Source organism: Falco cherrug, chromosome 7 (assembly GCF_023634085.1).
Source record: "Falco cherrug isolate bFalChe1 chromosome 7, bFalChe1.pri, whole genome shotgun sequence".
Lineage (NCBI taxonomy): Eukaryota > Metazoa > Chordata > Aves > Falconiformes > Falconidae > Falco > Falco cherrug.
This window is the reverse complement of record NC_073703.1, coordinates 40,747,377-40,876,144: the sequence shown is the minus strand read 5'-3', so window position 1 is coordinate 40,876,144 and position 128,768 is coordinate 40,747,377. Positions and strand designations below refer to the sequence as shown.

The following is a 128,768-nucleotide window of genomic DNA, read 5'->3' as shown; positions in this document are numbered from 1 at the left end:
ATGAAGGGCAGAGGGGGTTTCCTTGTAGAGATGAAATAAGCACCACTAGAAATTGAAAACACTAATACGCCCTTTGCACGCTCATTTAGCCTGCCCTTGCTAGCTCGTTTAGGCCGTTTGAGTTCTTTTGTGGTGAATTTTCACATTGAAAATCTTAATTTACACCGTTTTTCATCAAAATCGCACAGTAATTGTTGTCAGCATCACTAAAATCTGTGCCCTGCAAACTTTGTGAGCAGCATGAGCGTTTCCTTCACATACAAGTCATTTCCTTGCAATTTGTACTTCCGTGCCTGGTTTCTTTTCCAACCGTGAAGACTGTATAATGTAAACAGCAAATTCTGACACAATCCAGTTGGACTAGTATAGCATCATTAGGCTAGCAAAACACACAAGCTGAGATCTACAAAGTTAAATATAAACAAACCGGGGTGTAGAGATTGTGACTCTTTCAAGGTGGAAGTGTTATGTGATCCCAGGTAAATGCTCACTCCACGCAGCCAGTTGTTTCACCCAGCTCAGGAGTGCAGCACTCTCCCCACAGCCCGCTTGGCTGATCCGTCTGTTGTGACTCAAAAACAGATGGAGATGATGAGAAGGCAGAGTCCTTCATAAAGCATCCAATAGGTGAACTGTGGGCAACGGACTCCGCACAGTGAACTATCCGTCAACTGTATAGCAAACAGTCAACTATCCTGAAACCCTGTCTCCAAGACTCTGGGGTGGTCTTCAGCTGTTTATAAGCATCAAGGCTCAAAAGTTTTGCACAAATTTAAGGATAGATGAATGCCATGCTGAAGTTTATGAACCTGAATGCTAGGAGCAGAAGAAACAGCTTGTGAAAAGGAAAAAGCATCTGAACTCAGCCAGATTTGCACAAATTGCAATGCTGAGCTTTAACTTCATTTTGCACTGGGAGGACCTGTTTTTTCCAGGAGTTATCCGAGTGGGCCAAATACATCAGTACCGCATTTAGAGGTGGAGCTGGAAACTGAGCAGGTGTGGCTGTGGGAGAAGCAGGTGAATGATCATCAGTGAAATACTGTCTGCAGGGGACTGCAGAGGGCTGGAGGTCCCTAGTCCATGCCACCGCTCAAAGCAGGACTACTGCCAGCGCCAGAGGGGGAGAGCTGAGGCTTTGTCTCATCATGCGTGGGCACCCTCCAAGAGCTGGGGTTTCATGAGCTCTCTGGATGGCCTGTCCCAGTCTGTGCTGGCCTGCTCATAAGACCTCCCAGTGGATGCTTGCTATGGTCGGTATGCCCGCTGGAGAAAGGGAGATGATATGAGACACAGGGGAAGTGAACAAGTCTGCAAGCTTCAGCAGCAGAATCATAGAATCACAGCATCATTTAGGTTGGAAAAGACCTTTAAGATCATAGAGTCCAACTGTAAATCTAACAGTGCCAAGTCCACCACTAAGCCATGTCCCTAAGTGCCACTTCTACACCGCTTTTAAGTACCTCCAGGGATGGTGACTCAACCACTTCCCTGGACAGCCTGTTCCAATGCTTGACAACTCTTTTGGTGAAGAATTTTTTCCTAATAGCCAATCTAAACCTCTCCTGGTGCAACTTAGGGCTATTTCCTCTCATCCTATCGCTTCTTACTTGGGAGAAAAGACCAACACTCACCTCGATGCAACCTCCTTTCAGGGAGTTGTAGAGAGCGATACGGTCCCCCCTGAGCCTCTTCTTCTCCAGACTAGACAACCCCAGTCCCCTCAGCCACTCCTCACAGGACTCGTGCTCTAGACCCTTCACACCCCAGCATCTCAACGTCTTTGTTGTAGCGAGGGGCCCAAAACTGAACACAGCATTTGAGGTGCGGCCTAACCAGTGCTGAGCACAGGGGGACGACCACTGCCCTGGTCCTGCTGGCCACGCTGTTTCTGACACAGAAGGTGGACACTGAGGTGCAGCAGAAGGACCAAAGGTCAGAGGAAGCAATCCAGTAACTCCTTGCTGCCAGCCCCACCTGACGTGTGATGTTACAGCTGTGATTCATTGCTCTCTGCACACTTTTCTGGGGCTAAATACTGCCGTGGCCCTGCTCCCTGCCCTGCTTGAGAGCTGCCCAGCCCTGCTCTCGGGGTGGCTGAAGGTACAGCCCCGGCACCTCCAGCACCTCCAGGCCTGGCGGCTGTAGCTGCATTTGACCTGCACAGTCTGGATCTCAGCATCAGGTTGAGTTTGAGATGTTGTAAATGATTAACATTGTGGGCACGGGGAAGTTAAAACTTCTGCTTAGGGAGAAGAGAAAGGCATTAAACCTTTCTTACCTGGGAAAGCACCTGCTCTGTGCAGCCCCATCTTCTGAAGACAAAATGGCGGTGGGCAGTGGGGCCCAGGAGCCTGCGCAGGCTGGGACTGCCCGCTCCTCCTGTGCCGATGGGAGGTGAGAGCACCAGCCCTGCTGCCTGCCCTTCTCCTGCCGGTCAGTCAGGCAGGACCTCTGCCTTGGCCTGGGCCAGGCCCATCTGGCAGGTCTGGGCACTCCAGTTTCTAGCCCAGCGCATCAACATAAGCTGCGTCGACCTCGTCTTGCATTAATACGCTGGGTCCTGAGCTACTGTGAATGAAAACTCTGGTCCAGCTTCACTTCACAGGGGTGCAGTCCTGCCCACAGCCTGACAGGCATCGCCTGCATTTGTCCGTCTGAGACCTTCAGACAGTTCTTTGGCACCTCCCCAAACCAACTCCACCATTAGCAGAAGCCCTCATAGGTAAACCTCCTCCGAGATGGTTGTGAATAAAATCACAATATATGCAGAAATAAGTGCTCCAATATGAAAATCTAAGGCTCTAAAATTGTAAGGACACTAAAAGATTGTGAGATCAAAAGGGGCATCCTTTATAAACATGTTTCTTTAAGTTTTTACATTCTTCCCTGCAACCATGTGGTCTATGAATGATCTCAAGAAAAAAGTATGAAATCTGAGATTCTCACATAAATCCAGAACTTCAAACGTTATGTTACTTGTCATAAAATCCGCAAATACTTGTGGGAAATTATCTGTGAAAATACTATATGCCTTCTAAGAAGTAACTGATTGTATACAGCAAGGAGGAGTAAAGAACAAAAAAATATTTCAGATTTTATTATTGAAATTCAGTTGCCTTTTGACGTTTAAGGACAATTCTATAACTGAAAAAGCAGATTACATTTGATTAAGTCTCTTGGCTCACACTTGTTACTTAGGGCAACACTGTAAACACTTGGCCAAGAGTCTGAACTATAGTATCAGGTTTATTTAAAGTAAGGTTTTGGTCACATATGAGAAGTTGGGGTTCTAATAGGAAGTTCATGAGGAACTTGCCGCTCTTCTAGATCACCTTCATTTTGTTTCTTTTTAGTCTATGCAGAATAGAGATGTTAAATGATGTCTCAGTTTGAGAAGAAAAATTATACTTTAAGATTGTCTGATAGTATCAAATCCTACAGCTAGGCTTTGTGCCTGTCAAGATGGAGGGTGCCTTGTGGCTCCTGCTAAAACAGCATGGGAAGATGTCTGACACAAAGGAAGCTATTTATGGAATTAAGGAAGATATTTATGCCATTGTAGCTAAATTGCTTTGGCTTTATATAAACAGAGTTCCCCATATGAACAGTCATTCCAGGGATGGATTATTTTCTGGCTTTGCTTAAACCAGTTCCAGACCAATGCTAACAAGAAAAAGATGTTGTCTCTCTTGCAATAGGTATGTCCACGTGAGGACATTGTGCGTATTCAACTAAGACCTCAGGGAAGTGTAACTTCCTATCCAGGCATGCCTTAGGCATCCCTGGCTGCTCTGGTCAAAGAGCTACAAAAATAACTCCACATTGATCCCTGCTAGACCTCCCTCTCCTCACATTCCCAAAACATTCTTATTGAATGCCGCAGGCCTGCAAGGTGCTCCTCTGTCCACGTCAAATAGGGTTTTTGGAAAGGTGGTGGGCATTTGAATTCTTCCCCTACACTACTGGCATAGCCCTCAAGTCTTGGCTTGCTTTTCTGGCTCATTAAAGGGGCTACACAGAAGGTGAAGGTCTCACTCAATTTTTAATCTGTTTAGTTTTTCTGAAGGCTTCCTGGAAGAGGACTGAAAATGGAGGCTTTCTTACCCTATAGCTGAATGAGGAAAATAGAGGAAAGTTGAAGTCTGTAACACAGGAAAGTAATCCAAATTCTTATTTAACTCTCATATTTTACAGCTACAGTATAACCTGACCTGAATGATGACTCCATTTCAAAGCAATAATCGTGCCACCATGGGTCTCATCAACACTTCATTTTCCTTGTTTAGCCTGTATCTGAAACAACAAGGAGTGCCAACCATGAGAAAAGACTCATTAGTTGTGCCAGAGGAATAGCTAAAGGAAGATTTCATTTCTATTACCCTGTCCAACAGCAGCCACCCTTAGTCTGGCTCCTCTGCCCACACACATGTAAACAATGGGAGGAGTACCATGTAAAACAGACTTTCAAAGCAAAACACCAGAAAAGTCAGGAGAAAAAAGACATTCTAATTCAACCAGGTAAACAAGAGACACTCAGGAAAAGGTGTAAAAGAAATGAGAGATACTGTAATCAGAGGATTAAGCAACTGGAGGAAACGAGGTTGTGCACAAAAAACTAAATAAGCTATGAAATCTAAGTCCTTTATAACTTTCTTTAAAGGCAAGGGAAAGTACACTCTAACGTGTGTTAGAGTATCCAACCAAAGTTTGATAATAAGCAATAACTTCATTTATAAAATTTATTTAATTAATAAAATGAATACCAGCTTAGAAACAGGAGTGCTGTGCCCCACTAAACCAGTGCTCCTCTTGGTCCCTTTCAGATGCTAATAGCAGAAGAGGTGTGGTGACTGTTGGCCCTGCCTCAGTGTACCACTGAGCATATGTACAAACTCTGGATGGTGGCCAGCCTCCCTTCTTTCCCTCTGCTCTGTCTCCTTCTTCCTTGACTCCCAGAAGGCCACCATGTAGGCCACACTGATGAGCCACGCTGATTCACAACTGGTGCCATGTAATGGCAGTAAGCCGACTTTGGCACTTGCTTGAAGGTCTCTATACGCTGTAAACAAGTTTCCTCACACAATTTCCAAATAATGCCAGGAGTTACAGTGGCTTCTAACCTGGACAAGTTCAGCTAAATTTGTTTTATTTCATTGCTATCAAGGTGAATTTTGTGCCAACTTAGTAGCAAAATGGACTTTCCCGTGAGCAGTGGTATTTTCAAGACTGGGTCTTTTGGGGTAATGGTGTCACATCAGGGACAGCTTCCATGTGCAGAAGCTGTGCAGGTGAGGTCCTTCTGATTCTTCACTGGGGTGGCTGGTGTGGTGGGAGCAGGGTTGTGTAGGTCACTCCCAGTCCTTCCTCTGTTATTTTTTCATTAGCTTTGGTGAGCATGGGTTATTTTAAGGTGTGATTTATTGAGAACATGCATGCTTTAATTGACAGAGGCAATGGGAAATGTCCTTCCCTGGCCTGCAGGCTGGTTTTTTTACATTCAGTTTGGTTTTCTGCTGCTCTTTCGTGCAGTCTGAAGGTTGGAAGAAAAGGAGAGTAGTTATGTAAAACTCATTTGAATATTATGTACTTGTGGAGCTGATTTGTTTCTGTTGCCATGGGCCTTTTGTTCAAAATCTCCCCTTTACTAGGGCAAAACTCTTCCTTGATTCAGCAAGGAATTGACACAGCAAAAACTCCATCTAGTTTTTGGAAACTTGTTTGCTCTTTTTCCCTTTTTTCCCCTTCCTATTTTTCCTCTGTTTCTGATGGATGCAGGATGCAGTTGGTCTCATCCATGTGACAGTATTGTGTAATTCTGCCCCTTTGAGCCTGGCTTGCTCTCAGTCGTCTGTGACCAACTGAATTCAGGACCTTCAGATTCCCTTCTGTATACTCCAGCATGCTATGAAGATTTGTTGCCTCAGTAGATACTGAACAAAGGTTTCAATGTGTGGCAGTACGGGGATCTTTCTTTCCAGCTGTAGATGTTGTGTAGCACCCTAAAGGCCAGGAAAAAGACCCATGAAGTAAGTCTTTCATCTTGAGACCATCTGAGTGTCTCCTAGGAGTTCCCAGCTCTTCACAACCCACTCCCATAATATAAATTTCATTGTTTCATCCTATCTCATCTCCATGCAAAGGTAGAGATGCCAGCCTGGTGCAAGCAACAGCTTAAACATGACTCAGGAAACAGAGGAGCCTGTGTCATGTAGGGGCTTATTCAGGGAAGGAGAGAGGGACCACAGAGCAGTGAATTGCTATGGTGGATATTTCTGTAGATGATGCCCGATGGTAAAATCCTGTAGAGCTACATAAGCTGGTGAAGTTGTGCAGGAAGAAGCAATCCAGCCACAGCTGAACACCACTTACAGCAGGCCAACTCACCCTGCTGCACAATGTTCAGATTCAGGTGACCCTAGCTAGCCAGGTTACCTTCTTCTGCCTGAACTGTCTTGATTAGAGAAACTTGGGGTGCTTTCACTGTATACACAATAGATACGAGTCAAGACCTCTGCAATAATATTCACTAGCAAAGACTAATTCTGGACATAACTACAAATATTTAACACAGTGTAAATTACAAATCAGGTGTCTCCAACACCATCCAGAAGTGAATGCTTCAAGTAGAAAATGGAGATTGCATGGTCTGTTTTTTACCCCATGAATACTAGGATTGGAAGCTGGGCAGCAGGCAGCAGGCAGTTATTACAGTCTTTAAGCACTGAAGTTGCAGATGCTATAAAAATAATGATAACATTGCTGGCTTTTATACACAGCTTTCCATCTGCAGATCTCAAATCTCTTGTATATTGCAATTTGCTGTAATTTCCTGGTTTAACCTGCCTGAAATTAAATTTACAAGCCCTGAAATATTATTTTATATTATAGAAAGCAACCTGCATTTTTTTTCAGTAAAATGTTTGTGGAAGGATGAAATATGTGTCATTTATCATGCATACTTCACCATAATAACAAAATGAATTAGTTTCTTGGAAGCAAGCAAGCAAGCAGGCTTCTTTTGAACTGACTGACCTCTTCACAGCACTGGAGATGTCAAATATTCTCCAAATGCAACGTTCAGCTAAACTGCCTGTCAATGCAGCTCCCCTCTGAAGTAATTCAACCTTTCCCCTATCTGTTTGTTTCTATTTGAAGAAGTGGTTTCAATTTTACATCCAATCTCAAGCCAGCTTGGCTGTGAAAGAGATGTAAGAAGAGGTTCCTTCCCTGGCCTTCCCAGACAACATTAGCTTTGCAAGTAACAGAAATATATAAATGTTTCAAATGGAGGGGCAGTACCCCATAGCTGTTGAATAAGTGGATCATTTCTTGAGGTAAAAAGTAGGTGACTCTGATACGTAACCTGCCAGGTGGAGGCTTTTGCAGTATGAGATGCACTGATGGTTCCAAGTTTTTCCCGAGCAGGCATTTTCAAACCTTACTTGTATTTCACTGAATATTTAATGTCACAGTTCTGCCAGAAGCCTCTGAAAATAGGGAGAATTAAAACCCAGCAGTCATTCCTTAGCAGACGGAGGTTGATGATTTTAAAAGTTTCTCTTTACCATGTTTCAAAGCATGACCTTGAGGAGTGCTACCAATGCCAGGCATGTCCTTGTGGTTGCTGCAGATGGCAATTTAGAAGTCCTGGTTGGTGGTACTTCACCCGACCACAGTTAACTGCAAGCATCTATCAGGATTTATCAACCTCTAACCAATATGTCGTTAAAGACTAATCACTTCAAAAGTAATGTTAGCGAACACACAGTGGAGCCATTGCTTAAACAAATTTCGATGTCCCTGCTTTGCTGGGGTCAGCAGGGCCCTTGCTGTTGGGCTGCAGAGCAGCACCCCAGTAAAGATGTGTTCCTAGTGAGAGGTGGCTGCCTACTTCCTATCACTGTGCATTTGGTAAAAAGGGATGAATATAGCTGAGACTCAATCTCTAGGTTTCAAACACTTCCTTTAAACAGAAAAATCTGGAGACAGAGCAAACTGTGGTATCTGTGTGGGGTACCGAAAAGAGCTTCCTGCATTCCGTTTGTAGGTATTTGTGTGTGCATGAGCAGAGAATGCAGGCTGAAGTGATAACTTCCCAATGGTTCAGCATGGGGATTTCATTAAAGTTGCCTCTCCCCATGTCCAGCCTCTCCCTGCAGCACCCAGTTATGGCTGCATCACAGAGGTGAGTGTTGAGGGGCTAAGAAATTGGTGGATTTGTACATATTTATGCATTGATTTTTTCTGGTTTAATAACTTCTTTGCAAAAACAAAGAGCAATTAAGGACAAAGACAAGAGTATGAGGCATCATCACTTGGCAAGTAAGTGTTCTTAAGTCAGCTTTGACAGAAATATTTGTACTTTGCTTTGGAGAAAGGCTCGGGAATACATCCATTTATGTGTAATTCCCTTGACTTGAATGAGCAGATGATATCATAGTACAAGATTCAACTGGAGTAATTTGAAAGAAGTTTGGGGATGGAAAACAATCTGTAATTCTCCCCTTAGAAGAACTAGTAAAAAAAAAGACAAGACATTTGGTGCAGTCTCCCACCTGCCAAAACCAGCACAGTAGTGAGTGATGAGTTTGAATGGAAGTCCCAAGGGCAATAACTGTTTCCAAGATTGTAGAACTGCTGATGTACAAATCTGCCAAATTGCCTAGCTTTAGTAAGATCTGGTAAGGCTGCCCAGTTGCCCACAGCTTGAAAAATCAAGGATTTTCTTCATTATATCTCATGCAGTTTTATACAAGCCAATGGCTTATCCCATTTGATTCAAAGAAACTTTTATGGGAGCTTTTTAAGATTCCAGGATGAGGTGAAAGTGTGACCACATGTCATCATGCTGAAGCGTTCTGTCTGTTGTATTCAGTGATTTTTACTTGCTTTTACACATCTTACTGCATTTTGTTGCACAAATGATTAAAAAAAAATGCATCTGTCCAGGAGCTCTTTCTTATGATGATTGGTAAAATATCATTGAAGTATTTAATGAGGAGGCAAAGTGTTCAGGGCATTTCATGCATATGGTTAATTTTCTTCTTAAAAAGAAAACACCAGGCATTAGGGTTTTTTAAATGCACTGGGGACAAGAAAGACAAAAACCAATGGCTAAAAGCTGAAGCCAAGAGGAATCCAAATGAGGACATTTTAATAGTGAATCAGTCATCCAGAGAAATGATGATTTGCCAACTCTTACAATCTTCAGAGAGAGAGAACATGCCTTGCTAGAAGATGTGCCGTACTCAAACACAGTACAGTTTATTCAAAAGTGGGTTAATTGTGTGACTAGTAATACAAAAGCCATATCAGAGGATCTGTTTAATGGTCCTTTACCTTTAGTTTTGTAAGGTTTCTCTTAAAAGTTTTTCCTTTTATTTTTCCAGCTCTTATACAGACTAAGTCAAAGAGTTTTAATTCCATTCTTTACAGATTTCTGCCTTGGAAAATGAAGCCTTTGAGTAAATCAAAAGTAGTAACAGCGACTGCAAAGTGATAACAGTTTGCAGTTAGTGCTCAGCCAGTGGGAACTAATTCACTCATTCAGAAAGCTACAAAGCTGCCGTTAGATGGCTTTTTTTTTTTTCTTTGGTCACTATCAAACAGATTGTGATTAGATCCATTGACAAAGGTGAATGGTTTGCTAGTCATAATTTAATCCTCTGTTGTCAATTCAGTAAGAGTCACTAAAACACACAGTTCATTTCTAGCGAGGTTGTCCTGCGTTTTTAGGCAAAATCATTACCATAATGTTTGAAAACACATGCTGCTAGATACTTGTTAAAGCACAGTTCATACCTGTGTATGTGTGCAGCCTGTATGGCCCCTCTGCCAAGGATGTGTATAAAATTATCTATGTATGTACATATACATACACATATATATGAAATTACAGAATATGGGAGTAAACAGAAGAGTGTTGCTGGAACGCGAACATGTGAACAGGTCTGTGTTCATTCAGCACCATCTCTACCAGTCACATACATCTGTGCAGGAGCCACTGCCTCATGCTCCTCTCATACAACTTCACAAAGGCTCCTAACATTCACGTGACATTTGCAGAGAGACGCTCTGATAGTCAGAGGATCCTCTGCTACCACGTGACACTTTTTGAGAGCTCTTTTTCCCCGTTTAGGCATGTTCTGAGAGTTAAAATACGAATAGCTACACACCTATGGGAAGTTATCATCATCATTCACTGAATTCAGAGCACCTGAATTTGGAAAATCTGGACATTAATTTGGCTTTGACTCTGGCTTAGGATGTACACGGCCATATGTAAGTCTCTTAACTTCTCTGAATTCATATGATCTTATTTACAGGATTGTTTGCTGTTTGCTTACCAAGACCTACTTCTCCCAGCTCTTGTGAGCTGCTACACTCGCGTGTCTTCACATGGAGGAATTTTCAGGAAAGCTGTGTGGTTTCACTATTACTTGTGTAAACAGAAAGCAATGGCTGTATTTTGACTGGTTAAAGTGAAGCAAGAGTGATCAGAAGTTTTATTCATGCACATTTTAAGGTAGGGTATCAGATACAGCTGTGCTGAACTCTTTTTTTTAGATCCTCTTTTAGAGCAGCCCAGTTGGCACTGCATGTGCTTAACCCCTCCACCCTCACCAGGAATGGTTCAAAAGGTCTTAACCTAAGGCCGTCTGTGCAGGGAAATGGTGTCACCTGCCCAGATTATGGAATGCACCAGAAATCACCACTGTTTTCTTCTCAGTTCTGTTGCAAATGATATTTGCTTAAAAGTCCATTTTCTTGCAAGGAAGAGAACTTCTGCAGGGGATGAAGTATGTTTTTGGCTTCAGCAGTAGTGGGAGAAACCTGAGAAAACAGGCTTCAGTTGTATCCTAAAGGTAAAAGGGCCAAAACAGAGGGAGAACAAATAAAAATATAAAAGAAGAAAAAGAAAAAAGTAAGCAGTGCTTATTGTTTTGAGAAATCTCCCGATTTCTGAGCTGATTTCAATGATCTTTGACCAGCTGCAAGCACAGGTATGCTCTGCCTTTCCTGCATGGCTGAACAGACAATACATCAGTTTTAAATCAATTCTCAGCTGACAGGAAAGGATTGCAATCTGTTTAATAGTGCCTTTACTGCAGACAAGTAGACATCTTTTCTGAAGGAAAAATATTGGGGTCACGGCTAATTTCCTGAGACCAAAGGAGAGAGAGGCCTGCAGGCATCAGTTGTGTTGGGGAGCACCATGCCATGTGTGTGGATGACACCCCACAGAAGTAGCCTTAAGTGCACAACTGCAACCAGCGTCAGGTCTCACCTCATGTATTTTATGTACCATAAAAGCCACAGCTTTATTCCCACCCTGGTCCTCAGCTTCTGACAGCTTAGTCTTTCTCAGAGAGCTGGAGTAGCAGCACACAATGCACAATGTAACAGGTCTTTTGCTGTTCCTTCCCACAAACCAGCCATTGAGCTGGTCAGGAGCCATTAGCACCCAGTTCAAACACAATGTAAATTCTATGAGAACTCATTGTTTTTATAAAGATCACGTGCAATCTGTTGCCAAGCAGCCTACACAAATATTTAAAGCCTGCCTCTTTCTCCACACAAGTTTTAAAAAAACAAAACAAAAATAATAAGAGCTTTTATTTTGTGCCATAAAGGCTGAGAGGGAATTAACCTCTTACTGCACAGGTCCCAGACGCTGGGATGATGGAATTATTGCTATGTGCACGCATTTCATGGGGATCACGCTGGAGATGACTTGACTAGGAGGCTGGCTATATACCTATTGGCTTCGTTTTTGATTGTCATACTTTTTGCCAGTGCCAGTTAGGTCTTCCCAAGTCCCTCTCCTCTTGAGAGGTAACATTTTCTGGCTAAGGCTAACCCTGATGTAATTACCTGATTTCTAATGACCGCTTCCTCATCCGAAGACACTTCCAGGGTCTAGGCCCCCCTAGGAAGAAAGGCTACATTGGATCATGTTTTCCTCCCTCCCTCCATCCCTGACATTGTTCATATCTAAGGATATGCTTGGCTGCTTTGCTGAGTTGTCAGACAGGAACAATGTCCGGTCTGTTAAATGTGATGAGTGCCAGCTCTGGATTTTTGTGTAGAAACTTGGAAGCAGATGCATTTTTAAAAATACTTGTCATGATTTTTACTCTTACCAGACTTCAGTTTCACCAATATGAGTTATCAGGCTAGGTTTTTCTGTTTGTTGGAACAGTCTCCAGGCATGGAGCTGTCTAGTCACCCAAGAATTACCATCAGTATCACACAGGATAAACCTCTTATCAAAAAACAGACCAAGTATAAATATAAGCAATGGCTGGAATCACAGCTGCGTTTTTCCATAAGAACAGGTCTTCATACAGTGTGTACCTTTGCGTGTGCAACTGGAATACTCAGAAGGAGTCATTTCCCAGCCAAATGAAGGCTTGATGCCGCGGATCAGTGACTCTAGGGTCTGATTGCAAGGAGACATCTACGATCCGCAAGGAGTCAGGGTTATGAAGGTACTGAGGATGGCCCAAAGAACTGCATCAAAAACTTGTCATTCATTTCCCATACATACCTATATTATAAGAGAAAGACTGTTTTCAGGACATTTTGTGACCACTTCTCTCTCACATTTGATTTCTTAGGTTCAGGTATCATTCAGCATTTTGAAACCAATGTTTCATGCTTGGAGCAGAATCATATAAATACCGTCTGAGTTCCCTGAGGTTGTAATTTATATGATACAGCTCATGTAAGTTTTAAATCAGTTCCTCCAAACTGATTTCAGAATTGCCTGGAACCATACTGCAAACGCCATTTAGGGTGACCTGACCTATTTTTTGCCAGACAAGTTTTAAAACTGGTTGGAAAATATCCCCATTTTAGCAATGACCTTGTTAGTTATAATCAGGTCTTGATCCTATAATATCTATTAATTATAATAATTTTCCTCAAAAGGTCACTTACCCACGTGTTCATAAGGACATAATTTCCTGTAACTTGCATAACTGAGGTAGAACTGAAAGATATTTTCATGGCTTCTGGTTCTACAAAGATGCAAATACCTACAAAAAATGTGCCATGATGGCACTGTCATGGTAGTAACATTAGTTATATGTATAACGGTTTTCTGCATCAAGGCATTAGTGTGTAAAAGCATAAACAATTTTGGAGATTTAACATAATTTTAGCTATATTTACCAGCTGTGATTTTCTGTATTCCCTTCAGTGAAATGCTTCAGCAAGCAGCATACACTAATAGACAGGATTTTCCTTTGTTTCCAGTTTGCTTCATCTGTGGTTCTTATGCATTGACAATGAGGTCCACAATATGCCCAAATGAAAACGATCATTTAAACTCACAAGAAGCAACTGAAAGTAACCAATAAACACTACTTAGAATCATAGAATATTTTGGGATGGAAGGGACCTTTAAAGATCACCTAGTCCAACCTCCCTGCAATGAGAAGGGACATCTTCAACTAGATCAGGTTGCTCAGAGCTCCATCCAACCTGACCTTGAACATTTCCAGGGATGGGACAACTACCATATCACTGAGTAACCTGTTGAAGAGTTTCATCACCCTCTCTGTAAAAAATTTCTTCCTTATACATATTCTAAATCTAACCTCTTTTAGTTTAAAACCATCACCCCTCATCCTATTGCAACAGGCCCTGCTAAAATGTTTGTCCCCATCTTTCTTATAAGCCCCCTTTAAGTATTGAAAGGCTGCAGTAAGGTTTCTCCAGAGCCTTCTCCAGGCTGAACAATGCCAACTCTCCCAGCCTGTCTTCATAGGAGAGGTGCTTCAGCCCTCTGAACATCTTAGTGGCCCTCCTCTGAACTCGATCCAAAAAGTTCACGTCTTTCCTGTGCTGAGGACTCCAGAGCTGGATGCAGTACTGGTGGGGTCTCACCAGACAGCGTGGAGGGGCAGAATCACTTCCCTCGACCTGTTGGCCACACTTCTTTTGATGCAGCCCAGGATTTGGTTGGCCTTCTGGGCTGTGAGTGGACACTGCTGACTCATGTCCAGCTTTTCATCCGTTAGTACCCCCTAGTCCTTCTCTGGAGGGCTACTCTGAATCCCTTCATCCTCCAGCCTGTATTGATACGGGGTTGCTCTGATGCAGGTGCAGGACCCTGCACCTGGCCTTGTTGAACCTCACGAGGTTCACACAGGCTCACTTCTTGAATTTGTCTAGAGCCCTCTGGATGTCATCCCATCCCTCAGTAATGTCAGCCACACCACTCAGCTTAGTGTTGTCTTCAAACTTGCTGAGGGTGCACTCGATCCTGCTGACTGTGTCAGTGATGAAGATATTAAACAGGATGGGTCCCAGTATGGACCTCTGAGGGGTTCCGCTTGTCACTGATCTGCATATGGACATTGAGCTGTTGACAGCTACCCTCTGGATGCAGCCATCCAACCAATTCCTTGTCCACTGAACAGTCCACCCATCAAATCCATCTCTCTCCAACTTAGAGAAGGATGTTGTGAGGGACTGTGTCAAAAGCCTTACAGCAGTCCAGATAGATGACATCTATAGCTCTTCCTTTGTCCACTGATGTAGTCACCCCATCATAGAAGGCCATTAGGTCAGTCAGGCAAGACTTGTCCTTGGTGAAGGGGTTGTCTCAAGTCACCTTCCTGTCCTCCATGTGCCTTAGCATAGCTTCTGGGAGGATCTGTTCCATGATCTTCCCAGGCACAGAAGTGAGGTTGACAGGTCAGTAGTTCCCCTTTCTATCCTTTTTAAAAATGGGTGCAATGTTTCCCTCTTTCCAGTCACCAGGAACTTCACCTGACTGCCATGAGTTTCCAAGTACCATGGAGAGTGGCATGACAACATCAGCCAATTCCCTCAGGACTCTGGGATGCATCTTGTCATGTCCCATAGCCTTATGTACGTTCAGGTTCCTCAGGTGAGAATGAACCTGATCTTCTCTTATAGTCCCCGTCTTACGGTCCATCCACTCAAGAAGCGTGGGATGAGAAATTTCCAGCGAAGACTGAGGCAAAAAAGTTGTTGAGTACCACAGCCTTCTCGTCATCTGTTGTTACAAGTTTGCCAGTGCAAGAAAACAAACATGGCAGCTTTTCTTCACTATTGAAAATGGGAGCACAGGGTTGGTTAGATGGGGTCAGCCAGGACGGGCATCTTGTCCGATGTCCTCTCCTGGAACCGTGACTAGTACTGGGAGAATCAAAAGATGCAAGAACCTCTTGTGAAGCAGACGTGAATTAGTCTGTCCCATGTTGGACGCCTTCCTGGTTTCTTAAGCAGAGATTGGCATAAAAGCCGGCACATTACATTTAATGTTGGTTCTGAGTTTATTTGATCAATGCTAACTAATGCATTCTGGGTATTAGTGTTACCTCTGCACAGATCTGATAACAAGGTTAAACTGGATGGTGGAGAACTTTGGGATTTGCTGTAGGAGCAGCTTTTATGCTGCCTGGTTCTGTGGAGTGACTGATTTGGTTTCAGCACCTTGGCTTTTCAGGCAAGGCTCTCTTTTCTGACATTGCAGGATGGGGAAAACCAGTGCTTTGGCAACAGCCCTGACCCATAGATATCTGTTTTATGTCTGTCACATAACCCTGTGGCTGGCAGCCTGATAGCTTTTCTGGGAGGGTGGTCTCCATGCTAGCTGAGGGCCACTTTTCTCCTTCCCTCCTCTGCTGCTCCTTTCCCTGCTCTGTGCATGCATATGCATCCCCGGGGCAGGAAGGGTCAGGCCAAGTCAGTGGGAGCCCTGCAGGGACCGGAGAAGAGGCCATCAGAGAAGAACCCCTCTTTCCCACCACACACCCACTGTGTTTGCCATTACAAACACACAGGAGAGGAGGTCTCTGCAGGGACCCGTGCTGTTTGCTATTTGCAGGCATCACAACGCAAGGCCCATTTCAGAGACGAGATCAGACTGTCTCACTGTAAAGGTCCCTTAAAACCTGCAATTCCTTGATTTTTATATATTTTTTATATGTGTATATATATATATATAATATAAGTGAGAAATTGCTTGTACTACAGTTGGGTGACCGCAAGAAGAGTTTCTATACGTACGATGATTAACGCACCTTCTGACCGCCAAATGAAACAAAGAACCTCAGGCAAGAAGGAAATTCGTAGTCGCGGTGGTCGATGCAGAAAACGCCCCCACCCCCCCACCCCCCCCACCCCCCACCCCCCCACTGCGGGGCAGGCCGGGCTGCAGCTGCGGCGCCGGGGGACCCGCGGGCAGCCGCGCAGCGCTGGGCACCGCTGCCCTCTCCTGGCGCCTGCCCGCATCTCGGCCGGCCCCGGCTGCGCGCTGCGGACTTGGAGACCTCGGGGGGCGGGTAGGGTGGGGGGTGGGGGGGTGGGGGTGTTAGAAACCCCACCGCAGGGATACACGAGGCACGAGGCACAAGAAAGTGAGGTTTTCTGGTTGTAACCCAGCTGACTCACTTACAGATCACTAAAGGGCTGTGTATTTGTGTATGTGCATGTGTGTTAAAGGCAAAGGCAGTGGCAATTCGCAGAAAGAAGCTTTCCCGTGTTTCCCTGCATGAGGGGGACCGGGCCCACCCACGCTGCCCACCCCATCTCCCTACCTTCCCCACCAGCACAGCCGGGGCCAGGCACGCTGTGGAGCCCGGAGCCCCGTGGAGCCCAGAGCCTGCTGTCCTGCACTGAGAAAGGCAGTTAACGGGAGAGCTTTGTCATTAGTCAGAACCCCTAATTTGAGGCTTGTGTAAAGCATTTTCCCATGCCTATAGTTAACCTGAAACCTCGTAATGCATGCACGGCCAGTCTTGATGGAAAAGGAATCGTATATTGAGTGCTGCTATGCTCCACTGAGACCCCGGGGAGAGTCTGTCAGCCCAGGACCACAGGGATATACTGGGCCTTTTTTCTTATTTTGGCCTTGAGCACTCATTTTGTGACTGTCAAGTGAGCGTAAAGCTCTGCTGCTTGTGATTTCCAGGCACTTTGCACTGGTGCCTTTGCCTGTACGAGGTGCAGGCAACTCATGAGTGGATCACTGCAGATCAGTAGATTGGTCCCCTTTGCTCATCCTCCAAAGAGCAGAACTTCGATTTTAACCACATCTCTCCCTTTTCTCATCAGCCTCTATTTCTGAGGGACTCCTGAACATAAAAGAACACTGCACACCTGCAAAACATCTGTTGATGTCTTCTCTCCAGCCCATCTTCAAGGCTGCTGCCCTGCCTGGGGCATCTTCCCTTTGCATTACAGTGAATAAAACAGAGAGAGAGAGGACAGTCCTTCACTCCTGGCTCTGGCCAGGGATGGGACCACAGGAACAGGAGCAGCCAGAGCAGCTGAGAAAGATCAGAGGAGAGAGGGAGAAAAATCCCAAGCGTGGTACACGGCTCTTGAGAACATCTCACAGCCTTAACCTGTTGAGTGGTAAAAGAAGTGTTCTCCATTCCCTCTATTTTTATTTTCCTTCTCAAGGAACTTCACATAACCGAAGGAGGAAAAGAAAAATAACCTTCTTAGATACTGTTTCAGTACTTTAATTTCTATTTCAAAGAATCCAATTTATTAAGCAGCAGTACCTGAGATTACACTCACCAAGCAAATTCTCAAAGGAAGCCTCACCATCTAGGTGTATTTTTCATTATACAATAAACTCTGAACTCCACCAAAGGTGTTTTCTCATAATGTTAAACTCAGTGCCTGACAATTATTGTCCAGCTCCATTTGGTGCCAGAAGTGCATTCAGTGGAGAAGTAATAAATCCTTTCATGCTGTTTAATAAAACAAGAAAATGTGTTGCTCACACTTGGATGCTAGACTTTATTACACAAACACAGCTAAAAAAATAAATGGAGTATTTCCTGTTTAGAAGTGCCTACAAGTCACATGATGTTGATTTTCTCCAGGTGTTGCAATTCTAAATGAAATTTTCACTTAAGTTATTCTTAAAGAAGTGAGTTATTTCAAAACGCAATAATCAACATGTTGTTAAAGGTGCAAAAACCATTGTAAAAAACCTCCAAAACATTCAATGTGCTGTAATGAAATTAGATGTGGAACATGGTGGTTGCCAAATTATACAAGATATTTGTGAGACACTTTACCATCCACTCGAATGCTTTTCTGAGTTTCCACTGAGAGGAAAAGAAAAAAAAAAGAAAAGAAAAGAAAAGAAAAGTCCTATGAGGTCTGAGAAACCCTTTCAACTTGTCAGTTGATTTCATCTCTTTGTAGGGAGCTGAGGATATTCTCTGCTCTGGTGGCCTGGTCTTGGTTAGAGGTGCCACTGATATTGTAAAATAAATGCCTGATAAAAATAGATGTCTTCGGTGAGGTGCTCAGCACTAAGTGGAAACAGGTCCTTAAGCAGGATTGTCTGTTTCTTCATTTTCACTAGCTTAAATGAAGGAAAAAGTCAGCCACACTTTGTCTTTTGATGGATAAATGCTACTTTTTTTGATCTGTTCAACACTGCTCATACTCACATTGCCTGTTGTGGACCTCATTCAGTGATGCCTTGAAGGATGTGATGAATATCTGTCATACATGCTTCATTCCTTTTCTCTCACCTGCTTTCCATGTACAAGCTTGTGTGAGCTGGTCTCTCCCCTTTGGGGACTTGATGGGGAAAATTTAGAGGTGCCCAATAGCCTGTGTTTCTGTGGGAGATGAGAAGGTTAAAAAGTGCCCCTAACATTTGAGGCAAGAAGCACTGAGCATTAGCATGGGTCCTACATCTTGCTGGAGTTTCTTCCACAGCTTCTGGACAACCACCAGAGTGGACACTTCTGCCCATAGTAGCTCTAGCCACGCTGTAGAACCTCTGCACACCTGAGAAGGGTGGATTTCACCCCAAAACTTCAGAGACTTCTACATGAATTCTAAGCTGCAACCATCTGTTATCTCTATCCATGATAATTTTTAGATATGCCAACATATGAACTTAGCTTTGCCTCTTTTGTATTTAATAGCTGAAGTTGTATCTCTCTTCTGTTAATCTCTTGTTCAGGTCTTTCCCAGTTTGCAATGGCTGAGCACACTTAACGCCACTGAGGTGAATGACTTGTGTTGCTGTTTCTTTTAGGAAAATGTAGATCTCTACCGTTGAGTGGCTCACACTTTTTCTGGAGACTAACTATAGCCTGTATAGCCATAGGAGGCACTGATGCTGCACCTCTGTGACTCTCCAAGAACAATACCTCCTTATATATCCTCCAAAAACTTCCTCTACCTGAAAGAATGACTCTAAGAGCCACAATTTCACATGCAATGGGACAGATCCAAAGTGACTTCAAAGACTTCTAAAATGACACAAACTTTATAGCCATGAAATTTCCTTGTCAGCTTGACCGGCTGAAAACTCTGCAGCAGCCACCAGAAGAGGTGGGATCACCCCATCCCCTTACCCCTCTGTCTTACGGACCAGCACCTGCAGTCATGTGGCCACACAGTTAGATGAATCAGAGAAAAATGATTGGGTTTTTTGTAGGGTTGTTTTTTATCCAGATCAGTTTGCTGATGCAGTTGGCCAAACCACGTGGCTGGTTGCTGTACTGGAGAAGCATGGCAGGGGAAAGAGGCAGGACATGCCTTTTTAATAACAGTGCAATCATCAGATGGCTGAAAGTGCTTGTAAAATCATCTCACAGGGTTTTGTAAGCGTAGCGTGGTGTGCATCTCCCTGGGTCCTTTCGTCCCAGAGGCCCCAGTTCAACATCGCTTTTAAATGACTGAATTTCAAGTTCATGAGTAATTCCCAAGGCATTTCATATTTAATTTCAATTTAATTATATTCTTAACTTAAATTTAATGATAAGCATAGATTTACTCCCATGTGCAGAGTTAGGTATACGTTCATGTTCTTCGTTGAACTGAGAGTATTTCTCAGGAGGAATATCACAATTGCGTGTATAGAAAGGAATTGATTTTTCCTAATGGGTGATTCCAGTTATGAATTTATTTGTCTCATTAGTTGAGAGCTGATTTATACACTCTTTCTTTTTACTGACAGTAGCAGGTTTCCTTCCACCTGGGTGTAACTCCAGGACTCAGAACTTTCCAGTTAACTCCATCTGCAGATTTAGTCAAACGCTCCCTTATCAGAGTTGGTCTCACAAGAAGGTTTTTGTTACTTAAAAATTTCCAAACTCAGCGGGCTCAGATGTAGGCTTTTAAATCTCCATTTGAGCTCCTCAATATACTTTGGGGACTGTGAGCTTCCCGAGTCATTTCCAATGAAAGAGAAAAAAGAAAATCTCTGAGTCTCTCCCTGTGGCTGCCCAGTCCAGGAGGGCCATTTCTCAGCGTGCCTTTCGCCCCGCCGGGCAGCGGGGTCATGGCACAATGCAAAGAACACCTCCATACCCTCACGGGGTCAGATGAGCACAAGTGAGGCAGGGACTGGTGATAATAATAGAAAAAGAAAGGTGAAAATACTTGGAATTTAACAGGGATTTCAAAGACACTCCAGAAATACTAAATATCGGGTATTATGCAATTAAGTGAAACCTTCTGCTGGTATAAAATATATTAAAAAAAAAATCCGCGTGTCTGAGCTGAAGTGTGATGCCATGCTGCTTGCATTATATATGAATAGTAATTGGAAACAGGACATCTGCAGAAATTAACCATTAACTGTTGAGCACTAAAATCTTTAATTGAGTTTGTAAGCCCTTAATGGCACAGTTAACCTTAAACACAGCTCAGTGCATGCACTACCTGGTTAACACTGGTTAATAACTCTAACAGCTGATAATATTTCACACCCTTGAGAGCACCAGATTAGCAAGAGACTTGGTGAAATGAGCTCAGCTCACCACTCTTTTGGACCACAGACATAACAGCTTAACCTTTTTGTTGTAACTGGTCTTTTCGTGTTTTCTTCCTTCCAGACCTGCACGTGATGAGAGCACCCCTGCACGTATGGCTTTGTGAACTGCAGACACTGCCGTGTCCTTAGAGCACTTCATAGCATAGCAGCGGATGGAAACTACTCGGGTAGTGATGAATAAATACACATCAGGTGACATGACCACTGGAGGGAGTGACTATAACTTGAAGTGTCCTTGGCAGGGAGCGACACCATAAATAACCTAAGAAGGGCAAAATCTACCCCAAGGGTATCCATGGGAGCTGGAAAGATCTAGGCTATGAGGAATTGCCCATTACCTGCTTGGCTGAAGAGTCATTCAGAGATCTTATAAATACCATCCTCTACCATTAAACCATGTGCCCAGCAAACCCTAGGACTGTTTCAGCCCAGGAAGGACAGTTTCAGCAGTGTACACAGTTTAGACGGATCGGTGCAAGGAACAGAGCTGACAAACAGCTGGAAGGAAAGTTGTTGATAAAACACTTACTTCTTTGCCAGCGATGTAAAGTAAATCTTGACAAGTGGATTCATGGGTCTAACTCAGTACTGTCAGCGTTAGGTTTCCTAGTTCAGAGGCTTGTAAACAAACAAACAAAAATGTTACTGCCAACGTACAGCACATCTCCAAGCAAATTAACTCTGCAGTTGTTCCAGGAGAAGTATATGTATATATATATTAAAAAAAAAAACTTAAATGCAAAACCTCTGGGCATGTTGAATGAATTTTTTAAGAGATTCAGAAACTGCAAGTGCAGAGCTGTTATTCATAGCAGAGGTGTGTGCCACAGCTCCTCTAAGGCTGGCATTTATCTGGAGAAAATCAGGTGACGTCTGCACCTTGGGTTGTCCTGAGGGCATCTTTGCCCAAACCCAGGCAGAACTGTCATACGTCTCCCTTGCTCACTGATGGTAAAACCAGTGATGAGAAATGTCATGTCAGACCTACCTGCATTGAAACATCTGTCTTCAGCAAGGCATGCTGAATTGCCACCAGCCAAGAGGATGTGCTGCTGAGATGCCAGCCTAGCCCTGTCCTGTCCATACATGCTTTCTGTTAGCGGAGCAGGGGTCCAGGCAGCAGCGCAGCCGGAGAATGCAGGTCCTTGCCTTGCGACAGGGTACCACTCTTTTATGGCCATGACCTGCAGCGTGCAACTGAAACCGGGAAATGAAAATCACCTTCTTTCTCAATTTACTCATTTGCCTTAATAAAAAATCTTGCTTATTCCTACAAACCTTTATTTTATGTCGTTTTCATTAACAGTGCTTAACATGACAATTACTTTGATGATAACTGCCCATTTTTCTGGCTGCTTTTATGGTACCTGAAAATTCACAATAAGTGGGTACAGATTTAACCCTTTGAGCTAGCAGATGTCTCTGAAACCAACTTTTCCTGTGCACTTACAGGAAAAAGTCTGTAGCATCTCTTTATACCTACTGAAAAGTTTTGCTGACCAAGATAAATGAAACAAAACCCACGGGTCTGTGCAATGTGGGGGTTTGCATTTAATGTTAATCTCTCTCCAATGCAGAGATTTATCCCCTCCGAGGCTGCTGTTTTGTCACCTTTTACAGCTTTGTCTCCTAGGCACCGTCAGAGTTTACTGCAGCTGACATGGCTTCCTGTGGACTTTTGCCTATGCTGCCTTTAGGTACCTGCAGGAGTCAATCGCTTTGCAGCCATTATTCTTTTCCTATTTTCCCATGTGTTTTTATGGCAACTTGTGGTGATTTTCTAGACTAGCTGGGGTATCTGGGGCTTCTTTGTGCCTTTGTTAGATGTTTTGTTTTTCTTTCTTTTTCCCCAATGGCAGTTATTTTATTACATCCCAGTCTGTGTCTCCAGGCCTCATGCTCTGGGATTCTTGTTTGGTTTTCTCATGGAGCAGCCCTTTTCCCTTACCATTTCCCTGATGTCTTGTATTGCATTTTTATTACAGCAGAGGCTGTGTCTACAGGTCCTTCAGGCTATTTGTTCTGAGACTTTTATTGGATTCTCAATAAATATGTTTGCCATTGGGGGTCCTTAGCTGGTTTCCTTACCTATTTTATTGAAGCTGTGCTTCCAGACAAAACGTTAACCAGCTATTTCAACAGCAATCTGGTTTCTCTTCTGAGCCCTTGCACAGTTACTTACATGTTTGCATTGGCTGAGCTACATCTCCTGCTTTTTTTTTTTTTTTTTTTTTTTAATGTTTCCCTCACGTTTAGGGCCTTTTGTTGAGGCAGTCTGGGTGCTTTTCTGCAGCCGTCTCCGTTTTGCGTGGCAGCACAACTACACCTTTGTGGCAGGCGGCAGGTGGAAGGCAAACTGTTCTTCGCAAAGCCGAGAAATCCTAGGCTTTGGGTAGACAAAGAAAAGCAGGTCGCATGCCTGCAGAAAGCTACTCTTTGATAAACTGACCTGATGGTTCTTGCTTGAGTAAGCCATGCTCCACTGGGGTACATTAGAGTACATCATCTTCACTGAGAAACTTGGATTCAGTGTCTTACAGGCTGGTGCGTTTGTTGTCCTGGGGAAGGTCCTGTGGGGAAAGACTGGCGTATCCTCACAAGCACGTCAGCAAGGTACTGATGCTGGAGGCTCCCAGCCCTGCTGGGGCCCTGCCATGAGGATTTTGATCCAAATTTTGACAAAAATCCCCATAGGAGTCTTAGCTTAATCCTGTTTCCACAGTTATTTGTGATATTAAAATATGCAAGCTAGGGGGTGGTGACATTCCCTGGAGAGGCTTGTGTAGAATGCCTGATGTGGCAGCCTAGCTATGCAGGGTGGGACCAGCAGCTTTTCCTCCACAAAGGTGACATTTGTACCCATGTACTAGTCCTTCAGGTAACGAGGTTATGGTACAACTGCTGGTGTTCACACTGCAGAAACCAGTGCTGGGGCCACTGGGTTACCCTGCACCTCACAGGTATGCTGAGGGCAAGCAGAAAAATACTTATGGATAATACTGGAGATGAAAAAAAGTCTGTCCTCCAGCCTAAGCTTCATCTGTTAAAGTATTTTTGGGGTACTTCATTGGTTTTCTATTTTTAGCTTGGATAAAAAGGCTTATGTGATCACACTCCGTGTGTGTGTGTTTCTGCATATCTGTCTGCCCTTCCTTTAATAACTTTTGAACTCATGGTCCAGTTTCAACCAGATTTGACTAAGGAGGAGAAATCATGAAGGTAGGATGCTCCTGCAATTTCTATATTAAATAAGCAGCCAGGTAGAGTGGAGAGACATCAGAGAATCCACACAGGAAAGAGCCATTCTAAATACTTCAACTGCAGGAAAAGTTTAGATCACAGTTAATGCTTTATTAGACATAAAAATCCACCCATCATTCAAGTTGTCTTTCCTAGATGAAGAACATATCCTGTGTGTAATAAAAGGTAATTCTGATTGAGCTTTTTCCGGTGTTAAGGGCATTCATAAAGTCCTCTCTCCTCTCCCAAACACATGCTGCAGCTTTAGTCTAACCCGGTTTTTAAAAAAATAATATTAACTACAAGATGCAAATTCACTTGAAACCAGGATCCGCTGATTCTGATGCTGATAAAAACAGATATTTGCTTAGAGGTGGTTATAAAGCTGTTCTATGGCATTTATTTTATTAGCAGTCTCAAAAATATCACCAGATTTTTACCATTTAATATGTGCCATAAATATTCATAGTCTTATTTATGAAAGGGAAAATTTTTATTTTGAGACCAGGGGATTTGTCCCAGATCACATAAGAAATTGATTTCAGAGCAATGAAGACAGTCCATATCGAAGTCCACTGCCGTACCTGGAAGGCCATTTCTCCTCCAGCATGAAGCTGTTTTCCAGGGACAGAGAAATGTGGAACTCTCTAATGCTATACTATAATTTACCTCAGAAAGGGAAAACTAAAGCACAATGAAACTGTTACCCTTGACTTTCCTGGAGTCTACAGGTGATCTGACTGAACCATTCCCGGGTCAGCAGCGACACTGGAAGGATCTCAGGAGTCATATCCATCCAGATGAAGCTACTGGGAAACTACCTATAGGGAAAAAGCTCATAAAAAAATAATCATTTGACTATTTTGCAAACAAAGACAAATTTAAACTATTCAACAGAACTGAAAACAGAAGCTGTAAATCATTTTTATCTACTCTATTCAGGTCAACATGGAGAACTTTGTGATGAGCTGTTAGAGACTGCTTGGCCCAATAAATCAGTGGCTCTCAAACATTGTGCCAGAAGCCCCGTTCCTGCAGAAGTGATGGGGGTTGTCCCTTGAATTTTTCAAGCAAGCCAAAACCCAGGTTCATTTTGCCCATGGTTGGGTAGATGCAGACAGTGGAGTAGCGCAGGGGGCAGGAGGATTTGGCATCCTGGCACCATCCCAGGCCTCTCTCTCCCTAAGGCATGAACTGCACAGCTCCCCCGGGCAACATCAGCTCAAAAGGGATGCTGGGCTCAGGAAAAACTCTGCCACTCCCAAAATTAGATTTCTTGTGAAGGACCCATCACACCAGCCTTGTCATCCTGGGGCCCTTGTGCTGCTGGGCAACCTTGTGCAAGGCAGCCCATGGCCCTTCCATGCCCCTCCATAAGCGGGGACAGTGACACAAACCTTAAAGGGGATCTTCTCTCAAGTATTCATTATTATTTCCAGGAGCATAATGAGCTCGGTATGGGTCACTGCAGATCCTGCAAGAGAGCTTTCTGACCCCATCTGCAAAAAGAAGTTAAGCATAGCCTTAATCATGCCAAAGCCAAAGTATTTGCTGCTGAAGTGGACTACTCATCCACATCAGGCTTCATTGGTGTAGCTTGTTGAGCAACAGCTGGGGCTTATATTAAAGCTTGCTCAGATGTTGCCCTCTTTCCATGCATCAAAAGGATGTGGGGGAGGCAAGACTGAAGTTGGGAAGAGCCATGAACCTCAGTCTGGTGATGACACTGGACTTCTTAGACCAATAAAAGCTTGAAATATCTAATGTAAGTACATGCAGAAAAGAGCAAGTCCTTCTCGCTTTGTGTCAGAATTTGGGGAAACCACAAAATGACAGAGACAACATGCCTTCCTCTGGGTGCAAGGAGCGCATGGGACAGCCATTAATGACCCTGGTGTGAATGTGGGACACTCAGTATTTCAGCATGCTGGGGAGGTCATCATAACTGACAGGTCCTAACAAGACATTTCTTTTTAAAAAATCACAATATTTTTCTCCCTTTCTGGGACTCTTTCATTGCAACCCCTTCTTCTTTTTTTTTTCTTTTGTTGCAAACCTGCAGATAGGAGATAGATCACACACAGATGGTTGTTGTTTCATCCCCCATAAGACTGAAATGCCTGAATAATTTACAATAATGATAAAAATGTGAGTACCATTATGAGTGAATAAAATATGGGGCACCATAACAATAGCAATTTTAATTTTTCTTAAATGAAAACAAGTAGCTATATTCTTAAGGGCACAACTCCCATTTATGAGTTATTTTGAGCAAAGAAAGGGCTCGCTCTCTAAGCCAAAAATAGTGGAAATTTGTCTCACTTAACAAAACTATAACCTTTTATTATTGTGGCACTTAACGTATCATGAAGTAAAGCACTCAAATCCAGGTTTTGGCCCGAGAGGCCAAGTACCTGAAGTTGGGATTCTAAAATGCGACCATTCCCACAGTGTGACAATCTATTTGGCTAACCTGTTGGGATGGTCCGTGGACTGGCTGGAGCCAGTGCCAGTAGCACAGCCCTGAGCTGCTGCTGTGAACAGCTCAGGAGGAAGGGCTGGCCACGACTGTCCCCCGAAGGCATTGAGGTGCAGCTGCTCCATTTCAGATTGCTTCTAGTGTTTGAGGGTTAATTGTTTATTAAGAATTATTGTTCAGTCTAAAGTTATTCCCTATCAGAGATCCAGGTTTCATGGTATACAGGTTTTGCAGAAATACTGCCAGCCATGATAATTTGAACTATGATGCATTCTAAAATTAGTTTCTAACTTTTTTGTAGTGCTTGTCCCAAATGCTGATTTTCTTTTTGCTGCTGATTTCTTGCGAAAAGACACTTCAGATGGTGTGAATTAGCACAGCTCCAGAGAGACTTGGTCTCAAGAAGTATTGTTTTGTGCCTTCATGGCCTCCATGAAATCAATAGCAAACCTCAAACGTGTTTTAGTGAGAGAAGAAGCAAGCCCAACACCTCCCTCACTGGGGAACAGGAAAGCAGTTCTTAAAGAACGCTAAGTTTTGCTTACTGAAGTAAATTTGACATGAACTACTGAATAAGCACAGTCCCATGACTAAAGGCATCCTGAAATGTGATAAGGGAGTCAGAAGAGAACTTACTGCTTTTCAAAAGAGCACACTGGAACTACACAAGCAGAAAATGTATTACTTGATAATGGATACGCTTTTTGGCAGGAATATCTAGTGAGTCTACAAGGTCATTTATGTTCCGCAATAGTTGCTTTATAATGAAGGGGCGGGGGGAGGGAAGAGTAATTAGATCCCCATGCTTCAGGAAGGCAACAGATCCCGCTTTACTGGCAGATTTCAGATTCTTTTATCCTCCTGTGAGTGTCTAAAATCCTTACATTTCTTTTATATTAAGATTCTTCTCCTCATCCCTTCCTCTCTTTTTCTTACAGTAAAATGCACAGAGAACGTTTATCCGTTTTCCTCTGAGCTGAGCACTTTGATTTCATTTTTTATACTACTGACAGCTGTGCGTGACACTCAGTGGTTTCAGAGTGCATGGAAAATGAGGACTCCATCCCACAGATTATCTGTGACACTCTCAAAAATTAAAGTAAATACTGTTTTGCTTCGCTATTTCAAACAAAAGAAGAAATAGCAGCTGGTTTTGGCCAGTTGCAACAGAAGAGGTTTTGTACAATGTGATGGAATTTAACTGCAAATGTTTCAGGCTGTGGTATGAAAGGGACAGGGGAAATGGAGCCTGCCACCTTCCCTTGAGAAGCTCGCACAGCCTTGTGCGTGTGTGCACACATATGTGCCCCCAAAAGAGCTTCCCATAGCAACAGTGCGAATTGGAGATATAAACTAGGAACTTGACTGCATCCAAAGTCAGCACGTGGGCTCTCCAAGGAGGGTCCTATCAGCCAAGTCCTCCCCCCCCAAAAAAAACCATTAAAAAATCAGGTAGTCTGTCATTCTGCAGATCATAGTCTAGACCCAGCTGCTCTCATTTGGTACCTTTCCACTGAATGTATGGCCAGCACTATGGGAATACACCTCTTTTGAGGGCCCTGGGCTCTCAGGCAGGTGGCCCAGGCCAGCAGACCTTATGAACTTCTCTGCTTGTGAAACTGCCCAGCTCTTCTCACTGCTGCCTGAGTGCCCAGGCTCCTCACAGGTAAGATGCTAACACAGATAGGTTTAAAAATAGAAGTGATCCTTTTTCTGCCAGCTGCTGCAACTTCTACCTGCTCTCCTCTGAGCAGAGTGAGCAGCACGACATGCACGCCTGAGCGTGATTTTTGTTAGAAATTTGTTAGGTGCCAGTAGAAATGTTCTGGCTTTCGTTTCTCTCCAGCATCAGTAGATTTGCACAGATGCAAGCAAGAACTGCCTGTGCCCTAATACAACTAGTGTCAATTTCTACTGAACCCAAGTTTTGCCCCAAGTACAGGCAATGTCCAGAGCAATGTGACATCCAGCTCCAGATACTGATAGCATGAAACCGTGGTCACAGTAGCATCTGCTACCTTGGATTACCAGCTTGATCCAGCTTAGCTTTCCAGGATGTTGACTTCTGTTTTCAGAGGCTGGGAAGAAAGTGGCTCCAAAGAAAATGCTTACATATCTCCTCCTGCTTAACATGGGTCTCCTTCTCTTGACCCTGTTTTCTGTCATAAGAAATCAAACACCTGTTTGCTGTCCTGGAGGAACTGCCCAGCAATGCATGTATTGGCCATTCCCATCTGCATGACCCCTGCCAACTCACAGGGTAACGCACTCTGCCGAGTCAGGGGGGTAGGGGACAGGGCTGCCAAACACACCATGAAATACTGTGGCACTGAGCCAGTTCTTTCGGATTTCTGCATTTAGCTCTTCCCACAGTAAAACCGAGGTGGATGACTAGTGGTTAAAATACCATAAAAATAACTCGGACAAGGCAAGGTTTGTATCAAGAACAAATTTGAACCGTCCATCACTGTTAAAAAGGGCGCTGTGTACAAGAGCAGGAGCAGCTTTTCTCAGAATTTGGCCCCAGGAAGACAAGAGTGGCTGAGCTTGCTCATCCTGGGATGAAACCTCCTGTTTTGGGACTGCTCTGAAGCTAGATACTTTGACTCACCGGCTGCCCTTCCAGCACAGCAGGCAGGCACTAGCAGAGATTAACCACATTCATGCAGAAATTGAACCTCACTCTCCAACACACCTTTCCCTCTAGCTTTTCTCAAGCTTTGCCAGGTGCCCTCTGGAGAGGACTGCACGGCTGGCAGGCCGCCGTGCTGCCCCTTGCCAGCACCCCACAGCAAGGGCTCGAAGGAAGGGCCGGGACTGTCCAAGGCAGCTGGAGACAGCCCAGGAGGGGAAGACACGGTGTGTGGGTGCCGGGTGACATTGGGCACGGTCAGAAGCAGACTTCTGTTGGCCTCAGCCTTGCAGTAGAACGTTGTTGAGATGATTTTGGAGGGAAAATGGAGCCGTTAGAAAACTGCTGGCTGTAAGGATCCTGTGGGCATGGGTTAGTTCTGCCAAACATCTGGTGGAGACCAGCCTGGCAAGTTCCCTGCCAGCCTGCTTGCCAGCAGCAAGTGGGGCTGGGGCCAGCTGCTGTCAGCCTCCGGCTCCTCTGTGGGGGACGGGCATCCCCCTGCACCGGGAGCACTCTTCTCCCAGCTAGCTGCCAAAAGACAGCTAGAGAGCCAAACACGGTGAGACAGCGACAATATGGAAGTAGATCAGTTTGGAATCTCTTACCACGAGCAGTGTGACTCCTGATTGAACATGTAATTAAGAAGTATCTCTAGACATGATTTTTAGCAGAAGGCATTTTGTTTTTCTGCTCAGCTCTGAGGAAACAGGCTGAAGCGTGGGCAGCAGATCCCCAGTGTGGCTGTGCCCCTCCAGGCTGACGGCTGTGCCCAGGCTGGAGCCTGACTGCATGGGATGCTGCCCTGCTGCCTCCTCTCCCCTTGGGAAACCCAGTGGTGCTTCGGGGCATGTAGCTGAGGCCCAAATTTCATCAGACCCATAGGAAGTACTGCAGAGCCCTATTTATCTCATTTGTCCAGTTTGGCTCCTGGAGGTCTCACCCCACCTCAGCCGTCCAGGGTGGATGGAGGTGGCACCAGCATCCACTGGCAGCAGCTGGATGCAGCTCTCATGCCCACTGGGGCAGGTGGTTGTGCCCAAGACTGTACCTTTGCTCCAGTCCCAAGTCCTGCCTCTTGTGAGTCTACTGCAAGTCAGATACCCACAGCTGGTCATGGAAAGCATCAAGCCTCCCCCGTTCCTCTCCTCTGCTGTGAGCCAAAGTGTGAAATCACCATTGCACTGTAAAATCAATGAAATCCAAGGGGAGTTTTGGCAGTGATTTCCCAGGGACAGAAGGATTTGACCCCGGTTCCCCTAGTGACTGAAGGACACCGGCGACCCAGCCAGAGGCAGAAGAGGGATCTCAGCTCCATCCAGAGTCTCCACAAAAGGCCCGGTGTGGCATTAAGCTGTTACCTCTGTGTCACCCTCCCGCTGGGCCAGCCCTGCACTTGACACTGTGCGTAGCCCCCTCCTTCCTGCCCGCTGCCGCTCGCACTCCCACTCCCCGCTGGGTCCCTCCTCTTCCCCCAGCACAGCATTTCCATCTGCAGCTTGCCCCACTTCCCTCTTCTCTTTGTTACAAGAAAGCTGTCACTTCATTTGTCATTTACCCATTTTATTTTCCATACATAAATGTTATTTTTCTTTTTCTTTTCTTTTTTTTTTTTTTAACTTCACTGCTGCATCTTTTTTTTATTTCCATTTCCCCAGTCTTGCCTTGGACAGTTTGGGTTCTGAATTATTTTTGTTTTCCTTTGAATTTGATTTTACTTTTCTGGGGCCAAATTGCCACCCTCTCTAAATTAAGCAATAATGCCAAAGGGGTCACCTTTCTCATTGTCTTCCCTGTTTTTGAAGGGTAATGACAGAGCTGAGACAGAGAGAAGCCTAAACTGCTTTTACTTACTAACCTCTTGCCCAGTGTCTGCATTCACTAAGACAAGCCTAACACTACAAATGTTACTGATCATGAGTGTCATGGTGTATATATATATATATATATATAAAGGCATGTAAAAAAAAAACCTATTGCATACTTGCACCAGTAAAAGCATATTTCTGCCAATATATACTAGTTCTCCACGGGAAAAATAAATAAATAATATTGTTAAAAGATGCAGTTTTGCTGGTGTAAACCACGTCATGTCACTGAATGTTTTGCCAGTGTTGTGTAACTCCAGCCAAAAAGCTACACTCAGCATTATGGGCACTCTGTGAAGTATTTTTTCTGCTATAGATGTGAAGGCATGAGCAAAAAAGTAATACAATCTGCAGCTACTTCATCCTTAATAGGCTGTGATGGTCATGTTGGAAAGCAGTAATGTAGCAGTATTAGCGGTATTACACTACATTCAGCCCCGCAAGCACTCTTGGCTTGCATTGCACAACTGAAGAGCTGTGAATCCTTCTTTAGAGGCTGGAAGCTGGACTGTTAACACTCAGCTGAACCTGCTGCTCCCCAGCCCCTTCTCAGTTTATGCCCCACAGCACCCGTCTGAGTTATGTGAGATAAGTGCATGTGCAACCCTTTGAAGAGAAGGGAAAAGAAAGTGGTTGCGTGTGTCTTCCTCTCTTCTGCCCTGGCTTGGAAGGAAGGTATTTGAGGGCCTGATGCATTGGGAGGAAAAGCTGATGCTTTTGCTTACAAGTGCCAGGGGCTGTGGGCAAAAGGTTTGGTGCAGCATCTCTCATTGATTTCAGACTGGCGGCAAGGTAAATTGCTCCTTTGGGGTGTTGCTCCTCTTGACTTCTTTCCACCCCTCTCTGCTCTGACACAGCCCCCTAATTACTGTGTAGAAGTAAACATTTTCCTCCTTCGGCCATAACTTTTGGTCAGATGTCTACAGAAAACAATTTTTAGAAGTTTGCACCATTTCTCTCTTCTGCATGGTATCAATTTATGAAGAAACACAGGACCTAAGGCAGAATGTAAAACCCTTCAAATGGGTACCGACATGACACACAGTGTAAACACTAACCCTGCCAGCCACCGTGGCCTGAACTCATTCCTGCTGTGCCTTTGGGGACATCCTTGGAATTACTCAGGGAGGAAATCTGATGCTTACAGCCACATAACCAATTGGCTGTTCATGAGGATGTGTTACTGATTACAATTACTGAATGTTAACAGCACTACAGAAATATTGAGAGCACCATATAAGTAAAAATATTTTTGTAGCAGCTAAGGTCATAAATGAATGTACTAATTTCAATTTAAAAGCAGAAGCCAAGGGTCTGTAAGTTTGCCAAGGGGCCTCGTGTGGTCTAACACACATCAGGTCAGGGCTGCTGGCACTTGGAAAATAACAGATGAAGAAGAAAGGTAATTGCTGGTCCTGACCTGTCAGAGCTGCTCCTTTGTGCTCCAAGTCCAACTTCCCCTTACACTTCCAAGTTATCTACAGCAAAATTTCTTCCAAGCTAAACAAAATCAGAGGCTTTTAGGAACTTAGAAATGTCTGCTTAATTTCAGTGCCGATAAGCCTCTGCTCCAACTCATTCTTAATGTATCAAAATGGAATGTTTAAAATATATTTATCTAGTTGCTATGGCTTTGCCTGGTGCATCAGACACTTTATCCATCAAATATGACAATTGAATAATATTTTTATTTTTAGATATAGATCACAGATCCTTCTCATCATACTGTTCCCTTCCCCCCTTTCCTGAGTTTTGAACTCACTGGAAAATCTGTTCCATAATACGGTGGGTAAATGAATTACAGTCACAGATGGCCTCTGGAGATTTCATACATGCTGCAATTCATTTGTTCAGGAATGAGGAAAAAAAAAAAAAGAAAAGAGAGCTTTGTCTTGTGAGGGCATTATCAGAGACAGCAGATCAGACACTGTAATGCTGCCTTGCACTCTGGATTCGACCCATTTCCTAAGCTTTTATGACTCGGCATTTACTATTCCTGGATTAGAATTTTTTTAAGTGGAACGTCAAAATCCACAATGAAAGTGATTGAATGCAAGGAACTGCAGCAGTTACAAGTTAGAATTTATTTTTACAATCCTGAGTGAAACTATTGTGTGCTATTGTGTATGAGAGATGCTCAAGAATGGCAATCATCCACTCTGGCAACAGTATTTCATCTGTAATTAGCAAAAACAACTTCATTCACAGATGGCTGTTGTGAATTAGTTAAACCTTGCAGCAAGCTTTGAGGTCCTTGGGAAGAAAATGCTGGGGAAAAAAGAAATATAATATAGAAAGCAGTATATAATTTTACTGCTTGGGTGTCTTGTTCAGCATTAAGTCATAAAGCCTATTTGCAGGCAAGCCTTGGGGTCAGTCCCCAAGACTCACTTTTGCCTCTGGGTTGAGGCCAGCGATTACGGGAGGAAGGGATGGGATGGTTGATGCATCAGCTGTTGGGGAGAAATTAATCCTGCAATAACTGCAGAGAATTTGTCTCAAGAGTGAATCGGACAAACTTTTTTCTGTTTGTCCAATGATATAAAAAAAATATTGCTGCATGGTCAAACATAGGATGGTGCTTTAACTGTCCGCACTGACACACTGTCGCCTCACTGCAGGGTGAAGCTGCAACAGGCTGGAAGAGTGTCTGTTTACCTTTTCTCAATATTTAGCCTTTTCTGAGAGACGTTTCATACCGTTATCCCACCCTGCGATGAAACCTCACAGCTAACGCAGCCCAGTGGGTGCCCTAATGAAGATGCCTGTCCAAATGCCAGATTAACCAGCTGAAGCTTAAGCGGACGAGTACAGGCTGAGACCAGGCCCGCTGGAACGCCTTCACTCATCCTCCTCAGAAGGAGTTTAGGGAACCAGGAGGTTAAAATGCCGGCAGAATCCTCCCGGGGCTGGTGCTCCCCTCCCTGTGAAGCAGAGGTGATTGCACAGACTCGATGCTCTGCGGTGTAATGGATGGCTCTTGCTGCAGTGCTTGGGGACCCTCTGGCAGGGCGCTGTGAAAGGGCAAAGGGGTACTAATAGCTGCTGTGTTTTCCAGCAGCCCCAGCCAGAGATAGCTCTGCACATAGCTGACAAGCAGTCAGCGTCTGCTCCCTGTCTCTGTTTGCACTTCATCGAGTTATCTCCTCACAAGCAAAGAAATCCCAGCTGATTGAACAGCACATTCATCATCTGGATTTCCCCTGTATCTTTTCCTGTATCAATGGTGCCATAAAAAGCCCACCAGAAAAGTCGACAGTGATCTGGCCTATCTTCCATTAAAAGCTTTTGCAGAGCTGCAGTAAGATTTCTAAAGCAAAAAAAAAAAAAAAAAAAAAAAAAATCAAAACTAACACAACACTTTTTTTTTCCCCTCACCAAAACATCAATCAAGGAACATTAAACAAAAAGATTAGTTCTGCTTTTATTTGTTTGTGAAACAAAAAGCATGAAATATTTAGCAGCATTGTAATGCAAACCAGATGGGAATAATGCCGGCTTTCAAGGCCGCTGGTAACCACCTCCCTTCCATGCTGCTGCAGCAGCGGGACGAGGCAGGCAGCCCATTAGGACAATTTATGAACTGGACTTCCACAGAGGGAGTTCTAGCAAGAGGTCCACGGCTCGTACAGAGCAACCCTGATAACATCTGTTAGGGTTATTCATTGAAGAGGATTATATTACAATCCCTCTTAATACCACGAGTGCTACGGTAAAACCGGATGAGCCTTCAGTTTCATTTGCTCCAGCAATATGTGTTTATCAGAGGGGTTTTCTGCAGTTGGAAACCAAGGCTGCATTCATAGTATGTCACAGAATGAAATTTAGAAAGCTTGAAATATTAACCTAGAAGAAAACCTCAGTCCCTGCTTTTGATTTCTCATGGCTGTAGCGCTCAGCTTCTACATGCAGCATTAACACACCTTCAGCTTTTTTCCAGAGAAAGCCACTCCCCATTAACTCTCCAGGGCTGAGACTGATTTTTTTTTTGTAAAGTTCTCACTTGCTAACCTTACTCCATACTTTATTTAAACTTTGCTAATGACCTGGTTTTTTCCCCCTTAATTTACCTAAGCGTATAATGAACACTCACATCCAAAATGACCTCGTTATACTGGCAAGGACTTTTGTGTGGATACAATTTAGTGCACAGGCATAAGGCAGAGGAGAACTCCCTAAATGACGAAGTTGTAGGCATTCTGTAAAATCCCTGTTGACTACAAGCCAGATTCTTACTGCTGTACATTGTCTTAGTTCCAACAGCTTCAATGGAGCTACACTGATTTACTCCGCTTAAGGGTCTTACCCTATTATTTTTATTTATTGAACTTGCCACCTTTTGCAGCTACAACCTAAACAGAGACTTCCATCCTCGAGCTTAGTTGCTGTCTAAAACAGGTGTTTCTCCAGTAATATATGACTTAAGAGATTTATAACTACCCAGAGTATTTCATTGTCCTCTAAAAGTGTTTATAATCATTCTTGTTGACTGTCTCAACTCCCACTGATCAGCTGTAGGGTTTTTTGCAGCCTGAACATGGCCAACAAAATACTCAACCACCGTACAAGTGTGAGCTGTTTTATCTGTTCTAAGGCACTTTTCCTCCCTGCTGGACACCAGTCTTTCCTGGTCTATGTACAGTAAAATCACGTCCCAACTGTCTTTGCTGTTCCAGAAGAACATGATGTACGCAAAGAAGCCTACTCTCTGCCTCCACAAAAAATAAACTGCAAGATGAAAAAAATGCAATGCAAAGAAAAAACCAAAAGTAAGAACAGAATATTTTTTGTGTGCTGACTGTAGCCCTTATGGGAATATAACTGTCCCACTGTGATAGTCTGCTTTTCCTACAGCCCTGGACTTGTTTTACCCAGTTCTCTTCCGGGTGGGAGTCGAGCTGCTAGTCTGATCTTGACACAGCTACGATCAGCTGAAGTATTTGCATTTGTAGTTCTGGGGGCTTAATAGAAGACAGCTCATAGGAAGGCACAGGCCCACGTGGTCCAAATACCCGAGAGAAGTCAAAGGTAAAGCTCAGTGTGTTCATAAAAGCAACAGGCAACCTAGCCCACAGGTTCATCTAAAATTTGTAGTGGTTTTCCACTCTTCCAGCAGTAACTGCCCATGGAGCCCTTTGATGTCAGAGATCCTGGCAGACTCTCTCATAAAGATTCAGGAAAGAAACCAGCAATTACCTGGGTGCTACTGAGTGTTGTGCATCCACACATACATGCTGCAGTGATTAGTCTTCAGAGAAATCAGCAGTGGTTAAAATAATACACTGCTTGCTTGCTACATGTGATTGGCATTAACTTCAAATCTGAGGTTCTCAAAAAATTCCCCTTTGTCTTAGCAGGTTTTGGGATTTTGAGGGGAACCACACAGAGAGTGTCAGAGGCCAATGCCGTAAGAAATCATACTGAATCGTAATATGATTTAGCTAATTCACATTTCCTTTGCATCCAGTAGAATTCTATTCAAACAACTACACAGTCTTAAAGAAAAGCTGACACTTTCTATCAAATCTTACAGGGCTAGAGTGAAGTAGGTACTTCAGCACAACCTTCTTCCAGTGGTAAATAAGCACAGAGGCAGGTCAAATTTTATCATTGCTTCACTTCTTCTGGGTGTTTCTATGTCAGCCCAAATACTCTGATGGTAAGCAATAAGCACAGCAAAAATGTGAAACCACTCCCCAGAATAATTTAAAATTCCTTAAAAAGAAATATATGTGTTTATTTACTGTATTATAACTGCAACATCAAATGCAACTATGTTTTCATTATAAAAAATGACACATGCAATAAAATACTGTTGATATTATAATCCAATTTAACATAGTTCATTGGTAACAGTGGAGCATCACAGAACAGTCACAAGGCTAGGGCTTGACGTGATGAATCTCCAGTCTCTTTATCCTACCTGCAAACAGCACGTCCTATTTTATTTGTCATCAAGGGATAAACTTTGGGAATAATGTTACCTGACGGCAGAAGGTGCCAGCTGACCCTTAAATTCCTGATGAGTCTTGCAGATTTTTTTTTTACTCGTGAAAGTATTACACCTCTGACAAGACTGAGGAAAAGACAGCATTTTCCAGGCAGAAAGCAGAAATCCTTCCATGTTACACCACAGCCAAGGCACAAAGCAAGGGCCTCTGCTGCACAGGTGCACAGAAGCCAAGGCTGTGTTCCTTTAACTATTGTCCTCGAGAATGAAATCAGGCCATTTCAGGCAATATTTCACTGCAGCTTTTTATTATGTTTATCTGCGCTCAGGGCTTCAATTGATTTAATCTGGCACTTCAGCTATGGAATAAATCTGGAATACACAGGAGTCCACAGCACCGAAAGAACATGAAAAGTTGCTCTGAAATAGTCAAAATATAGCCTCTTCACTAGTGAAAAGTCCCCGTTCTTCATCAGAAAGGGTCTTATTCTATCACTGCTATTCACAAATCATAGGCTCTTATTTTTAGTATTTCCTGTGAAATGCACGGGAGTGCTTGTGAAATGAGGTCCTAAACAGTGTGAATAAACTCTGGAATCAGGCCCCAAATGGCACCATTTCTAGAGTAAATTCTCCTGACTTTCAGTTGAGACTTTTTAGGAAGTGTCACATAACACTTTCCAGTCCTTCGAAACAATGACCTGATTTCTTTCCGTATGTCTTGCATGGCAAAACACTAAAGATGACTTAGCTCTAACAATTTAAATAAAAAATAAAGTCAGTCTCTGTATGCAGCTGCATTTTGTACAATTTCATAGTCAGTATGCAGAAGCTTACAGCTTTCTGAGATAATTCTAACAAACAGGATATATATGAAAACAAAGAGTTTCAAAACTACATGGAAATCTGTAGAATAAAATACGTATCTATATATCATTTCCCAACAAAAGCAATTGGCAGTTTAGAAAAATATGATTGCTACAGTCTTTCTGAATCAATAATTGTAAAAAGAAAGGATTTAAAAAATAAGTTCAGCTTTTCAAAAAGCCGTATCTTTAATAAGAAAATAGACTGGTCCGCATTTACCTGAATAAGCCAGAAAGGTTAAAGAAAGTTCCAAGCAAGACAAGGAGTCTGACTTAGACTTGATATCAGCTGTGATAACACGCAAATGTACAAAGACAGCTGCTTGGCTGCAGTTGTGTTTACCTTAGAAACGAGCCTAATTTATCACAAATGTATATAAAAATCAGAAATAACATGACAAAAATGGAACTGGTCCCTGCAAGGCAAATAATTATATTCATACAAACAAAAAGTGACATCAATCCAGTTATTTTCCTGTGACAGTTAAAAGGTATTTTGTACCCAACTGTTACATTGAACAGCACATGTATAAACACAGATTATTATTACAGACTCTGCTATCAGCTACTATACATAAACAAGAAGAGATGTTCATGCTGTAATTGCCTCTAACTTTTTTGTTCTACTCGAATATTAACATTCACAAGAAGCTGATGTGGAGACCTGAATTTAAGCCAGGATTTCAACATGCACAATGCACAGGGTTCACGTGAAGGTTTCTGATCCCCTCCATTACTGACATTTGGAAGTGGGCAAGAGCTCTAAAAATTTTAAAACCATTCACAACGTGAGTTTCTCTTGTGAACAGCCTTAGGTTTCCTCTGCCCAGAGGTGGGTGATCTAACATGGGACATACTGGTGAAATTTAGATCTGTACCAGCAAACCTCCCATTTGGGAGGATTCATATTTTAGTTCCAGGTCACTTCTAAAAGAGGGTGGCAAAATACACCTCAACATTGCTGATTTTTATAATAAAAGCAGAGAATGGTTTGATTGCAGAAACTTCACTTCACGCTGTTCTTAGTAATTTTTTAAGACATCGGTTAGAACTTCTTATTAGTTCTGTTCAATGTGAGAGTAAATCCCTTGATTTTGTTGTAATTTTTGTGAAATATATGGGATATTTACTCACCCTCTATGCTCTTAGCACATTTCTTTAAACTTGCTTCTAGCTTGAAACTAAACAAAAACACAAAAACGGATGGAAGCAAGACTGATGAAGTGTTGCTGAAGGGATCCAAGATTGTTTACAATCCAGCCTTGTGAATTAAATTGGGCCTGAGACAGCCAGCTGCTTCGAGGAGTGAGGACAGGTCCCCTGCAGAAGAACTGTACAGCAGTTCTATTGCCAGTAAGCAACAACGCAGCTTCTGGGTCTCCTACCACTTTTCAATGTCAGTGGAGTGTTATGTCTTACAAAAGGCAATGACAGAAAAGTGCAACGCGCCCGTTATTGCTTGTGCAATTGCTTCACAGTGGTCCAGTACACCCAAGTAAACAAATGAGAAGAAGGTATGTTGCTGGAAGGGAAGCTCTGAGGCTGGGCAAGTGGAGTGTGCCCTCCAGGAATCACCTGATAAACTCCATTAGCACAAATTAAAAGACAAAAAAATATAATGGAAAGAGTGACACTGATCAAAAGGAATACATCTCTTGAGCCAAAAATGACCATCAGGGTCTTGGAGCACGACATAGCTGTGTCTTTCGCCTTCCAGACAAGTACATGTACAAAATGGAGGTTGGCGTTTGAGGACAGTTGAGGACACAGTTTGTACATGCAGCATTCAAATACCTTCAGGAATAGCCAGTGCTCAAGCAGTGACTCCCAGGTTAAACTCTTGCAGGGTCTGATCTGGGAAGGTGATGGGAAAATCATCTTGGGTGCTTTTTGCCTTAAAGACTGAAGCCTTAACTCAAAGCTTACTAAAGCTCATTAAAACACATACCTCTATACCCTTCCAGCTTTCCTTTAAGACACAATTTATCTTAAGAGCTGCGCTTGAAAGTTACATTGAAGTGGAATGTCACCTTGCTTTAAGTAGAACAATAATTACACTCCCCATTACATACATATATATATATATATATACACAGACATATACATATATATATATTTCACGGCAATGGAAAGTACTGTACAGAGGCATTCATTCATATCTGTAGTGAAACAAAGTCTGTGGTGTTCAGTGCTTATTGGACTTGACAAAAGAAATAATTTGATTTTGAAGCCAGGAGTCACTTCAGGAAAAAGAACAGCTCCTACCCCTGAATTCTAGCCGGCGGCCTCCTGGCCAAGAGCTAGCGAGGGCAGGTGGCACTGCAGCCTGCCTTCAGCTCCCAGCCTCTTGAAATGTACTCTCCCTTTTAACACACAGCTTTTGATGGAGCAAAAAGGAGCTAAAATAAATGGTTTGCTATAGGGCTTGATAAATGAGTTGTGAAATCAGTTGGTTAAAAGCAACCATTTTGTTTTTTTTTTTTTTCCCAAGCTCAAAAAAAAAAAAAAAAAAAAAAGGCCCTGGCTTATTAGGGTGTATAACAGTGACATTCAAACACTGGTGGCAGCTTAAGCACACACACCCTGGAGTGTCCAGCCCTGTGCCCAGCAGCACGTGGGATTGCTTATACAGGCAGTGACAACATGAGGGTAGTAAGAGCTGAAACTGAAACACCAGCCCTCTTTGCTGATTAAGGGGCAATTTTCTGCGTGCAGTAATTGGATTATACATCAAAACCTGCTTAGAGAGAAGAAGAGAAAAAGGTCTGGGCAGGCTATGAACAACGCTAATGGCAAAGCTTTCATTATTAATAATTGTTTGTTTAATGACACCCTCGCACTCCCATCTGCAGATGTGAATAACCAACACAGAAGGCAGATGAGGGCAGGACATGGCTAGGAGACTTGGAAGAGATGGCTGGCAAGGACCAATGCCTCCTCAGATAGTGACGAAGGCTGTTTTGACACAAGGGGCAGCAGAAAGAGGCAGGGCATCTGCAGGAGGCACTGCAATGGGGGAAAAAATTCTTGAATTTCAATTTATTGAAACAGGACCAGAGTTTTTGCTCTATGTATGGAGGAAGACCTGGCACTGGAAACAGGTAAGAGAAAGGTGACAGGAATGATCAAGGGTGTGGAAGAACTGTAACATGAAAAGAAGGAGAAAAGACTGGGATCATTTACTTTAGGAAAGAGACAAAGCCAAATGTCCTCTGCTCTGGTAAAGGAAGGAAAGACAAAGCATGATCTGTAGAGGGTAATTTTGGTCTTTCTGCTTCCTTGGATCCAACACAGAGGTGAAAAAGAAGGAAAACCAAGCAACCCCCACCCCTCAAATAAAAGGCTTCTGATTCAAAACCAATTTAGGGGAATACCTTTTTCACACAACTCATAGGAAGGCTGTAGAACTCACTGCCATTAACAGTTCTGAAGCCTGAAAGCCACTACGAGCATTCAGTAAGGCACTGAACAGGCTTGCCCCCAAAATCCAGAAGACCAAAGGCAACATCTGGCATTTACTTGCAAAGGAACAGAAAACCCTCCTACTTCAGTTCTAGAATGAATCGAATTCCTAAGGACTGAACAGAGACCTTCATGACTATCTTTCTATCTACAATAGCATTACCTGCACCTTTTCCTGCAGCATCAGCGCCTACCACCTACCACTGATCTGTCACTGAAGAGGTTTGATTTAGCAGTTTCTTCTGTATTCAACGACAAGAAAAAAACACTCCCAAGGCTCAGATCTCAGCTAGAGTGAATCACCCTGAGGGGAGCCTCCTTTCATAGTCAGGGATGTGAAAATGGACAGTGCTGACAGCCACTGTCAAAATTTTGCCTGGCAGAGCAGGACAACAAACCCTTGCTGCTGTGTCATTAGTCCTGGGTTGCTCTCATGCCAAACCTACATGTTCATCTCTTGCACTGAGATATTAGGCTGCCTTTTGAAGACCTAACGTCTTCTGCTGCTTCCACTGGGATGTTGTACCTTAACCTGTTCAGTTTGATGTCAGCCACACTTTATTAGGAGGAGGGTGGTTAGCTCACACGTACAATGAGCTAAAATCAGGCAATTGCTGGAGTAGTTTAGGTAGCAGAGGTGCCATTTAGACTACTGCTTGAATTGGTATATTCCTAACATATATTCTTTTTCTTTCCAGATCTACTGGTAACTCTCTGGTACACACACACGTATTTTATATCAACTATATGACAGATTATTCCATCCTGCTTTTTTTTTTTTTTTTTGAAAATGCTACATTCAAGAATCTTTGGTTTGCTTTGTTTTACCATTGAACAAGCGCGAAATGAAGCCACAATTCTTAAACATACCTGCGCAAGTCAAAAAGCCTTGTGACTAAAACATGCGATGCAGTCACCCAACACCTATGACTAATACATCTATAATACAGTATAATCAATAGATAATTATGTTTAAATATGGCAAAAATAATAAGATTGGTTTGTGAATGAATCATGATGTCTGTACCAACAATATCATCTTTGGTATTTTAGTAAAGTGGTTTCTGAGACCTGCCAATGGCTGACAAACAGATTAATGCAATAAAATTGTAATGGCTCAGAGCAGGTCAGTGATCTGAGAACTACTAATAATATCCTCGACAGCCCCCACCGATGCTGGAAAAAGCTGATATAGTTCACTGGACAAACGTGTTTTCAGCTGCAGACTAGTAACTGACATTGTCCAGCAGATAGTGAAGTCTCTGAAAGCAGTCCTCACGTACCCAGCTGGGCACATAACCTGTGGACATGATCTGAAAGACACCTATGATGCCTGGCAATGACATGTTTATTGGGGTATTGATACCAGCACTTCTTGAAAGGCAAAACTAGTGCTCCAGTTTATTTCAGTCTGTAATCTTCAGTTATTCCAAAAGGGTTTGTTTGCTCTGGGAATCTCTGCCACACAGTGGTTTTAGCTTTTCTGGAGAAAAGAAGACAATGTTCTTATCCACACAAGCTAAAAGAATCCCTGTATATGAACTCGTTCTCCAAATCTCAGTGCTAAGGAGATGTGCATGCACACACAACAAAGTAAAACATTTCCTATTTAATACTGAAGGGGACATCAGATGGAGAAAACTCCTGAGGTCCTAGAGCAACTAAAGAGAACACTGATTTTTTTTTTCTCTCGTGCAGACATTATGATCTGCGTATCTAGTGATGGCCATTTCGGGAGACATTTCTTCTCTCTGAGGTCTTCAACCATCCCAACAAAAAAGATTAAGAAGTGCAAAGCCATTTTATAAGCTCTCAAAATCATAAGTTAGTTAGGCTAGTAGCTTTCTTTTTGGTCCCAAATGTTTGAGTTTACTAAGTATCTCAGTCAGGGCAAATAAGCTAGTACTTGGTAGAAATCATGGTTGCTCTGGAGATTCTATGCTAACGGGAATACAACATTTTTCATGTGTGTGCACAGAACTGAACATGTTTTTCATACAGAGATTTCTGGAGAGGGCCTATATCAATAATATTTAATACAGTCTAAAGTGCTAGCTGGAATCAGAGAAAGGACTATTAATAGACATGTGGCACAATGGCAATTTGCTACCTTGCTGTATTGCAGTCATGGAAAATTCTGTTGAAATCATCTGGCTACAAAATCAATTGAAATTTATAAATTAGGCTTGTTTTCACTCCAAAGGCTGGGTTTGAAGCATGCCTTTGGGGCTGTGAAGAATTCTTACTTTAATGCATGGGCACTGGAGCGCAGGATTTTACCTTCAATGCTGAAGGGTCATTAATGTGGTCATCAAACTGGGTCCAACAGTGCAGGCAAAAGTGCTTAGAGAGATGTGCAAGAGCTCTGCTCTGTGAACAGGCTGGGTATCTGCATGCAATATAGGCACAGGGCCTGAGCCAAATGCACAAACAATTTACAAGTTCAAACACATTCAATCGATTTTAGAGGGTTTTAGCACCCTTTGATGGTGGTTAGGTCTGGACTGAAGTACTGCAAGCCCTCAGTTGTGGATGCTTACCTGTTTTGTGCATCCTAGGTGTTTGTCAAGGGATGTCTTAAGGCAGTGGCCCCAGTTTGAAGCTGAGCTATAGCACATCTCAGTTATACTTGGGTGTCAGAGATTATGAGCTGGGGATTTTATAGGCATAAAAGTGAGGGTGTAACCCCCAAATCATATGTGAGCAAAGATTCAGGCATGAAGAACAATGCTCAAAATTTTAAGGACTGATTTGGAAACTGTATGATTTAGTTTGTGTTTTGAGGAATCTGAGTTTTGTTCAGTTTCCTGGAAGTTGAACTGGGCAGTTTGTTTTCATTATTCCAATTACTGGCTTGATTACTAATATTTACACACACTTCCAGGATTCAGTATTACAAACTTTTCAGAAAAAAACTAAGAAAATTAAAAAGAAAGTAAATTATGGATTTACTTTTCAAGCTTATTTTTGGTTGAAGTATTGTTTTTTTTTAGTTCGTTCTTTCTTAGAAAAATCTCACATCTGTATTGGACAGGTGAGACAATTGTTTTAAGTGAGACAAACACCCAAGTCCTGTGCTTTGGACAGTTTCCACTGCAAAGAAGTAGAGATTCATCACTTATGTGAGATATTTAGATTACTGAAGGTAATGAGAATGGATTTGCTGAGATTTAAAGCCAGAAAGTCCAAGATTAAAGATAGGAGATTTACAGAATAAAATGATTGCAAACCCAGCAGCAAAAGTGTGTTTCTAATTTAGTTTCTTTTGTTTTTTTTTAATACCTGGCACAACACTGAAACATCAAGGTGACGATGCATTTGCTCTGTTATGGTCCTCTGTGTAGAAATTTTTTTCCCCCAGTTGCATACTCCTGTAGGGTCAAATGCATTTGTGAACCCATAAAAATCATCCAGATTAGAAAGGTTGGGTAGAAAGAAACCTGTCGTGAGATTTTGTGCTTTCATAGAAAATACTTGTCTATCTTCCTACTGATTTTCACTTGCACTTATATTATTCCTCATTATTTTTACTTTCTCACTGGCATTTTACTTTCATTACCTGGAACAGCTCAACAAAACCTAGAGAAGTGCAACATAGCTATGTCACAGAAAAGTATGTGCACAAGTACACATACCCACAATCACATACAGCAGGTTGTGTTATTGCCCCTCTTCCCCCACACTTCTTTTCTGCTGGAGCATTTAATTTGAAATGGAGATGTGTGTGATGATTAGCTCCTTGCTGTGCAGCCACAGGGGTTTCTTCCCTCAGTTTCTTCCCTCAGGGCTGGCAGCATTTTTAGAAGAACATTGTGGGAACACGCATGGCTGTTGCACAGCTAACCAGAGGAGAGAAGGAGGTATGTTCTCTGCTGCCAGAAAGAACCGTTGCAAAGAAGGAATTAATTTGCCTCATTCGCTGAGGAATTGTAACTCCTCTCTATCTGGCTCCTTCATAAAAGAAATCATAGGCCTTCTCTGGCTTCCCATTTAGATGTCTTATCGCTCAGCATACATTCTCTCTCCTCACCTTTCTGCTTTCAGCCCACCTCTGCCTGCTCTCTAGAGCTCTTCTACTACCTCCTGACAGTCAGGTTTTAATCTGCATCACTTCAGCTCCTCATCAAGCTCCCCTGGCACTATGCCTGAATACCTTCATCGTCCCTGCTCCCTCTCCTCTCATTTCCACTCTCCTACTCACTTTTAGTAGCGTTTTGGCATTTTTATCCAGCTCTAGCAAACCCAGTGTAGTCGGAAGCATTTTTAGGAACACAGTGACAGAGTCCTGGCAGTGGAACAGTCTCCTCAGAACGCCGGTAGAGTCCCTGTTATTTGCCCCACTTTAAACTTCACTGAAGAAAAGCTGTTTAATATGCAACAGTACCCACACTGTAGCAGGGAGAGGGAACCAAAAAGATTCAGAGATTTGTCCTCCATAGAACCTAAATTCTTGTCCTCTGTGTTCATCAAGACTCTGTTCATCGTTACTCTTTTGCTTAGGCTTTATAAATGGTTGGACACCTCTCTTCTGTATCTTTAGCTAGTCCTCTCTCAGATCTGCCTGTTCTCCCCTATTCTGTGCCTATAACGAGCTCCTTGCTGATATGCCTTCCTATTCTACCCAAGTTTGCTGCTTTAGCACAACTTCCATGCTTTTGTTAAAGAAGAATGACTTCCTCCTTCAGTCTCTCAGCTACTACTGAGATTTGCCTGCACAACAGATTTAATATTATTTTGGAACTTAATTGGAAAACACCACTGAATACACCATACTGATACCAAGATGACAAGTTCCTCCTGCACTACAGCCAGGATGGGCAAAGTAACTGTTTCTTCTTTTTTCATGATTACTACTGTGTCTGAAAACATGAGACAGTAAGGGATAGCTCTCAGAAACAGCACAAAATTTTAGAACTTAGCTTTTCTCTCAGAAGTAAATTAGGTAAATAACTACTAAGAATGGTTTCATCACATTAAAGTGAGAATTGCTTTTGCATTAAATGGTAATGTTAAAATTTACATTCAAAAATTTGATAAATCAGGCATAAGGTTAGGTAAATAAATGGCAAGTTGTCATCAACTTGAGTTCAGACTACACAGGAATCTATGTTTGACTGACTTTGATACCATCAGTTTAACAAACCATTAATATAAAAACATCCTAGGAAGGAATCTTTTTCCCAGGTAGAATTATTAAAGTACTTCTAGTTTTTGCTTTGCTGACACTGAGCCAGGCTGCATCCCACTGTTCAGGCTTTATGATCCGTTACCAAATGCCTCTCTATAAAGTAAAAAAACCCAACAAACCAAACCACAAAACCCCACAAACAAAAACCACCCGACTGCTTTTTATAGACAAGATCACTGATACAAGGTTTTGTTCAGTGTTCACAAATCTGTTCAGAAATTTATGACCCGTTCTCCTGCTATAGAGATGCTAAAATATTATTATTATTTTCCCAGCTTTCTTCCTACTGTATTCTACCTCTCCTGTTTCAGGTGGGCTGGAGAACAGAGTAATTGGAAAAGAAATCTGGTAAGCAATGAGAAAGCCCACCCCACTCCTACTGAAGTCAGTAGAAACATTTCCATCACCTTCTGCAATACCTGCATCCAGACACTGAAAAACCAGACCAAGATTTCAAATTGAACAGTTGCAATTTTCCTTGGGCTGAATGTCAACCATGTATTCAAACGTGATTCTACTCTGCCTGCTCTCCAGTTGGCACTCTGGTGCATGCTTACATCTTCTCATACTTGCTCTGACTTTAGTTGTAAACAAGAATCTGATGTTAAAAATCACCCCAAAAAAACCCCATAACAAAACCACCATTCAGTATTCCTTGCTGAAAGATGGCAGAAACAGAAACATTGAAGGATTATCCTTGAACAGTGGATGAGTGGATGGTGGATGTTAGTTTGACCACAGATATGCATATTATATCTATATATATATATATGTACATACATACATAATCTCTATATACACATTATAAATATAGTAATAAAATATTGTAAAAAATATTAATTTTGCCTAAATACCTGATTAAAGTGGATTAATCTTATGTTGCATTTATGTGACATATCCAGTTGATACGACGGCCTTGTTAGACACCTAAAATCAACACACCTTGCAATTGTTAAAGTCAAAGAATCTGTACTTCTGAATGCAACCTTGTGTCACACCAAGAATTTAGGTTGGAGGGGGGCCCTTGTGACTCAGCATTAGGTTGAAGGACCAAGCAAAATTGTTGGCCCGTGTGCAGCTGTGGGTGTCCTCTGCTGGGGGTAGGAGGAAGGCCAGGAGCAGGAGGAGCAAGAGGAGTAGTTGCAGTGGTAGTGCTGCCCAGCACACTCGACGCAGGAATGAGCATACACCTCCAGAGCGCTTCTGAAAGACACAAACCGAAGGGCAACTCAGAAAAATAAAGACCTTGGAGGTGCATCTCAAATACATTGAACTGCCAGGCAGAGGGGCAGAGCAACACATGTTGCCCTTGCCCTAGGATCCAGCCTGGGTGCTTGGCACACTGCAGCTGACTGAAACTGGTGCCTTATCAACGTCTTCTAGGAGAATATTTCACTCTCTTCAATAACTCGTTGCTGAAACTGTTGTCTTCTAGAAGGAAAACATTGCTGACTTTCTAGCATTCTCACTCACACAGTTGTGAGAATGACTGCCAGCCTTCCTAGCAGCACCTACCACTCTTGCTTTAAAGCTGCCAATTCTTTAGCACTCGTTTTGAAAGCTACTTCAGTCTGAAACTATTCTTCCATTGCCAGACCTGCTGCAACACTTGTCTTCCCAGTTATCTCCTTCTGCCTACGAACTGGTGGGAAATAGTGAGCTTTTCCAGTTGTGCCTCATCTCTGTTCCTGCCATAGCCCAGGCAGCAGGTGTCTTATGGTCGTTCAGGTTTGCCATTGGCTTCCTATGATGACGACACTGCCAGCCGCTCATGTTGTTCCTACCCCAATTCTTCTACCGATTCAGCATTTGATTCAGAGAAGGTCACTGACTCTGCCCTGATCTCTAAAGCAAAGACTATTAATGCAACTTTAAGAAATGGGATGAGATTGAAATGTTATTTATTAAGTGCCTTGGGTTTAGGACTACTGGAAGGAGCTATAAAATACTATTGCTTTTCAAAGCTCATCCACCAGAACAAAATAATGCAAAATGGCTTTATTAACAAGCTGTCATTTGCTCTCATTGGAGCCTTCTGCAGAGTTAAGATACTCAGGCTAACCACAGCAGATCCTAGCATTAGAAAAATCTGTGGATGGACCTTTGCTTGGGGGAAGAACTTCAGAAAAGGAGAAATATTTCGTCTTTATCTGCTGCTTCTCTCCCACGTGCTTGCTGGGTTTATAGGCATTTGTGTTTGATGAACTTTTGCCTTTGCTGCCTAGCTTCTCTGTTTTGTTTGATCACACAGCAAGGTCAGAATCTTGTATTTCTGACTCCATTTGTTGCCATGGCAATGACTCTGCTATCACAAACATGGTATTAAGATGTCTCTGCAGGACTGAAGATGAGGCACACAGGAGCTGTGAGGGCTTGGTGCTTTCAGCAAATTTGCAATGATAAGCCCTTAATATATGAGGACCCCAACCTGCACACACTGAAATCCATGGGAGATCTACCATTAACTTCAGTGTCTGTGGCAGGATTATGCACAGAGACAACTAAATAAAGTCAGGATTGGGAACTACTTATTCATGATGTTCAGCAGCTACCCTCACAAATGGATTCATTACTTAAACGCCCAGGTTCTTGTGCACATGAAACCTACATGAGTTCTGTTGCTTTGTGTTTGCTGGAACAATTGGTGATATGATTTTTGATTTTTTTTTTTGTTAGAGGTGTTATAACCTCTGACTAGAGGTGTTATAGTTAAAGGACAGAAAATTTTGAAGAAGATATTGTAACTTTTAATACCAGAGATGATACAGTTGGAAAAAGCCGGGAAGGTTTTGGGCACTAATTCCCCCTCCGAGTGTGAAAAAAGCAGCACTTCAATTTTACTAAGTCAAGGTGTGTTTTTAGGTCTGTGCTGTGAGAGAGAGATGCTTTCAGGCTGTGCTGACCTGAGACTATGGCACCAGGGAATTCAGGAAGCCAAGGTTCAAACCTCTGTTCTGCTGGGCTCAGAGTGATCAGGGCTATACGAGTCTACTTGGAGTCAGGACCTCACTCCCAACCCTTTAGCACATCATTCTGGGTTAGAAAAGGACAGTCTGACACAGTTCCATCTTTGCAAAAGACAGTTTGAACATTTCATTTCCATATGAGATCAAACGTGGGAACCACAACCTTTGCTATGCAGTGGAATTCCCCTTCCCCAGTCACGCCAGCTACTGGCCCCAGTACAGCTACTACCCAGTACCCACAGTGCCTGCAGTGTGTGTGTCTGATCTAGGCTCCACAAAACATTCTGAAATCAAATCTTCCTCTGAAGAGAACTGGCCAAGCTCCAGTGAAGTGAACAGAACTTAATTTCCACCGTCTTAGAATAACAGCTGGAATACCTGGGTATGGAGCCAAAGTGTCAGAGACATTTTTGAAACACACACGGAAAAGAAATAGTTTGACATTTAAAAAGAAAATATACTTTTAAAGTTCAACATCAATGATAAATGTCCTCCTCCTTTCTTCCTCAAAATACCAGGACAAACAAGGTCTGTCAAGGGATGGATGGCTGTGTTTTGTGTAATGCTAAATGCATGCTTGTTACAAAATGCTGTGAACATTCACCTTTGTACTTGATTCATGTTGGGGCGTTTGAATGACAAGCGTCGGTTTAGATCTAGGGAGTCCTCAGCACTTAAACCTGCTTGCAGTTAATAACTCCTTATCAAATGCACTGTGAAAAATCACTTGGATGGGAAACAGCAGAAAAGCACTTTAGAACTTGCTATATAGTATTCCTGTGTACGTTGCTGAAGTGTTTTATTAAAAACCAGTGCACTCCCTGGTTTGCTTTTGACCACATTCCAGGACATTATGAAAACACACAGTTCATCTAGCTATTTGAGGGAACAGAGGAATATAGTATCTTACACTGTCCTCATTAATGGGTTTTTGCTGCTGCTTGTATGTCGCCAGCATGCCTGACAAAAATCATACCTGCACCACAGAATCAGTGACCCAGCAGAGAAAAAAGATTTAGTCTGGATTTATTCCTCTTACAGCATTTCACCAAGACACTATCCTGGGAAGTGTGCTGCTGCCTGAAAACTCCTGCTCTCCCCACGGATAAAGGCATCAATGCCCTAGTGTCCTACAGACACTATACAGACAAATATACCAACAGCCGTGTCACTTCATGTCAGTGCTGTATCCAGCCCAAGTATTCTATATTCTACAGCAATCAGCACAGATGCATAAGTACTAAGGCAAGCATAAATAATTTCTCCTTAACATTCTCAGCTTCCAACTCCCTTCAGCTCAGGCAGTTCCCTGAGCCTGATGTAGCTCATCCATCTAGTTAACACTCAGTGAATCTGTCTGCCAGATACTTGTCCAGTTTCTCCTTGAACCTGTACAGAATAGAGGAACACCTCAATATCCTTTAGCAAGGAGTTCCACAGGTTAGCCAACTGGCATAAAGCACAAATCCTTTGTGTTAGCCTTGAACCTGGCTTCTAGTTCTTTCTTGCGGAAGAGATGGAGAGTCAGCCCCCACCTACATGCTTTGCACCATGCATGATTTCGTAAACCTGAATTAAATGCTTAGACAGGATGAATCCAGGCCTGCCTCCACCGTGAGAAAATCACAACATAATGAGCTTAAACTATAACCATAGGGACAGAGGAAGTACATTGTAATAGGAAGAAAACATAGGCCTTGGAAAGGGTCACCTCCACGGGTATGAATTTTACCACTTCATTATTCCTCTGAGAATAAACAGAGCTGCCGGGAAGGCTGCAACAGCAGCTTACCATATGTTCCTTTCACTCTGAATAGCAGCATGCCATCATCAAGCACCTTCACTTTTTTTCATAGAGTAGTTGCCTTATCAGTGATATTTTGTCTCTGAGAGGCCTTGGGTTTCTGTCACTAGAGATCCCACTGGGTACTGGTTCAGTTGCCACTCACAGAGGCAGGTTATTGCCAACAAGAAGAGATCAGTTCCAGGGGGAGCACAGGCTGCTCTCTCAAGTCAAAGCAGAGTGTGAGAGTTTGGAGCTGGACTCCTCATCAGTTCTCAACTCAGAGCCCTGAGCATCCCTCTCTAAGATAAGCAACATATTGCAAATCACAGCTGGTCTTTTCAAGAGGAGAATAATTTGGGGGAGTTGGATACTGCTGTCTCCACAGAACTGAGTGTCCAACATGCTCTTGGGCAAAGCTGTGGCTCCATTCCCAAGGACCACAGCAGGGACTAAGAGTTGGATACTGTTGATCAGAGTTTATGTGGCCTCTGCAAAAGGACAGTGAGTCACCGAATTCAGAACTGTACTTTCCTAAATGCAAACACCACCCAGGCTAGGCAACCGGCGGTGAGGTATGAGTAAGGATGGCTGGAACCCCTTTGAGCCCTCTGCTTATCATCCTCCATCCCATGAAGAGCTACCAGAATGGGAGGTTAACTGAGGTCACACAAGCAATTTTAGCTCTGACATTTTCTATCTTCAGATTGCTTGACTCTGCAACCTTAACATTCTTTTCAATTCTGAAGAGCCTAAGTGTATGTACATAAATAAGTAAGTATACAGGCAAATTATAGGCTTTGTTTTCTCCCTTAGGAGAGATTCCGGAGTACCTCAACACAGCTGGATGATAAGCTAGAATCTTTGATGCAGGGTTCATTTAAAAGAAACAGAAAACAAGGCAAAGACACTTTGTATCTGAGGTTTCAGTAGTCACATATGGCAGATATTTCAGAATTTGTGCTGCAAAGTCACTTACAACTAAGTACTGTGCCATATGCTACTGTGACACAAACGGATTTATAAAGGTTAGCTTCTGTGTGCATATACAACATGACATGCTTTCAGGAGAAGCACGCCACAGGACAAGGGCTACAGCCTGATCTGTTAAAGTAGCAGATTTCTATAATTCTCCAGGCCTAAGCAAGCAGAGAAAGTCCCTGGTTTCATCCCATGTTCAGCACATAAAGTAGTGGAAACGACTTTCTGTCTGGAAAGTGTTTGATATGTGATAAAAGTTAGGAAGCACTGTGGAAGATTAGTAAAGTGGCATGGGTTGCTAAAATTATCTTAGTTCCATGTTATAAGATTATGGAAGGTCAAACTTCCAGTGAGGTAATTTTGAAGCACATTTTCATATCCAACAGCAGGCTGCGAGTTACACTTAGTTTCTAAAGTATCACAAGTGAAGTATTTGCAAAAGGCTCAGAACAGGGTAAGAGGTTTTCAAACCAGTTGAGCTAGTTTTGGCTGGATAGAGTTAGCTTTCTTCAAGAGTAGCTTGTATGGGGCTACGTTTTGGATTTGTGATGACAACAGTGTTGATAACACCCTGATGTTTCAGTTCTGGCTGAGCAGTGCGTACACAGTGTCAAGGTCTTTTCTGCTTCTCACACCAGCAAGCAGGCTGGAGGTGCCCAAAAAGCTGGGAGGGGACACAGCCAGGACAGCTGACCCCAACTGACCAAAGGGATATTCCAGACCATATGACCTTGTGCTCAGCAATAAAAATTGGGGAGGAGTTTTACCAGAGCTACCATTGCTCGGGGACTGGCTGGGCTCGGTTTGCTGGTGGTGAGCCACTGGGGGTTTTTGCATCACTATGTTTTTCTTGGTTTTATTTTGTTCCCTTTTTTTACTTAAACTGTCTTTAACTCAACACATGAGTTCTCTCACTTTTACCTTTCTGATTCTCCCCCATCCCACTGCAGGGGCAGATGGAGTGAGTGAGCAGCTGTGAGGGGCTGAGCTCCTCATTAAATTGAAAACGCAGAAATACTCCACCAGTTTTAAATACACTCATAAGTAATACAATTTATCCCAATAAATATATTTTGTACTTAAGAGCAATGCTGTGCTATTTTTAGGAGAGTTATCAGCAGATAGTAGCTGGGTAACATTTCAGTCAATGTATCTGAAATTTAGTAGGAGACATTAGTGTTCAACATTTATTCAGGAAGGCAGAGAAGTAAAACAACTTCTCCCAATTTCCAACTTCCACTCAGCCTTGCAATTTGAAATAAACTAATTAAATTTGGCTTAGAAAGAATAAAAACTGAAATAAAGACATGTTCTGGAACCTGTAGAAGAAGCTACTGACATGAAAAGCTGGTTTATCACATCACCAGTGTATTTTTCTATCTGCTTTACCAGTGATTTCTCTCAAGTCGGGATTAAACTTTTCTTAGACTTCAGTAGTCACCATACATAATTTGAACATTATTTCCACATTATTTAAATAATTTTAAAATGTGATGGCTTACTTTTAAAAAAACTAATACATATACCATTTGAGTTATTGGTTACAATATTTTTTCCTACTGTGCTTTTTACAGTACTGTTACAAACATTTTTCAAGTACGTACTGGAAATTGGTTTCATTCTGCTATTGGTCAACAAATCTCTGTCTTGTTACCTTTCAGTTCGGAGGTAAAATTATATCTGCTGACAAAATAATTCTAAGGTATCTCCTTGGTGAAAATATGCAAATACTTCAGATGGTAGGCTACTAAAGGACACATCTTTTCAACACAGAAAGCAGGGACCACGAACCACATACCTAGCTAATACCATGTTAACATTAACAGAAAGTAAGAACCAGGTGTCGTGGGAAGCAAGATGTCTTCTCCATCTTGCACCAGCACCGCTGTAGAGGGAGAGCATCAGCAAAACACAGAAGTGGCAGAACCAGATAAAAGACAGAGTCCTTCTTTTCTAGCATTTGGGAAAGCTGTAATGTAGATTGGTAAACCACATGAACCCTACAGAAATAAGAGCAGCCAGGCAGGCAGTGTTACAGGTGCAGTAATGTGAAGGGAGCTGGTGGGCCTGCTGGAGAAGGAAGGGGATGATGCTGTCTGGCACAGCATACTTAAAGTGGGTCAGTTAGGAAAAGGCAGTCAGGATTATTCACCTATTTTTTTTTTTTTGCCTAAGCTTCCTTTCTGAGTAAACATCACTGCTGAGGGAAAATAAGTCTATCTGCTAATTTTTAATGGTAAGATGCCCTTCTTCCTGTGTTTGTGTCACAGTATAATTCCTAATGCAGATAGGTGCAGGCTTACAGGCAGTGATGAAAAAAATATGGAGTGATATTCTCCCTATCTATAAAAGAAATATTGAAAACAGAGGGAAAGATACCTTTTAATGAGTCTTTTCCATTTTACTAAGACTGTAATTGTACTAAAGATTTCAAGTGGTTAACAGCCAGCAAGACTCCAGGAAAACAAGTGGGCCTCATACTTTCAGTAGAGAGGTGCCACTAACACAGGCATGAGCACATGATGCTGCGCATTTCTGTAACGTGACTTTCTGCCATGAAGAATTCCTGTCACATCTGCATTTGGGCAGAGCAGAGTACATTACTGTTTTCTTTCTGGCAAGCTGTGGCAGCTCTTGCTTTACACAGTTTCTTGAATGACTGCATTAATTTGATTGACTCCAGATCAATGGTGTCTCTAAATAAGATTAAATTACACGTTCCTCTGTCTGTGTGTTACAGGAGATTACTCTTAGCAGAATCTCAAAGGAAGCAATTAGCTGACCACTGATGTAATGAATCCTAATTATTTTGTTTGTACAAACAATGAAGCCAGAATCATTTGTTTAGCAAGGAAGTACAATTACTCTGAGCACCGGAGAAAATAAACAGCGCTACCTAGACCTGTAAATAATGAGCCTTTGACTTCCTATTTATGTTAAGAATGTTCATGGAATATTTTCAGGTAGCTAGGAGCCAAATTTTGAAAGTAACATTTGTCATAGTTATTACTGAGTATTTGCTTGATTATATTCTTGGGTGTGGTAGATGCCCTACAGAAATATCCATCTACACTGACCTGTCACTGGCACCTGCTAAAAATTCACTGCAGCCAGTGCAATTTCCTGCAACTGTTTTTTGTTAGTCAACAAGAAGTCACTCGCATTGCAATCTTCAGCCTGTACTGCTCTTAAGGGCACCAGTGGCTAGGGGTACGTCCTCAGCAAAGGATGAATGATCAGAAAAAAAGCATATTACTATACATGCAGCAGGCTCTATTCTGCCCAATATTTGGCCACGCAGGCTATAAATGGAATAAAACCAGAAGACACTGGAATGAGACTGGCTACACCCGGGCCTTCCCATTCTCCAGGTTGATCTGCTGCTGCTGCTGCTGCAAAATACTCAAGTTCAAACAAGAGAGACATGCAGAGTCACTGGGGACCTCCTGTTGTAGAAAGCAGAGATCAGTCCAAAAATAGCTTGAAATTCTGCCACCTCTGCTGATTCTGAGTGACCCAAAAGCATGAGGGAGCTGAAAAATTAGTGATAACCTGATTCCAGTTCATGCACACTCACTGGATGTTGCAAGTACAGTGATGCAGCCTCCAACCATGTGTACTTTCTGCAGATACGAACTCCTGAGATCAGCCATTCTCTCAGGGTAGTTGGTTTCCTTCACCATGGAAAGGATATTCAAAACATACAAAAATATTTTGCCTAATCTTTCTTTAATTTCTAGCCACAATTTAGGTGTTAAATCTGAATTTAAAATAAAATGCAAAGCCATGAATTCTGCAGTTGATTTGCTTTTCCTCTTCTCTCAGCCTAAACAGCAATACACCCAAAAGTGATTAACATTATTTTCTGGTTGTCTTAAGTGATGCGCAACAATCTTAAGGCAACACAGGCTCACATCCTGTTAAAATCCTTAGCCCGAATCAAAAAAAGACACCTCTGCTTACAGCACTTGGATTCTCATTGTAGTAACACTGTTTAAATACAGAGCGAATGCTCTGAAGTCAGAAAAATTACACTGAAGTGTGCAAGGTGTAAGTTACTGCAACACGTTGTACTGGCTGAAGGGAAACTGCAAGTCAATTGTTGGCTCAATGGGAGCCATTTCCATCATGTTTATGAGATATTTCAGTTCCTCCTTCCTTACCACGCCAGGCTGCTTCTCTGTTTGTGTTCAGTAGCTATTAAAAACTCACAGAATGCTTTTTTTGTAATTTTGCTGTAAGCCAAATTGACAAACGTTTTCTACGTGCCTTTATGGTATTCCAGTATCCTTGAAAATTAACTGAAGACTTTAGTCTCCTTTGGAGAAGTTACGGAGGAATAAATACCAGCCACCCCGAGGCAGGTGGGACAGATGAATTAAAAAATGTTATCTAAATGTGCAGTGGAGATGTGCTTATGCCTAAAGCTTTTGTTTTGTTTTCCCCTACAAAAAGCTTGAGCCAATCAAATTATATAAAAGCAGAGAATTCCTTGGTTGGTCTTCTGGAATATCCCTTTAGGCCTCTTCTAGGGAAAAGCAGCACCAGTAAATATTTGGCTTCCTCTACACAAGGTGTTAAAATGTCATATTGGTTTTCCAGCCTGAAAAATTCTGGTGACCTTACTGGATGACCAGCAGTACTGAACAATTAATGCTGAGCCAGACAGGCAAGAACAGAAACTCTTCGGGGGTTTTCAGGAAGGCTGAACTGTGGCCAAAACTATTCAGGTGATGTGTGAAAGCTACCTTAAACTGGTCAGTATTTCACTGGGGAATAATATTGGAGATGCTTCTCTGCATTTAAGTACCAGAGGAATATCTCATCAGAATGAGGAAAGTCTTGATTTCTGGCCATACTAGAAGTGTGCAGTACTGCACTGGCCTCTTCTAAAGAGGTGTTGCAACAGGAGAAATCAAGAGGTTGATTTAGCTTAAGATGATTATGTGATTATGTTCCTGAAATATGATATTCCTTCAATCTACTTTGTGTTGGGCAAATAAAGCCTTATTCTATTCCTTCTGAAAACAAGCAGAAGTAAGATGACAGTACAAAGTAGAAGCTAACAGCGTCTATAAACAAAGCAAATTGTGACAGAGAGAAAAGATGCGGTTCGACGCGGCTCAGGCCAACAGAAAAACTTGCTGCCTTTATGAAAACGGGATCAGAAATACTGCTTGGGTTTAATAAGAACCTGGCAGCATTTTGTTTTCTTTAAGCTTCTCCTTATCGTTTCTTGTACTGCTTCTGTTTCTTATGTCATCACTTTCAAAAGAAAATCCTTCACAGGAGGAATTCTGCTGCTTAGAACAAGGATTTAGTCTAATAACATTAGATGAATCTCTTGACTTTCTCTGGTTTTCTGCATTAGAAAGCAGGCGGGCTGAATGATCTAAAGCAATTTTTCAGAAATGTCTAAAGAATTAGAAGTCCCATGTTCAAAATTCTTTTAGGCACATGACTGCTAAATCCTTTAGAGAGATATTTGGGCTCTTCCTTAGTCTCTTTTGAAAAATGGAGATAGATATTTAGCTTCTAGAGATACAGTAAGAATAGCTCAAGAGTAAAAACTCTGTAATATTTTTCCTTTTAAAATCTGGAGAAAATAAACTTCTTCTTTAAGAGAGGCTCTTAATAAATAAATTAATCTCAAGAATCTCTAGAAAAGTTTAAATTAAAATAATTGTCTACAAAATTTCTGATCAAACAATTTTTACCTTAATTGCAGGAAAATGTCATACCTTTCTGAATCTGTCTGGTTCTTCCAAATATCCAGGACTCTGCAAAAAAAAAAAAAAAAAAAAAGCAAGCATGAACTTAAGATCCCAGTGGAGCCTATAAATGAATATTCACCTCACAGGGGATCTTTTTCTCAAATTCATGGTCACCTGGATAGAGTGAACCAGCTGGAGATTTTTTTAAATGAGCGTTTTAACACACATGAGGCAGAAAGCTGAAATGCCTTCGGGTTCTTGACCGTTTGAATCAGATGAGCAGTTCTCCCAGCAATAGCTTTGACTTTACTGACACCTGTTGACTACATTTATGCTTACACAAGTTTTTGGTCAACTAAGCATAACTCATTACAATCAACGGCAAACAATTCTTATAAATATGCTCTTTATTAATAGATGTCAACTTACCTTCCATGCACTTTAAAGGATTTGTATTCTAAGTAAGCTTTGGATTTGAAGACAAGGGTTTCCCAAAGCAGAAAATTTCCAGATGCTGCATATTTTAGGTGTACAAGTTTAGATACCTTCCAAAGCACTTGCATACAGAAAGTGCCAAATGCACCCTTGTAAAGTCTAATCCTCTATTATTGTATCTTGAAGTTGAACACATAATGTAAGTACTTAAGCTATAAAACTAATTAATCAAAAATTATGTATGTTTATGTTAATAACATGGGAATATCTTTAGCATGCCCTGGCGTATTTTATATACAAGGATGAATTCTGCCATCTTTAGCATGTCTTGCATATAACAACTTAGTAACTTAATCATTTTGTTAATTCATTAAGTTACCTCCTCTTTATTTAATTCTAAATCCTTAGCCTGTAAAGACAGTTTTCAAAAGGACTAGGTCTTCCTGTGCAGTTACTTTCAGTCAGTTCCTATTCTGATCACTCTGTCTCACAGCAGGAGACACAAATAACAAACAATGAATATATTATTAACTGTAGGAACTGTTCAAAAAGTAACTCAGTGGAGAACATGGTGTGAAAAAAGGGCAAAAACCTAGAAATCCATGTGCCCAGAACTAGGTGTATATCCAAAATAGTCATATACCCCAACATCTCACAGTCCCCGACTGCATGCATCTTTGACAACAGCCAATTGTTGTCCTGTTTTGAACCTTCTATTTTGAGAAATATCCTGAGCATTGCTTACAAAGGCAAAAAGATAGCACACAACTCTTAGTTTAATACAAGAATATTTGTGCTTATATTTATAAACACATGGTTATGTCTGTTCTGTCTTTGGTGGCATTTACTAAGGAAGGCTTTAATAAAGCAAACACACCCACACATATACTGTTGAATTATGACTAGCAGTGTGAAGCAACCTAAAGGAGCAATGGCAGAAATCTGCAACTGTGAATTGAGTGCTGTCACCTACTGGTGAACTCATGGACTCTTTCAGTTTAGATCTGTAGAGCATCCATCGGTAATGCAGGTCCTCCAAATCTTCAGAATTTCCAATGACAGGTTGAAGATGAAAAAGATCCTCAAAAAGACGCTGGCCATCAGGCACATGAGACTGAAGATCCTGCAGGCAAAGACAAGATCAGCAGCAACTCAGAATTCAAGAAAGCCCAACTTTTTTAATCCAGCATTTGAAAGAACAGTGGCACTAAATCAAACTACTGGGTATTCTGAAATAGTGCATTTATTTTTGTTATTGCTTTTTTGGCCTGAAATGATGTAAAAGGGTCCACTCATCTGCAGGACTCCTGTAGCCTCAGATATTTCTGTTAGTTTAATTTCTTACAGCATCTGTTGTCATTGCATCTGGCTATATTCAACAGAAGGAGTGAGGCCACATACCAGACACTGATTTTAATCAGTTTCTTTTCATGAACACCTTTACCATACTACACTGAAAATGGCCAATCCAACAGCTACAGCCAGGATGCTCCCTTCCCTTCTACCACTCCAGCTCTGGCAGACCTTTCTTATAGAAGGGGTGAAATACTTGTCCTAAATTCCTTAGCTTCATCTACTCTAGGGTCTCCTAAAGCAGATGGTGTAGCGTTGGAGGGTTTTCTGGGGTTTTGAGAGGAAGGGCATTGTTGTGTTTGTTGGTTTTTTTGGGAGGGGGGAGAGGGGTTGTTAGGTGGTTGGGGGATGTGTGGGTTGTTGGGTTTTGTTTGGTTTTGGTTTGGTTTTGGTTTTTAATTCTGTAAGAATTTGCACTTATTGCAAACTTCTTTCCACCTTCATCTCCTGAAAACTAACCTCCAGTTCGCTCTGGCGTGCCTTAATTTCCTCTTCAGAAGATGAAGTCACAGCAAGAATTTTGGTCAGTTTGGTGTTTTCTCCTTGCAACCACTCTTCAAAGTCGTGTAGGAGCTTCAAGTTGCTGCTTGTATTTTGCCCTTCTCCTGTCTTCTCCTAGGTTACAGGACAATGGGAACAAAAGCCCTTACTGTTATGTCAGATGTTTCCTCTCAAGTCCTAATTGCAAGATCTTAACCTCCAACTTTGTAATTTATAGTATCAGATGAAGCCAATAAAATTGTACCTGTATAGCTGATATGAAGACAGATATAGAGTCTCCCTCTTACCTGCTTATGGTTGGGATCTGCATCTAAAAGAGGGAAGGCAGGTCCAGATATCAGTCTGTTGTCCACAAATGCTATTTTCTTCTTCTTACCAGCCACTGGTATATTTATCTTCCACTTTTTAAGAAGACTTGAAAACACAAAACCAGAGACATCAGTGCAGTAAAACATTTAATGATGAGACATCCACATTTTGAGTGGGGCTATGGGGGACACCTCTGGTGAAACAGCACTGTTATTACTATACTATTATTACTATTAATAGCATTATTACTATTAAAGTTGTTTCCAAAAGCTTTTTAACAAAGTAAGTAAGTCAAAGCAGTACCAGTCCTCTAGTTCTAACATTTCCAAGTGTTTTGTTTTCTTTATTCAGGGGAGTGAGGGACTAAAGAACCCACTACCTTGACAATATACCTTCCTGTCTGGTAACAGCAGGCAGTATAATCAAGCCTTCCTCAATTTAGTCATTCCATTTTTATGCCTGTTGTGACACTATGTATGAATATATTCACACATGTAGCACGGTATTAAATTTTAATACAGACCAGAAAATACGAGCAGCAGTTTGACACTGCGTAGTGAAGGCAAAATAAGTCCACATTTGCCAGCTGAGAGAGGATTTTAGCTCAGTTTATACCCTTGCGAGTTTGCAAAAGGCACAAATCTCCAGTGCAGATATAGCCTCCTTGGAGGCATCTCCAGCTCAGACAGCAAGGAGAACAGGAAGGTGAGGCAGAACAGAAGTCACTCAGTCCTATTTCCTCTGACATGGACTGGTAGCGCAAGGGTGAGCCAGATCCTACGGAGACACTGCCTACTCCAAGCATGAGGTAAAGGAAACTTCATAGACTGCTCTGGTCTCCAGGTTCTCTAAAATGTTTTCTTGAAAGTAATGATTTCCAGCTTACAAACAATTAATAAAATCTCTTCTTGCTCATAGCATTGTAACCTAGCTGTCCACTTCCACAGCACACAGCATAAAGCATTAAGTGTGTCTGGTCAGTCTAAACCACAGTAAAGAGCATCTCCTTGAAGGGACAAGAGGAAGATGTACATAAACACTTACGCAGCTGACATCTCCTTCAGTGATCTCCACGACTCCTCCAGCTGATCCAGCTCTGCCTGGACATGGGCAGTCTCCTCTGGAGAAGAATTCTCCATGACCAGCTGGCCATGAGCTTCCACCAGGTACAGCTGGATCTCCTTATCTGGAAATTCAGCTAGCCATCTCTGAAAGATACAGCCCTTACAGTTACTTCTAGGTATCCTGGGTAAAGCACAGGCTGTATCAGAATGAAGGCCATGTTCAGTCCAGGACTATGCTGGTTCTGTTAGCACTAGCCAGAAAAAAAAATGCTGTGGATTCTTGCAAAGAGCCAACATAGGTAAAAGAGCTGATGGCAAAACGTAAAGGGCACAAGCTGTCAACGCACCCCTTCTGTAGCCTTCCCATGAGATATCTTTGTCTCCTGTATGAAGGCCAAAACTTTCAGCTGAAGTAACCTGCCAGAGTGAACCTAGCGTGCAAAATACTGCTACACAGGGAAAAGCTAGTAGCTGTGGCACAGCTCAGTTCAACACAGCATAAGGTTAGCTAACAGGGTAATAACGTTCAATGTATCGATGACCGCATGCAGGCAAAGATAAGTATTGTCCAGAGGGATGGCCCTGGCAGGAAGAGCTCTTCTTAAAACTGCCTGTCCTTTGGTAATACTTTATCCATCTCAACAACTCTTAGCCATTTCTCACTGTTCTTGTCTTTTACCTAGCTCCACAGCCCACAACACAGGGCAAAGCAGGGATGGAGCAGCAACCAAACAGTTATCACAGGAGGAACAAACCATCAGTGTTCTTCCCAGTCGGGAAACCCTCACCAGAAAACCCCTGTCCTTAATGTCTGAATGCTGCAAAGTGACTAATTAACATCTTACAATAAGATGCTTTTCTCACCTCAAGGTCTGCCACCCTGCCCTCAGTGTTCTGCTCTCCATCAGCATCCTGGTAGGAGACAATCTTCTCCGTGGTTGCTGAAATCCACTGCTGAAGGTCTGAGAGTTTGTCATTATATGCCCAATGCTTCTGAATACGCTCTTCACTCTGCTGTATCATCATCTACAAATGACAAAAGTATATCAGCAACTGAACACATACAAAAAGCAGTTTTATTACTGGATCAAACACTGTGACTACTGGCACAGAATCAATGGGCAACAAGGAAAAAAGCAACTGTCAGTGAGACACAAAAGAACTTTGTCCTTTAGCATCAGTTGCATAGAAAACATCTACAAGCTCGTGCAGACCTGAATTCAGCCACATGAAGGGTGGGGGGCATTAAGTATTAGAATAGCTCCCTTCATTTTCAGCTGAAACAGAATAAAGAATATGTTTGGATTTTTTACACCCCAGTCAATATTAAATACATCTTACACTCCCTCAAGCAGAACTGACTGTACGCTTTTTTTTTTTTCCAAAAGGCCAGTTCAGCAATAAATAGGATTATTGAGACTGAAACTAGAATTCCACAGCCTATATTAGGGTAACAAAATATCATATGTATTTTTATGGTGACCTGCGTAACTAAGGTAATTTTATAAAGCTCTTCTTCTTAGACTGCTTTGGAAGGTCCTTTTATAGCTATGTTTACAAGCTACAAAATGCCTCAGGTCAAAACAAGTACTTAGGCAATTGCAACACTTTTCTCTCATTAACTTTTAGGTTACAAAACTATAAAAACCGAGATGGTTTGGTACAAAAACACTATGCAGGAATCTGGGAAGACCACCAAGCACTTCCATGATAATATAATTATGAGGTCTTTTGGTCAGAAATTTCAGGCCCACTCCAGAAATTTATATAATTATAAAATCTGTGTGGATGGTATCCTATTTCAAAAGGAAATCACACTACAGATAGTCAGACAATCCTGGAAGAAGTTGTCAAAGTCATAAAAATTCTATGCCTTCTTCCCCTGAAATGAAAATATGTGTCACTTAAAGCTTACAATCTCAAAGATGTTTTTAAACGTTTTTAAATAGTGGCAACTGACAATTCCTCAAGCAACTAAAAACTCTTCCTTATGTTACCTCCAATGATCTCTTCAGAGCCTGAGAGTCAGATGAAAGTTGGTTCATTTCATGTCTGTGTGTTGTATTTGACTGAACAAGCTTCTCTACGTCCTCCATTTGAATTGCAAGCTCTGCCAAGTCATCTTGGATCATCTGCAGAGGTAAAGACAGATTCCGTATGGGTGATGTGCTAGATATGGAATGGATTTCCACAAAACATACACTAAAGCTTCATTTAACAGTGTGAGGACAGAAAACAGGAACAATCACTGTCATTAAGAAAATTAATTGTTTTGATATCTAGGAGTAAATGTTTCCAAAAGAAATGGTTGGATGTCCTTACGTGCTACCAGTTGATAACAAAGAAGGTAAGTTGCTGAGAAGCTGCCAGAGGAGACATAGTATAATCAGCTAAGTACTATAAAGAAAACTATGGTGACAACACCCCTGTGGTCACCAAGGGTGAAGTGGCACCATACAGCTTATATAGGTATCACTGTAGGTCACCATGGCAAAAAGGAAGAGTCACAGCCCCTCTCTCTTCCCCTCCTGCTCTTCTCTCCCCTCTCCCAGCTATGTAGTCTCACTGCTTGCCTTGAGCAGGCTTTACTGCATGTTGAACCGTTTGCTGAATCAGTTCAAACACTAACCAAGTGGAAAATTATCATCTTTTTCTGTTACTTTTTTCTTATCTTGGCCAGCTCAATCAGCCTGTGAAGTAAATCCAGCACATGTCAAAGCAGTGACGGAAGGGCAGGATGGGACGCAGGTGGTGGGACAATGGGAAGTCCCTGCTTTTGAAGGGAGTTAGATTGGCTCATGTCATCTTGTGCAGTTTCACTCCTAGTGGGAAGTATCGGGATAAATTTTCTTTAGCAGTAAAACTAGCCCAAGAAGGTGTGGCACCAACAGCTTTCAGCTGCTTGCTCCTTCTCTCAAGCTCAGTTGCCATTTCTTCAGCTGCATTGCTTTGATTTCATTTACTCCATGATATGAAGTGGACCAAATGAAATTATCTAATATACAATCAATTGAGGGGACAAGGTACTGAATTCCTAATGTTGATAAAGTATGAACAAAACAGGACCACAGTTAACTAGGGATATCACGGTCAAACATTAGTGTAATGTACCTGGAGTCTCTGAAGTTGTGTCTTCTTACCCAAGAGGTCAGGCCGTGGTTCCTTCTCTAGATCTAATTTGGCTTTAATGGCAGATAATTTCTTCTGCAAAGGTGTGAAACCAGCGTCAAAATCCTTATGTTGCGATATCAAGTTCTAGACAGAGAAAGAAGAAAAAGATTCCAGCATTTAACATATATCCCTTGGCATTATCTTTTGTCAATGTCTAGTTCAGACTCAGAACAAACCCCAAGCTACACTATGCAACAGACCACAAATTTATTTGAATATTTGACCAACCTAGGACAAGGATTGGGCACAGCTAGTTAGTACTAAATTTACATCTATAAAACTGGCTTAGTTAAAGACTGATCACTGTTTTTGTCACAGGTAAAGACTGTATATGGGCTTTGAGGCTCACCTGGAGTTTGCTCTTGCTTTGCAGCAGACCTTTGTGTAGAATTTCTCTCTCCTTTGAAGCTTCAGCCACTTCTTGCAGGAAAGACTCTGCTTTTTCCTCACCAAGGACACTGTTTAGCAAATCTTTCTTCAGCTGTAATGTCATCAACTTCTCTTTGAACTGGGAGCTTTCAACTAGAGCAGCCTACAAGATAAAAATTCTTCCAGTGAAATCATAACAAAAATTTAAAAATCATATAACCATATTATTCTCACACAAATCACACAACCAAACCAGTATGACAAAGTCAGGTAAAAACAGCATGCTGGGCTGACAAGGGGTAACAGAAGGTACCTGGACAGTGCCCAGTTAAAGGAAAAGTCTTCCTGATAATGTTAGAAGCATCAGGGCTGCATCCATTTTGTGAACAGAAATAGAGGAAAGCTGTGCTATGGAAAGAGTTGTCTGTGCAGAGCAGAGGCCTAAACAACCAACAGAAAGGACAGCTTGAATGCTCATTCCGAGGATAAACTCCATCCCTGTTCACAGACACATTTATTCTGGAGATGACATGGATGACTAAGCAACAAACACACCTTGCTGCACATGCTGCACCCGCTGCACATGCAGAAATCATCCATTATAATTCCATGACTATGCTACTACACACTTCTTAACAGAATCCACAGGCTTCCTGTCCAGGGAGATCTGGGCTAATGCTAAACAATATTAGCATCACTGTTAAAGATATCTAGCACTTTAATTCAGCCTAGTCAGTTGACAACTTCTGTTAACCAAACGGAGGGCAGAAAGTAAGACATTCTGCTACACTTGGAGCTAAGCATTGACCTCCATATGCGAGGTTTCCTGCCGTACTGGAAAGGCAGTTCCAGCTGCTGATGTCCAGCAGCTGTATTCAGGCAGCTGCCGGCATAGCTTGGGCAAACACAAACCAAATATCAGTTTCTGAATTTAGTAACAGGTTTGCTACCTCAATGTGAGCCAGTGCTGGCTCAGGAGTCTTCAGGAGCATTTGGACTGATGGCTTCCACTGTTCAAAATCTTGCAGAGGATTTTGGAAGAGTCTTCTCAGCTGGGTTTCTGTATCAGTGCTCATTTTAGATGCCTTGCTTCTAACACTGCAAGGATAAAGCGACAGCAGAGAGAAGAGTTATGAAGAAATCCAAGTCCAAACACAAGGCATGAATTAACACAACACTTGTGTGTAAACTGTATCCTACACAAAAGCCTCAGCCTTTTTTTACTCTCTGAGCCTGGTGTTGCGTACTGACAGCTGCTCTGTCAGTCAGAGACATCCAACAAAACTTTATTTAGACACCACGGGACACATTCGTCTCTAGTGCAACTGTGGATCAGGAATTACTGTGCCTTTCTAGCAGCCAGCAGCCTCCCTGTCTAATGCAATCTTTTTTGGCTGCTATTACCAGCATGATTTAACAAATCCTGTTATTGGCACAGTCTCACTGACTGATGGGAGGAACAAGCCAAGAGCGTCTAGAATTTAACTGGAGTTGCCTCTGTTGTTTTACATATTGTCAAGTCTTTGTTTGTTTAAAAAATTGCGTTAAGAAATCTTTGATCACCCTATGTTACCTACCAAAATACATTTTTTCAGATATAAATTTTTAAAATTTTGCAAAACCACTTGTATTTATATTAATATATATAGGTGATTCTGATAAAAGCTTTGTATTTATATATATGTATACACATACACGCACAGCTATGTGTGTGCATAGGTACTGAAAATAAAATAAAATCAGCACACATCCATTAAATATCTAGGCTTCTATTATAAAGGCTCATCCAAAATACAGCTGAGTAACAAGGCCTAGCAGTGATACACCCCATGCAGCTGCCTCCTGTTTTTCTCAGCTTTCCTGACCTCCCAGTTTGCAGAATCCTATTTTATATGGCAGAAAGCAGCCCAAACTATATGTTCATATGAGAACAGTATCCTGCAAATTCACAAGACGGGCAGGCAAGAGCAATGCCAATCAAGATTAATACTGCCTTTCTATAAATACAGAAAGAATAACCTTACCTGTGTCGCTGGGACGTTACAGAGCTAAACAAAGGGAAGCTTGCAAAGGCCAAAATCTCCGCAAATAGAAAGTTCTGACATTACACGTCCTTCGCCATTTGCTCTGCTGCCCCTGCCAGGCTCAGCGTGAAGCTGCCAGACTTCGCAAAGAAGCTTTGGAGAGAAGCTGGCAAAAGAGCAGCTGCCATTTTCTCCTGAGAGACAAGTCCCCTGCATTCTCTGCTTCTCTTTCAATATTGTTTACTTGTTAGTTTTTAAACTGAAATCCTTTCCCATAATGAACTAAAACCCTTCCAGCAGGACAGCATACCATGCACTGGACGGAGGAAAAGAAGCTTGGATATAGTAAAAACACTGACCTTTCCTTTTCCTTAAAAAAAAAAAAAGAACCAAACAAATCCTTTCTTCTAGTTTGCAAAATTTGCTGCAGCTCCTTTACTTCCTGATTCCAGGCAGCCTGGAAACGGAAACACTGAAGTCTGGGGAGAGGCTGAACTTTCAGAGTTTCCAACCCAAGGCAAGTTGAAAACAGGAATCATGAGTATATGTTGCCAGAAGAAGGGGAATAAACTCTGCCAAATAATTGCTAAGGCTGGTGAGTCACCACAACAAATTCAACAAGGGAGGGCCATAATTCTTCTGAACCGTTTACTACTACAGCTCCTGTCCTGATTTTCTAGTTGCTGTCATGAAAGGCAAGCAAAATACATAAATTATTATTATAAAATGCAAAGAAGATCAAACTAGTTGCCAACAATCTAATTTTCTGCAAACCATACACAGCATTAACGATGTCAGATTGTTGCTTGAAAATGGCCAGCAGCCTACAGCTCCTAGCAAATGGCTAAAATTACGGGTTTACTGAAATGCGGAGGCGGATGCAATTAGCAAAAGCCTTTCTTTTCTGCCTGTCACCTACAATCAGATGGCATATCACTTTTTTCTTAGACCTCTGTCAATCCCTTCAATATCTGAGAAAATATTCCCCCCACCACCCCCGGCATAATCAGGCTTCCCACTACCTTTGATACAGCTGTATTGTGGAGACAACACTCTCAGTGTGTGGCTGCACATCTTGGGAAAACCGTAGCAGCTCCTTAAGCTGAGCCTTCAGCCTCTCAACCTTGGACTCTTCTGCAGCCAGAGCTTTTCTCGTTGCCTTGATCATAAAAATAATGAACAGGTTACACCTTATGTAGTGTCTGGCACATGAAATGAAGAGATAAGGCTGTGTCTCAGGGTGTTCACAAGTCCCCTTTCTGCTGCCTTTTTTCCTGGTTTTAAGGAATATAGACTTCACTAAAGCAGAAAACATTCTCGGGAACAGTTTTGTTCCTGCAGGCTTTCTCTCCTCTCCTCACACTGCCCAGCCTCTGCATCTGATCTGCAGGGTTCACTGTTTGAACAGAGTGAATCACAAACAGACCCAGTTTTAGTTCACTGACTGCAGTACATAACGAGATGCATTTTTGGAGCAGTCTTAACTGCATCTGTTTGCATGAACAGCTCTTTCTCAAAGACTCACATAGACAGAATGTTAATTCTAGGGTGACATAGGGAAACAAAACCAACAAAAAAACATGCAAATGTAGCTGGATTGAACCAGCCTCTATTTTGTGGATCTTTTTTGCATATACGTTCCCCAGCTAGTCCTGCTGAGCTCTAGATACACAAACAGCAATTAAAGGCATTTTGAGAAGAGATAATAAATGCAAAATCAGCCCTTAAGAGGAAATGAGTGGTAAAGATTCTTATCTGCTTTATTTGTGACAAACCTTCTGCACTCATTTTCGCAACAGATTGATTTTAGTGTAAATACTGGATTGCTACAAACTTGGGACTCCTTAGGAATGAAGATGTCTCTGCTGGTAAAGGAATACAGGTACCCACCTTACACAGATGAAGGATATAATATAGAAATGGTCTTACCAAATACCCCAGAAATACGTGTATTTGTGCGTGCATGTGTATGTATGCATGTATCTGTATATAAAGTGAGGCATTATTTTCCCGCTTCTTTTTAAGCAGAGAAACTTGTGTTGTTTACTCTGTACGGTGGTGCTCTTTTTGCATATGGTCCCTTTGAACTCAAGATTTTAGGTATACAAAGGGTAACAACTTACATTGCATTTTCTCCACAGAGTTACGAACTCATCTTCAGTCTTCTCCCCTTCCCCAGAGTCCAGATAATTTTCTAGTCTCTGTAGATCTTTTCTCAACTCCTGGACATCTGCTTCTAATTGTCTGACTTGGGAGTTATAGGCACTTTCTGACTGTTGGATCTTGAGCAATCTCTCCTCCTCCTCACTACTCAGCAGTTTCAACTTCTCCAAGGCTTTTCTTAGGTCTTCGAGTTCATCCTTCATTCTCTCAGCTCCGAGTGGGGAGGTATTATGAATCACCTCTGCACACTGATTTTCAAGGCGCTTCCACTCCTTTCCTCCACTTCTAATGGTTTTGGCAATTTCCTACACAAAGAAGTTAAATAAAGATTAGCTGCAGGAATGAGAAGCTGGGGAAAAAAGCTGAAAGCAGTAGGAAAAAAAGACCAGCTCCCCCGTTCGTAAATATTTTGTTCTTCACTTCTTATTTTAATATACATATTTTTTCAAGTGACCAGAAGCCAGGGTTGGTGATTTGATTGTCTTCTGAGTGATACTAACTGCCATGATTCTGAAAATACTGGCACTCATAAATACTTGTCACCTGAGGTCCCTGACAAAGAAAAGAGGAGCTGTAGGCACTATGAAATAATAAGTCATATCTCCGGGACATTTAAAGCTAAACAGTTTAAGCAGTGGCACCAAAATATCAGATACTGTTCTCAAAACTGGTATTTTTATCACCAGTTCTAAACTCTCAAAACCTGTGAGCCTTCAGGCTCTATTTGTATTATGTTTACCAAATACAATTTGTTTAAACAAGCTTAAAGAACAAGACTCTCAAAGAATCACATAAAGGTAGGAAATCAGGCTTTAAGGAAAATAACAGACCAGGCTGTGACTTACGCTACAGTTGGGAGAACCAAATGTACTAACAGTTTTAGGACCTAGCAATCACCACCTTATTTTGTTCGTGCAATTCTTTTCTGAAGTACACCCTTGTGCAGTTTGAGAAGCATATACAGGCATGAAGAACATACAATCCTAGCTCTTTGTTAGAATTGTTTACAGACCTTCAATGACTTTAACTTGTCCTCTGCTGAAGACTTGGTTGCTTCTGCAATGCAGTTTAATCTTTCTCTTACACCATCCAGCCACGATTGAAACTGGCTGACATTAGTGCTGTACTGCTCATGTTCCTTGGTTATCTTTTCAAGCAGTTTCACTCTTCTCTGTAACAAGAGACATCAGAAGCTGAGGACAGTGCTTATCTGGCTCTTTTTCCTTTACAATGTAACCCAGAAGTCATATAAACAAGAGTCCCTTTCCACGAGCCCCGATAGTGCTTGGCCTCCACAGGAATTCACAGTTCACCTCAAGAAACAGAACACGGAAGGACATAAAGGCTTGTCCCCACCTGGGTCATGCTGCAGGCTCTCAATGGCAAGCCTCTGAGGAGACAAACTGCAAGATCCTCTCCAGTGAAATTTCTAGACTCTCCTTTCCAAAACTTCCTAATCTTTCATTAGAAAAAGAGAAGGGACAGAAGTCTGCTTGTGGTTTTTACTTTGGCAGACAAGCAGTTATGTTCCCTGTGCTGCTTAAAAATAAAGATAAGCACACAACAGATCAGCTGATCAAAACCAGAATAAAAGAGGCTGCACTAGGGGCATTGTTTTAAAGTGTTCGTTATTTAAGCAGGCTGTACCAAAAGTGACTATAACCTTCAATCATGTAGCTCAGGAACTTTCCTACCTACTCAATTAGCAGATCACAAACTATCAGAGACCTCGGAAGCAAATTTGAGCCTACGGGAAGCAGGTTTCATTTTCTGAGTTACTGTGCATGCACCCTACAACCGACAGTCCCTGAACTTACAGCGACCGGCACATCCTAAGCTGCCCCCCACTGACCCAGCCTGGCACCCCTCACAATGGGGCAGGGGCACATTTGCTTAGACTATGCCTGTTTGCCAGCTGAAGTTTAGGCCTTGCTGATGGAAATTTTACACAAATCCCAAAGAATCCTGCCCAGTTGTTTCACCAGTATAATATCCAACCTAAGTATTATTTCCTACAACAACAGACTGACTTTTTTCCTGCTTTTCACCACTTGGCATGGAGATCTATTGATGTACCCTATGGTTACACTAGAAAAAACCATACTCGTTGCGCGATCCATTTAGGGCTTGCAGCACCCTTGAAAGGCTTTGCTGTCACAGCCAACAGGCTGAGCTTCATTTTGCGTAACATGGGACATATCCCATGCCTCTGAGCAGAGCTTCATCCCAGCTGTCCTCCACAGAGTAGGATGATAGCTGCAATGGTGGGCAGAGTTTCAAAGTCCTCTCTGTGTTCCCCTTGTCTGTGCGAGGCTCTGGGCATGTCCTCACACCCGTCAACCTGCCTGAGGTGGCAGTGGGCCATCACCGTCCGGTCAGCCTTTCTCCAGCGAGGCCAGCAGAAAGGTGGCATGAGCATCAGTCAGACGGAACCTCACGTGTGCTGTGGAGTGGTGATCCCTCTGGGACTTTGCCCTTCACCTTTGCGACCGGTTAGGTTCCTGGTGCAGTACAAAGCCACCATTCTCCAGGTGCCACAACACCAGTCTGGTTTCCACACTGCCACAGTAATCTCTGCTGACTTGTGCAAATCAAGAGCAACTCCCCTAAAGTTAGTTGTCTCGATTTGGGAAAAAAATGGGTCAGCTAAGGGACAACTGCTTCCCTTGGAGGACAAAATGCTGCCCACTTATTAGGGCAGGATCTTTAATAGCACCACCTATGCAAACATGGGTTTGGATGAGACCAAAAAGCAGAATGATGACTGCAGACTTCCACGGCCAAGATGTATCCAGCAGAACACCTCACTTGTTCACTAAATCCCCTTGCCTTGATTCTCAAATCTGCAGAGGTGTAGACAGCTTAAATGATTCTCACCTTGACCTCAAGTTAGAGATGAAGAATGCAATCTTATAGCAGCATAAATGGGCCAAATGTCAAAGTCAAACAAGTCAGCCCAAGCCTATTGATTCCAGGCAATCAGGCTAATTTGTTGCACCGACAGAAGCTCCAAACATGTCAGAATAACAAACTGGGGCTATTATTAAAATCAGAAGTCTTACACTACTATATAGAGGGTTAAGAAGGAAGTTTAAATGACCCACCCCTGGCCGGGCTATCCAGCCAAAACAAAGGAGAGCACATTTTTGATACTCCTGCTGGTCCGTGAGGTCAAGGAAGAGATTCCCTGGATGTGGACAGACTGTGCTAGCTGTCAAACAAAAGGCTTACAAAGACCTGCCTGCCCCACTCCTCCCCAGAGGTTCGGCAGGAAAACTAATGATGGAAAATATCGTATCACTTGCTTCTGTTAGGTTAGCTGTTCTGGGAGCAGGACAATGTTAAAGTCAATCTCCACATGCACTTGGTTAATGCGAGAAGACATTAGGCAAGGACGTGGCCCTGGAAAGAGTGACAGCAGCAACCGGAAAAGAATGGGTTTGCCATGGGCTGCAGAGGAAGAGGTGTGTCTGGGCAAAATACAGTGAGCCCTGGGTACCCAAGGAGGGTAGACAGAGGCATAAGAAACCCTCTCCCCTAAGCTCCCCTTACAGGCAGCAAAGGCAAACAAGCCTCCTCTGGAAGGCAATCTAGAGCAGATAAAGCAAGTTCCTGCTTTAAATCCCTCTGTGGAATCTCAGGTTGGGTACAGAAAACTCTTGTAGCCCTTCCTGGAGCTTTTAGTCTTAGCTCTTGGGTATGTGATGGTTGGCATTATAAATATCTAGGTTTCAGTTACCAAAGACAACATGAACTGAAATTCATTTGATGTACTCAGACATATTTGATATATTTGACTAAGTATCAACCTACCGTATATCAGAACTTTTTTTTCATCTTCAGTCATCATTTATGCTAAAACTCACAACCGTCTACCTCTGCATGTTGTTATTTTACCAAGGGAAACCATATAGGAAATGGCTGCCACATCTAAAAATATTCCTGCCAATGTAATTAAAAGAAAATTATGTGCTTTTAAAATTTGAGAATGATAAGGACACATGTTAGCACTAGGAAAAAAAACCCCACCATTTGCTCATACCAGACAAGCACAGTCACAGACAAACCATTTAAGAAACACTGTCCAAGAGTTTGCCTTCTGATAGAGCCAGACAACTGCACGGGATCTAAAAATGCTCTTCAAACACAAGTGCAATCTGCAAACACCAGAGAGCCTCCTCTGGGAGGCAGCTCAGGCATTCAGTTGGCATCTGCAAGTCACATTTAGCCTGGCCTCTCATCATGTGAGGGGCCGGAGCAATCCCCTTACAACTCCCACGTCCCTTTCATTCATTTCTCCCTCCTGTTGGAAGAGGTGGCAGGGCTTCTCTAACTAGTGTTAATACTTGCCAACATGATTCCCAAGGTGCCTGTAACCTTGGCATTAGCTAACGAACTCTACTTACTTCAGCTGCAAAATCCAAGGCTTCCCAACTCCCTTCCTTGTTCCACACCTCCTGAAAGAGGGATTTCTTAGCTGTATTCTCTCACTCCATCCTTCTATGAAATGTGGTATTTCTAACCAATGCCAAAGAAAAGCTTTTTCTAGCATCTCAGTTGGCTGCAGTCATAAAGACATATTTTGTCTAAGTACTACAAGGCACTTCCTGATCTCATTTACACCAGCATGTATCCATGTCATTTAGAGAAATTATACTATGTCAAACCAGTCTCAGAGAGGTCAGATTCTGGCTCTGATTATTCAAATGACTTGTCTGAAAGAACTGCCTATTAAAATAGCTAATGACTCTCCTGCTTCAAAACCAAAGACAAGTTTTCCTTAGAAGGGAGTGAATGAGAATTTAAAATGGAAATCTAGAAAGACAACATCTGAATTCCCAGGAACCTTCTTATTCATAAATCCATTTGCCTTGCAATGAACAGATCTACCTTTAAAAAGAAATAAATTTTAAAAAAAAATCAACACTGAGGCTCAAGTCTGTTGATGGCTTTACAGCCTCTCTGTGGCAGCTGCAGTTACAAAATTTCCAAATACACTCTGGTTTTTGGAAAGACTCATTAGCAGAAGTTTTATCTGAATTTCATGCTTATGAAAGGTGCCAGCTTGGGGTTGTTTTGGTTTTTTTGTACTTCTGAGGTTCAGGGTGCTGTTCTTTAAAACAATAGAAGTATTTGTAGAGCAAGCAGAGCAATGGCATGAGCATCCTAATGTTGTGATTCTTCCAGTGTAATCTGAAGTTAACTTTGTACAACAGCCCCCAGGGAGGGAAAGCATACATCACTGTCAGGCTCCGGTTCTGGATTGGGGTGTAAGTGTGGGAACAGATAGAAAGCAACATTATGACAGAGGCAGATAGCAGAACCAGTGTAATGAAAAGGATTTGTATTTGCACCAGGTAATTCCAGCCTATGGAACCCTTGGAAGCCACTGTGAGACAAAGGCTAGATTTTCATCTCTATATGTTTGGGATAGATGTGTCTCCATATGTATATATTTCAAATATCCCTTTGAGCATTTCTATTGATATACGCTAATAAGAAACTGAATTCTTCCGCCCAGCTGCAGATGTCTGCCCCTCAGCCATGACACATGGTCCAATCCTGTCTTTACCTGAGCTTTAGAAGTGACACATATTAGCCTTATCTGAAATCTTTACCCAGGAATGGGGTCATTGGCATTGAAAGATGAACTAGGATGTCTTACACCTGCCTATTTAATAACTTTTCAAGATGGAAAATTAGCATCAGGCAAAAATTAGTATCTGTATGCAGTGAAGATCTTTCAGATACTGGAACTGGCTAGTTGAGCAGAGCGTTGGGCCACAGCACACTCCCACCTCTATGTTTCCCAGTTCTGCAGGCAGGGAGTGCTGCTGTGGATCTGAACTAATGCTACTTCCTCCAGCAAGGGTGCATGCAATGCTCCCCGGCTCTGGGAATGAGTACTTTGCATGTCTTTATACAAGGATCAGTAATGTGCTGAAAGACAAGGAACAATTCCAACTTTATATAGAGATCACCTAAACCAAGGTTTAGGTTCACTAGGTCACAGCAAGCAGCTTGCAGTTACTTTACAACAACACACTATAAAGCACAGTGTAAGAGCATCCCAATCAGCAGCTTAGCTTGGGAGATGATGGCTGCTGCAAACAGTCCACTGATGGAAAGAACGGGTCCTCCGCTCTGTTTCTTTCTGCAGTCCTACCAGGGAAGCCCTATCACTCAAGAAGCAGATAGCAAACAACACTGTATATTGGTGAAATCTGAACACCTCCCACTCTTTATAGGTGTACCTGGGCTTCTTCCCTGATTCCTTCGTATTCCACACTCATTTTCTTCTGAACATCCTCATCAACGCTGGGGTCACCTATCCTGCTGAACAAGGAAGCACCTTCCTCTAGCAGTCTTTCCAGCAGGACTGACTGATTTAAGACATCATTCAGCAGAACCTGAGCATGGCTCAGCTGCCACTGCTTCTCCTTTAAGCCAAGCTGCAACTCAATGTCAGGCTCCAAGGTCACCCTCATGTTGTGAATCCACACGTAAAACGCATCTTGGGCTTTCAGGTACTCACTCCAGCACAGCCAGACCCACTCAATACGGCTGTTGGGGAGAGCAAGAAGAGAGGAGTTAGATGAAATTATGATGGGAACAGTGGGAATTGGCAAGCTCAAAAGGCCTTCAAAGCAAAGGGCAAGAGCAATTTTAAGCTGCTCTGACTTCAGAGGGCCCAAATTAACTTCCCAGGTCCTCCCTGCTCCAGGGAGTGAACATTCTGTACCAACGTCCCTGTCCTGGCCCAATTTACCATTCCAGACCATGAGGTGGGCTGGGCTGTGAAGGCAGAGAGCACTGAGGTCCCTCTGACCCTCTCTCCCCACACTGTCCCCAATGTGTTCATGGGAATGGGATTAGCAGTGATTGCTGTCAACAATCCAGGCAGCAGGGAGAGGCAGGAAGCACTTTATGGAAGCACTGGATGAGACAACTGCCTCAACACACGAAATAGCAGCCTTGTGCAAAGGGTACCTTTGTCTTACCTGTGACAGTGAGTAATGTATATGGCTGTCTCTTCCCACAAGGCTTTAACGGCTTTCAGTTTAGACAGCACCTCACGCTTCTTATCCTCACTGACGCTGCGAAGAGCAGCATCTGCCTTCACAAGAATCAAGTCTATTTTCAAATTGCCTTCTGGTTCCAGTGCGCGTATTTTCTACAAGAAAAACAAATGAGACTGAAAGCATGAAAAGAAATCAAGTGTAATTGATTAAACTCAAACTTTGCTTTTACCCAGGTATCATGAAGACCTGCTGCAAAACTTCTCCTGAAAGGAAAACATGACATTTTCTTCAGATTTGTTTATTCTTAAACATCCCAAAGAACTGAATTTATTTGAAAACCACGTAGTGGCTGAAAACCACTTAAGTTAGCTACAAAACCCAGATCATCTTCTATCAAATACCTGTGGCTGTGTTTCCACTGCTGTAATAAAGTTACAGCACTATTTTCCCACATGCCAGTCATTCTCCCCCACCTGTCAAAGAATGTAGAGGCAATCTCCACAGGGTATACTGCAACATCTCAATTTTAAGCTCTGCTATAAGAAATCATGAAGCATATTACAAAGGTTTCCTACTGCAAATCAAAGTTGGCTCAGAAAACAAGCCAAGAGAAATTAACTAGTGGAATTTTCTGCCTGCTACCAAATTTTGCTTTGACCCTAAACTGCTAAGTTATGAATAGGTGAAAATGTATATCTTTCACAAATTGGAATGCCAGGAACGGAAAGTTAAGCCATCTAAATTTAAGTAGACTCTCTTCCTCTACCCAGAGATGGAAAATCAGCACAAGTTCTGTACAATGTAACACATTAATTACGTCCCAATTTGCAAGTCAGTTTTCAGCAGCACGTTATCCAAACTTTTGATACCATCAGATTAACTTTCCTTGCTGTACTTCCACAAACTCCTGGCAAACTGCGGGCTTTCAAGTTTGGAGGAGAAGGCTTCTATAATGAATATACTGAGAGCCTCAAAATCAGCAACTCCTTTTGCAAAGATCAGGCCTATGGGATTTGTTCAAAAAAATCATGTCAGTTATTGCAAAGGTGAGACCAAATCACAGGCCTTTGGATCTCTAGTCTCGCATTCTGGGAAAAGACTGTTCCTTTGGCATGTTACATAGCACATCTGCATGTGACATACAAACAGGTGCTTGGATGAACTATCCACTGTGAAAAGTGTAAAAGAATCCAGGAAAGCAGGGCAAAGGGTAGGGCAGGGAAAGAAAATAAAATTCCCAGCAGGAAGAATTTAAGAGTAAAGCTGTATTCTAAGCCTGACATTTTTCTAGCAAGTGAAAGCAAACAACAGCTGGAGAGAAAGCAGTGGCTGTACAGGCAGTTTTCTTTTTCAAATCTGTTTTGTTAAATGATTGCTATCTTTGGCTGGCATTTTCATTAACACATTAACAGAAAATAAACCACAGGAAGGAAGCATAAAAAAAACCCATCAAGCCAGATGCAAAAAAGGAACTGAAAAATGATCACTGGATTTGAAAACAGCCAATAGGTGAAGCAGTGAGCACATCACAAAGACGCATGAGCTGGACAGGAAAGCCAGGCCCAGAAAGGAGGCAGGATGATGGAGCAGGAGGTGGATAATGTGCACACAGGAAGAGAGAACAGACACTTTTTATTCTTCAGAATGATGAATTTCCAAAGTCTGAATTGAAAAATTTTTCTGACATGATTTTTGCAAGTTATAGACCTCCTTCAAAGCCCACAGAAGTCAACAGGCTTCAGTTCAGGCCATATTAAATCACCACAAACCTCTAAAACTTACATCTTCTTATCTCTGCCCTGAATGCACCCCTTTTGCCAAACTACCACTCTTCCTACTTCAGTTCTTGTGTTTCTTGAATGTTTTTTGAGAGTGTACATATTATAGTTCCCCAGACAAAAGGAATGGGTGAAAATAATTCAAGGGCAGAAATAAATCCTTAGACCAAGACAAAATAGTTCAGTTTTTCATGACTGACAGGCAAGTCTAGCCATCATCCATCACTCCATGAACAGTCTTTATATTATGCCAGAAGCAAGATCCAGCCGCTAATGAGCCACAGTTAAGGAAAAAGGCTGAAGACATTTCTGTACAATCATGTAAACTACCTCATCCTCCCTGTAAGCCTGCAACATTTTTCTGGAGTTGTTAAACTTCAGAAGCAGCAGTCCAAACACAAGCAGACACACACACAAAAAGAGACTTTTGGGTAAATAATGATGGGAAAGATTTGGCCAATTAATTCAAAGAACAGACTAGTTGGAATTAAATGCAATATAAATACAAAAATAGTTTCAGTGTTAATCATAAAATACCACCACTCCCTCTAATCATGAATCGTAGAGATGGGGCAAACAGGAGTGTTTCACTCTTTGAGATTACAAGACCAAGATAACATCTAATAAGACTTTAAAGTAAGGAACGTGAAATCACAGTAAGACAGCAGGCACAATCTGCAATGGGATCTCCGTGAGAAGTGTTATATGCGAGACTAAGTAAGACCAGAAAAAAATGAAAACATTTACCTTTTTGTTAGACAGATTATAAAGGGCAACTGTAAACCCTGTTATCGTCAGGGTTTGTGGAAAAGGGCAAGGTGATTACTCTGCAACAGCCCATTACTAGGACAATGCAATCTTTCTCTATCAGTGCCAGAGTCCTGCAGAAGACAGAACACTAATGTGATCTTATTCTCTTGTACTATATGCTGGAGTTTTGCAAATCACTATCTGGTAATTGCAAGCAGCAACTCAATTGTTTCAGGTTTGAGCATGCTCATAGGAAAGCATGAACATTTTAACTTGTGAAACCTGCTGCTAGTTTTGCAAATCAATCTGAAAAGCTTGGAAGCCTGTGATATCAAATTTCCTTTTTCTATGACATCTGTAAACATTTTGCAGATGGAAAAATCAGAATACTGATGTAAACCCACCCAGACAGGACCAATACTTCAGCAAGCAGGGGGAGCTGACAGCTTCCGAGTGGAAAACTCCAGAGTTCACAGCAATAGCTGCTGTAACAATGCCAGCAGTGACAGCCACCTCTGAACCGCTCCATCACTCTTCCCTTACCTCGGTCTCTCTTAGTCTGGCTTCTAGGGCAGATCGAGGTCCCTTGGTGTTGTCATTGATCCTCAGTTTCTCTTGGATGGCCTTCATCCAAGCTTCTGCATTCTCCACGCTACTGTCAAATTCATCCTGTAGCTGCTGAGTCATTGCATTCGAAGAAGCTGAAAAGATATGACGAAAGGAAGTAAGTAGGCTTTGTTTACAACTTAAACAGGAATACATTCAAGGCAATCTAAAGGAGCAAGGGAGAAAATCTAATGATGTTGTGGCTTTCATTTTTAATAATAATACCAAAAAATGTACCAGTATCGCGATTCAGTTCAGCACAGAGAACACATTCACACTGCAGCTTTTCCAAATGAAAATATACCAGGAAATAAAAAGAAGGTGGGGAACTGTAGGAGGCTTCATTCAGTAAGCAGATTTAATTCAGAGTTTTCAAATGAGATTAATCTGGTGTTTGTGGTGTATTCCAGATTGGCTACACCAGTCACAAACACTTTCTGCTTCTTCCCAGAGCCCAGTCAGTACAAAACTCTCCCAGTGCCCTCCCAGGCACATGTATTGAGTACCTGCCACCAGACCAGCAAAACACTTCAGCGCACGCTGAACGCAGAGGTATACAAACCCTTTAAAACCGGTGAGATCAGGAGCAGATGCTTAGGCCCTCAGTTAACTTGCTCTGCTGAGACCATGGAGAGGTTCACTGCACATGCAGTGAATCCAGGATACACAGACAATGGGAACTGGCCAGCAACTGCCAAGACAAACCACTCGCAAGCCACCACATGGGAATATCAACACTGATGGATTTCTTCTTTTGCCACCTCTTTTATTCCAAGCTTTTAATTTCCCCCTTCCTCTCTCATTGCTGCTTCCCAGTCAGTGGGAGGGTATGATGGTTGTTGGTTGCTCTGTTGATGTACTCTTGTGTCTTCTGTGTTCAGAGCATGAATTCTCTGCTGCCCAGATGGCCTCCTTTGTGCCTGTACAATAGAGAAGAGCCATCCTACGCTCACCCTTAGGCGCTGCCATCCTAAACTTGACTAATAAGGATGAACCATAACAAATCCCACTGTAGGTCAGCTCCGCTGAAGTGAACAGAAAGATAGCCATTGACATTAAATGGTTTTGGATCACATCCTACAACTACTGCCAGCCAAGCAGTCAGTGTCTCTTGTGAATTAAAATGTTCTTCCCCTTTGTTATTCATCACTGAAATATTCTTGCAGCGCAAAGTTTGAGGCTTAATTACTGAACCCAAGTTTGCTGTGCAGAATTCATCCCACAGCAGCCCCTCAGTCTCCATGAAACAATTCACATGGAAGAAAGTGCACAGTGTGAGAGGCAGAGCACAGCTCTTGGCGAATCTGGACCAGTGGCATTTTGTAACCACTTTAACTCTCAGCAGCTTAGTCTTTACAAGGGAGAGCCATCCTTCTTCTGCCCACTGGCAGAAAGCTTCCCACCATCCTGCTGGTGTGTTCCTGTTCATGAGCTAAAAGGATACACGCAATTTTAGCTGTCCCCTCCTGTAGCTCCCAGCTTACCTTGTTCCACATTAGACCAGAGGAAACAAAATGTTAATGTGCACAACACTGATGTCAGGCCACAGAAAGTCTAAATGGTTGCTTCTCAGCCTTCAGCAGGCTTTTTGCTCAACAGGACCCAAAACAGTGTGAGAGAACCGCACCTACAGAGCAGCTACTGCATCACCCACCAGCATTACTGGAGCAGAGGCTGGGTCAGGCCTCCATGCGCAGACAAGCGGAGCTGCACTTGCATGGGAGAGTGAATTCCTCCCTAAGTGAGAGATGTCAGACAGGGCAGAACCCAAAGCTGTAACTCTCAGAGCCAGAGGGCAGTTTTAAAAAGTGTGACCTCACCTCAAAAAGATTAAAGAATAGAACAAGATGTACTGGATGTAGTGAGAGTGTTGTGATATGACACAGCTACTCTCTCTCTCAAATGTAAAAAATATGACAGGATATGTAATCAAAGCTAAAGGAATTGACTTACAATAGTTAGAGACATAAGGATGAAGCCAGCTATAGGAGTAATGTTATTCTCAGTGGACTGCTAGACAGTTGTATCCTTTGCCAACTATTACTGGCCCAGAGCTGATGTTTCTGAACTATAACAATCCAACCCTCAGAAAAGAGCACACATCTCTTTATAGCTGAATGATCAACTCATTTTCACGTTAACATTCTCATTATATCCAGTAGCTGTAGAGGGACTGTCCCCTAAACTTTCCTTGTTACATACATACATTTCTAGGCAAATAGTTTCTGAATGCATGAGCGTAAGCTGTGGCCATTCCAGTTATACTATTGTGAAACAAAAACTCACAGTACATTTGCTGGAAAGACTCTGATGAGGAGCGGCATTAATTTCCTGGGACAGGTTTCTATTCCTGGCAACATCCATATCGTATTTAAAATTGGCTTCAGGTCTCCAGTCATGGAGTAGCCTGTACAGAATGTTACATTACCCTAGTCCTATTTCTTACAAAAAGTAGAGGGCAACCAAACATGGTTAACCAGCGGTGGAAAACCTACTGTCGTTGAACAAACCCCCACTCACACTCTGACCTCATGCTGCTCTCCTGTGAGCACAAGGCTTTTCTGTCCAAAACCCACAGATACACAAACCCACGCCACACACACAGGCGTTCCATGTAAGCAGCCAACACACAAAACCATGAAAAAATGTTAATTCAATATTAAGATCACCAGCTTGCAAAGGAAGAGAAACATGTTGCTGCTCCTATGGCCTGCATAACATCACTGACCGATTTTGACCAAGTAACTCCTACACCTAGCACCATAAAGACGATTACATTTTGCACAGACTCTGACCCAGTGCCCAGGCAGATTACATGGTAGTTATGACCTGCAATACCTGAGGTGGATTTGGGCTGCCTCTCGAGATCGACTGTGTCCTGTCCTCCCTCCTTCCCCCACAGCAGGCAGACACACCCTGGCTGAAACAATCGGTTGTGGTGTTCTGGAGCCAGCTGTGGTGTGCCGGAGCCAGCTGTGGTGTGCCAGAGCCTTTTGGGAGCCTTCCCAGGCATGCAAGGAAAAAGTATGTCTTCTGACTTCTTGCCTGCTTGGGAGGAAGAGCTGTTGACTATCAGAAATTTGGCAAGATCTGTTATTTTTTTGCAAACACTCCTAAAGCCGGGATATATGAGTAACAACTGCCCCATGCAGCACTACAGGCTGGGCCAGAGCGGCTGGAGAGCTGCCTGGTGGAAAAGGGCCTGGGGTGCTGGTTGACAGCTGGCTGAACACAAGCCAGCAGTGTGCCCAGGTGGCCAAGGCAGCCAACAGCATCCTGGCTTGTATCTGAAACAGTGTGGCCAGCAGGACCAGGGCAGTGACCGTCCCCCTATACTCAGCACTGGTGAGGCCACACCTCGAATCCTGTGTCAAGGTTTAGGTCTCTCACTACAAGAGGGACGTAGAGGTGCTGGAGCGTGTTCAGGGAAGGGCGACGAAGATGGTGAAAGGTCTAGTGAACAAGTCCTGTGCGGAGCAGCTGAGGGAACTGGGGATGTTTGTCTGGAGGAGGCTCAGGAGGTATCTTATTGCTCTCTGCAGCTACCTGAAAGGAGGCTGCAGCAAGGCGGGTGTTGGTCTCTTCTTCCAAGCGATAGGACGAGAGGAAACAATCTCAAGTTGTACCAGGAGAGGTTTAGATTTGATATTAGGAAAAACTTCTTCACAGAAAGGGTGGTCAAACATTGGAACAAGCTTCCCAGGGATGTGGTGGAATCACCATCCCTGGAAGTGTTTAAAAAATGCATAGATGTGGACTTTCATAATCATACAGGTCTTTTCCAACCTAAATGATTCTATAAATGACTGCTGCATGAATGTTAATGAATTAACAGTATTTACCCCATTTCTGCAGCATCATTGGGACTAAATGATTGAGCAATACTTCTGGACATGAAATTCAAGGCTCTGATCAGTACAAGAAATACAAAGGAGACATAGCAGCTCCTGGAACAGACATGAGGGGTTCAGCTGTGCGAAGCCAGCATTCACACACCATCCTGCAACAGCAGCAGACCGTTAGGGCTACCTGTACCGTGGTGCGACAGCCCCTGTCCCAGGCCACGGGCTCAGTCGCTAGGATCCCACTGCGCCACAGAAAGCCTCCCCTTAATCACAGGTGCAGTCCTCTGAGCAATTAGTACAAAAATATTTCCATCATCATAATTTTCAAATGCAGGTAGCTGTTCAAAACAGCTCTTCATTTTAATACCACTTGAATCGGTGTATTAATTCATACAGTGGAAGGCGTATTTATACTGCAGAAAGCATTTAGCATCTCTATACATATGTTACTAAATGAGGGTAATAACTATGCATAAGAAATTCTGGCATAGATAATGTGAAGCTGAGCAAAAACAAGTCCAAATGCAATAACACTGTCACTTAGTAGAGGTAAGGAAGAAGCATATTTCAGGGTGCCAAACACCGCTGACCCGGGACAGCTCCTGCAGCATGTCCAGAGGCTATATAGAACAGAAACAGGAAAGTAAGACACAAATTAGCTCCAGAATCCTTTAGCTGAACCTCTCCCACAACACCAGCCTTCCTACCTTCTCTGAATCGCTCTCCATGGCCCCCAAAACACCAGTCGGCAGCACCTGGGTAGGCACACATGTTTCAGTGCCACAGAGGCCATGATGCCTCAACCCCTGCCCAGCGGCTCTGCCAGACCCACTGCACGCCTGCAGCACAAGCAGGGCTTGTACTGGGCTGTCCGTGGCTTGGGCACAGGATATCTGCACCTTGGGAAGAAAGACAAACTCCTGTAGCAACACACACCTGCCTCAGATCAGCATGACCCCTCTCTCCCGCTCGTATCCAGGACAGGAGGATGGGAACTCAGAGGATTGTGACCCATCACCTGTTCCCAAACTCCTTGAGGAGGAGGGGCAGCTGGCAGGGTGCTAGGGCACACACACTGTCCCTCTAGCTTGCCCATGGGCCGCAGGCAGAATACCCCATCACGAATTAATGGGATCCAAAGCAACAGCAAGACAGGTTTTGCTTATGAAACATGCTCAGCTCCTGAGCTCTGACCGGTTTATGCTGGGCTGGGATGGGATGAAGAGGTACAGAGGCAGCCTTGTATCAACTGTGGTCTTGGAGTAGTCTTGCTGAAAAAGCACATAAATTAATTAGCTGACTGCTCTGCATTATAGCTCTTGGAGCCACTGGAATGGTAGCAGCGCCACAGAGGGGCAGGGATGCGCCTGGGTCTCCATGGCAGACCCTGACACAGTGAAAGGCACAGGTCATCTTCTACATGATCCACCCAGCACTTGCAGGGCCAAATTTCTCTGAGCACTTCTTCCTTAAGTACAGTTACTTCAGCAATCTTTCCAGTGCCTCTAGTAACTCTCACTAGAGTATTGTGAGAGTTACTTACTTAATATTTGTAATGCACTACTGAGATCTTTTAAAGTTATTTTGCAAGTGCAGTGTCTTTTTGTTAGGATTATCCAATTATTTTGCCATGTTCCCCTAACATACTATTTTCTCTCTGCCAAGTCATGCTCCTTTTTTCCTGTTTTAAAAAACCTTCTTAAAATGTTTCTCACAACCACTCCCATGTTACACATTTTTTTAAACCCTACACTTACAGAACACAGGCTTTCAAATGCTTTCAATAGGTCTTGGACTCCCATATTCATGTATTACTTGACTAGTTTCCAGAACCCAGTTCTTACAAAAATAAAAGTACAAAAATGATCCAGGAAATTCACATCACTCACCATTAGGGAGACCACTTTCAAATTATTGAAATACTTCAAACTTTTCATAAACCTTTCCATTTGGTTCTGGGTTTGAACATGAGAAAAAAAAGAAAGGATTTAAAAAACTCACACTGGTCTGTGTCACATTTTATACAAATGCATGAGTGTGGAAGCAATTTTGGTTCTGGGAGTTGTATCTGAGATAATTTAATAACTTTTCATCTTCCCTGGATACTGTCAAGAGGGCTCTGAGAAGGAGCAGAGCTGGGAACTCTGACCCAGCTGCCTCAGGCTGGAACAGAGGGTCAGTTGTTGGCACAGGCCAGGGGCAAAGCACTGACCAGTGTCTTTCCAAAGCTGGATATTCTTGCTCTGCTCCAGGAGGAGCTATTTTGAAGCATGTCACTAGTAGCTGATGCTTTACCAGCTGAAGGACTGAAAGCCTCCAGGGTAGCCACACCCACACAGAACTGAGTAAAACTGCCTGAGTAGGTGCAGAAGCCCTCAAGGTTTCAAATAAAAGGTGGTGTTATTTCCAGCATAATCTTTTAGAAGCTCAAAACATTAATCCTGACAACTTGGCCATCTTCCAACACAGCCTCTTCCTGTGCTGTGTTCAGTGACTGTTTATGACAGTCAGCAATTGTTTGCCCTAATTAATGAGCTAGAGAATAAATAGTGGGTTTTTTTAATAAACACAGCCATATCCTAGTCACAAGCATCCCCTTCAACCAACAAATGCTAACATCATGAGCACATACAGCACTCATGCATATCATAACCATTTCCTTTCCCTTACAACACAATCCATAGGACACCTCTAGCTAACGCAAGACATTGTGCCACAACATGATCACACCCGACAATTCTCTATTTGATACAAAACACTGAAAAGCAGACATGTTCTGTACAGGTTAACTCTCAAAAAAGCCTAATTTTTTCCAACCATTTGTTTAAAGATTAATTTCAGGCTCTGGTTGAGAGCCAGTGCATATGGCTATCTTTTTGCTTTCTAAGACTGCTGTGGAAAATACGTAATTCCCAGGTCTAAAAAGCCATTTCCTAAAAAAGGGACCAAAACTTTAAAATAGTTCTGTATCTGAATAGAATCATCATGTGCAAGTAAGGCAGACTTTGGTCCTAGGGCTATCTCCCCTTTTAGTATCAAGAATGACAGTAGAACTAACTACAGCATATTTTTTTATATACATTTTGATCTTCAAGTAATTTGGAAGTAAAAAGTATAGGTGAGGACTTGTAATTATCAATCTCTCCCCACTCCACACACTCCACACGCACACTTCTGCACTGCCAGGTCACTCTGGAAGACAGACTGGTCTACCATGATTCAATGAGATCATGTAAAATGCAGGTTTCGGTACTGCTCTAGAATTCCTTTTTACCAGCGAGCCACAGTAGTATTAGATGTCTGTCTGGTTTAGATTTTTATCTTCACTGCCCACATTATTGAGGTATCCAACAATCTTTAGAGCACTTATTCACTTAGCCCCCCTGGGGAGTAAGGCTGTCTCTATCCCTTTTAAAGATAACATCTCAGGTTCAAAGACACTTAGTTTCTTGCCTCTAGGCAATGAGGAAACACTTGAAAGGACAGTAAAAAACTCATAATTCAGTTAATAAGCACTGCAGAGAGTGACTTTCAAACTTTTCTAATATATACCCCTTCAACTGTCTCTACAGAGATTTAGTGACTTTAAACTTAATGACAAGAGGCTTCTTTTTCCTAGTTGCCATTCACAGACTCTTTAGTCTGGGAAGTCACAGGTTAAACACCTCTGCTCTACAATTTCAACATAGTTTCTTCAGAGCCAGGGAATCTGCTTTGGAAATTGCCCTGGAAAGGTACCTGCAGGCTTACCAGCAACCTACATCTGGTCAACTTGTGCCCAGCTGTTGAAGTAGGCTGGGTTTCAGCTTTCCTCAGCTCCCTAAGAGTTTCACCATCAGCCAGCCAACAAAAAAGCACTGCAAGCCAACAGCATTAGTCTCACAGTCTCTGGAGACTAAAATTTATGTATTTAATTATCTTCCACTTGTCCTCTACAGACTGTACGATCCCTCCATACTGGGTGCCAGTCACAGCATTGATATATTGACTAATAAACCTCTGTGGTATCTGCCTCTTGGCTAGAGATCAGTGAACAATTCAGAGTGAATAATACATCTGATAAATTGTTCCTCTTTTGTGGGTCATATATTTTGTACAGATAATCTCATTTGCTCAAAGGTGTGGTTATTCCCAACTAACAGCCAAATATATTCAGCAAATTAGTTTTGCTCCGTAGATTATTCCCAAGTAATTCTTCCTTGTGATTCTTAACACGCCAGCTGTGCTGCTTAATTTTGGTTTGGTATCACAACCCTGGTAAGAAATCGCCCATGTTCCCCGGCTGGCTGGCAGCAGCTCTCCCTGTTTGTGCGCAGTCTGTCACACAGCAGCTCCCGAGGGCCACTGTCATTACCAGGACCCCAATGTGTTAAGCCGCTCACACAGAGGGCTTTCACAGCACCCTGCGCTCGGAAGTGCCCTACGGTTAAAAGGCTAATACCTCTGTCCCAAAGGGATTACAGGTGACACATCAGAAGAGGCTCAGCAATGAAAGCAAGGTGCCAGCGTGTACTCAGGGACACGGAGCGGTGGATGGAAGACAAGGCTGTTAGAGACCGCAGAGACTGTGCTTCCAGTGCTCTCTGCAAGCTGTGGTGGTTCCACCATCCAACATCCTCTGCCCAGCCCCTGAAGCCAGAGATACTCGGAAAGAGATCCTCAAGCCCTTCTAGAGCACATGGCCGCAACATGGGCTCTGCAGACGTGTTGGGACTCAGAAGTGTGTCTCACACCAGCAGAGAGGATGCATTGCAGTGAACCTCCATCTGCCTTTGGGACACCTTAAGCTAAAAGCCCTGCAATTCCCTGGGGAATCAGTGTGAGAGAGGGGCATTTCCAAGCAAGGATCCATGCCAGAGGTGGGACAACTTGTCTTCTGCAGGAATCCCACATCCTGAAGAGTCCTACAGTCCTACAAACCTGAAGAGTCTCCAAGTCTGTAACCTTTCCTCTTCCACACAACTGTTTCCATGTTTGTATGTAGGGTTTTTCTGCATATACAATTCCCTCCCACCCCCACCCCCCTTACAAAACCAGTGTTAAAATCTTATTTGACCATCAGTCAAATGCCTCTGAGTAAGCAATTGTGTGCAACCTGGGAGCACACAATTTAAGCACACAGCTTTTAAACTAATGAACTTTTAAAGTCAAGTATTTACTAGAAATGAAGTCACTTGCCAGTACTTAACAAGTATGCTCCTTGCACAGTATCTTTTGCCCCCTTTAGAAGAACTGCTGAAGGACTGATTCCCCAAAACATAAGAGTTCTCAGATATATCTTTCAAAACATTATCACTAGGATGGTGCTAATGAGATATTTATATGGTGAAAGTGAGATTCATTGGAATTTAAAAAAGTAGTTAGGACAATGTTAATTTTAAATACTAAGTTGTTGATTGAAATAAGAATTTTTCTATGGGATCAAAGCACATGATTATGGAAAAATTAGCAGATTTTAATCTGTATGGAACAGGAAGATCTGTTTATCTAAAGAGAAAAATGACTGCTGCAAGAACTAAACACTTGAAATGCTGTCAAAAACATACAGCATGGTAAGTACAGCTAAATCTAAACAGCCAGCAATCTGGAAATAATTTAAAGTAATATATGCGTTAATGATAATGCCAGACTTCATATTATATATATTGCATATATATATATAATACAAAATGGCACTGGTTTGTGTTCAGACAAACCCATGGGTGAACAAGGCCTGCCTGTGTCCCAAACAAAATACACTACTGGAACTGCCAGCAGCCTCATCCCCAAGCTCAGAAACAAAGTAGACCACTGCAAAATGGTGGATTTAAATTAATTTTGAGTGAGTGAGAACATTTCTGGGATTGAATAAAACAGGCTGCTTTCTTATGACTCATTTTTGCCTGAGCTATTGCAGTTTCCATGTCTTCGTCACCCTCCCACTGTGCGTGCTGGCCAGGCACTGTGGGTTGAAGAGCAAGACCGCATCTCTGCTTTCAGCAGCTGCTGGAGTACAAGCACGCTTTCGGTTCTGTTCAGAGACCAGCATGGCCACAGCTCCAGCACTCTGACAGCCCAGGATTTCACAACAGGGATGAAGAACGCCTCCAAGATGAAGCAGCACTGCCTTTTCAGTAGTCTTTTTAGCCTGAGAACTGAAGCATCCTATAGTTTATAGACCTAAAAGGGATTTGAATCTCCTCCTACTGAGTTTAATCAAAACTGAAACAGAGTGAAGTGGCAGCAGGACCCAGCAGTAAGCCACGTTTGTCAGCAGTCCACCTTCAGTGAGGAGGACCAGAGAGTTATTTAAAGCTGTGGTCACAGATAATTAGTACTCTGAGCAGCAAGACTAAAGCCAATGTTTATTCTTCTCACTCTTACATCATTCAATTTTAATTACCTTTTAGAAATGTAATACTATACAAAACCAAAGATTTTTTTTTAATCCTGCAAACACCTGAAAAGATCAGGCAGTTCAGCTGTATTTAGACCCCAACGTGACCTCAGGGCCCACTTCTCAGCAACTTTGAAAATCCCACCCTAAATATTATGGGACGTATCTCTGAGGGTACTGGTTGCCAGAGAGCTAACACAAAGATACATTTAGAGCAACAGGGGTTTATATCAGCTAAGGATTTCTACACACACGCTGGCATATTTGACAAACATCACCTGACAGACGTGTCACAGCACTAAGGATTCTCAAACACTTGAAAGAAGGAAAAGGTGTAAAGATATAAATTCCTATAACCCAAGTAATATGTAATTCTTCTACAAGGAGTAATATACATCATGGCACAAACTTAACTTTGCTCTAAAAGAAATAATAATCTTTCCTCAGTAGTCTCCAAAGCCATCTTTTAAAGATACTACACACTTGTATTTTAAAGGCACTTCATGCCCCTGGAATTTTCCCCCACTATTTTCCCTTTGAATTCACAGATCAGGGCTCAGCAGGTACCTTGCTTAAGGTTGATTCAGAGAACAGGAGAAGCACGTTATCACCTTCCTGGAGGAATACGCACCCAGCTCTGTGACAGGGGACCACTGCTAAACCACAGCACGAAAGAGCCTCCAATGACCACGTTTGGGCTCAACGAGCACAACACAAGCAACAGTGCTTGTGCAAACTATACTCCCTACTTAAAAAAAAACAAACACTGAATTTCTTTAAGCTCTTTTTAACTTACTGAGAACACCAAGCCATGTTTCAACAGTCATACATGGGAACTTAAACCCACGCTAATTAACAAACTTCAGGGAACGGATCTCAGCACTCCCAATTTGGTGAACATTTTGGGGCTGTAAAAGCCGGTATCATGTCTTGAGTGCCAGCAACGCTCCCAACAGACACCCTCTCTGTTACACTCACTAGCTGCCCCTTTCCTCCAACCCTTGCAGTGAGCACCACAGTAGGCATATTTTTGCTGCTTTTTTCCTGCCTTACACGAAGGACTTCCCCATCCCAACCTGTTGCTCACAAAACAGTTTATTGGGCCTTATTTTATTGCACAGGCTCTCGCCCCCAGATCCTCGCACCTTCTCTGCCAGCACCCTGTGGCACTGGCACCAAGCAGGTGGCAAGGTGCGGGCTTTATCTGGAGACAAGGGCGCAAATGGGCTCATCCTTGTGCCGGGCAGTGCCGGAGCCCTAAGTCACTGTCCTCCCCCAGCAGGCACTAGTTTCTATTTCATTTTCATTATAAATCCAATCCTTGAGATTTCAAGGAACTTAATACCTTTGATGCTTTTCTCTCTCTGGCAAATTTAATGGAAAGTTGAAAACAAGTTCAAAAGTTATTAGGAGCCAAAAGATACAGACATGCTGCATGGTCATAGCCATCTCACTTCATTATTAAATAAAAGGAACAAACCTTGCAAAAATCTTACCAAAATCCTAGGAATTCTGGAAAAAAGGGCAGGTAAAAGTTTGTGGAGATTTCATCAAAGTTCCCTGATGGGTTTCCAGCACGGCAAGCACAGTCCAGGCTGGCCTCTGCTGGGCGTTATGACGGCGGTTTGGCACGGCTGGCAGCACGAGCAAGTCTGGCGCAAAGAGAAACTGGCAGCTTCCTCCGAGCTCACATCGAGGTAGCACAGGATTTCCTTTCTGCCTCCTAACACGTGGTGGGAGGGAAAGAGGGGATGACAACCTAAAGACATATCTGCCCAGGGGAAAAAAAAAATCAAACCAAACCAAAATCAAAAGAAAGAAAACCAGCACGGCATGCTGCCACTGTTTGAAAGGTAGGTAAGATTTAAATAGCAATAATCCCCAGAAACTATCTAGTTCAGGTCATTAGCTAACAAGCTGGTTAATTCCTGTAAGGATTAATGCTTGAAATTATTAGGGCTGACAGATGTTTGCTGAACAGGAATTAGTCCAGAATATGCATCATGAAAACCAGCAAGAGGTAGAAGTGCAGACAGGTACACATCAGTGCTGGGATTTTCAGAAATCATTAGCTCAAGCTCTAACGTAATTACAATTTACGGTCCTCTCCACTTTATCTTCCACTTCTTTTTTACTCTCAGCTCTCTAGAAGGAGATTCCCTTCACAAACTGACACACTAATCTAGATTCTGCTCTCAGTTACAACCATGCAATGTGAAAAAGAGGTTAGCCACTGTTTTCAGGCAACACCAGTGCTGCACAATTTGGCTGAATGAAATACACTTTGCAGATGTTAGCTGTCTCTTGTGATGGAGCACACGATGAATCTTCATTCCCGATTCCCAAAAATTATTGGAAAATTTAAAGTAGCATTCTCCCTTAATTACGATCCCACTGGGTACACCTGCTGCTAGACATTTAGTGAAATCCACTGGTTTGGTCTAGCCACCCCCATCATTTGCATCATCCTAATGGTGTAAATTTAGAAAGCAAGTTTGTATCATCAACAATCTCTCTGGTTTTACAGTTGCTATGTATCACACTTCGTACTACACTGAGCAGCATTTCTAGTACTACAATAGAAGGAGGGAAGGTGGAGAAATCAGTGAAAGCAAAACATGGAGAAAAAAGTTGGTTCAAATTCTACTTCCAAATTAGAAGTTACAGATACAAACAGGGATAAAACTATGAACCTCTCCACCCATTTCAGAATCGGGCAGCACAAGTGAACAGCATGGGGAAAAACTGAAGAGAGGAACACAGATGGGATGAAAACCTAGGTGGAAGACCAGCAGTGGAATAAAAACTGTTGATCAAGCTAACCCTGTGAAGTTACTAATACAAAGGATTAACTGAAGACCAGTAGCCTTGGCTAGGCTGTGACCCCCATGTGCAATGGTAACCCCATTGCAGCCAAACACAGAATTTTGCCACCAATGGTGGAAAAAAACCAAGGGACAGGAGAGGAGGAACAACTTGGGAGTTAGCAACGCTGTCAGTACCTCTAGAGAAGGAATGGATATACCAGTTGTTTTCCAACTGTCTTGAGAGCATTTTGCTAACATGAATAATGCTTAGAAATGATAAGAACATCTCAAAACACATCAGCCTACAGTCTAAAATATACAATGCCTGGGGAAATGCAAACTGGAGAGCTGTCCATTTATCTGAAAGTCAAATCAGGGTTGTTTTAAGACTGTGCTGCTATATGAACAGTAGAGTATAAAATAGCTATAAATGAACCCCTTCACATGCTTTTCCCCTGTTCACTCACTCCTGTGGTAAAATTCCATAGTCACTGTAAATCTGCCATAGTCCTGTTTAAAAAAAAAAAAAAAAGAAAGAAAAAGGACTGAAACTACTAGTACTGAGGAAGCAGAGCTTATGTGGCTAACATCAATACGTATCAGCTTCTAAAAAAGTGGTCTCTTTGGGTAACTAACCTACAAAGCAAAGGAGCCCAGCAGCTACTGTGGTGAGTACAGCCAGCCCCAACCTACAGGCAGCAATAAAAGTATCAAACTAATGGTCAGAAACGCAGCACTCCCCCTAAAACTTTCAGTAAGTTAGTATTACAACGTATTTTCAATATATAAATCCTAGATTACCGCTTGAGTATAATTCCCTTTAGACCAAATTTGATTCTACATTTTATCCACATTTTCAAAGGAAACTGCAGTTTCAGCAAAATATTCCAAATGTTCCCATGACATCTGACCTGCCATTCCCCTGTTTCCCATACAAAGAACACAATTTTCAGTTTCAGTGAGGGATGGGACAGTGTTTTCCCACTCTTCAGGCCAACTATCATTTCTGTTGTGGCAGAGGAAAGCATTTGAATGGCCCCTTCTTTAGCCTGACATCTCTATGTTCGAATATGGATTCAATTACATCTCTAAGAAAACCAGCCAGATGATCTTAGATTACCTGACAGTCTGTAGGCACTGCAAAGCAAACATATTTCTGCAAACCCAGTGCAGCCCATGGAGATACACGACTACGCTGCCCCACCGATTAACCTACTGTACTTAAATGATACTCTGGATAGACTGGGCTCATTGCCCACTAGTCATCTGCATCTTTGAACAGACAGTGATCTCCCAGGTCACTAACTGTTTAGGAGACAGAAGTTGTCACCCCAGTAGGGTTACATGGGCTATAAATTATAAAGCGTTATCTGAGCTCTGACAAAGAGCTATGAAAGCCCTCAAGTAGGAAACAGAACAGCAGAATAAAAAATTTTCTTCCAAGAAGACTATTACAACTGTGTTATATATTCTTACGATTCTGTAGAGGCCCAGGTCCTACCACCATGCTGCAAGACGCACATGTAGAGCAGCAGTGGCATGTCCAATTTGCTGAGGTTATTGCTGAGGCAGAAGAGGCAGAATATGGATACAGACAGACGGGACACACATAGGAGCAACGAGGCGGTATTAGTCAGCGTGAAAAGCCACCGGCATAGCAGCAGCTGCCAAACCATGGTCAAATTTCCATAGACACTGCAGCAAAAGAGTTTTAAGGAGGAATCAGAGAGGTGGCCATGACATGGATTTGGGAAGGATTAGATGTGAGGACAAGACTGGGAGAAAAAGCATGGAAGTGCCAAGGTGAAAGTCTGCCAAGCATTAGTGGAGGTTGGTATCATAGACTGCCAAAGGTGGAAGCTGCTGTCTTGGTAACAAATGAAATACAGCTTGGGGATGCATGGGAATCAAAATATCCATCTTCTGGGGAAGATCGTTTTTCTAACTATATTTAATTCCAAATTAGAATAACATTGGTACAAAGGGACTGTCCATGCAATTCCTACTCCCCAAAGAATCTGGTTTGGAATGGCTGTGAAAGGATTTTTCAACAAAGGAACACCCATGTAAAGCATTCAGGTTGTCCTAAGTACTGGGCTTGGAGGTACTGGCAGGGGTGGCACAGACCGGTGTCAAGTTCTTGGTCTCTCTGGTACAATTTCACTCTGTGTAAATAATGAATCATTATGCAGAACCTAATCATTAGGCACAGCCTAATGATTCAGGTGTCCCACCTGCAAGATGAGCATCTGAAAGATCAGGCTGAGGTAGTCATTATGCACTGTCCCACTCAACAAGAAAAAAAGTGGTTTGACTTTACCAGTTAGCATTCAAAAAAAACCCCAAAACCAAAAAAAACCTAACCAAAAAACCACCCCACTACCCCACCACCCCCAAAACCAAACCCTGAAAAATGTCAGATCTGATTTGCGCAAGACTAAAAGAACTGAGATGTGGGTTAGCTGCTGCTATACTTGCTTAACTGAAGAAAACACCTTTTGCAAATCCCCCAAATAAGGTGTAACCTGCCAGTAGCAATAACCTAAAAGTGCTTCGTAAATACCAGAGTGATAGATGACACGAGAAGGGCACACTATAGAAAACAATTACACGTGGAACACTGAAGCAGCCTGTTCACACCCAGGTAAATTCCTCAGCACTGACTAACTACAACTATTCAACACTAGCAGGGCTTTATTAAAAAAAAAAAATAAAAAAACTGTGGCATTTAAAGTATTAGGATTAAATGTATTCATGTAATTACTTACAAAAATGTTTTTTATAAGCACTTTCAGCTCTTTCATCAGACAGCAAATGCTACTTCGCCCTACAGACCAGAATGACAGTACCAGCCCTCCTCCATGGTTATGTATTCTCAAAATACACAACAGCTGGACAAGTAAACAGGGGAGAGGAGAAATAAAAGTAATGCTGAAGGCAAGAGTATCCTTCAGGTTGCTGGTAGCCCCATCCCAAGCTATGTAACTGCCATCAGGTGGTTATGGTGTAGAAGCATCATGACAAGAGACACCTCTAAGGGAGTGCCTGAAGAAGGCGTATTTTGTAAATGGACAAAAGATGTTCCTACTCATGTTCCATGGCACTGGAGAAGGTATCTTGCACTGTAGGCGAAACAGGGGTGTGCACAGCAAGATCTAGGCTGGTGCGCAGTGATGAAAGCTAGCCATACCTCAGGCAGCGGTGGGGTGGCACAACTGTTGTTGCCCCACACAACCCAGGATGCAGGCAGTTGCCAGGCAATGCCAGGGACACACTCCTGCTCCCTCACCTCCTGACAGTAACTCCCTCTTACCGCTTTACCATCACTCTCTTTCCTCCTTCTTCTTTGTCTCCCTGGTTATTAATTTATTGATCCTACACTTACCCATGAGCTTCTCTCGGGGCAGGGAACAATCATTTTGGGGCTTTCCATAACGGGGCCATTTTTCTGACAAGGACTTTTAGATCTGGACCAAGAGCTCAGTGCCAATGGCATTGCCTTACAACTGAAGTGCTTCAGAGGAAAAGCAGTCATACCTGGGGTTGGATTTGAGAAAATCTGGGTAAAGAAACTAATTCTACACCAAAACTGTCTTAAAATAATTAAGTTGTAACTAGGGAACAAGGATGTGAGAGGAGGGGGAAAACATTCTATAAGACAGGAATTTATCTTGTAGGGGAAAAAAAAAACAAAACAGAGAAGTTTGAAATTTTTTCCTTTCTTTCAGATTGAAGAAATTTTCTGTAGATTGGTATTTCACACCAGCAGCATGCGCCCACTGACAGAACAACTAATGGCAGGTCTATAATCTGAGAATACATGGGGAAATCCCTGGCTCCAGTGAAGCCACGGGCAATATCATCACAGAGCCAAGATTTCCACCCTCACTCCTGTGGACTTAAAAGACAAGGTAACAAGAAAATTTTTCCTTCGGAGCTCTCTTTATCTGGAGATCTAAATTAACCCCAGTGCTTCTCTGGTGTTTTCTGAGCTAGCGTTATTAACTGTGTGCTTCACACCAAGCCTGTGCTTAACCCGCTGCAGCTATAGACCAATTCTGCTGACTTACATAAGAAACATCACCTACTTTTGCCAACCACTGTCACCTGCCATTCATACAACCACTACCACGTTCCCACAGAGACTCAAGACTGCTCATGCAAAGAGATTTCTCCATTAAGAAAAGATCAGTCATCTAAGTTAAAGGAAATGCACTGCCCGGGGAAGAACTGACAGCTCCAAAGACTGGTTTCTTTTACTTACAGAATCTTTAAGGCAGGGGCACATATCCTCACATGACCCTGCCTTTCCCTCTAACTGACTTGAAAACACAGTGGGTACATCAGTGCCTGTACACTTCCCACCTTCAGCTTCCCTGAACCTCTTCAGGCTGTACAGACAACGGGGTACAAAGCCTGGATAAAGACCAGTGGTTACATCTCTTAAACTACTCCTCAGTCAGAGGCACCATGTTTTTCTGCTCGGATTGCCCCATCATAATGGCAGGAAAACAAAAGACAAGCCTGCTTTGATTCATGTATCACTTCCATGTAAGGTTGAGAGAAAAGTTTTTGTTTCTCCACAAAAGTGGAGAGAAAAAAAGTAACCCCTACACTTTTTTCACAGCTTACCCTCTTAATTACTGTTGTGTCAGTCCAGCTGAGTGAGTAGGTGAGTCAGTGTGTGAGAATCTCATAGAGTAAAAGTTCCAGTCTTGTTGGTTTTTAAATAAACCCAAATATCCAGATACACTATGGGTGGTTTACTCTGTCTCACCTGTGACACCCTCCAACCTGGTACCTACAGTGCAGCTGCCACACACATCAAGCGTACCCTGTAAGATGGGATGTTAGTAGTGTCCTCACTTCACAGATGGAGACAGTGGTGCTCTCAGCAGCATCTATTTTTCAAGCATAGCCTCTGACAAGACAGTGCCAGACTCAACAACACATGAAGCACTCAACATCACTGGTGCCATTTTAAACCTCTGATTGCACACGCTCCTTCAGCATCATAGACCAAACCTATGACAGGCAAAGCTGCATCGGGGGGGTTTAGACTGGACATTAGGAAGCATTTCTTTACTGAGAGGATGGTCAAACACTGGTACGGGTTTCCTAGAGCGGTGGTTGATGACCCAAACCTGTCAGTGTTTAAGAGGCATTTGGACAGTGCCCTTAATAACATGCTTTAACTTTTGGCCAGTCCTGAAAGTGGTCAGGCAGTTGGACTAGGTGATTGTTGTAGGTCCCTTCCAGCTGAAATAGTATATTCTATTATTACCATCATTATCAGCTGCAAGGGGAGCAGTATGTATCCTTATGTAAAGTGTTTCTACGATTCCCCGGTGACAGGCACTATATCTACTAAATATAACAACAGTAAGTCCCCCAGCAAGAGCTATCCCACATGGGCCTCTCATTCATCTTGCGCTCCCAAGTATTACTGCCACCTTTCTGAAAAGGCTTTCTGCATAGCACAACTGTAACAACAATTATTTCACCCTTTAATAACACTAAAGAACTACTAATCAAGAGCAAAACAAGCAAGCCACAGCTTGATATCTGTATTCCAAGCAATTACAATCTCATGGTTTCCCTTGTTTCTGGCTATCCCCTTCAGTTTCTTTCAGTATGTTATTTCATAAAGTTCAGCGAAATCCCAAGGCTGAGACTGCCACTTAATCCCCAGCCTAATATGTTCAAAGCAGAAATTCCCTTGAAGTCCTTTGATATGAAGAACTTCATATCAAGCCCATGTCCTCTGAACAGAAAGAAGATGCTTGTACCAACAGAGACATGAAAAGTCAGTTCTTCCAAAGGGAAACAAGTAAGTCCACATCATCTTTAAAATTAATGCATTTTTTCTTGGAATACAATTAAGCTGTGCGCACAGACAGAGACATCAAAGATTGCTTATTAACCAGACATATGGTATCAACGAGAATTCCCTTCCCCGTCAGATCTGCCATCTTTATCTCAACATTGAGGTGGGGCCACTTCAGATAGCTGAAGTTAAATACACCAGGGCTCACAACTCCTTGAGTCATTTTTTTATGTACAGGAAATTCCATCCTGTGATTCAATTTATTAACAATACAGAAACATATCATGATAAGCAACAGCTCACGCAGTCTACAAAGCAGTGAATCCAACAGCAATGTCTAACAGACAGCATGTTTACTGCTTGTCATGCCTTCACCTAGTCGCAAGTCAGGATGTGGCAGAGTCACCAATTCTCATGGAAGGCAAGGACCAGCTTGAAGCTCCAGCTCCAGAGAAGAGTGTGTAAGGGAGAGATGCTTACGGAAGGCTCTCCCCTTTCATTTAAAAATACTCTGTTTCTTTAAAACTCTGACTGTTGTGTCCTAAACAGTCAAACACTAGAGAACAAACAAGAAAAGTAAATCTTCAAACAAAAGAACAAAATTCTATTTAAGTCGATGTTGACAATAGTGGAGCTGGTCCTGGAAGAACCGTTACAAGAAAATTCTGCCTTCCTAAATGCATATGCCAATATCAGCTGCAGGCAATGGAATTACATTTCAGACCAAAACTTCAGCAAATTTCAAGGATGTGTAGTTTGGGGCTTAACATTAAACAGTATCAAGCTGAGTTTTGAATTTTAAACACTGAGTTCTAAACACTTTTCAGTTTTTCTCCTATCATTTCAGAGTACTTTTATTTAATCAATATTAACTAAAGGCACAAATCCTGCCATTCACTTGTTTTCAGAGCAGACCCACATGATCAAAAAAGACCCTGAACACCAGCTTTGCATTTTTCAATTTCACAGAATTGCAGTGAAGTGAAGCCTGAGAAAGCTGAGACATTACTGACCACCAGTAGGCACTACCTTAAGAGGTATCTTCCCTGAAGAATAAAAGTATTCCACAATTTACACCTCTAAAGACAGCAGGAAGGTTTTTAGCCAGACTCAGAGAGGTATTTGGGAACCTGGTATTTATTCCTGTTGATCTGAGATGCCTGAATATCTTTGTCTTCATATTAACTGTGCCAAGTAAAGAAACTCCCTTGCCAGTTACACCCCCTGTTAACATCCCTGGAGCTCAAGAATTTTTTCCTGTTACCATGTGGCTTTTTCCTTTCACATGCCTGAATTGCCAGGGTTCACACTTACCCCACAATCCTTAAGTGGACATGTACAACACACTTGTAAAAGGACCCTTTCTAAGGACATCATCGCACCTGTATATATGATAGAACAAGTTTGCCAGGACAAGTCATAGCTGCACCACAAAATCCCATCTAGAGTTGACAAGGACTAACAGTTAAAAATAACCCAAACAAAACCAAAAATCCAGTATCTTGTCATTGCTACAAATGATCTGTTATTTGCCCTACCAGCTGAATCAAGGAATACATTATTCTGCGTCAGGATGAGGATCATGACTTTTGGTTGGTTTCAAGGGAATTATGCTTATATGATGACATTCAATAGGTCTTGAAACTGTTGGCCACTTTTGTAAAAATAAAATAGCTCTAAAGACACTAGCTGAGATCATAGCCCTTCTGTACTTGATGTACTTGCGCAAATGTGTGCCTGGCAGAACAAAGATAGGAGCTGTGCCTTGGAGATGCAGAGGCATAAAAACAAAGCGCTTTGTGACCAGCACAACTGAGGAAATCAGATCTCCTACAGAACCGTGTTCCTCGGTTGATTAAATATTTACACTGAACTGTACTAAAATCTTCTGTTTCCATGTTCAAAACACAATGTATCCAATCAGAGTTATTCATCTTTCAAGTTTTGAGGGAGAATCTAGTTCAGAGGTGTTCACCCAGAAAATCCTTCTCCAAATTCATCTACACCAAATATCTTACTGTGAAATGGAGGCAGTCACTTACAAATCTATCACTCAGTCACAAAGCTAAAAACTGGAGAGAACTGGCGAGTGTCTGACTCTAGACTTGCTTTTCTGTGTTGGTCTGTTTTGACAAAATTTGCAAGAACTTAATTACCTTGGAGCTGTTCTGTCTGTGTCACAGTAGGTTGAAACAGGGAAATGGCAATACAGTATTATTTAAGGGAAAATACCAAGATGCATGTGTATACACGTATTGAGGAATTGCATACACCTCGTTTCCAACAGATGCTATGCTAAAGAATGAAGGCTAGTTATCTTTTTGAAGCTGTGGTGCAGATGCTAAGTCTGGAGCACCCCCTCAAGCAGTGGCACTGCTCTTCAAAGTCATGTGGATGCAGGTGCAGCCGCATCCTGAGGCCAAGCATCCACAAGTGTATACACTTGTTTTTAGTATGGTTTGGGAGCCACAGATAACTGGAGGGGCACAGGAAAACGGTTTACACAAGAGGAAAAGCTAGACACTTGTTTTCAACGGGGTCAGTTCATGAAGGCCGCACAGAGGACATACGCACCACAAACAGACCTGGAAGCACAGTAAAAGTCTTGCCCAGGATGGGAGGGAAAGGAGAAGCAGTGAAATATGTGGCTGAAGGAACAAACTGGAACTATCAGAAGAAGGAATACAAGAGGCAAAGACCACAGTACCGCACCCCCAATGGCAGCTAATTCTGCCTTCCTTAGGAATTTGAGAGGACTCCGGATCTGATGATTCAACGTAGAACATGAAAACCAGCACTGGCTGTAAGGGAAAGCTGATTTTATAGACAGCCCATCAGCTTTGTCAGGCTCCACTTCCTGACAGCTAGTTTGTAGGGAACAATGTTCCTTGTGACTCACCAAAAGATGTTTGCTTCTTGTTGAAATAAAAGTCGCCACGGGACTCACTGCAGCAAGTTACATTTCCTTGAGATCCAACTGGCTCACACACTTGGCAGGCCCAGAGACTGTGCCAAGCTGATGTGCATTTCAACAACCCACAGATTTGAGACACTTTTAGAAAAAGATGGAAAACACTTGAAGGCAACCAATCAGCTTCTAAAGTTTTGTTGCATTTTTAAAATTCTTTCCCCAGAAAACAACCACTGCGTACAAAGATTTGCAAATGGCATGCAGCATGCTAAGGGCTTAAAAGTGACATCCAAAAGTAGCAGCAAGGAGCTGATAAGAGTAGCATAGCGATATTATTTTTCCTTAATGATTTAAGATAGCCAGGCTTAGATTTGAGGCAAAGGAGAAGGCAGGCATCCTACTCTGGTGAACTTGCAAAAGAAAGCAGTGTCTTACAACCACCATTTTCACAATTAATCGTCATACACATTCATAATTCCTGCAGATTTCAGTCTGTTAACCTATCCAAGTAGACCTATTTCTAGGAATAAAATTTTCCTGGACAAAGACCTAAATTCACACACGTCAAACCAATAAGGCTTTGGGAATAAAAGAGATGGCAGAAGCCACTGTATGAGAAACTGACGCCTTACTACACACTGGAGCGGGGGTGTTTACATACAGGAGTTGCACAGAATCTAAAACTGAGGGTAGGGGCTGTTAGGGAAAAACTGGGAAACCTAACTGTTCAGGAAGAAAAAGGGAGACAAGCTCAGAGCTGCTTACGGGGAATCAGAGCCAAGCTAGAGTATATTTACAGTCCTTAAGGGGATAGCGGTGGGGTAGGAGAGAACCGAGGAGTTTGCGAACTGCGGTAGCGTCCTGGCAGCGGGGACCTAGAGCTGAAGAAATGTGACAGTAGTGCTGAGCAACCGGCTTCGGCAAGAGCCTGACAGCGGGGCAGGAAAAGTTGCGGAACGCCGCCGAGCGCTCCCACCAGGCTGCTACTCGCTCGCAGACGCGGTTTTTATAAAGAAGTGAAATAAAAGCTTAGCGCGCGTTATTTAGGGAGGTGCGCTGCCATTGCTGCGGCTACGTTACGGTACGTATCGGTACGTAGGGAGCTCCCATACCGCCCGGGGATCGGCGCTGCCTCCGCTCCTGCTCCGCGGCTCCGGCCGTGCCCGACGCAACCGCTCCCCGCAGGGCAGCCCGCAGGCGTGCGGCGGGGCGGCCCGCTCGGGGACACGGCAAGGCGCGCGCCGGGGCCGGGCGCCCGCTGCCTGGGCGACTTTTCACCCCGCCGCGCCGGTCCCGGGGACGGGCGGTGCGGGCCGGGGCGGGGGGGCAGCGCCGAGCAACAGGAGGCGGGTCTGGGCGCCGGGCGGGCTGTCAGTGAGCCCAGCCGAGCCGAGCCTGCGCTGCGCTGCGCCGCCCGCCCGCCCGCCCGCCCGTCTGTCCTCCCTCCCTCCCTCCCCCCCGGCGGGACAGGACGGGACGGGACAGGACGCCGCAGTCCCAAGGCGCCGCCGCCTCACCGTTATTGCCCCCCAGCTTCCCCAGCACCGGCAACAGGCCCCGAGCGGCGCCCCCGGCAGCGCTGTAGGCCCGCGCCCCACTCACCGCCGCCGGCGTGTCCCCCGCGGGCAGCCCGAGGGGCCGCGGGTCTCTGTGCCCCCTGCGCTGTCGCCGCCGCTCGCTCGGGCGTTCACCCACCCTCGGCGGGGCTGCCTAGCAACGGCCCCGCTGCTCCGGGGGCTGCGCGGAGGGCCCGCCCTCGCCGCCGCGGCCCGGCCCGGCGGGCGCTGTTATGTAACCCGTGCCGCGGCCGGCGCCGTCCCGCCCTGCGAGGAGCCGCCGTGAGAGGAGCCCCACCGCGGGGCCGGCGCGTCCCGTCCCTGCCCGGGAGCTGGGGCCGGGCTGGGCAGGCCGGCGGGGCGGCCCGGCCCGCTGCAGGCTGTCCTTGCGCGGCGGCCGGCGGGTGGCCACGGGCACCGGGTGCGCACCAGCCCTCTGCCAGTAAAACGCGCTGGGAGAGCAGGAGCCGAGTGTCTCGGTGCCGCGTGCCGGGGGCTCGGGGCACCGAACGCCAGGCGGCGGGCAGCGAACCGCGGGTGCCCCGTACTCAAGCCGGTGGCCCCGCGGCCCGTGCCAACACCCGGGCATGTTCCTTAACGTTCCTGTGTAACGCCCAGAACGCGGGGCGCAGCTGCATTTCAGCCGTTGTACGCCAGTGAAAGGGCCCCAGCTCACCCAGTTAGTACGAACGGGAATTCATTCGGATGCATGGAGTGTTGTAACTGACATTTTTGGGGAAAAAAAAATAAACTAAAACCCACTAAGAACTTCAGAAACAAACCCCATTTCTACTGTAGCCTGATTCAGCCAATTCTTTCCTCTGCAACCAATCCAAGCAAAAAGTCTACAGTGTATATGCTCCCGTTATTGTGGAAAAATCGGTTGGAAGCAAAAGCAGCAGCAGCGGCGGTGTGTTGCCAGCCACAGCATCGGTTCTGTAGCCCAGTGAGAGAAGCCAGAGCTGTCAACATCTTGTGCTCCATCTGTGGCATCAGAAAGTTATAATCACAGGAAAGCCATTGCGCTGAGCCACGGGGAGGGAAGGAGGAAAGCACAAACAGCTTCTTCGTAATTGAATAGTAATATAACGTAAACAAACTGAATGAGCATGTGAAGAAGTCTATTTCAAAAGGCACAAAAACTTCCTCTTTGGCATAGGTTATATTGCTGCCCTCTGCTGCTGGGAACTCGTGCGGTTCATCTGCCTAACGAGCAGAAAAACAGACGATTTGCAATAAAAGTCTCTGACCACACATAATAGCACTGCAGCCAAGAGCCCCTGAGATACATAGCTCAGAAGTGAAAAGAGGGTGAGCTGCCGGTGCCTGCCAGCGGCCGGGGATGACAGCTCTTCACCCTCTGATGGTGGCTGGGGTGGGTGGTTGGGCTGGTTACATGCGTGTCAGGCTCCATCAGCCTGGGGAGCCTCCATGGGCTCACTCCTGCCTGCAGCCACGTATTCGAGGTGATCTGCCATTCATGTGCCAACACAGCCTTCACTGGAATAGCTCTGTACTTAAATTGCTCCCAAACCATCAGGAATCGCCATCCCTCACCAGCAGTGGAAAAGGAAAACAGAAATTTTGTCTTAACTTAATTGCAAAGAGTGTACTTTTATAGTTCGTTCTGACCTTGAAGTTCTAAATGCCCACGGTGGGTCCTGTAGTGGCACAGTCTGGGGTGAGTGTGACCTTCTAAGTTGTCAATGAGAGGGAAACTGAACGCTGTAAACTCCCTGTTTGTGGACAAGCCTATCATCTAACTTGGAAAATCTCACTTATTTAATACCATGTTTTCCCAGACTATTTACTTGGAGCAAAGTTTATATCACCAGTGTGTAAAACTGAATATATGCCTACGCAACTGCTCTTGCCCCATAGTAATTCAGAGCTGATTATCTCTTAATGACCCTCGGAATAGTGTGAGGAACTGGATACAACCCAAAAGGGTTGGACTCCAAAGGACTGTGTGCAGAATAGGTAGATGATAGAGAATAGAAAATCTCATCTTTGAATTTGTGTTGGGGAAAACTGGCTCAATCATCATAAGCAGCCCCCACTGGCAGCGATTAATTCCCTGTGTTATGAAATCACCCCCTAGGAAACTGCTTTGTACACCTAGACCTTTTAAGGCCAAAATAAAAACAGCCCCTTGTGTTCAGAAAGCTTGCTCGTGTTGGACAATGCATCACTATCTAAAAACTGCTTGCACAAAGTTCCTCTTCTGAGTCTCCCTATGTGGAGGCTTTCATGGCTCTGATTTTACTACCTCAAAAAGCTTTGTACATGCTGAGTTAGAAAAAACAATATACACAGGCAAACAGCCGGTATTAAGTCAATGAGCATTCAGTGCATTACCCAAACAATATAAAGCTACCCACACACCACACCTAAACAACAGAGGAGAAGTTAGAATGACTGCAAGCAGTGTGGAAGGGTGGAGGAACTTCTGAAAAGGAAAGAACAGCAGCTCTAGCTCTTTCCTTGGAAGAAAGGAATGTATTTTTAGAAGCAGTGGGCTCAGTCTCTAAACCAAACCACGAGTATTTGTCAGTGAATACACAGCATTTTCAGATGCTTCCTGTGATGAGCAGAATACCCCAGAGACCAGGTGGAAATCACCACATACTGCAAAAGTAACAATGGTGTTGGCATGGTTTACTCCACAGGAGGACTTGCACGACATCTTAGGGCAACAGAGCAGCACTTACAATGCTGCAGGCTAGCTGCTCTCTTATTAGTGTAACACGCCTATTTATTCATGCTCCTAAATGATGACAAACAAGTACTACAAGATATTAAGATGCTTCCCTTTATGTTTGCTTACGTACAGCAATGTAAAATTGTTATGCAAATAATGAGTCAAATGGCAGTCTTGGGGTGGGAGGACCTGCATTTGCTGACAGAGTAACATTTGCCTGCAACATACCATATGTCTTTGGCATGACAGGTTTCAACATTGTGCTTCTCAGGGTTTGTTTGGTGGTGTTTTACAGCTACCAGAAGCTGCACATTGCTTGACAGAAAGCTTTTGTGGGTGACGGTGACAGTTGCTACAGAAGATCTCCCTCCCCCGTTGGTGAGGAACCAAGAGCCACAAACTCTTAACTGCTAATGGCACAACAGCCTATCTTCAGGAGCACTCGGGCAAGGAGCACAGCAGTAAACCAGGCTAACTTCCTGTCCTACACTCATGTGGAGATCATCCAGACTTAACCCAGCATTTCACATTCTCTGTGCTGCATATTTTGGAATTTAATTTTTGTCTATTTCAGTTCCATGTCCTGAGCACAGACTGACTACCTCTGCAGGAAAGTGCAGCTTTGTGCTACAGCATCAGTTCTCACACACCTGGATCAAATACTCTCCCATAGTTAAGCACTTACTGCTCACCCGAGTTCCAGCTCATGGGCAGACTTGGATATTTCAAGTACACTTGAAATTTAAGCACAGATTCTACAAGACAGATTCCAAACTAATTGTTTTTTTGATTTCTCATGCAAGTATACTTCCATGTAAACAGAAAAGTAATAGTGCCCCTTATTCATTAGGTTTTAAATTTGGAATTTTAGCTCAGACTGAAGTTAGCAACTATCACAGAAGACTGCAGTCAAATGAAGTTTGCATAATGTTAAATACAGGAGCTGTTAACAACATCCATTAAATCAACTGTTGTAAACCAAGCCCTTTACGCCCATATACCCTTCAGAGAATAGGAGCCTTCAGCACACAGGGTATTTAAATCTGGACTTACTACTCCCAATATCACCCCCAGAACTGCAGTAAGCAGATGCAATTAGGAACAAAGGAAACTTGTTTCAAGTTTTCTATTAGGTGCAAGATACTGCCAAAGAAGCCTCAGATCTCTGCAGCTTCTGCAACTGATAGAAGCAAGCGTAACAGTGAGAAGTATGCAGGAGCAAGGTTAGAAGACAAAAACCAACACAAGTCCACTGAATTTAAAGAGAGTAAAGCCAGTATAAACCAGCTGAGGCACTGCTTCAGGGGAATGTGAAGCTCAAGGGCAGCCTTAGCTGCGGAGACCACAAAACGGTGGAGTCCAAGATCCTTAGGGCAGCGAGGAGGATGCACTGCAAGCTTGCTACCCTGGACGTCAGGAGAGCAGACTTTGGCCTCTTAGGGATCTACTTGCTAGAGTACCATGGGATAGAGCCCTGGAGGGAAGAGGAGCCCAAGAAAGCTGGTTAATATTCAAGCATCCTCCAAGCTCGGGAGTGATTCATCCCAACAAAGATTAAGTTGGACAAAAAAAGCCAGGATGCCTACGTGGATGAAAAGGAGCTGTTGGACAAAATAAAACACAAAAAAGAAGCCTATAGAGGGTGGAAGGAAGGACAGGTAGCCCGGGAAGAATACAAAGGAACTGTCTGAGCAGCCAGGGATCAGGTTAGGAAAGCTAAAGCCCTGATAGAATTAAATCTGGCCAGGGACATCAAGAGCAACAAAAAAAGCTTCTATAGGTACATATGTTTTAAAAGAAAGACTAGGGAAAACATGGGCCCTCTCCAGAAGGAAATGGGAGACCTGGTTACTTGGGATATAGAGAAAGCTGAGGTACTCAATGACTTTTTCACCTCAATCTTACTGGCAAGTGCTCCAGCCACATGGCACATGTCACAGAAGACAAAGGCAGGGACTGGGAGAACAAAGAACCGCCCACTACAGATCAGGTCTGAGATCATCTAAGGAACCTGAAGGTGCACAAGTCCACGGGACCTGATGAAATTCATCCATAGGTCCCAAGGGAACTGGTGGATGAAGTGGATAAGACATTATCTGTCATATTTGAGAAGTTGAGGCAGTTTGGTGAAATTCCCACTGACTGGAACATGGGAAACAATCCCCGTTTTTAAAAAGGGAAATAAGGAAGACCCAGGAAACTACAGGCTGGTCAGTCTCACCTCTGTGCCTGGCAAGATCACAAAGCAGATCCTCCTGGAAATCATGCTAAGGCACATAGAAAATTAGGAGGTGATTGGTGACAGCCAACATAGCTTCAATAAGGGAAAGCTGTGCCTGGAAAACGTGGTGGCCTTCTATGATGGGGTTACGGTGCTGATGGATCAGGGAAGAGCGACTGACATCATCTACCTGGACTCATGCAAAGCTTTTGACACTGTCTGGCATAACATCCTTATCTCTAAACTGGAGAGGCATGGATTTGATGGGTGGACCACTCAGTGAACAAGAAATTGGCTGGATAGTCACACTTAAAGACTTGTGGTCAGCAGATCAATATTCAAGTGGAGACCAGTGACGAGTGGTGTTCTTCAGGCATCCATACCACACTGGGACCCATGCTGTTCAACCCCTCTGTTGGCAACATGGACAGTGGGATCAAGTGCACCCTCAGCAAGTTTGCCGATGAAACCGAGCTGTGTGGTGCAGTTGATGTGCTGGAGGGAAGGGATGCCATCCAGAGGGACCTTGACACACTGGAGAGGTGGGCCTGTGCAAACCTCATTAAGTTCAACAGGCCAAGTGCAAGGTCCTGCACCTGAGACAGGGCAACCTCCAGTATCAATACAGGGTGGGCAAAGAATGGATTGGGAACAGCCCGGAGGAGAAGGACTTGGGGGTGCTGGTAGACAAAAGAGCTCAACACAGCCTGACAATGTGCTCTTGCAGCCCAGAAAGCCAATTGAATCCTGGGCTGCATCAAAAAAAGTGTGACCAACAGGCCTTCCCCTCTACTCAGCTCTCATGAGACCACACCTGGAGTATGAGTACTGCATGCAGCTCTAGAGCCTCCAACATAAGGACATGAACCTGTTAAAGCAAGTTCAGAGGAGGGCCATAAAGATGAGAGAGGGCTAGGGCATCTCTCCTATAAAGACAGGCTGAGAGAGTTGGGATTGTTCAGCCTGGAGAGGAGAAGGCTCCAGGGAGACCTTCTAGCAGCTTTCCAGTACCTAAAGGGGGCCTACAAGAAAGCTGGGGAGGGACCTTTTACAAGGGCATGTAGCAACAGGACAAGGGGGAAATGGCTTTACACTAAAAGAAGGTGGACTTAGATCAGCTATTAGGAAGAAATTATCTAGATTTACATTAGGTATTACGAAGAAATTCTTTACTGTGAGGGTGGCAAGACACTGGCACAGGCTGCCCAGAGCAGCTGTGGATGCCCCATCCCTGGCAGTGTTCAAGGCCAGGCTGGATGGGGCTTTGAGCAACCTGGTCTAGGTGGAGGGTGTCGCTGCTCACAGCAAGGGGGTTGGAACTGGATGACCTTTAAGGTTCCTTCCAACTCAAACCATTCTATGATTTATTGATGAGCAAAACAGACTGCAGCACAGGCACCAGAAATATCAGGATTCTTCATACAAACACCATTTGCTTGAATTATACCATTTTATTTGGAACATACGCTGTAAAGGAACAGTTGTCACTGATGATACTGGAGTCCCCCAGCACTATCAAAACATTCATAACATTCACTGTCCATGTTGATATCAAACAATGTTTGTCTTGAGGTAGAAGAAATAATGATGCTCTTTGTTCTATTTTCTTCGCAGGTTTTCACAGGTTCTGGTCTTGTTTGATTTCAGCCTGGTACCTACACAACTTTAACAGTCTGAAAACACTCAAAAGTTTTTTTGCCTCTAAATATAAGCAGCAACACTCAATGCCCAAAAGAGTACACTGAGGTGTTAAAAGCTGATAAAGGATCAGACTGGAACTTTGAAGGCAATATCACTTCACAGCTAGTAAACAGAAAAACAAGTGTACAATTACCTTTTTCTATTAACTACACTGTTGCAGTTTTTCTGATGCATCTGCAGTAGTAAAAGTCCTTATGTTGGCTTTATTAAAAGGAAGCTTCTATAGGGGGGGAAAAATTAAGACTGAATACCAATATAATTTTGTGTCTAAAAATATACTCAAGCAAAAGTGTCAGGCAGAGAACAACTGAACATAGACCAAGTCAGAGGCACAGATGAGGTAGGAGTAACACCCCAAGACACAACTCTCTTTGCCCCAAGGAGCATCTTCACTAGCCAGTTATCATGTCCCACAGCTTCCTCTGGGTTCCCATCCCCCAGGGCAACTTAAGGGTTTTTTTCTGCAAGTTGTCTTCAACATTTAGGCATCAGCAAGTTTAGCAGCTATGCAGCAAACAGTTTCTAACTTGTCTACGTTTTGCAACCAGAACAAAACACTGAATTTACTTTGTTTCTTTGAGAAATCTCCACTGATTTCAGCTACCTTTTTTACAATGTATTTTAAAGCACACACTTCCACATAGCACTCTTTTCCCATGTCTTTACAGTCCTCAGTGACATGTTAGGAAGATAACATGGAAATAGGAGGCTGCAAACTGCAGGAGGGTATAAAAGTATATTTGAGAAAAGAGACTGAGAGAGGAAAGGGGGGATAAGATAATTGTTTCTCCACTTGTAAATGAAGAAGCCTGCTTATATGACATTTCTCCCTCCAGATGAGATAAGACAGTGGGATTGCTGAGGCTTGTGCAGTTTGGAGGACTGCACTTACGAGCACACACTACTTGTGAATCCCATGCAAGCCTACAAAGACATGAAAGATAGTCTAAAAATCAAATGATAGCTGGTATATTAAATCTGGAAACCATTTCTCTTACCTATAAATCTTCATATTATTAATATTAAATCAGATTCTTGTAGATGAAAATGAATTAAAGAACATAGACTTGACATCCATAGTAAACTGGTATAGGAATAAAGACAAGTCCAACTGTGTCCCCACATTTTGAAATGAAAGATAATATCTGTTTTGCATGTGTTTTATATACTATTTAAACATGGTGTGTGTGTGTGTGGGAGGGAATCAATACTCATCCACTTTAAGTGTATGAAATTAATTAGGTTGATTAATAATCCTACATATAAATAGCATTTTTAAACTTAAAACAGCAGTTGAAGAAGATTCAGATTTTATACAGTTATTGATTTGTGCTGTGAACTCTGCAGACCAAAAAGGTTTACTGACTGTATTTGCAGGAGCACCCAGAGACCTCCCAACTGCAGACAGACAGGGAGTTCACTAGGGAGTCTGAATGTGCCCACAGAAAAAGGCTAAATTTTCTGGAGCAGCAACAATCTAGCCATACCAGAAAGCAGATGAGGGAAGGGTTATGCTGATTCCTGCTTTGAGAGTGTGAAGGAAGCAGCAACAAAGTGGAAGGTTGTATGCTTAAGTGTATGCAGTGCTAGCTTTTCATAGAATCACAGAATAACTGAGGTTGGAAAAGACCTTTAAGATCAAGTCCAGCTGCTAACCAGACTGCCGAGTCTACCACCAAAGCATGCCTCTAAGCACACATCTGCATGTTTTTTAAACACTTCCAGGGATGTTGGTTGCATCTAGTCTTTTAAGGGATAGGAAAACACATGCTACAAAAAACAAGCTCTTGTATACCAGTGTTTAAAAGACCATAGAACTAAACTTTCCTCCTTCCATGGCAGGTGGACCTTCAATCATTTGCCACAGTAGTCCAGCGTGAAACTACAAAAGGGCAGATCAACTTCCTCCAATCGAGTGCCTCAAACTAAAGTACAGTGACAGAAAAGAGCTGCTAAGATGTACCTTTGTCTCCCCATGCCTCCCAGGACTAGCAACAATTGAAAAATCAGTATCTTAACAAGTCTCTGGACAAAAAGCAAAAGGGCGACTGATGGGGAAAGGAATCCAAGGATGATTCAGTGGTAAGCACCCCCCACTGTCACCAGAAAAGTGATTATTCTAAAACTCAGAGCTTTTCCCCAGTCTTTTGTTCACAGGGTGCAAATGCTTTTGTTTTAAATGAAGTCAAGCTGATTATTAAACAGGCCTTTGTACAAGTCCAACAGATACTACAATTAAATGGCACACAACTTGCCAGTATAAGGTCTTTATCCTGCAAGTTGCTAGCAATGTCCGTGGAGACTGCTGAACAATCTCAGCTGCCACGTACATCAGCAAGGGAGGAAAGCTACTATGAACTTCAGAGCACTGCAGCATTGAAACTTTAAGTTATTTTCTTGCAATTCAGTCGTCAAAGGTAAACATTAAAATTACAAAGAGCTTCCATACAATTATTTAATGCAAATTTAGGAAAAGTGCATGTGCTGCTTGTATTTGTGGGAAAGCTGCCTATTCTGTGAAAGAACTGCTTGCCCTCTAGAAGTGCAAATAAATGGTAGCAACCACCACCAAACCAACCTGTATGTCTGTGTCCTGCAGTTACAAGCATTAAAAACTCTGTGTGCGCACAGTCAGAAGCAAGAAAATCACAGTATTTATATGGGGTATTTGGCAGCACTCTCTCAGTTAGCTCCCCTGTTCTTTGAACAGTCACGATTTTAAAGAGATACAGGTCTTAATAGTACAAAAAAAGGACAGGAAGAAAATACTTTACAATATCAACCCCCCCCTCAACTTCTCTCCTCTTTATATCGGTATTTCTAGCTTTACAAGTTTTTGGTTTTAAGTGTAGCAATCTAAAAATTCAAGTATTCCGGCCTCCCCTTTAAGCATTTGTATTTTTACCTCCCACAAGAGATATATGGGCTGAAAGCTTGAGAACAGAGCCAATGTATTAGAAATGCAAGTATGTCAACACCCCCACTCCTTCTCCTCATTTTAAGTTTTTGTTAGCCTTTCGGTCTAATTTTATTTACACCACATAAAAACTCCTCTGAAAACCAAGCAATCCAAAATATTCCCACTGTATTCACAGACATTTTTTCAGAGCACTCAACATACAGGAGCTCACAATTTACCTGCAACATCAGTATCTGTGGTTTGCAGGCAGGGATTTAAGATACAGAAGTTCATAGTACCCATTGATTTCAGGAACCCAATTTAAGACACCTAACTTTTCACAATAGTTTTTTTAATACTTCATATTTTGACTTCACATAGTCATTGCTTCATTGATTCCAATTACAATTGCAAGGGCTGAGAACTTTTCCAAGTCACCCTTCAAACACCAAGCAGTGAGCACTGTCGAGGACTGCACTTGGAACAATTTTCCAGACTTCCTTCCATAGCAGAGATTGAAATAACATCCATCTAAGGAGGACATATTAAAGGCTTTGATACCATCCTCCTGCAAGCACCCTTCCTTTGTTTGAACCTGAGGGTAGACCAAGAAATCAATGCCTATGCATTGAACATGTACGTTTTCTAGGGAAAAAGGTCATAAAAACTTTGGTTTCACCTCCTATGCACATGATTTTGAAAGTTGTCCAGCTTAAATCTAACATTTGAGTGTTCTACTTTGCAACTATAAGAGCATTCCTTTAACAACCTGCATCCACGTTTGTTTCCTTTGAAGCCAATCAATAAAAACAATGCAGATTCACATTGATCCTTGCACAAACCACCTTGGATCAGAACGCAACTGGTAACTTGTTGTAGGAAGTGACTGAAAGATCAGAAGCTGGTTGCTCATCACCATAGACAGGGTGGTCACTAAGATGACCAGTGGCACAAGAAAGCTGAGACATGCTGCCACTAGATTCTCACTTAAAAGATCGGAGGTTTCATTTCCATGCTCTTGTGAAAGTGTATTTTGCATGTACCGCTCAATTGCGGCAGACTTTTTTTAAAAACCCCCAAACTGTTCTATTTATAATTTTATTCAGCGCTGCTTTAGCCGTTTCTGCTGTCTGTGCCATCAGACCTAGTTGCTACAGCCTCACCCATATTCCTAGTCACTCCGATTCCCTCTCCCCTCCATACTACCCATTTCAAATGTTCCATTTTAGGTTACACATCTGGTCTGAGAATCTCCCTTCTCTGAAGGGACAGAAACAATCACTGCAATAGGCTTGGAGAGACGACACTGTCCCATCCACCTCTAGAAGCAACTGGTGCAGCTGTCTGTACCATTCCCCTCTGGAAACAGAGTCCCAGCTTCTCACACCTTTGCGCGCCCTCTCCTTACTTTCACTACTGGAAACTGACTCCAACCCAGCCCACAAAAGTTCGGAAATACAAGGAGAGTATCACATACAGTGGGGAAAAAAACACAACATACTTTCAGCTCAATTTAGTTTGTAGACAAATTGGAGTTTCAGAACCTCTTGCCAGAGCCACACGCGGGCAGATTTCCACGCACACTGCTATCAAAGATCAGTTCTTAGTAAAGTTTCAAGCCCTCAAATTCCACACCACAGCTGCCTCATTCAAATGCAAGTTCTCTTTAGTATAGCATAAACTATTGCACAAGTTCTGTGGGAAAATTTAATCAAAATGAACTCCAGCTGGCATAAAAACTTGAAAGCTTCAATCCATATGAAAAAGATGTAAGCAACTGAGATGAAGGTCATTTTATTCTGCACAAGACTATGTAATAGAGGACTAGGAACATCTTTTTACAACAAATACAATTGATTGCAATAAGTAATTTTAGTTTAGCTACTCACTTAAGGTTTTTTTCATCCCTGCTTTAAAATACCACTTTTGCATTTCTACAAGCACGTGGTATACAGCTGATTAATGTAAAAATGTGAGAGTAATTGAGAGCTTATTACATTTAAGATAATATTACATTAATAACACTAGCAACTGAAGACTAACATTTTAACAAAAAGCTTCCAGGCTCGCCAGAGTTACTTCAATACAGGTTTATCAAACAAAGTTTAAGCAACAGCAATTCATTGGTTTAGGGTCACAGAATTGACTAGAAGACAGTTCTTTTTCAAAGAATGACAACTTCATTTGTCTTAAAACAAATGACAACTTTTAAATGTCATGACATTTTATGTCAACTTCATAATGTCTTTTTTTATTTATGACAACTTCAAAATGTCTTAAAACACGTACACGCATTCCTAGAAAAAACTGAAAGACTAAAGGGTGCATGATGAAAAAAATAGAGTCTTTACTGAAATATTGTAGTACAAGTTTAAACATACTGAAGTTTTTAAAAAAAAACTTAGAATTAAGATTCTCCATAACAATTCAATCTACAAATACAGCAATGTGTGCAAAACTCTTGTAGGAGAAATATCTCATACAATTGAAACTCACGTGTGATGACACATGCATAGTACTATCTGTCTTCTGCAACAGAAGAGACCAAATAGCCAGCACTGTTCATTAAAGTTAAGGCAAGTTGATACATTTCTCAGAATGACAAGAAAAATACCTTACTGTAATTTAAAAAAAAAAAAAAAAAAAAAGATAGGGGTATTCAAAAGTGCTGAACAAGAACAGATGCAATCACTCTCTGCAACAAGTATTCACCTACTACAGCCTGCCATTTTAGCAACAGAGGGATCATCATCTGCCAGACCGAACCTGTCAAAGCCCCCTCAAGAACACAAAATCCAGGCTAATCTGAGCTTTTCTTGACTCACTGCAACTGCATGTTCTTTAAAATGAGCTAAACCAACAAAAGCACTCCTGTCATTGTGGCTAATACACCAAGTACACCAGTAGAACTTAACTGGGGCACAAGAACCTTTCTTACAGGCACAGTGCCCTGGGGTTTTCCCTGCAGTTATGAAAAACCAGAAGACATTTCCAGCATTTTAAGTAAATCACACCATACCAAATTAAATACCCTGTTGACGCTGCACCGGTCAAAAGTGAATGCCCAGGAAGCAAAGAACAGGACATGCCTGTCATTATTGGATCAAGTCTTGAGGTATAGCAGACTAGGGACTGGGATTATAATGTTATCTTTATATTTAGCAGATCAATTTTTCCTCTTGAGTTTGCCCAGTGTTTTTTGAGCCCCATGAAAGATTCTGGGATTCCTAACTCCTGTGTTAGGTGAGAGGTATTCTCATTAGAGAGAACATTTTTCAGCTCTGCATATAGAGTTAGATGTACATAAAATTAGGCTTCCCCAGTAATACTGAAAGACTCAAGCACCATTACCACCTGCAAATAAGGTACAATGGTCTCACAGACTCTGGTCAGGCAGAATAGTTGCAAGAGGCTTGCTCATCCCAAAGGATAACTATTCTTCTATTACAAAGGTCATACTACATGCCCTTGCCCCTGGACAGCATCACAATTCACAAAGCAGAGCGTTACTACAGAGGCATATTCTGAGATCAGTGTCATTAAGAAGCAAGCTTGCAGTCCAAAGTGTCTCATTTGAAGGTCCACATTCAAGCTTGAACATGATCTTCAACTCTATTTGTTAAACGTGAGGCTCCAGCATCTGTCCTTTGATTATTAACAAGACCGCTCTGCCAAAGGCATCCTTACATAAACCAAGTCAAAAAAACTACCTTAGATCATGCAGAACACCCATCAGTATCAGTTAAACTGACTTGGGTAATTTCATATATATTCTTTGCCTTTGTCATTATGAAATTGACCGTTGTATTTTAAAGCCAACACAAACACCCTTTCTGGAATAGGCTATAATTCCATAAATATTATCTAATTACCCATCTAGTTCAGAAACAAACTTGCTTATAGGTCTCCAGTTTAGATCTAAAACCAGGAAGTTAGACGCAGCAGATTCCAAAATGTCAATTTCCAATGGGACCTGAATTTCTACATCAGTAAAATCCCTATAACGGTCCTTCATTTCTGCTGTTTGTAGCACAACTTTTTCAAACTAGCACATCTTCAAAATAACCAGGAACTTTTAACAGATGTGTCTTCAGCATTCACAGTTTACGCATCCCACACAGATTTTTACTGTGCAGTCCAAAACTGTAGGTACATTTTAAGCATTCTTAATGCTTTCAAAACTTCAGGATATGATGGTGCCAGATGTTGCCTTGATGATATGCTGAAATTATTCACCTGGTATGCAGAACAGCCGGAGCTCAAGCCACCTCACTGAAAAGCTTAAAGAGGCAATAAAACCACCTAAGCAGAGCTCAATTGTTAAGGCACAAGGGACTGCGTTTCCAGGCACTATCACAAGACAGACCACACATATCTGACTTGGACACAAAGAAGTGTCCTGTTCTGATAAGCTGAAGTGAGACTTTTCTTCTGATCTTTCTCACCAGCTAATTTAGCTCCCTGCTTCTTAGAAACAAAAACACCCCCTCTCTCCTGACAGTATCATTCTTAGATATCTACTTTCTTGTGCACTGCAGAAGAACTTCAAACCACTAATTTGTAACTAGTAATTCTATTCAGCAGCAGAATGCCTTGAAATAATTAATCTGTGACTGAGTGTTAAGCCCTGCAGTTTGAATAATGGTGCCTTTATTACTGTTTTCAAAATGAGGCGATAGGTCTTCTAACAGGAACATCAGCAAAATGTCAGGAGTCTTATGGAAATTCCATTAATATTTCTTCCAAACAGATGATTTAAAACATTATCTGGAAAATACAAGAAGTTTCACTTAGACTGATAGAAGACTGGAGCACACAACAAATAATTATCTCTTTGTTTCTAGAATGTTCTAATTGTTCTAAGTCTTATCAGTAGGGAAGTGTTTATCCACTAATAGAGTGCTGCTCCACTCTATTTGCCTAATCCAAAAGCATTTCACCATATTAAATATATTATTAAAAAGCATTTTGTTAACCTTAATATTATCTCACAGGTCAATCTCACAAAACTACAGTGAGTAACTACAAATTCAGGTACTTTTATTTAACCCAGTACACAGACTTCAGAGAAGCTTTCTAACATTTATAGCAGTTTTTCTGTGTTCAGCAGGTGTTACTTTTATTTGCTAAACAATATCAAACTGCAAGATTGCTCTTACTGTTGATAGATCAATAATGACATGGGATAAGTCATTATCTCCGTGGCAACAGAATCGTAACTGTTAGAGGAATATTGCGCATGTTGCTGCTGGGACTCTTACAGGCATGCCTCGGCTTCCTCACGCAGGTGCTCTCTCTGCAAGCCTGGTATGCCCAGGGTACTAACAACCAAGGGCATCTCTTGGACTACAGAGGATTAAACTGCAACTGCGGTTACGTTATTCCAGAACGAGCATATCCTCACAAGGGTTTATTACACTTCAGTTTGATGTCCGATTTCACTTAATATTTCCAATGAACCATCTCCTTGTAGAAACAGCTAGAATGGAATTTGGGAAGGCAAATATTCATATCCTAACTTTTTTTTTTTTTTGAAAGATGACATTTTGTTGCCTTTAAGAATAGAAAGATATCTTTCTTTTTATTCCATTTTCATTTAATTCCCCTCTGACTCCCCAGCATCTTAAGTTGGCAGAAGGCTTTCTGCTAGATTAAATGAACAAACAAGACCACTGGGACTTAACACTTACTAAGCCTGTCTGTATATTGTACAAGTTCAACAAATAGAAAAACCTATTTTTGCTTTGCAGAATTTACTTAAGTTTTATCTAGCATGAACTATTTTTTTTTTTTTTTACATATTGCACAACCTTACACCACATTAATCATAAGATATATACCACAGAAAACAAAAACTTTTCTGTGTCTTGATCAGCATAACTGTGCCTGGCTTGTAATGTTCTGTTGAAAACAAAACATACTCACACAGAAAACACACAACGCTCATAGCAATACAATATGTGAACTTTGCTTTTAGATTCATAACAGTAAGTATTTCTTCATAAATAAATAAATATACGTTCAAATACTGCGGCAACACTTGTTTTATTCATAACCTATTTACATTGGATGACAAACTGCAAGTTTGCCACAATTCCCTTTGGAATGTGTTCTAATTAAGTTTAAATAAAAGGCAACAGAAATGATGCCTGAAGGTAGTTATATAGAGAATGAAAAGCGAGGTGTCACTCAAGCATCAGCCGGATTCCACAAATACCAAGAACTAGCAAACAGTCTTCTGAATGCTGAAGGCAAGCTGGTCTTGTTTGTAAAGTTCTCATGTGAGCAGAATCAGGTGGAAAAAACCTTTTTCTTTAGAAAGGCAACTAACAAATGGCCATTAGTACACCAGAAGTCCAGACGTTAAAGCTGCAGTGTAAATTAACACTCAGAAATACTCTACTATTTGTCATTTGTGATAGAGTGTGGTTTAGTCAAAAAACTTTTCAACACTTCTACTTACAGGATGGACCTGACTGCTGCAGACCTCCATGCTCTGCTCGAAGTTCTTGGAAAGAATCCGGTGTCTGCCCAGGAGCTCCAAGTTGGCTGTACACACCGCTGTTGCAGTACGTGTTCCGAGTTCAGCATTTCTCTGGCTGATGCTGGGCAGTTCTGCGTATCTTCCACCTTTTGCACATGCAGCCACCCAGCCCAACCTTGCTCCCACCTCCTCATCTTGCTGCCACCCCTGCCAGCTGCTCCAGTGACAGATCAAGCTGTGCAAAGCTACCGGTTGCTCGGCTCTTCTCTCCTAGCACTAAAGCAAAGCATGCAAACACCTGCTAGTTTCTCAGCGATATAAACAACCTGCTTCATTCCATTTTAAAAAAGCAACCAAAGCCGAGCCAGTGAAGGCAAACAGGTCAGACACAGCCAAAGCTGCCAAGAAGACAGACTCATCCAGCACTGCCAGCTGCCTACGGTGACAAAAGGTGCCGACTCAACAGCGCTGCTCTTTTGAGGACACACTTCCACCGCTGCAAGTCGCACACCTGAGCATGCCGCCCCACCAGCAAGGTTGGCCCAGCCCAGGCGGCCGACACACCAGCGCAGCCCGCCCCTTCACAGCCCCGTTCTCCCCGGGATTCGTTTGGGCGTCCAACACCGGTTTGACGCCCGGCTCGCCCCCGAGCCCCCACCGCAACTCCCCCCCCCCGCCCCCGCGGCAGGCGGCGCCGGGCACATCCCCCGGCTTCACCAGCCCGCCCCGCGCCGCTCCCCCGGCTCCGCTCAGCCCACGCCGCTGCCGGGGCCTGCCCGCACGCCTGACCCGAGGGGAGCTGCTGAGCACGGCGACGGCCGCCCGGCGGGCCCCCCTACCGCGCCGCCCTCCCCTCCCTGCCGCCCCGCGGAACCGGCGGGGAGGACTGGGGGCCCGGGCGGCCCCACGGCGGGGAAGAGCGGCACAGCCATCCCGCCGCTGCGCATCAGGCAGGCAAAGGGCGGCTGAGGCGCACCGAGCCCCGCCACCACGAGCAGCCGCTACCCGGAAGCGGAAGGAACTCAACGCTAACCACGCAGCCCCGGGGCGTCCCGAGCATAATACCGCACGGGGGAAGCCTGACCAATCGTAAACGCGGAGAGGGCGGGGATTAACCAGCCCATGTTAGATTGACGGGTGCTTCTCCCAATACAACATCAGAGGCCCCGTTCCCTCCGCATATAGGAAAGCTAGCCTCGGGGTTGCTGGGTGGGATGAGGCTCTCTGTATCTTCGCGGTACTGGTTGTCGCTGCTGATTGGCGTGTGAGTGCGCCTATGCGGAGGAGACGCGCCCCCGCGATCTCTCCCACTCTCCGCCAATAGGCGGGCAGCGCTGGCTCGGGGCCGGCGTAGCGCGGCGGGGCCCGGCAGTGGGCGGTGGGGCAGCATGAGCGGCGTTGTGCGGCTGGGCTGGCGGCTGGGTGCCGCTGCCGCGCGGGGCCGGGCCGGGCGGCCGCTGAGCCAGGCGCCCGCGGCGGGCGACGAGGTTGGCGGGGCCCAGGGCGGCGGCAGCGGCTCGGGGTCGCGGGAGGCGGTGGAGCGGCTGGTGCGGGCGCACCCGGTGGTGGTGTTCATGAAGGGCAGCCCGGCGCAGCCGCTCTGCGGCTTCAGCAACGCCGTCGTGCAGATCCTGCGCCTGCACGGCGTGGAGGACTACCGCGCTCACGACGTCCTGCAGGACCCCGAGCTCCGCCAAGGTCAGTGGCGGGCCGGGGCCGGGCGCGGCGGCTGCCGGGGTCACCTTTGGGTGCCGCCCCCCCGCTGCCGGGGCTTGCGCGTAGCCCGAGCCGGGCCCTGGCTGCTCCCTCTGAAACGCCGCCGTTATGGGCCGGAGCCGTAATCCCGACGTACCGGTTTTCCAGTGGGAAAGGCCCTCGGGAGGCTCCGGCGTGTGGGACCCTGCTGGCGGGCCGGGGTTGCCTTGGGCGCCGCTGACTCCCCCCCCCGGGGGGCTGGGGGGCGCCCGGTGGCAGCCCCTGCCCGCTTCTCCGGGTGTCACCTGCTTTCCTCGCTTGCTTGGGCTTTCGGTTGGGTTGGGCTGGGTTGGGTTGGTGAGCAGGCCCGCATGCCGAGGTTTGGGAGTTTGGAGTGGATCACAGGGATGTGCTGTTAAGGCTGCTCTGCCTGGAAGTCCCGGTTTGGTTTCCCTAACCCTTACTATGTCCAAGAGCGTCTTAGTTATCAGCCGAATGCCTTTTTAGCTTACAGGGTAACTCTTGGAGATCAGGCTCTTTGTGCTGCACGGGCTTGCCTAGTTAATAAATACAAAGCTGCCTTAAAAGACTCCTGAAATACTTCATTAGCAGATCATTTCTTCCCCGTGAACAGCATGGTGAAATTCCGTGAATGGTTTGGACTTGTACCACTTGATTCCTTGCTGGCACTGCCCTCTGGGGTTCTTTTGATTACAAAATTATGCTAATCGTTTGCACAAGAAATATTTAGTAATAGTTTTACCATTGCTGCCTAAGTGGTAGGAGCAGTTCTATAGAAGCTTTTTTGCCAGCTGTAGAAGGCTAGTACTCTGTTCTCGTAATGCTTTTCTGCCTTCTTTGCCTATTCAGTGTGCATAGCTTACTGTTGAGGTTTTATGTGGCTATTTGAGAAAGTTTTAAAACAACAAAAAAAATAATAGTGTGTAGCAATTTGTCATGCAGGTGCATGGCATTAACAATCCTTGTCCAGAATACACTAAAATGTGCTTTAAAGCCACGTGCTGGCAGGTGCCAGGTGATTTCCTTCTTCTGTGGTTTTGGTATCATTGGACTTGGGTCAGTTTTTCTTCAGCTTTTAGCTGAAAAGCTGATTTTTTAATCCTTGGTTGCTTTTCAGTTCACAGGTGTAATAGCTGATATAAGAGCTTAAATACTGGAATTTGTGCGTGATGACATTTTTTGTTAAAGAATCTTGGTTTTCAAGTAAATCTACTGTCTTTGGTAGATGAGCACATCATGGTAGTTTTCTAAACTGTATTTACGTATCTGAATTTACTAGAACAAACTCAAACTAAACAGGAGGAAATAAAACCTTGAAATCAAGCCATTAGCATTTCACTTTTGGTTGAGAGGGCTTTTTTGAGTCCTTCAGCAGGCAACGTGTGTTTAAGTTATAATCTCTGGGGACTTGACTATGTGAATATATAGTCTCTTATTCCTATGTAACAGGAAGATCTCCCTTCTGAGCACATTACATTTTTCCTCCACATGAACTCTGGCTTGTGTTAGGTGATCTGAGAGGTTATTTCCCTCCTGGCTATCTGAGCTTTAAATTGAAATTAGTGGTTTAATCCGGACTGTTTGGCTAAGCCATGCTGAATGCAGTAACAGAGCGTACACTTGCACAATATCCTGCAGGTTCTCAGGTGCCTAAAAAAGTTGTTCTGTTCCCTGCCATGCACCAGCTTTGGCACTTGTCCGACTGCATGGAGAGCCAGCTCAGCTTATTAACTGGATCACTGGGCATACGAGTTGAACTCGGTTGTTGTACTGTGAGGTGAGTGCCAGAGCCAGAACCAGAGATGGAGCTTTGATGAATTGGGGAACAACACAGCTGCTTTCAAGGCCAGCAGGCTGACATACTGCTTCAGCTGTATTACCTACTGCACCCTAAAAAGCCAGTGTGTGCCTGCTTCTGTGGATGACAGTCTCTGGCAGAGGAGAGGGCAGGGCTGCCAGAAGCTGTAGCTCTGTAAGTTTCCAAGTGTGATGCAGCAGTGACTGCCTGAAGGCCCTCTTTGTCTCCTCTGCGATCTGGCCTCAGGTGCTGAAAAGTTCAATATACCCCATGTGATGCTTTCCTAAGCCTTCTCTGCAGACGTAATCTGCACTGCGTGGGGTTAGTGAGGGGATGCTGAACCTTTAGCTGTGCACATATCAAATACAACAACTAAAGACTGATCTGCAAGGAGATTGCTGTCTGTGAGCTGGTCACTAGCTTTGTATTCACCTGAGCATAACTTTAGTATCTTAAAATGTTAGCTTAAAAAATTGCATAAGATTAACTTAAAACGTAACTTAAATATCTTTAAAATTTTCATGAACGTAACTTAACTGTTGGACTTGATGGTCTTAAAGGTCTTTTCAGCCTAAATGATTCAATGATTCTAAATGTTTGCATATTATGTATGATTACACGTTTGCAGTAAGAACAGGCTGTCGGAGAGGTGGTGATTCAGGCATGTTTGAAGTGCTGGTTGGTTTCTTTCCTGTATTTATTGAAACACCTTACCTTCTGGTTGTTACAGTTTGATTGCTGAAACATGTCCTGTGCTGAAATATGGCAAGCTGTAAAACAAAAACAACTCCCCTACCTTGCCTTTTCACCTAAAAGCACATGCAGATCTGTGAAACTAGATAGTTGTTGGTACTTCATGTAATTTATCTGAACTTGAGCTATGTTTCCCTGACACAAATCCATCTGTATTGAAGATGCTTTAAGAGACCTTGGCACTCTTGGACTCCATGGCAATTCAAGTTTTGTCTAAGTTGTCTCTTCCAGAAGTGATCCTGCTCTCCGCTGATGGACAACATGAGGGTGGTTCAGGTCACTGCAGCAGCAGAGAAGCTTGGGATGACATACTGGAAAAGTGGTGGTTTAAACTGGTTTGAATTGTTGTGATAGTTCACCCTTGGGTATTTTCATTGTTGCTTTACATTACCTAAGCATGGGATGCTGCCAAGTGAATGATCTTGATACTTCCTTCCACCCTTGGGCTAGCCTCCCCTAAATCATGTTTGCACTTGTACTAATGGTCTTCATGAAAACATGCAGCTTTTTGGAGAAACTGCGGTAGGAGTAAGAGTGGTTGCTTGAGTCAGTTCTTTGATGTGGCCCATTGTTCATTAGTGTTCATGCTGTCAAGAAAGAGTCTGAGAATTGGTAACTGGAGTTGGGGAAATGGGGTGGGAGTGCGCTGGGTACCCCTTGCACCGATTCTGGTTTCACAGTCACCTTAAAGTGTGCTAGCCCAGCTGTCAAACTGTAAACCTGATCTGTGGAGGGTGGTTGTAGAAAGCAAACAGTGGTTGAAGGCAGAAGCTGCAGCTTCTGAAGCACAGTGGGAAGTGTTAATCTGCAGGGAGGGGAAAGGAGATCCCTTTGGATGGGGTGCCTGTCTGTACTGTGGAGGGATTCACAACAGCGCATTCCGAGTGCAGCGAGCATAGACGAGGCTAACTTGCTTTAGCACTACTGACATAGTGACTGCTCTACTAAGCTAGGAGTTGGTTAGCCAGTTCAGGTGTTCAGTTTGTAATCTGGTTGTGCCCCAGCATGAAGGCATTTAAAGCAGTTTGTCCAATGCATGAAATACAGCACACGGAGCAGCTAGGCTGGGTTGTATTCATATTTTTATCTGAAGTTGGAGACATCCTTGAAAGTACTGTCAGCATTTCTATGTACGTGCAGTTGGGCCCTTGAAAATATTTCTGTGAAAGAAAAATTAGTGTAAATACTACCCTGGAATGCTTATTAGCAGTAGGTTTATGATGCAGAGCCCTTGGTTCTCAATTCATGTTTAGCATTACCATATCTTAACAAAACCAAACCCTTTTTCATGTTTGCAGTGTCCTCTTTGAGCAGTAGGGTTATCCTTAAGCATGCCTTAATATTGGGACTCAAGTTTTTCATCACAAGGATTATGGGTTAAAAGATTTTTAGGACAGTTTGAGCTGTTCTGAGTACTTAAAGGCCAAGAAGAGTTTAAGAAAAGTACTGCTAAACACAAGTTGACATCAAAACTTAAAATTTCTGCAAGCGGTATCTAAACAACTGAGAGAGGTTTTAATGAAATACTAATGAAGTAGTTACAGGTAGTGATACTGGAGATTAGGTTAGATGGTTATGAGTTCCTTTGGCCTTGATTTATATGCTAAAATTGCTGTTTTGGACTTTGGAAGCATTGGTTGTCCATGCACAAAATCTGAAGTCAGAATAAAATCTCGCTGATCTTGTACTTAATGGTTAGGAACACTTTGTCACAACAATATTATTTTTTTCTGGATTACTATTATTTTAGTGGATTTATTTTTTTTTAACACACTGGTATTTAACTAAGGGGAATTACTAGCTCTGTTTCATTTTTTATGCATTAAAATCTTAATCCCATTGTGTATTTATGCACTTGCGCATATTTATTAAAATACAGTGTCTTAAGTTCCAATAAAGTAAGCATAATTTGCTTACACGGTTATTTTTTTTACATCAAGTATCTTGGGGTTTACCTTAACATTTTAATCTCTAAAGAATGTATTCTAAGGGGAAAGCAAATTCCCCTGTGTTTTCTGCTACACAGGTCTAGTATTTGTTGTTAGTACTTTGACAGCCTGTGCTAAAGCTAGTACATGCTTGTTTAGAGGGTTGTCTTCCAAGGTGAATGGACTTTGATGATCTGAAAAGACATTTCTGTTGCCTTTAGGCTTAAATTTGCTATATGGTATTTTGTGCCTTTGGTAGAAAAATTCCAGGCATTGCATGTTGAAAATGTACAAAAATGTTGAAATAAAAACTTGGTATCTAAAAAAGTGCTAGAGGGCTTGGTATAAGAGCATGCAGATGTACAATTTAGTTTCCTCTGCCACAGAAATAATGGCTTTGTGTGAAGGGTCATTTTAAAAGTGGCAATTTAGATCTAATGATTCTTCTGTATAATTTTGTGTCTTTAAGTACAAGTTGGGATTCAGTTTATACCAGCTGATGAGTTAATATTTTGGATGGTCTTAGGTTTGTCTTCTATGGAGTACAGTTTTAAACTTTAATTCTATAATTCATAATTGTCACTCGAGCTGTTTTGTTTAATGAGTGCTTTTTTTAAAGAGACTTCAGCCTTTGTGCCCCTCCCATGGGCTGTAAGGTCTGGCAGTAAAAGATAAAGCAATTTGAAATTCATAAGGCTTCTAGAGAAGCAAACATATCATGCAGTTGAACTTGCAGTAGTAAGTATAATTGTGTGAATTCAGAAGAACATAAAGTATTTTAAAATCCCTTTGGGAAATATAAAGGATAAGTGAATGTAAACAGTCCTCAATATTTTTCAGAACTTACCATTTCTGTAATAGATTGAAAAATCATACTTGGGAGGGAAAGAGACACTATGTTTTCCCAGCTCTTGTTTGAAGTCAGTATAAGCGCTGATTCCGTATCTTTCAACCCCCATCTTTGAATGGGAGTGAGAACTAAACCTAACTTTAATGTAGTTTACTCATAGTGCTCCTGTTATCTATATAAATTTTTGCCCTAATGGGAAAGAAATGAAAATGTCAGTAGTACTGTCAGGTAGAAGCAATGTATTCTGTTTGAAATACCATTCTATTTGGAGAGGAGGGGAAAACCTTTAATACTTTTTTTTTTTTTTTTCCTTATGCAGGAATAAAAAACTACTCTAACTGGCCTACCATCCCACAAGTGTACCTCAATGGTGAATTTGTTGGTGGCTGTGATATACTCCTCCAGATGCATCAGAATGGGGATCTCGTAGAAGAGCTGAAGAAGCTAGGAATCCGTTCAGCGCTTCTGGATGCAGAAAAAGACCAAGACAAAAAGTAAAATGGGCAAAAAAAGATACAGTGACAGGAATAAAGCAAATCTTCGATAAGAACTTGTTACCAGTAAAGCCTTATGTACTTCAGCTCAAAGAAGGCATCTTTTTGAACTGACACTAAGATTTATCTGTGAATGTCTGTTAGCTCATGGTAAATGTAGTGATGTTGGTATTTTGATTTATGGATATTGTGAAAATTTGAGTATAAGCACTGCACTGTAAAGCATACATTTGTGGAAATTTGTGTTTTAGAAAAGAAAAAGTTCACTTCTAAAAGCATTCTCTTCTTGATTGAAGTGGAAGTAAACCAAAAGAATGAATAATATTTTTATGGATTTTGAGTGTGTGTTTTGCTGTTCTTTGATACATGAACCTACGCAAATAGCATATGCATTCCCTTGCTTCTCTTGAAAAAGCATTAAGAAACAGTGCATCAGTTTTGCTGAACAACTCCTGATGATAAGACTTCCTGAGAGCCTGTAAAACTTCTGTAATCACATATGGTATACGAAAAAAGAGTCTTCAAACAATACAGGAGAAAAAAGATTATATGAGAGTGCATGAAATAGTAACTTTTATTCCAAAGGGTAAAAATAAACAGACTTGTACAAATATATGTATAATGGTCATTATTACTTTGTAACTTTCTGATGGCTTTTAAAAGATTGCTAAGAATTGTGCCTAAAGATTTTATAAAACCTTTTCTACCTCTTGCAAAGCAGCTTTCCTCCCTGCTTATGTACTTTGTGTATTGCAGTTCCGTGTCAGTGCTAAAATGTGGGAATTGTTTAAGGCTTCAGTGTTCTAGCCTAAAATAGTACATGAGAATACTTCGGTTACTACTGTAATCTTGTATTATTTGCTAGTTACCAAGTTATCTTTTTATATTTGTTGTATTTTCTTCTGACTGCAGTGCTCCAAAGAATATGGTCTTCAAACTTGGGATTAACAGATGAAATATTTCACATAGATGAGTGCAGCAGAGGGGCTACTGATGAGATAAATATTTCTTTGTGGAAAGTCTTTAATACCTATGTAACCACAGTTCCCTAAGTCAAAACAAATTATATTGACCAGTGTAGCTTCAGCTGTACAGCAATACTGCTAAGGTTAAAAGCTAACCAAACTGTTTCTAAATGCAGTTTACTTTTATTAATACAAACCAGTTTGCATGTGAATTAGGCAAATGATTTGAAATAAACTGTATTTCTTTTTTTTTTTTTGTCCACAATAGTTCCTCTGTATTTTAAATGATTAATGAAACTGATACTACTTTTGATTTGAAACCTAAAATGTTTTCCACTGCATAGAATAGAAAGTGTGGTTTAGAGAAAGGAATAATTATGAATAGTCAGGGGAAAAGGAATTCAGGACTGGAACTTGTAGACAAGAGAGATTTGAAGTTCAGTTCTAAATCTCTCCTGTCCACTTGAGCAAGCTGTCCAGTGGAGAAACTATACTGGTACGTTCTTCAGAGTATTTGCCAAAGTGGTTACAGTAAGCTCACCGTACAGTTTTAATGCAATTGGTATCACCAGTATTAAATATAACGAGTATGTTCTCTGTGTACTCACTTGTTCAGGACAGCTTGCCAGTACTGGTGGAGGTGACTGAATGACCACTGAGTATGGGTAGGTTACATCCAGCGGCTGTTACTTGTGGCTGTTGGGCAGGGAGACATGAGTGAAAGATTTTTGTGTTTGTATACCACATCACATTGATGAAATGCAAAGCTTTAGGCAGAGATGAAGGTTGGTTCAGAGCGTTTCAGCATTACCTCTCTTTGAGTTAAATAAGATTTCTTATGGCTAATCTTTCACAAGTAGTTTTTTCCATTCCACATGTCAAATATTTAGTAAAATAAATGAATTTCAGAAGTCTTCGGTTATTCATGTCAAAAGACCTATTGAAATGGATGTACACAGTAAACAGAATAAATAACAAAAATCCTTTTCTGCTTCAATGGTTAACTCTTTGCCTGACTACTAAAAAAAATATTAAAAAACCCCAAATCTGCTGTTTCATAGAGCTCTATTCTTTATTCTTCTTCAAAAGCTGAGTATTTTTCAGTACTATCTGCTAGTAGCTTAACATAAGGTAACTGTAGCATTGTAAGGTCATTCTCCTCCAAGCAGCAAATTTTTTTTTCCCAGCATTTGTTCCTGCTTTTACCAAAACTGAAAGTTTTTCTACTTCCTGTACTTCCTTCCCTGTGGCCTTTTTAGTTTTCCATTATTTGGTTAAAATTTTGCATAACGTATATAATAGTGTTTCTATCAATTGGAATATGTTGCCATTGTACAAGTAGCAGCAACAGCAATACCGTAAAGTGTCTGTGCCAAAGCCACAAGAGTAGGGACATAAAATGTGACTTCTGCCTGCATCCCTGTGCAGTCCATATCTTTCCAGGCCCTGTGTGCAAGCA

The 128,768-nt window shown here is 42.9% G+C and overlaps 2 protein-coding genes and 1 non-coding gene across 8 annotated transcripts; 1 reads left to right on the top strand and 2 right to left on the bottom strand.

Moving 5' to 3' along the window:
* Positions 1-37,257: 37,257 nt before the first annotated feature.
* Positions 37,258-119,433, bottom strand: SYNE3 (spectrin repeat containing nuclear envelope family member 3). 6 transcript variants are annotated; one of them, XM_055715142.1, is made up of 19 exons: positions 102,356-102,518; positions 101,232-101,384; positions 79,415-79,572; positions 76,323-76,495; positions 75,576-75,885; positions 70,334-70,492; positions 69,282-69,626; positions 68,181-68,317; positions 66,085-66,232; positions 65,115-65,297; positions 64,706-64,849; positions 63,592-63,726; positions 62,459-62,620; positions 61,575-61,738; positions 60,509-60,635; positions 60,180-60,335; positions 59,341-59,490; positions 57,960-57,998; positions 37,258-47,691 (listed from the first exon to the last, which is right to left on the bottom strand). In XM_055715142.1, exons 3-19 carry the CDS (start codon positions 79,556-79,558, stop codon positions 47,494-47,496), a joined length of 2,874 nt encoding a protein of 957 aa, XP_055571117.1. In that variant the 5' UTR covers positions 79,559-79,572; positions 101,232-101,384; positions 102,356-102,518; the 3' UTR covers positions 37,258-47,493. The 6 variants fall into 6 exon arrangements, with proteins under 6 accessions (XP_055571117.1, XP_055571115.1, XP_055571112.1 ...); XM_055715140.1 differs by lacking the exon at positions 102,356-102,518 and adding an exon at positions 91,179-91,469 and having other exon boundaries at positions 101,232-101,353; XM_055715137.1 differs by lacking the exon at positions 102,356-102,518 and adding an exon at positions 91,195-91,469 and having other exon boundaries at positions 101,232-101,353.
* On the bottom strand, positions 117,403-117,676 carry LOC114015763 (small Cajal body-specific RNA 13). The gene has a single exon (XR_003559878.2). It is a non-coding gene; the product is annotated as a small Cajal body-specific RNA 13 (non-coding RNA).
* A 696-nt stretch (positions 119,434-120,129) lies between the features above and the next one.
* GLRX5 (glutaredoxin 5) lies at positions 120,130-128,306 on the top strand. Its single transcript, XM_055715147.1, has 2 exons — positions 120,130-120,503; positions 126,170-128,306. Exons 1-2 carry the CDS (start codon positions 120,194-120,196, stop codon positions 126,346-126,348), a joined length of 489 nt encoding a protein of 162 aa, XP_055571122.1. The 5' UTR covers positions 120,130-120,193; the 3' UTR covers positions 126,349-128,306.
* The last annotated feature ends 462 nt before the right edge of the window (positions 128,307-128,768 follow it).

Bases quoted from the DNA above. Each gene is read 5' to 3' on its own strand.
- SYNE3 (XM_055715139.1), bottom strand. From the start codon at position 79,558: ATGACTCAGCAGCTACAGGATGAATTTGACAGTAGCGTGGAGAATGCA. The intron at 66,233-68,180 runs GTAGTGGGAAGC...TTATCCTTGCAG, and splicing joins ACAATACAGCTGTATCAAAG to TGTTAGAAGCAAGGCATCTA. The intron at 65,298-66,084 runs GTAGCAAACCTG...TTTATCTTGTAG, and splicing joins CAGCACTGGCTCACATTGAG to GCTGCTCTAGTTGAAAGCTC.
- GLRX5 (XM_055715147.1), top strand. From the start codon at position 120,194: ATGAGCGGCGTTGTGCGGCTGGGCTGGCGGCTGGGTGCCGCTGCCGCG. The intron at 120,504-126,169 runs GTCAGTGGCGGG...TTCCTTATGCAG, and splicing joins GGACCCCGAGCTCCGCCAAG to GAATAAAAAACTACTCTAAC.